Here is a 118,750-nt window from a genome sequence, read left to right on the forward strand (position 1 = left end):
TAGAAAAAGCTGTGAGTCGTGTCTCATGATCTACATGCTGACCTGGCTTCAGAGAGATTTTCTGAGATTTTCCTTTCGGAGATCTCAGCCTGGTTTTAATGACTGGAGACAATATTGAACTAGAGACAATCCGGTTGTTCAGTCTGACGTCACTAGCCGTGTCTGGGTCTAAACTCCGCTGCAGGTCCATATATCAAACGATCACTATGGCATTACTGAGAGTTGAAAAACTGTCTAAAGTCTTTCATCTTTAATAAAATGATCAGCGTTCTGCTCTACCAGGTTTAACAATTGAGTTTAACATCCAGGCATCCATGAAAATGGAATTTATGACATTTAACGGAGTTAGAAGTTAGCAGGGAGTTAGCTCGCTAGCTTCTATCTAAATACAATATAGCATGTCCTGACTGCGGGGTTTTGGAAACAAATTAAAACGTACAGCTCTGCTATCACTTCCAGCATAAATGAAGACAGAAAACTAAACAGCAGTGACGTTTGTAGGGTTACTGAAGTTGGGCTAGCTGGTATATAATGATGTGCTACGTGACCGCTAGCGACACAGCTATGTTAGCATAACATAAACAAGCTAACTTTTTTTCCACTCGATAAAAGTTAACGTGAGTGTTCTCGGTGGTCAGGAACAAATGTAATCGCATGGCAGGATGCTGTAAAAGGACCAAACTTCAGCCAGGAGAACAACTGAGATAATCCATCCACAATACGAGGTTAGTCATTCATATACTGCTGCATGGGCTGGGCTGTAGTTACATCCTAAGGTTTTAAAAACTGAGCTTAAATAAATGATTAGCGGTAATAAAAGCCGAGGGAGGTCAACAGTGATCACTGACTGTTTTAGGAGCTTTTTGAGATCAAATAGAAGAAAATACATAACATTAAACATGTTAACAACACAAAAGCTACTTTAGACCCGGAAGTAGGATTCGTCGCGTCATCACTGAACAACCGGATATTTCATGTTTAGATGTTCAGTTACAGTGGGTTCATCATGTGGATCATTCATGTAGTCACCACTTGCATTTTTTAGAAGGCTGAGGGTCCATGGAGTAAATAAATGCATCATGTTACATTTTATAGGGAGATTGTTGAATCTGTTATGTTATCGCTACATGGTTTTGCAAACTTTCTGTCAAGCTCAGATCCCAAATTCAAAATTTGATTAAGGGGGCTGGATATATAGTTGGGATGCTCCCTTTATTTTCCCTGCAGGAGTCAAATATACAAATTGTAAACATTTGTATAGTTGTGTTATTTAAATAATGGAGACAATAAAAGTTCATCTAATGTGATAACAGAGATGTTGAGCTCTTTAGAGTTTTATTCTGACAGAGAAAATATAAAATTACTGTGTGCAAGTTTTTACAAACGTGATGTTTGAAAAGCATGAAAAGATCGAGTGAAATGAGACCAACAACAAAGAATATTTTGATGCTTTTTTGTCTAAAATTGTCTCAGTTTTGTTTGTGTTGCCACATAGAATTACTTCACATAGAGCAAAGCTGGGACAAATGTTCATGTGACGTCTAAATCATTCAGATCCAAGAAGTAAATGTATAATAACATACTCTGTACAGTGATGTTGACTGCACTGCTGAACTCTCCTGATCCAGACTCACACCAGTACACTCCAGTATGTGACTTTGATGCTTTGATGTTACATGTGGATCCAGTCATTCTCCAACAGTCAGAGAGTCGGCCATCCTCAGAGAACTTCCTCACTCTCCACTCAGTGAAGTTTCCCTCACAGGTCAGTGAGACAGAGTCAGAGGTGAAGTGTTGCACTCTGTCAGGACTCACTGTGAGAGACGCTGCTGAATGAACATCTGGAAACAACATGCAGTGAAGAGACAAAGCTCACAGATGTTAGGACTGCTATCACCCCATTTTACTTTAGAATGGCACACCAGTAAACCAGGATTCTCATGATTTTTGATCCCCTCTTTGACTCAGACTAACAGAAGCGTTTTTGCGGTCTTCTTATGCAGCTGGTTCAGTGAATCTTGGTTGGCGCGTGGTGAAACTAAGTGTGCAGCAAAAAGCTGCAGAAGCTAATTAGCCTTTGTTTATATCATTACATGGAGTCTGGAGAATTTTTGGATCAGTTTTGTTTGTTTGGCATTTATGTAACTGCTCTTTGAATCATCACTTATTTTTGCTGTGTTCGGTGGTTGTAGAAATGGTTTATTTGAGCATTTAGATTAGATTTTCTGTGGATATTACACATGGTGATATTTGCATAAAAGGCGTGACATCATGGGTTACATAACTTTTAAGCTGGGGCGTTGGAGCTTAATCTGTCAGCAGAATTCTTTCTACAAGTTTCCAAATCATACTGGCTCAGGTTAAAGGCAAATCATTCACGGGACTTTAGCTTTAACCCTGATCAGCACTAATAGAACAGACAACACTGACAACAAGCCCTGAATCACACAGACAGTCAAATCAATGGAAAACAAAGGAGCCGAATACTGACATGTTTAAGCTGATCTAACCCACATGCTTTATCTGCTGGCAGCTCATGTAGAGCTTGGTACACGTCATGTGACATCATGAGCTTTGAGTCATCACTCTCAGCATCATCCACCTGATACAGATCACTCTGAACACACTTCAGTCATTTGCTGTAATGTTTCTGTCATAATTCTGTGATATTGTCTGTTTCACAGATTCCTTCTACAGTGAGATATTTTGCAGCAGCAGGACCAAAACTAAAAACCTTTGAAGTATATTTTAAATGAACAATAACAGCAGCTGTTATTTGTGACGTCTTCTTCTAGCGTCCATCTGTAGTCAGTGCTTCTCTTGTATTTGTCAGAGCTGTTAACCTGCCTGCTGACATCTTTGTTTCTTTATTAACTATATTTGACTTTTTTATCTGAACACCTACCTGAGCACTAAACAAAGATTCTTAACTTTGTAAATCCTGTCTGTGCACTAAGAAAAAATAATCAGTACAAACAGAAACATGAGTTTAAATATCAAAACATTTAAAATCTCATAGATGTCTTTTGTTTTTCATGTTATCTCATTAAATAAAAACTGAAAAATAAGAAAAGGAAACAAAGAAATTCAGTTTGGTTTGATCACAGAGAGAAAGGAAAATATTCAGTTCAGTTCTTCTTTTGGGGAGTTTTAATGTACACAGGCATAAATGGTTGTCATGGAGATGAGATTTTAATGGTCTAAATGTTGTTGAATAAAAATGATGAGCTAACATGAGCTCATTGAAAGGACAGAGAGAAACAAACTGACCTGCAGACCAGACAAACTTTGGTTGACTGTGATCAGTGTGATACTCTGGGTCTCCTCTTCCAGCTCTGCACACATATCCTGCTGTGTGTGTCTGTCCATGAATGATGTAGGAGTTGTTTGCAGTCCCACTGCCATCAGGTAGCAGCTCATAACTGGAGGATTTCTCTGATAGATCAGGAACAGCTTTATACCAGTAGAAGCTCCATCCTGCAGACAGATGTTCAACCTCACAGTTCAGAGTTACTGAGGCTCCAGGACTCAGCCATGATGGAGACACAGTGAGGACAGGACGGGGTTCATCTGTTCAACAAAGATTTTCTCTCAGTGAACATGTAGTACAGTCTCTGAACAGTGAGCTCAGTTTATACAAAGAATAATAATCTCAGTCTATGAACAGAAACACATTTTACAAAGTGTTCAAACAGCTTAAAGAAAATATGACAGCAAGCAGGAGAAACCTGAGTGAGGGGAAGAGATTCAACAAGAGAGCAAGTTATAAACAGTAGAGATGGACCGATCCGATATTACGTATCGGTATCGGTCCGATACTGACCTAAATTACTGGATCGGATATCGGAGAAAAATAAAAAATGTAATCCGATCCATTAAATATCACGAAAGCACCTCACAAAACTTGCAACACGCCGTAACTCACCCCAGAACGTTAGCAGTCGGAGCAGTATGCATCACGTGATAGAGTGGCTGTGGCATGCGGGACCTGTCGGTGGTCTGGATAGCATTTGGAGCTTCGCTAGCAACCCGGCATTTCATCTCCGACAAAGTTATCCCCGAGAGAAGTAAAGCAAGTGTGTAAGTCCATCTCTGAATGTTTGTAAAGCATTCCTGCGTTAAGCTTAACAAACGACTGCCTCTTCTTGCTGCTACTTCAATCATGAAACTGCTTAACGATCAGCTGATCGGCTTTTCTGTCGGGAGTACGTCTCTCTTGTTTGCTTTTGGCCCACTTTGCACCAGAAAGAGGAAACCAGCGGCTGAACAACAGCAGCACGTTTAAGCTTGATAAGCTGTTGTTAGAATGTATTTAATATTACTTTCTACTCGAGGATCTTTTTCTACGTAGCTGACGGCTGGTAACTGTGCAGGGGCGGATCTAGCAAAGTTTAGCCAGGGGGGCCGATAGGGCATTAACAGGGAAAAGGGGGCACAAAGACATACTTTTCTTTCTTATTCTCATTTAAAATGTCTAGCTTTTAATAAATAATTATCTGACAGCCGAAGTTTTAATTTGATGCAAAATGAATAGAAGTCCATTACTGTATATAGTAACTATTAAGTCTAATATATATATATATATACCCTAGTAAGCTATAGTACTTTTTCCTTTGTGAAGGTACCATCTGTGCAGTCTGCAATTTTGTTGAAGAAAGATGTTGAATCTATTTAATATTTCTTGAAAAATAATTGATTTCTGTGCATTTTTTTTCCCACACTGCATCAAATTAAGGTTGATTACGTCGATTAAGCATCATGAGGTGGAGCGTGAGGGGTGGTTCCCTATTTTTTATTTATTTATTTTTGTTGTTGCTGGGAGTTGGAACCCTATTAGTTAGATTGCTTAATATTTACACTAAGTACTCTTTAAAATACCAGAATAGGGAGGATGGTGTAGGTTTAAGTTTATTAGATTGATCAGTATTGCTGAACTATGAAATATTTTTTTTTGGATACAGGTATAACAGAATAGCTTTAGTGTAGTTGTTGTTTTAAACTTGAGTATGAACTTATACAAAATGCAGCAAGATATTTAAAAAACAGTTTTGTTGATTAAAAAACACTATATCGGATTCATATCGGTATCGGCAGATATCCAAATTTATGATATCGGTATCGGACATAAAAAAGTGGTATCGTGCCATCTCTAATAAACAGATGCATTTTTACTTCCAGTCTTTGACAGTGATGGTGTCCAACTTCAGTCCTGGTGGATAAAATCTGTTTGATGCAGTTTAAATGAGGATTTGGTGAGTCACAGTTGGTTGTCTTTGGTGTCAGTTAGCATGCTATGTGCTTGTTCTTTACTAAATCTGATGTTGAAGCCTCTGATAGCTAAGATGAGACCTAGTAAGTGTGTTTTATATTCTTTTGCTGTGGAAGCTGACATTTCCTGTCGATGTGCACAGATGTCTTTAGGCCACATTAATAAGCACGCTGACATTACAGGGAGCAATTTGGATGTGATTTCCAGCTGAGCTGTTAGGAATGCTGGAATAAGACCTCAGTGTTTATGTTGCACAACAGGCCAGGTTAATTAGCCGAGTGCAGATCTTGGCGTTGAAACCTGATACTGCTGAACCTTAATGATCCACCTCTAGGAGATCTGAACTTCCACTGAAATCTTCTGTTCCTAATAATAATGTATACTTTATTGATCCCCATGGGGAAACTCCTCTCTGCATTTAACCCATTCACTCAGTGAAGCAGTTAGCAGCCACTGGCCGCCTGGGGAGCAGTGTGTAGGGATGGTACCTTGCTCAGGAGTACCTCAGGGTAGCCGTTCAGTGGATTAGAGCCCCCGACCTTAAGACCTTAACAAAACCCCTGGATTCCTGATGGATCAACTGATATTCCAGAGAAACTGACTCACACTTCTAAACTGTGACACGACTCCACCATAATCCCTGTTACTGCGACACACAGAGGATTTAATCCAAGAACTGATTCCACACCAGACTGTGACTGTGAAAGGTTTCTCTGTAAATCTGTGGACAGCTGATTTTGTGCTTTCAGTGTTGTAATTCCATTCATTGTGTTGGTGTTGTACTGGTAACTCACTGTGTTACTGATTATTCCTAAACAGCCACTCTGCAGGTCTAGTGAGTAAACTGAGTCGGCTCATATTGATCAGAGTTTGAAGAGCAGCTGAAAGAAAGCTGGTTAACCCTGAAGGCGCTAACACAGGTTAACTTGTAGTTCACACAGATAAGAGTCAAACTAACTTGAACTGGACAGAGAGAGAGACATTTATTTATATTGTTGTTTTACTTAAATTTATTTTACTCTGGTTTTTGGATGCATAAATTAATGTAAACTGGAAACTGTTTGTATATTTCCGTGCCTTCTGTTTCCCAAAAACAAGTTCAAAGTTCACCCTGATCTGTTATTTTAGGGCAGCTAGGTATAAACTGCTGGTGAGAACAAAGACTCTGGTCCTAGTTATCTGTAAATGTCTATGTAACCCATGGTTATTTTTATTGTAAATGGTTTTTTTTTTAAGTTTTACTTTTTGTTAAGTATAAGTTTTCCTATGTACCTTGAATGCACCGCAGCTCTGCTCTAGGTGTGCATTATATGTGCTCCATATTGTCTGGAGCAAGGTACATCTCTCTGTATATTGCACTATGTTTAATGGGTAAAAGAGCTCCATGAAACTTTGTTTTGAGCAGTGATTTTGTTTTGTAGATGCACAAAGCTGTTGTGGAACTTTCAATCCTGTTGAGCTACAGAGTTAATGTATTGTGTGAAGCAGGGCCGTGCAGAGAGCTTTAAAGGGGCGGGTGCTCAAAGTTAAAAAGGGGCACATTGAACCAGGCTGAATAACAACAACACACATTCATCAAGAATCTAATATGGGAAGGGCAGGGCTGTGTTGATCTGAGACTGTAGACATTAAAAAGTCCACAGGAGAGATGGTAGCTGATTAAACAAGTGTCAAGAGATAATAACAAAATGCAAAGATTGGTGACAGCGCTTGGAACCATAAGGCAACAAAAAACTGTGAGAAATAATTTAGGCTCTGCCTGTGAATCACTCTTTGCTTCTCTTCTTCCTTCCTTCCCATCATTTCATATATCACTCTCCACTTGCTGTCTATGTGAGAACAAGGCACAACTTGCTATTGCAATAAACTATAATCTAATTATCCACACCTAACAACTCTTGCACTTAATCTATAATAAAATGATGACAGAAAAATGTTATAGCCCTGCCTTTAGTAGCCTCACACAGCTCCTACTGTTTCCTCCTCATGTCCTTACCAGGCATGTCTGGACAATGTTATATCAAGAGTAATATTTTTTTTAAAAATACATCTAAATAAAACACACACATGCACACACAGTGGCATTTTAGACCTTCTTCAGAATACTGTATATACTATGGGCATCATGGTGCTGATCCAGAATCCATACATTATTATTTATTACTAGAGCTACAATAATAAAGCAATGAGGAGGGGGAAGTAATAAATATGAAATAATGTATTTATGATGATTCCATTTGTTTCACTATCCACTCTGTGCAGGGGCAAAGCTTATTACATTTTTAAACTGTAGAGATACAATCATTTTACTGCTGTAAAATCCAAATTTTGTCTTATTTAAAGTATAAATTTAATATAATCTGCTTCTTAATGTATGTTCTTTAAAATACAACGTGTGTTTTTAAATATATTATAATTATAATAATGCATAATTATGTGGACATGCATATTAGATCGTTTTTTAGTGAAATATAATCCCTCCAGAAAGGCAGGAAAAGCCCGGAAACTTACTTTAAAACTAAATATGTTCCCTAAAACGGTGACAGAGCTACAGACCCATGACAGCCTTACACAGGTAGCCAGCAGCTATGACCAGCACTACTTGTGCAGTTAATAAAAGGACAGGTAATGTTTGTCGCGCTGTTGCACACACAGCACGCTCGTTTGTTTCAGTTCGTCAGTTGCAACAAGACAGCTTACCAACGTGTACGTGATAAGCTAATACTCCTGGGTGCTATACACTACAGTGTACGCTGTACACCTACTTACTGGTTGTATCGCATCAGTCTGTGTCTCTGAGTTAACTTGTGTTTCTCCTACAGCTCCGGACCGCTAAAAATGCGCGTGCTCTTTGTGAGCTCGTTCCCGGCTCGTAACCAGCGCGTTCTGCCGTCAAGGGCGACCATTGGTTAAATGTGATCATGTGACTGATGCAAGCCAGATCCTTTTATTTAGCAAAACTGTGATTAATAGTTAAATATTATTGTTGAAGGGCACAGACAGGACTCCGCACCCACACACACATAAAAAATAATAATAATTTCTTTATAAAAAGTTGCCTTATCAAAAGGGCACTTTGGGCACCCATCAGGAAAGGGGCGGGTGCTCAAGCCCCTCTAGCCCCCCCCCCCCTCTGCACGTGCCTGGTGTGAAGAATATCCTGGTGAGTCTCAAATTATGCAAATTGAATTGTGATTCACAGTCCGGTTTCAAAGTTATAAAATCGGTCAGGATATGATGTTTTGTTGGAAATGTGATTGCAGAAGCTGTTAAGGATTTCTTAGCTGTGTTAGCCCTGTGAGAAGTATGCTAGCATACCCACATGTGCTCCCTGGGCTAATGCGCTTGCATGAGACACTTTTCATGGTTCACTTGATTTGCACTAAAATGTATAATATATGTATTGTTATTGGCCAGTAAGAACTGTATAGATGTATGATATGTAAAGACACTTTGAGGAATTTGATTTTACTTTTTAAAATTTGTACAAATGGGATACAGGGAAGATTAGTCGGTAGAAATATGTGCTTTATTACAAGAGAAGTGATTGCTCCGCAGATTTGTGTGCAGGCTGTTTTTTCTTTTCTTTAAAAAAACAGCCTGCAGCCGATCTTTTTGGTAGAAATCTGCTGCAAGGACCGAGCGGTGCCATCTAAGGACTAGGGATCGGTACCGGTATCGGTTCTGACATAAACAGTAGTAATCAGATCGAAAAGCAGCGCACATTTCGGTGCTTTATTTTGGTGCTTTTTATTCGTAAGATGTCATACACTTTGGACTCTAGCCAGTCATTTTTCCTTTCCAAGGATAGAAGGCGGGCCCAGGTATGTTCGTTCTTTTAGAGCAGAGCTACAGATTAAAAATGCCCAAGGCGAAGCAGTCAAAAGTCTGGCTGTACTTCACAGCAAAAGATGCAAACTCAGCAGCCTGCAACAAGTGCTTTAAGCTGATACTGTGCAAAGGAGGTAACACCTCGAATCTGATGAAACACCTGGCGAAGCGTAGCGTTTTTTTAAAAGCCGAGAAATGCACCATATTTGATAGCTTGCTGCAAGACCTCACACCAAGCAGCACATCTACTGCGGGTGTGGTGCCTGTTATCGGACCCGGAGCTAGCAACATCCCCCAAGAACCCGAAGAGGAGAGTCCTGGCCCGTAGCCCTGCCAGTGTAGCAGAAATGATGATGGATGATGATGGCAGCAGCAGCCGTTCTTCTCTGCGTGAGTAGCTTAGCCGTATAGTGACGCATGACAGCCACGAGAAGCCGACGGGTAAAGAGATAGTTTTTTATCGGATTACGTCGTGGAAGAGAAATTGTTCCAGCCATGTTTCCGATGCAACAAAGAGGCGACAGATGGCCTGGATTTCAGCCATTCGAAGACCAAATATAACGTCCAGGAAGACTTCAGCTCACATGTTAGTCTGCTCCAAGCATTTCCACAAAGGTAGGTCTTCTGTTGTAGTTATTACGTAATTTATCATAACATAATTGTTGATGTAGTTTACAAATAAGTCTTATATTGATTTGAATTGAATTAGTTGCGCTACGCTGCTTTGTTCACTGTGGCTTTGCGGGCTAATGTTTGTTGTGTTTTGTAGGAAAACCAGTCTACAAAATGCAGGAATGCGATCCAGACTGGGCACCTTCTATCAACCTGGTCATACCGAGTTTAAAGCTGCTACCACAGCGAGATTTGATCGGTTAAGAGAGAGAGCGATATCAAAACAGCCACGAAATGTCCCGCATATATGTGCCCAAGGGTTGTATTGAAGCAATCAAGTGATGAATAACTGTTTTCCAGTATGTTGTGTTTTTTTTTTTTTTGCATTGTTGATTTGTTTGTCAGCGAAGCAGCTAATAAAGCATGATGGAATACAATTTTGCATCTTTCTTGTAAGATTCTATAATAGAATGAAACAATAATACCAGTTATAAATAAAGACAATAAATTGAATGAATTACAAAAAACTCATTTTTTTTCTATTAGATCCGAAAATGTTGTGTAATACTACAACCTGAAACAACAAATAGTTTGCGTTTGCCTGTACAGGAGATAGAGGAAAATAATTTAACAACAGCTGTGAAATGGAATAGTCCAAATCACCAAAGTAAACTGGACCTGGGCTTGTTGCAGGGAGCTGAAGTTAATAAACATCTTGTGAGTGTATGCGCTAAAACTTAGGACCATATAATAATAAAATGTGCGTGATGAAAGTTGGGCAGCACGCTAACGTCCTTACTTCACTCTGTATGCTCGTATGGGTCTGACCCTTTTACTCCTTTGATTTTTTTTCCTTGTCCTTTTTTTTTTTTGCCTTTTCGTCAAGTCTGTCTTTGTACGGACCTGCCGTGTTGTCTGTCGTTTTGTGCATAACTGTTTTTGGGGCAAATAAAATGCAAGTAGGGATTAAAACCGCAGAATTAATGATTACCGGTGCTGGAAATACTAGTGCTTGATGCAGTGTTTTGATTTTGTTGCCACGGGTACCCACAAAGCAATGGGTGAAAGTCACGTGGTCTGTCAATCTCTATAAAATGAGGCCATATTGTTGTCTGCAGTTCAGAGTTCATTAAGTGAAAAAGATGCAGTGTGTGTTTCTGATGAGAGCAGACTCTTTAACTAAAGCCTCTAAGATTAATTTAAAAGAGGTAACATGTTAAAAACAACTGAAGTAACTGCATCATATGTTGGTGCAACAGGTAAAAAATAAAAATAAGACAAATGCAGAAGAGAAAATATTGGATGTTACTGTTGTTCTTAGTGGATGTGGTGGAGCAGCTGAAACAGGTTCAGCATTTGTTCTGCACTTCATGTATTAGAGCTGCACAGCAGAGACGTTACTCTGATATGTTTTGTTCTCTTCACTGTGAATAAAAAGCTGCTTTTTACAGTTTTTTGTTATCAGAATAAAAGAAAAATATTTTACTTAACAGCACAAAAGAAACCGCTACAAAGCTGCAAAACAAGTGATTTCACTTATTTTGATAGCAGATGATGTGGATGAAACTTACATGATACAGTCAGTCTGATGATATCACTCCACTCTGTTAACAAATAGTCCCTTCTGCCCCGGCAGCTGTATCCTTCACCATCAGATTCAGTAACTGTGATTCTGTATTCACTGGATGTTTCAGGTATGTTTTTCTGGCTTTGTCTCCATTCATACGTCCACTGAGCTCCTTCACGTCCCTGAATCTCACATCTGACAGTGACTGTCTCACCGCTGTATATCTGAGTCCAGGATGGCTGCAGGGTCACAGTGGGCTTAGTGGGAACTGTTCACATAAGAATGATCCAGTTAGAAGAAGAGAAACATAAAAACATGGCTTTTTATAACATAAGAGTAGAGTCACTGCAAAGCAAATGATTCACAGACAAACAGTTTAAACTTTAAAACAAAGTCACATCATAACAATTTCAAACTGTAACACAACATTTTTTACAAAGTCTGCAGTATTTACTTTGCACAGTTATCATCTTTTGTTCAGATTCCAAAAGTTACAGATTATTTTTCATGAGTTGACAGCAGATTAAGAAGACTGGAAGAAATTATAGTGCGAGAAACGTTTTCTAAAAGTTCTGATGAAACTGGTGCAGTTGCTGATTTGGGACATTGGCGTGTGTCACACTTGTAGTTATTGTATAACAAACAGGTTTCAAGTGGTTCTAACAGATTTTTCATGAACTGAACCTTAAACCACTGATGCCCTAATGCATCTGTTCTGCACTGGAGGTTCTCCTAGCTGTCGTATCATTAAAGATATTATGACACTCATGAACACCTTTATTTTTCATTAATTAAAATAACTGAATGCCATTAACAATAATTACATGAAAGAATCTAAGTGTAACCTGTAATGTAGCAGAACAGTCTCTAATAAAATGAGGTTATATTGTAGCCAAACCTGAAACGTCGAGGAATTAATGTAAAAATGCTAAAAACAAAGGAAGTAACTGATCTGCAGTGATAAACTCCACATGTGCAGCCATGAGGTCAAGATGGGAGTGACTGGGATTATTACATTTGGACTGATTTTTTTTCATCAAACTAACAAAATCTTTTTCAGAGTGATTATTAAATATTTTATAATGACACTAAAAGATATTTTAAACTGCTTTTTATCCGAAACAACAAAATAAACCTACAGTGCTGTTGAAAGACAAAGTGTTTGGTTGAGTTGATGAAACATTGTGCAGTATAAATTAAAATATGTGAAATATGTCCAACTTACTTATTACTCTCAATGGGGCGCTATTACTCCACTCTGTCCAGGAAGAGCTTCTTGTGGACCGGCAGCTGTATCCTCCAACATCAGACTCAGTAACTCTGTTGATTCTGTATTCATTGGACGTTTCATGTATGTTTTTCTGGCCTTGTCTCCATTCATACGTCCACTGAGCTCCTTCACCTCCCTGAATCTCACATCTGACAGTGACTGTATCACCGCTGTATATCTGAGGCTGCAGGGTCACAGTGGGCTTAGGAGGAGCTGTTCAAATAAAAAATATAACATCATCAGACTTATAGAAATATGAAATGATCATTAAAGCTGTCTTGGTTTTATTGCTCTTGTTCGTGGTAATCACATTTTTTTTTCATCGCAGTGTCAATTTGACTGAAAATCAACATTAAAAATGTTAATAAAAACAAACAGATTAAACCTGGTAATTTGCTGATATTTAGACTCTGCCAGCAGAGTGACTGAAAACAACCAGGTGTGCACAAAACTAAACTGTGAGACTGAACAGCAACACATAAACACACAATATCATGTAAACAACTTCAGTTTCTCAGATTTTACATTGTATAAACAATTTTTATAGTCAAATATTGACCGAAACTAGACTGGAAAAAAATTACATTCTTATTTTGCCCCAAATTCAAGATGTTTAATTTGGCAAATTAAAGATAAATAAAGTAAAAAACAAAACTGCTGCTATGAGTAAACATACCAGCAGTTAGAGAAAGGCTAACGTAGCAGAGCAGTCTCTCCTAAAATGAGGCCAAATTGTAGTCAAATCGAAACTTGCTAAATGCTAAAAGAAAAGAACTGCATCATGACACTGAGCTGCAGTGATGAAAACTCCACATGTGCAACAACTGAGGTGAAGAAACTGGGATCATTAGGTTTGTATTTCATTTTTCATCAAACCTACTGAATATGTCCAACTTACATAATACAGTTAATTTGGTGACATCACTCCACTTTGTCCAGGAGGAACTTCTTTTACCCCGGCAGCTGTATCCTCCACTGTCAAAATCAGCAGCGCTGCTGATTCTGTATTCATTGGATGTTTCAGGTATGTTTGATTGGCCTCGTCTCCATTCATACGTCCACTGAGCTCCTTCACCTCCCTGAATCTCACATCTGACAGTGACTGTCTCACTGCTGTATATCTGAGTCCAGGATGGCTGCAGGGTCACAGTGGGCTTAGGAGGAGCTGTTCAAAAAATATATATATATCATTAGCAGACTGATATTTGGCTTGAAAATCAAAAGGTTCTTTTTTTTTTAATAAATAAATTAAACCAGGTAATTTAATGATCTTTATATTTAACAATTTACGTATTTCTACATCTTCATATTTACATATTTAGACATTTAGGAACATATAATCCATGAGTCATCAGTTAGCTCTTGTTTGCTAACAATGCTGTTAAACTTCCAGCAATGGATTCAAAGCTGGAAAATGCTCTGCTCTCATAAAGTGATTATTAGTTCATAAATGGTGAAATACAAAGTATTCATGTAGCAACAAAGTCAAAACTACACAAAACCTTTGTAAAAACCTTTATCTGAGTTCAGTTTTACAGAAAATAATCTTCATTCAGAATAAAATTAAATTCTTATTTTGCACCAAATTCAAGATGTTTAATTTGGAAAATGTAAAGATAAATAAAGTAAAAAAATAAATAAATACTGCTATGAGTAAACATACCAGCAGTTAGAGAAAGGCTAATGTAGCAGAGCAGTCTCTCCTAAAATGAGGCCAAATTGTAGTCAAATGGAAACTTTGAGGAATATGAAAAAGAAAAATGCTAAAACTAAAGATCTGCATCATGACACTGAGCTGCAGTGATGAAAACTCCACATGTGCAACAACTGAGGTGAAGAAACTGGGATCATTACAGTTTATATTTCATTTTCATCAGATTTACTCAATATATTTTTCTTTTGAGTGATTACTGTTTATAACTCCATTAAAACTTTGTTTACTTTTGTTGATATTTTGTTGTACTTTTGTATGAAATGTGTAAAATAAATTAACATTAAAATGTCCTGTTGTGTGATCAACTTACATGATACAGTCAGTCTGATGATATCACTCCACTCTGTTAACAAATAGTCCTTTCTGCCCCGGCAGCTGTATCCTCCTCTGTCAGACTCAGGAACTGTGGTTCTGTATTCACTGGATGTTTCAGGTATGTTTGACTGGCCTCGTCTCCATTCATACGTCCACTGAGCTCCTGCACCTCCCTGAATCTCACATCTGACAGTGACTGTCTCATCGCTGTATATCTGAGTCCAGGATGGCTGCAGGGTCACAGTGGGCTTAGTGGGAACTGTTCACATAAGAATGATCCAGTTAGGAGAAGAGAGACATGAAAACTCTGCTGTTTATAACATAAGAGTAGAGTCACTGCAAAGCAAATGATTCACAGACAAACAGTTTAAACTTTAAAACAAAGTCACAACATAACAATTTCAAACTGTAACACAACATTTTTTACAAAGTCTGCAGTATTTACTTTGCACAGTTATCATCTTTTGTTCAGATTCCAAAAGTTACAGATTATTTTTCATGAGTTGACAGCAGATTAAGAAGACTGGAAGAAATTACAGTGCGAGAAACGTTTTCTAAAAGTTCTGATGAGGTCATCATGTGAAACTGGTGCAGTTGCTGATTTGGGACATTGGAGTGTGTCACACTTGTAGTTATTGTATAACAAACAGGTTCTTGTGGCTCTGACTGATTTTCCATGAACTGAATTGTACCAGTTTCACATGATGACCTCATCACAACCTTTATTTTTCATTTATTTGAAAAAAATTAATTGATTCCATGAACAACAATTACATGAAAGAATCTAAGTGGAATCTGTAATGTAGCAGAACAGTCTCTAATAAAATGAGGTTATATTGTAGCCAAACCTGAAACGTCGAGGAATTAATGTAAAAATGCTAAAAACAAAGGAAGTAACTGATCTGCAGTGATAAACTCCACATGTGCAGCCATGAGGTCAAGATGGGACAGACTGGGATTATTACGTTTTGAGTGAATTCTTCTATCAAAATAACAAAATATTTTTCAGAGCGATTATTAAATATTTAATAATGACATTAAAAAATATTTTAAACTGCTTTTGATACTAACCAACAACATAAACCTACAGTGCTGTTGAAAGATAACGTGTTTGGTTGAGGTGATGAAACACTGCAGTATAAATCAAAATGTATGAAATATGTCCAACTTACTTATTACTCTCAATGGGGTGCTATTACTCCACTCTGTCCAGGAAGAGCTTCTTGTGGCCCGACAGCTGTATCCTCCACCATCAGACTCATTAACACTGTTGATTGTATATACACTGGATGTTCCACGTATGTTTTTCTGGCCTCCTCTCCATTCATACGTCCACTGAGCTCCTTCACCTCCCTGAATCTCACATCTGACAGTGACTGTGGTACCTCTGTATATCTGAGTCCAGGATGGCTGCAGGGTCACAGTGGGCTTAGGAGGAGCTGTTCATAAAAAATAACATCAGACTTATAGAAATATAAAATGATAATTGAAGCTTTCCTGGTTTTAGTGGTAATCACATTTTTTTCATCCCAGTGACAATTTGACTGAAAATCAACAAAAAAAACTTTAATAAAAACAAACAGATTAAACCTGGTAATTTACTGATATTTAGAATCTACCAGCAGAGTGACTGGAAACAACCAGGTGTGCACAAAACTAAACTGTGAGACTGAACATCAACACATAAACACACAATATCATGTAAACAGCTTCAGTTTCTCAGATTTTACATTGCATAAATACTTTTAAAAGTCAAATATCCCACTATTTACTTATTTCTACATCTTCACATTTGCATATTTGTACATTTATGAACATATAATCCAGAGTTGTCAATTGGCTGTTATCCTTCTGAATAACCTGAGATCTTAGTTTCTAAGGAGGCTCAGATCCTTTAATGTGTGGAGCAAGATGTAGGAGATTTTCTACCAGTCTGTGGTAACAAGTGTGTCTATTTTACTGTTGTCTGCTGGGGGGCCCCACTTCAGAGGCACCAGAGCTCCTCTGACTGATTCAACCACGCTGCCATAAAGAACACTTCAATACATCATTCCTACCGTTTTCTATAAAGCTGTATAATAACCCTTCATAAAATCCCAAACATATTAGTTATTAATGCAATTTGCATTTCTGTCTTACACAATATGAGCCTTACTTTTACTGTTTTTAACAAACTTTATTTTATTCATTTTTTTCACTGTAAATATAAAAATTTCTGCGCTGTCTCATAGTGTAAGGCCCCACACCAGGCCCCATTGGCACTTTTATTTTATTGTGAAACTTTGTTGTTTATAGTAGACTTTACTACTTTCACTTTTTATCATGCTGCTCTAACACAACAATTTCCTTTGTGGGATCAATAAAGTATCTATCAATATTGACCTGTTGAATATGTGTCCTATGTTGTAAACTCTTAGAGCCGGAACTTTGACGTGAACGACGCGAGCCGGGAGCCGTGTTTTTTTCTTTCTCTCAGGCACTTTTTTTCCGCTTTGCTCCGCAGGCGAGCCTTGTGGTTTGCGCTGGGAAGAGGGGGGAAGGGCGGTAGTTACACTCTCAGTAGCACAGGAACAGAGCAGGAGGGAGAGACAGAGAAAGAGCCAGGGACAACAACGTCACATTAGAAAGGTATAGTAATCATCCACAACTATTTTCAGTTGCAGATGATAAAGGATTTAGAAAGTTTATTCATGCAGGCCTATGTGACAGAGGATATGCATGTTCTTTTTGTTTTCATATTTTAATTTATATTTAATTGTGTTGTGGTTTGCAGTGTTTTGTGTTGTTTCATTTTAAATTTGTTTAAAAGGAAAAAAGCTGAGAATTTAAATAGTTAAAAGTTGAAATGTGAATAGTTGGTTTTTGTATTATGATTTATTTATTACATTTTATGTGGAGTGAATAAGTAAAAGTATATTTACGGTGGCCCCTACAGACAAAGCACGTACGAACTTCAAAACACGTACGAACTTCAAAACACGTACAAACTTCAAAACACGTACAAAAGACAACAGAAGGTCTCCAGGATGCTGGGCGCAGTGTTGAGCTTTTGTTACGTAGAGGCTACACAAGCCAGGAAGTACCAACGACCGGATTTGGTGTGTGGTAGTAACAGGTAAATGAATATTTTTGTTTAAATTATTTGAATATATATGAGTGCTTGTGTATAAATACACAAACAATACACATATGCTTTCAATTGTGTAATTTAAGTGATCTAGGTAGCTCTGTTTTGGAAGTTCAGTTCATTTTGGGCCGTTGGACGCACAACCCTGTGAAAACGACTGAAAACGCCAGTGTGGACTCAGAGCATTTTCGGACGTAGCCTAAATGTTGTTTCTTGGAACTGCAGAGGGCTACAACAAAAGAAAAGTTAAACAGGTTATGAATTTGAATCACATATAAATTATCTGAAGTTGTTTTCTTACAAGAAATTCGACCTTTTGAATGTCTGAGTGCCGGCATGTGACGGCCGTACTGAATACCATTTGGAGTTGTTCCACTGACATTTCAGCGAAATGGATTAGCCACATCATTTTTACACTTTGATTTGTGAGGTATCTTTGAATTCAGCCTGCTGTAAGTTCATAATTTTCATCTCCATCAAACAAAGAGATGTCCTTTTGTTCCTAACATAAGCTTACTTAACTGTGATCTTAAGTTTTTCTGTAAACCTTTAGCAACACGTTTGTAAATAACTTGGTCTCAAATGATTAATAAAGCTCAGAAAGAGTTCATCATAAGCAGGTAAGGTTTTCATCATGTGAGATGTCGGATTCAGCAATTTTGTTTTTCGATGCCAAAAAGCATTTCTGGGGCAACACTGCTCAGGAGGAGCTGTTTAAGTGCACTGTGTGTATGTTCCCCCGTGTGTCTGTGTGGGTCTAAAGGCTTCCTCCTGCAGTCCAAAGACGTGCAGTTCAGTTTTACAGAAATTAATGTGTGAAAGATTGAAAGACAAAGTATTTTGTTGTGTTTTTGATGAGACTTTGTGCAATATAAATAAAAAAGGGTGAAATATGTCCAACTTACATGATACAGTTAATTTGGTGATATCACTCCACTCTGTCCAGGAGGAACCTCTTTTACCCCGGCAGCTGTATCCTCCACTGTCAGACTTAGTAGCACTGCTGATTCTGTATTCATTGGATTTTTCACGTATGTTTGACCGGTCTCGTCTCCATTGATACGTCCACTGAGCTCCTTCACCTCCTTGAATCTCACATCTGAGAGTGACTGTCTCACCGCTGTATATCACACTGCTGTATATCACACTGCTGTATATCTGAGTCCAGGAGGATTGCAGGAACACAGCAGGCTTAGGAGGAGCTGTTCAAATAAAAAAATATATATCATTAGAACAATGATAAATTGACTTCAAAATCAATAATCAAAAAGTTACTTTTTAATAAATAAATTAAACCAGGTAATTTAATGATCTTTATATTCAACAATTTATTTATTTCTACATCTTCATATTTACATATTTAGACATTTATGAACATATAATCCGTGAGTCGTCAGTTAGCTCTTGTTTGCTAACAATGCTGTTAAACCTCTAGTGATGGATTCAAAGCTGGAAAATGCTCTGCTCTCATGAAGTGATTATTGTTTCATAAATGGTGAAATACAAAGTCTTCATGTAGCAACAAAGTCAAAACTACACAAAACCTTTGTAAAAACATTTATCTGAGTTCAGTTTTACAGAAAATAATCTTCATTCAGAGTAAAATTAATTTCTTATTTTGCCCAAAACTCGTGATGTTTAATTTGGAAAGTGTAAAGATAAATAAAGTAAAAAACAAAACAAAACTGCTGCTATGAGTAAACATACGAGCAGTTAGAGAAAGGCTAATGTAGCAGAGCAGTCTCTCCTAAAATGAGGCCAAATTGTAGTCAAATGGAAAGTTTGAGGAATTAGAAAAAGAAAAATGCTAAAAGAAAAGATCTGCATCATGACACTGAGCTGCATTGATCAAAACTCAGCATGTGCAACAACTGAGGTGAAGAAACTGGGATCATTACATCTGTTTTTCATTTTTCATCAAATTTACTGAATATATATTTTTGTGAATGATTACTGTTACATTAAAAATTAATTCACACTACTTTTGTTGTTATTTTGTATAAAATGTGTGAAATAAATTAACATTAAAATATCCTGTTATGTGATCAACTTACATGATACAGATAATGAGATGATGTCACTCCACTGTGTGTAGAAATTTCCCCTTCTTCCTATGCAGCTGTATCCTCCACTGTCATACTTAGTAGCACCGCTGATTGTGTATTCATTGGATTTTTCACGTATGTTTGACCGGTCTCGTCTCCATTGATATGTCCACTGAGCTCCTTCACCTCCCTGAATCTCACATCTGACAGTGACTGTCTCACCGCTGTATATCTGAGTCCAGGATGGCTGCAGGGTCACAGTGGGCTTAGGAGGAGCTGTTAAAAATATATCATGAGCAGGCTTACAGAAATACAAATTTAACGCTGTCCTGCCTTTTTTGCTCTTGTTAATGGGAATAATATTTTTGCATCCTGTTGGAAATATGACTTGCAATAAAAAGTTCTGACATGTTGATTATTACTTAAAGAGATAAAGAGATGCATTTCTGATGTCATATGAGTCTGAAATGTAGGTTTCTTCAAATTCTACTTTTTTTGTTATTGCCTTGACATTTTCCAGCAGAGCAGCAGCTGATGGCAGCATGTGTTCAGCATGTGTTCAGCATGTGTTCAGCCGAGGAGATTCAGTGACAACATTTAAAGCTTTGTCCGAGTTTAGCTGGAGGACATTAGCTCACATTCAGTTTGAGCCTCAAAGTCATCAGTCATTAAGAGAACTCAACATGCCAGGGTCACATGGTCTAAGTACAGCATATCTTTGTGTCATAAGCATATGCAAAATAAGAAGATGCACCATGTGTCTCCATTACATGTCCAATACTAAGGACATATAAGGAGAGCAGGATCAGACTGACTCTATTGTGCTGAACACAACAGTAGTTTTGCCAAAATCTGTTTGTAATTTTATAGTCCAAGTCCAAACTTTTCTGAACCAGTCAATTCATACAAACTTTTAAAAAGATAATCAGGAATGTAAACATGTCACAGGAAACTGTTTACAACATCAAGCACGTGGGCTCAACAAAAATCACAAGTTTACTAAAAACTTCATCAGCAGCAGATCAAGGTAACTCTCACTAATGTTCCATAAACAGCTGATCCACATATGGAGCTGTTCTACATTAGAGGTTCTTCTTGTGTCATTGAAGGTGAGACTCATGAACACCTGTGGTGGGTGTGGTTTGGAGCTCAGTTGCAGGACAGGGGTGGAGCAGCAGGTTGAGGGGACAGTATCAGGGGTGGGTGGCAGAAACAGCTGATCCCAGCCGCACTAATGACCTTTTCCCTTATTTTAGTAGCTGCACGTGTCTGGAGGAGGAGAGTCAGACTGAGACTGAGAGTCAGAGTGGAGCAGAATGGAGCAAATGGCTCCAGCGTGTGTGTGTGTGTGTGTGTGTGTGTGCGGAAATAGAAATAAAAAGTGAGAACAGAATCCAAAAGCTCTCTACTTGTGTGTGTTTGGGGGTGTGGTGCAAGGGACAAGTGGCAGAGTGCTACAACTACTATGTTTTCATCAATTTCAAAATGTCATCTTGAACATGAATCCAAAAGAAAGCTGTAATGAGAAAGGCTGAAATAGCAGACCAGCGTCTGATATAATTCAACTACATTTTGGTCAAACCTGAAAGCTCGAGGATTTAATGTAAAAATGCTAAGAAAAAAAAAGACCTGATGGAACTGCAGCAATAGAATCCACATGTGGAAATCGTTTTGCCTTCCAGATACATTTGGATATTAATCTAAAAAAAATAATATTATTGAAAGTATTGATATTAAAAATATTTTGTTGTGTCATTGGATGAAACATCATGCAATGTAAATTAAAAAGAGTGAAATATGTCCAGCTTACATGATACGGTCAGTGTGATGATGTCACTCCACTCTGTGAAGAACCTGTCTGTTCTGCCCCGGCAGCTGTATCCTCCACCATCAGACTCAGTAACTGTGATTCTGTATTCACTGGATGTTAAAGGTGTGTTTATCTTGTCTGGACTCCATTCATACGTCCACTGAGCTCCTTCACCTCCATGAATCTCACAGCTGACAGTGACTGTCTCACCGCTGTATATCTGAGTCCAGGATGGCTGCAGGGTCACAGTGGGCTTAGAAGGAGCTGGTCAAACAAAAATATATCATTAACAGATGGATAATTTCACTTGAAAATCAACAATAAATGTCACGGTCTGTGTGGAGGGAGGCATGAAAGGACCCACAATGCAGACTCAAACGTAGAGGCCAGGCTGAAACTCAAAATGGGAGCTTTATTGCTGAACACTGGAAAAATTAAACTAACGTTGGCAATTCAAAATAAACTTGGTAGGTATGGCAAACACAACACACAGACATATATGAGGGAGGACGCAACGCTGAACACATCAGGAAGACGGAGGACTTAAATACACACACGAGGTGATCAGGAGAAGTGGCAACACATGGACAAACAGCTGAAACATGAGCATAACGACGTCAAAGGGGAAGTGCAAAACTAAACACACTAAACACAGGAACATAGGACCTTTTTCAAAATAAAACAGGAAACATAATGAAACGCAGACATGACAACGTGAACTTGACAACAAAAGACATGCAGACACAAAACACATAAGGACAAGGGAGACTTAACGCAGGGGTTGAAAACACAAGGGGAAACTAATAAACAAATGAACTTAGAAAACCCACTGAACACTGGGTCAAAAGACCCAGGAGCGTGACAATTAAAAAAATGTATTAAACTAATTGAATCAGGTAATTTACTATATGTTTTTATCTCCAGATGTTTCACTGTGAGTGATTGCTGTGTATTATTATAATTACATTAAAAGCTGTTGTACATCAGATTTAATATTTAGATATTCAAATAAAAACCAAAAGCTTGAGGTTTGTTGAAAGACAAAGTATTTTGTTGTGTTCTTCGATGAAACATTGTGCAAGATAAATTTAAATGAGTGAATCCCACTTACATAATACAGTCAATGTGATGTTGTCAGTCCACTCTGTCCAGGACGAGTCTCTTTTGCCCCGGCAGCTGTATCTTCCCCCATCAGACTCAGTAGCACTGCTGATTGTGTATTCTCTGGATGTTGGAGGTGTGTTTAACTTGGCTGCTCTCCATTCATACGTCCAATGAGCTCCTTCACCTCCATGAATCTCACATCTGACAGTGACTGTCTCACCTCTGTATATCACACCGCTGTATATCTGAGTCCTGGATGGCTGCAGGGTCACAGTGGGCTCAGGAGGAGCTGTTTAAATAAAAAATATATGATTAGGAGATTGACTTGTGAGTTTGATTTGAAAATCAATAGCAGAATTATACAAATATCAAATCATCATTAAAGCTGTCCTGGGGGTTTTTTTTTGCTCTTGTTAATGGTAGTCGTAATTTTGCATTCTGGTGACAATTTCCCTTGAAAATCAACTTTCAGGAGGTTTGTTTAAAAAAACACACACAGGTAATTTGATGATATTTAGAATCTACCAGAGTGAATGAAAACAAACATACAAATAATCCTGAAATGAGGGAAACTGAGTTTTCTGTTCCACAAAGAGAGTTAACTCTTTGTGTAGACAGCTCTCTGTGTTTTGCTCTTAAAGTTGTGTTTATAAATCTGTGGAATTATCAAAACATTGGTTCCATATAGAAAAGTTGTTTCTGTGGCTGGTTGTGATTTCATGTCAGGGCTCAGCCCATTACAGAGGACAAAACAGTAATATAGTTGAGTTCTGTACGGTCTGCAGTTATTCAACTGATTTTTTCCAAAGCCAGTAAAGAGACTGTTTCAGTCATCTGTGTGTGAAGAAATAAAAACATGTAAACGAGTGTCTGTGTCTTTAAATGATCACATGTCTTTATCTTATCACGAAATAAATTATTTTGTGATAAGATAAACAAATGGCTTCATTTGTTTTCTATTTTCTATTTTTTTGAATTCTATTTTGTTGTTATTGTCTTGAAACTTTCCAGCAGAGAAGAAGCTGATGGCAGCAAATGTTCAGCCGAGGAGAGAGTTTAGCTGCAGGATGTCAGCTCTCATTCAATTTTGAAATAGTGGTGAAAACTGTGTGTTTGCAGCCACAGACATGAAGAAACTGGGACAATTACATTTGCATTTATTTTTTTCATGTAAGAAACAATTTGTTTTCTCGTTTTTACCCTGAGTGATTACTTAATATTAACATAATAACATTAAAAGCTGTTGTGCATGACTTTAGATATCAAACTAAAAAAAGAAACGCACAGTACTGTGGAAATTATTTTGCAATCTTTTTGGAATTAAAATGAGAGAAATGTGTCCAACTTACCTATTACTCTCAATGTGATGACATCACTCCACTCTGTCCAGGAGGAGTTTCTTCCACCTAAGCAGCTGTATCCTCCACTGTCAGACTCAGTAACTGTAATTTTGTGTTCATTAGATGTTGGAGGTGTGTTTAACTTGTCTGGACTCCATTCATACGTCCACTGAGCTGCTTCACCTCCATGAATCTCACATCTGACAGTGACTGTCTCACCGCTGTATATCTGAGGCCAGAATGGCTCCACAGTCACAGTGGGCTTAATGGGAACTGGTCACATAACAATGATCCAGTTAGGAAAAGAGAAACATAAAAATTCACGACATTAGAGTAGAGTCACAACAAAACAGCCAGCAGTTGTTAAAGTACAAATAACTTCAGTTTTTAAATTAGTTTCCAATCATTAAAACATAATGATTGGTGCATAAAATGTTCACTGGATAGATTTATGCACAGATTTATGCTAATACACAGTCAGTACATGAAGCTCGTTTTGATACAAGGCCTTGGGAAATAGAGACGCTGATGGTGTCACAGCACCCTCTGGTAGAAACAAAATAAAATAAAATAATAAAATAATATAACATAAACAGAATTATAGAAATCTAAAATCATTATAAATATTTGTCCTGGTTTTATTGCTATTGTTAATGGGAATCATAATTTTGTATTCTAGTGACAATTTGACTTGAAAAACAAGTTTTGTTTTCATTGAGGACGCACTGAGCCTAATAATTATTAATTTGACATATTTAGTTTTCTAAGTACTGGTTTGAACAGTGATTCACTCCATAATTCGGAGAAGGCCATTTTAAACTTGGAAAAAATATCTAAACTCATCAGTTTCCTGAATGACGAATGATTCGCTTTTAATTTGTGTTTCTTCTCCTTCCTCTGCAGGTGTAGACGACTCTATCAGATATAGAGATTGCACTTAGAGCTCAAAGAGATGATCTCATTGTCAGATGGGTTTTTTCTGAAATCAGATTCTGTCTGCACAGTCCATGAGAGGTCAGAGTTACACTGCCCCCTGCTGGTGTGGTGTCAGCTTTCAGAGTGGCCTTGATTTTAAGTTTTGTAAGTTAGAAAAATATGAGGTTGTTATTGTGATCCTTTTAGTGGAAGAAGAAGAAACCCACAACATCTGCCACACAGATGTTCCAGCTGCGGTTTTCTTTCCTACTGCAAATGTGAGCAGTGATGGCAATAACGGCATTATAAGTAACGACGTAACAGACAGACGGTTGAAGCTGTCTTCAGCTTACGGCATCTTATATCAGTTGCACGCAAGTAGCTGTCTACGTAAGCAGCTGCGCTCTCCCATAGACAGCAATCACTTTTTGCCACAACACCTGAAGCTCAGGTGGCAAAACAATTGCATGAGTGCTGCTGTTTGACTGCGGAAGAATAAAGTAGTCGTGGTAAGCCAATCACATGACCACTTCAAGATGCCAAAGCAAGAAGGTGATATAAACCAGTTTTTAAATTGTGTTGATAGGCCACGTAAAACCAGAGTCATGATAAACAATATATATGCTGTGTTTTTTTCCTGAATACTTTCGTCACATTTACTGTCTAAGGACAGCGCTAGCAAGCACTCTGTGCTTATGAGCAAAAAATAAACAAAACAAAAAAACAGCCCGTTCCTGTTGGTGGGAAAATGTACAATGTCGACCAATGACAAATTGATATGGCAATATGACATGTGATTGTTTAGGAAGAGGGGGAAGTTTTAGGAGTGACAGAGAGAGAAAGAGAAAGAAAGAGAAAGAGCAGAAAAAAGGGAGAGAGAGAGAGAGTTATAAGATGTGAGAGATTTGTGACGTTTAGCGTGTTTGGAGCATGTAGATAGTGTTGTCTTGTGTAGTTAGTGTGTAGTGTTGTGGATAGTTTTGTATTGTGTGTGAGAACAATAAGGCGACTGCTGTCTCCAGGTAGAAAACAGGAGTGATACACCTGCTGCTGTCAGACCTGCAGGTATCAGGCTGTGATGTTCTCCTTTATAGTGGACAGAAGTTATTTTTTTGGAGTGGCACAAATAATTTGTGGCATCTTATTGAATGCAGAACAGCTGATTGTTTTGTAAATAGTTTGAAATGTCTGGGAGCAGGTGAGCCTGGTTTCTATTGACATAACCACCACCAGCAGAATAACGTCACTTAAATGAGTGAGTAATACGCCACCTGGTGGTTTGTTCTAAGCGTGAGAAAAAGCCTGAGCCTGTAAGCCTGAGCGCAGGGTTTATGAACCCTCTACTTATAGAAAACTCTCCAAATTCACTTGTGGATCTGTCACAGCAGAAGTGCAATCTTGTGAATCATAACTGTGATCTGTTAGCATTAACTAATAAACACGCATGAAAAGGAAATCAGTCAGTTTCAAGGAAACAAACTCTAGTAAATGTAAAGCATAGCAGCTGAGTGAAACATCTGCTCACATGGTTGCACTCTTGATATGATCATTTTAGTATTTTAAAATGCAGTGGAGTGTGAGCTGTATCATATACAATATTTTGTCCCTCAGGTTATTCCTGAAATATAGTTTGTTTCAAGTTTGTTATATGACGGGTCACATTTATTCATCCCGTAAGTAAATGATTCTGCAGTATTGCTCAGCAAATACACTTCTTCCTGGTCTGTTAATGTGAAAGTCCGCCATCTAGTGGTTAAATAGCGGAAGTGCCAAGTAATAATGGCTAGAGCTCCGTGTCTGTGATAGTTCTGCATCTGCTGCTCTTGAGATGGGATAAAGTGTAAGTTTGGGCAGATGATGGATTGTTTCTACATATTAGTGCTCTGTCCTTCTTGTGGGTCTGTGAAGTTTGTTACATTACTACTGTAAGCTAACTGTTAGTGCTTTGTTTTGCCTGTTAGCATAAAACATGTCAGCATGTGGTATTTGTATTTACGTCACTTGACAGGCTTTGTCCATTTATTGTTAATGTTATGATCTTGCATTGGTCATGTGACATTTGTGCATCTACACTGAGATTAAATGTACCTGCTCTGTTTTGTTGTTACAGTTTTACAGACTGAAAGTGGTACAAATGGTACATCAGTAAAAGCTGTGAAGAACGCCACAGTCTCCACATGGAGCGCTTACTGAAGCCATTTATGTTTAACTGCACAGGCTGAATAGAAGCATTGAGTCTGTGCAGAAGATAACATGTAAACACAGGGAGGATATTATTGAGCACATTATAGGACATAACAGCTACATATATGAACAGGAAGAAAAAGATCATTTCTTACCTTCAGCATTTCCACAGATGACAGTACTGAGCACTAAAATAATGAATAAAACCTCATCAGACATTATACAACTGACAAGATCAAAAACAATATAAAGTAAGACTTTATTAAAGATGAACAGTAATAACCAGTAATCTGTTTGACAATAAAATAAAATAATCATAAAAATCCAAACTGTTGTAACACAGTGTGTAACTATAAGTGATGCAAAAAGCAGCAGTGTATCAAACATTTAAACACTTAAAGAATCACAAGTCTGCTTTGTTCCAGCTCTCAGGTAAACAGGTTAAAGCAGTGACTCACTGTAATTCTCACAGATCAGAAACATTTTCTTTAATCGCTGCCGTTCAAACAATGTCAGACGTGTACTTACAGAAAAAGCCCATCATGCAGAGCAAAGAGTGCCCCATCGTCACATCCAGCCTGCTGCACTCTGATCCTCAGATAATCAAACAGTTTTAGTTTGCAGAAAAAGGAGAAGTTGTGTTTAATATAGATACAACAAGAGTTTTTCTACAGGCTCTTATTCTGATTGGTCTCTCTGTGCTTCCTGCCGTTACACACAAAACTCAAACAGCTCCTGTAGCTTTGACCGCAGCAGTTGGTTGATATGTTTATATTTCCTGTCCACTGCAAACATAGAAGCTTGTTTCTTGTGTTGTGTTGTTTCCTTTTTCTATAATATATAAAGCTGTTCTGTTGCTTCATGTCAGGATATTTCTTTTGCCCATTTGGGGGATTTTTTGGCTGCAATATCCACTAATATTTGTCTCCTGGCAGGTTTCTGCAGACTGGGAGTCACTGAGAGTGAATATACCAAAACAGCTTTTCTACTTTGGTGCCTGTATTTTCACTAAAGCCTTTAAAAAAAAAAAATTCTCCTTTTGATTGTTTTAAATTAAATTATTGCTTTAGGCTGCATTAAAATGTCTTTATTTTATTTGACTCTTAGCTGAAACATCATCATGCAGTAATATAGTGAAAAGGCTCCTTTGACCTCAGACCTGTGAAAGTTTCCACCTTGTGGTTAAATTCTGGTTTTAAGTTTGGTGGAGACCCAAACACAGGAAATGACTCAGTGTGTGGCTGAAGTGAGATTAAAGACTTTTATGTTTCACCAACTAAAGAACAATTAAATTCATAGATAAATTCAAAGTTATATTTATTATCTGTTGTCATTTCAAAGTAAAGCAGGAACTCATTTATTCTGCAGACTGTTCTTTGTCTTGCTTTGACATGTATGTGCAGATGCACACTGACCTCAGCCTCTGACTACATGTAAACATAATAAAATAAAACAAACTGATGTGAAACAATGATTGAAACACTGTGATAATGATGTTTGTGTTGAACACCACATGTTACCAACACAGATCATGTGATTGTGTTCAGAGTCAGTTCAAAAAGCAGACCCATATCCAGAGCAGGACTCAGAGTACCAAACAAAGGTGACCTTTATTATGAAGCTGATAGTTTCAGGCCTCGATGGTAACAAATGAAGAAAACTGAGTTACAGATAACTGATCACATGAACACAGAGACTTACCTGTGGGTCATCACAAAGTCTTCCAGATCACAGAAGTTTCAACTTACACCCTCCAGTCAACATAAATAAATAACTGAGACTTAAACACTGTGTGATTCCACAAATGTTAATCTGTCCAAATGATTCAGTGATGTGTAGACTAATAGATCAGAAGATACTGTGGTGTATTACCTACAACATGACTGTAGACGGATGTTTTTTTTCTGTGTATCTAATGTTATAATAATTATTCCTGATAGACTTTTGCCCTTATTTTTACTCATGTTGCCATAGTAACTTTGAATCGTAAAAGTCTACTGAGAAAATGCACAAAGCAACAAACCACATGTTCCTTCATTGTGTTAAACAGTTCACTTATAACTGGGCCAAACTTCCACTTCCTCTTTACATTTACTGAAGTTGGATAACAAGAATAAGTAACCACACCAGACACCACATCCACACCAGAGTTTTTGAAGTGTTTTAGAGCGGTGGTTTGATGTGGATGATTGTTTGTCCTTGTATATTATGTGCATGTGATCACAGCCCTGGGCCTTGTCCTCAGCTTGTGACGGGTCCCTGGACTCTGGGAGGGTCGGCTGCCCGTTGCCTCTGGTTCTCAGAAGCTCTCCTCATGGGGTCTCTGTCTTCCTTCTGCTCTCTTTCAGGTGCTGTTTGTTTTCTGTATCGCTACCTCTTTTTTCTCTTTCTCTCTCTTTCCTTCTCTTTCGTTCTTCTAATTTCTTCTTCCTGGACCTCCCCACCTGTCAGCTCTGGCACTGTTACAGTAAAGATGTGTAATCTTTTTTTTTTCTTTTACTTTAATACCTGCAAATAGTTAATGGAGCAGTTAAAGCACAGTTTCTATAGTAAATGTTCTTCCTCATTTTAAATCTGCAGGCTGATGAAGGAAACAACAAAAGATCATTGAGGTTTGTTTCAGTGCAGAGATGGTGCAGATAAGACTGCAGCTCTGTGTGAACTTGCAGTTATACAAATAACAATGTTTACACAATATTTTCCATCATTTTGAGAAGTGATCCTTCCTGTCACAGTCTGAGCTACAGGTCAGAGTTTAAACACTTTCTGCATATGTTCATGGTCTCAATCATTAAACCTTTACATCTTACTGACATGTTAATATTCTAAAGCAGCGGTCCCCAACCTTTTTTGCGCCACGGACCGGTTTATGCCCGACAATATTTTTATGGACCGGCCTTTAAGGTGTCGTGGATAAATACAACAAAATAAAACTAGTACCGGTACCGAAAAAAAGAAGATTTATTCATAACACACGTGAAAAGACCAAGGAAAACTGAGTAAATGATAAAAACGATAACAAAATAACGCTGAAAACCGATAAAAACCCTGAAAACCATACATTTCACACCTGAGCCTCAACTCTCGCGGCCCGGTACCAAACGACTCACGGACCGGTACCGGTCCGAGGCCCGGGGGTTGGGGACCGCTGGTCTAAAGTATTGTCCTCATCAGGGTATAAAGAGGACAAAGTGCAGTGTGCTTTAGGACCTTATGTTTGCTGGATACTGATGGCTTAAAATAAGAGATTGCTACACACAAAACTGTTGTTTCAAACCACAGGCTGCATTTCCTCTTTTCTATGTGGCCCAGTCGAATATGAGGCCGTTCAGTGGATTAAAAATAAGCCTGTGGCAGAACAGACAGCAACCACCAACAACCCTTCATGCACACTGTAGCTGCCGCCCTGTGTGTCGGCATTATTCTGTATTGTCATGTTTGCAGTTTGATGAATTTATAGATAGAGTTAGAAGAATATATATATATTTTTCTTATTTTAAACATTTAAATATAACTGAAATAACAAGAGAAAAAAGAAAAAACAAAACGTAAAAATCATCAAGTTTTCATGTAAATATCTATGTCTACAGAATGTGTGTGCTCGAAAAGGAGTAGGATGAAGTTTACACTTTTAATAATAGTTTGCATTTATATAGCACTTTTCAGGACCCCTCAAAGCGCTTTACAATTCCACTATTCATTCACTCTCACATTCACACACTGGTGGAGTCAGCTACAGTTGTAGCCACAGCTGCCCTGGGGCAGACTGACAGAAGCCAGGCTGCCGTATTGCGCCATTGGCCCCTCTGGCCATCACCAGTAGGTGGTAGGTGAAGTGTCTTGCCCAAGGACACAACGACCGAGACTGTCTGAGCCGGGGCTCGAACCGGCAACCTTCCAGTTACAAGACGAACACCCAACTCTTGAGCCACGATCGCCCTTTTCCTGTTCCTAGCCTCTTATCTCAAATGTAATTGCTTACAGATCCATAGCTAGAATTCAACATTATTTGATCCACACATGTTTTAACTATGTACAAGTCTAACACATGAACATACACAAATAAAACCATTTGCAGCATGTAAACCAAAACAACAACAAACGACATTTTTACATAAACTAAGCATCCTGTGTTTAACATCTGCTTAATCTCTGAGCTTATTTTATGTGACAAACACCTTAATAAACACTTTGGTTAAGCTTTGGTTACTCTGGCCTTGATCTATTAGAATGAGGACACAATGAGACAACTCAGTCACTGAGAGGAAGATTTCCTATATCCATGCAATTTATATTTTTAAGCAATTGTGTGAATTTTTGTACTGATGTACTTGTCTTGATTTCATGTGTACAGGTGTTCCACACACTAACTCCTCTGACTGTAATGCTGTGATATTTTACATTTGTCCTTACTATTGGCTTGCTGAACATAAGGATTCCTCTCATGAGTATTTGGTCTTATATGGAACAAGTTCTGAATTTGTGGGGCAAAGATTTATTTGCTGATTTGTACATTGTTTGCACAGTTCTGAGGTCAACCAAATCTTTAAATTTGAGAATATTTAATTTGATAAAAAGTGGATTTAATGGTTCTCTTGAACTAGTTTTATTTCTTATGCTTATTGCTCTTTTTTGCAGAATCTATATTGGATGGGTGTGTGTTTTATACGTCTTTCCCCACACTTCCCCACAGTATGTCATGTACAGCAGTATAATAGAACAATAGATAATATAATGATGTTTGATTGATGAGATCCTTAACCTTGTAGAGAATTGCCAGAGACTTTGATATTTTGCCTTTGATATAAGTAATGTGGTGAATCCAGCATAGTTTGTGATGTATTATCACACCGATGAATTTTATTTCAGATAGTGTCTAATTCAATGTTATTTATTGTCAGTTTACTATTGGTAGAATATGTGCGATTCCCAAATATTATGAATTTTGTTTTACTCAGGTTCAATGTTAATTTATTAAGGTCAAACCAGGTCTTCAGATTATTTAATTCATTTTATAGTTCATTCAGATGTTGCTCCAAGTTACTTCCACAGCACAGTAAGTTTGTATCATCTGCAAATAATATTACTTTCAAAGAGTTTGAAATTGCACATTTCTCATTAATGCACAATATGAAAAGCAGCGGCCCCAAAACTGATCCTTGGGGAACCTCACACACAATTTTGGCATTTATGGCATTTATTTATGTATTTATTTATTTTTACAGTTTTTAAAGTAACTGTTAACCCATGATAATGCCACCCCTCTGATTCCATATGTACATAGTTTGTTAAGTAAAAGGTTGTGATCAACTGTATCAAATGCTTTCTTTAAATCTAAAAAAAACTCTGACAGCATATTCTTTGTTTTCAAAACAGTGTTTACTCCATTACTTAACTCCATTAAGGCAAGTGTTGTGGTCCTTTTGGGTCTAAATCAATATTGCTCTTCATATAGCACATTATATGACTTTATCACCAAAAACAATCTATTGTAAAATATTTTTTCCAGTATCTTAGAGAACTGCAGTAGTAGAGAAATGGGACGATATTGGAACTACTTTTGCAATTTTCATCATATCAGGAAATAAACCACTTTGTAATGACAGATTACAAATGTAGGTAAATAGTTTCACAATACATCCAATAATATCTTTAATTAAGTCCATATCAATGCCATCACAGTCAGTTCATTTCTTGAAGTTAAAGGATGTAACTGCATCAATAATTTCCTCTTCATCTACTCCCCTCATAAACATTGAGTTTGCTACATTAATAGTTTTAATTTTAGGAGGGTTTCCAGTTTTTAAAATTTCTTTTGCCAAGCCAGGACCAACATTAAGAAAAAGGTCATTAAAACATTTGCATTTTTTTATGTCACTGGTGTCTTTGCGACAAAATTAATATAAATTTAATCCTGTCAGACAGGACAGGATTGGAAGGTTGATGGTTCGCTCCAGTCTGTGTGCCAAATATCCTTGGGGAAGATACTAACCCCAAGCTGCTCTCTGATCCATCTGCTGAAGTGTGAATATGTGATAGAAAGCAAGTAAATAGAAAAAAGTGCTTGGGTAAATTGGGCAAGTTGTGTAACGCGCTTTGAGTGCTCAGAATAAAAAAGTGCAGTATAAGAACCAAACCATTTATCAGACATTCCTCAGAGGTTCCTCACACCTCGATGCTCTTCCTGGTTGTGTTGTTTTGTCTTTCTCCAGGTCTTTCCCTGCAGGATGGTGGCCCTCTCTTTTTTTATGCCCACTTCTGCATCACTTATTCTCTGGTGTAGTAGAGAAACATATAATCAGTAGTCAGGGAGTGAATGTTAGTTACAGATGATCTTACACACCACCTCAACATAGTATAGTATAGTTTGTATAGGTGTATAGGTTAGCTTGTAAGCCTCTGTATACACACACAAACAACAACAAAGTAAAGAATCAACAGCATAATGTAGTGTTTGGGATTTCTGAGGTTCAGCAGTGCTGGGAATAGTGGGAGAGTTACTGGGAGGTGCTTGGGTAACAAAAGGCCATGCACAGGTGTAGTTGGCCTCTTTGTCTTAGTTTTGTTGTGTTAATGAAGCTACGTTTCTCCTCACAAATCAGCTCTGAGCCTGAAGGACTGAAAAGAAACCATTTAAACTTTCACAGCTGCAGAAAAAGATTCAGTGACTTTTTGATTATTTCCTTATTTTCCAACAAAGATCCGAAGTTCAAACTTGTGGCTTCAGACATTTTCACGTATCTCAATTCTGTTAAGGAGAGATGCTGACACCATGTGGACAAATGCTATTATTGCTGGTTTGTGGGTTACAAATGTTTTTAGCATGGCAAACCATATAAGTAATAGTAATACTGTTTCAGTGTGGAAATATCTGTGTGTCCGTTGTTCCAATAAGTGTTTTTATTCATCATTTCTATGAGGAAAAGAAGAAGGGAAAATGTTTCGACATTAAAGTGGCAAATTTGTGAGAAAAAAGTGGCCCTTTAGTGCCGAACTGCCATCGCCTGCAGTACAGTAACTGATACCCAATGTCTCATTTACAACAGAGACCCGTTTCAGACAAACATATTTAAATTACAACATCAGCATGTTTGTGATATCAGTGTTGTGACCTGTAGATTGTATAATTCAGAAGTGATATGCTCACTCATACAAACAATCACAGACTTTTTTCATGTCTTTAATCCTGTAAGGAGACAAAAGTGATCCAGAAGAAATGTTTTAAGCGCACTGACATCTGCTGCATCAGCAGTAAGATTATTTCTAAATTGGTGAACCCAAAATCTTCAAGATTTAAGGCGAGGATTGTTTCGAAGGCTTAACTGGTGCAAAAGGTCTAAACTCAAGATAAGATTGGAAGATTTGTTAACATATATTTGATTATTTTATTTTTTTAACCTTTTCCTCTATAACATTACTTTGTTTTTATTTAGGCCAGAAACAAAAGTTGGCTAAATAATTAAATTTGAAAGAGAGATTATTTTGAAGTAAGAAAGTTAAAAAAAAAATCACAAACAAAAAAAAAAAAATCACACTTTTAACACTTTTATTAAAAAAAAAAAAAGAAAGTAAGATCGATTTAAAAACAAATTGCTATGGTTACTGCAGGATGCTGCCTTTAAATTTGCTTAGAAGCGTGAAAAACAAAACAAACACCAAAGAACAAAAATGTCAACTCTTTCAAACAACAAGGATTTTATTTCTCACAGTTTTACTGACAACAAACTGTATTTATATAATTTATTAGGCAAGAAAATTTAAACAGAAACAAAGTCAAGCAGTAAATAAATGTTGTTATGAATAAAAAAAGCCACATTCTTCTTTTTCCAAATATTAGATAAAACCGTAAAGAGTGGAGTGTGTTGTAACACATATTCAAAGTGTTGCAGTCATATGTTTCTAATCCAGCTCATTACCAAAACTGTCTTTTATAATTTTACAGAGAGCAGCGGAAAAACAGAACAACACAACCAAAGATTTTACAAAAACATCAGATGATGTCAGGAAACAGACCAGTTTACTGCTGTTTAGTATAATAGTATAATACTGTATAGGGAAAATTATGAATGGATAGTTGTTATTAGGGCTGTCACAAATGATTATTTTTATAGTCGACTAGTCACCGATTATTTTTTTGATTAGTCGACTAATCAGATCATCATCCACTGGACGTAAAACGTACAGCTTATTGCACCAGAAGCATCTGCTTTCATATAACTATCACTAGCTTACAGCTTGAAGTGTTTAAGGTATGTGCTCACTATAAAAAAGACGAGATGATAGTTCATTAAACTTTTAATTAAATTTGCAGATTGTGTCGGTGGATTTTAATAAACTCAGCCGTCTGCTCTTTGCTCCCTAAAATATAACACTACACTGGAGTAAATTCTCGATCATGTCACACTTCTGTTTAATCAGTTTTCTGTTTGACGTTTATTTCACTGTGTGAAAACTATAACTTTAAACTCTGCTAAACCGATCTACTCAGGAACAAGTAAAACACTGAAAAAAGCCAAATAATAACATTTTTAAGTTATCTAAGTTATCTAAACCGGTGAACCGTGGGCGATATGCCAGGGGACACAGCCTGACGGGACACGTCCACAGACAGGGGAGCAGCAAGAGTGAACTCGCGAACGAGACACTTGTAGGCAGCCAGGAGGTTTCAGCTCACTGAGTGAGTCCCTGCTGGCCGCGTAAACCTGCGGCACGTAGGCAATACCCCTCACATGGAGCCGGCACTGCAGGCTGGAAAACACTCACTTGCCGCCTGTGTCCCAGGGGAACACAGTCTGCAACAGCACAGCTGCTGAAAGTGTAGGGCCGAGGTAGGGAGGTCACCCGAAGGGTCCAGCCCCAGAGCTGCGAAACACCCCGTGCCTTCTGCAGACTGGGAAGGGGACTGGTGGCCAAGCCCGCTGAAGGCCAAGCAGGGACTCAACACAAAGGTCTGGCGAACCACGGGCAATATGCCAGGAGATGACATCTTAAAGAAGTGTCTACACGCCACGACCATGCACCCCGTACATATGGAATATGCAACGGAGTGGAAAGATAGTCTCGATATGATGGAGAACTTCTGTTGTGAGCTGAGAAAAGAAGGGTTTCTATAATCTGCTGCAGTGTTTGAATGAATGGAAGAATCCAGCTCTGACCTCACATGACTGTGGAAATGTTTGCTGCAAAAGTCTGCAGCTACAAACACTGAAAACCTGCCTGGATATCAGCATAAGGACGTGTGTGAGGGGTTACTGGCTGCCCAACATGCCTGTCCCACCTGCGGCTTCCTGTTGAAGAACAATAAAGTATATTTTAAAAGTATTGTTTCCCCTTGATGTAAAGTGAAGTTCTGTTTTGTGTGTTTGAGTCTTTACAGAAATTGTGTAAAGTTAACTGTACCTTACAGACTTTGTTTAGAAGGCGCAGACAGACTTTGTATCTGTGTGGAGGAGGAAATCACCTGGTTTTACTTTCATGTAAATATCTGGTCTCAGACATACACACATCTTATCATTTGTAACGTGTTTCGTGTTTTACAGATTTTTTACGCAAAACATGTGAAGCTGAAGCACTTCTCTATCTTCTTCTGTATCAGTAAAAAATCATTAACACCTCACCTGGGATACTTGAAACAATGGTGTGTTTTGTACGTTGATGCTGTTACTCGACTAAATCAAACTGACCGACAGTGACTTGAAAAAGTATTCATACCCTTTGAACGTTTACACATTTTGTTACCTTAAAACCACAAACTTAAATGTTTTTTATTGGGATGTGATAGAACACAAATAGTGCAGAACTGTAAAGTGGTATGAAAATGATAAATCGTTTTCAAAATTTATGTAAATAAAAATCTGAAAAGTGTGGAGTGCATTTGTTTTCAGCACCCCCTGCGTCAATACTTTGTAGAGCCACCTTTTGCTGCACTTACAGCTGCAAGTCTTTCAGGGTATGTCTTTACCAGCGTTGCACATCTAGAGACTGAAATGCTTGTCAACTCTTTGTTGCAAAATGGCTCAAGCTCAGACGGACTGTGAACAGCAATTTTCAAGTCTTGCCACAGATGCTCAATGGGATTTAGGTCTGGACTTTGACTGGGCCATTCTAACACAAGAATATTCTTTGATCTAAACCAGGGGTCGGCTGGTGTCCTGAAGGTTTTAGATATCACCCTGGGCAGGGCTCTAGACTAACTTTTTGCCATGGGCGTACCGGTACGCCTAACTTTAAAAAGTTAGGCGCACACAAATTTTATAATAATTTATATAATATAATGTGTTTTTCTGGATACACTGTGCTTTTTCAGCATTCAAAGATTGATGACACCGTGTCAGAGCACTGGCTATGAATTTCAGAAGGATCAGGCCTTAACTTAACAGAAAAGTTAGCAATAGTTCTTTTCCTATTACAGCTACATCCACTTCTGTCGTGCCTAGGCTGCTCATAGGGCTGGGTATCATCACTGATTTCTATAATCCATTTGATTCCGGTTTTCAAAGTCCAGATTCGATTCAACTTAGCCTCAGACAGTCAGAAATATTATAATTCTGATCATTTATCAGTACTGACTTCATCAGAATTGTGAACATCACAGCAGATGCCTTTGTGTGAAAGTAACTGAGAATAAAACACAGAAAAACATGAAGGAGATTTTCCTGGTCTGGCTTTTTATAGCAGATAACCTTAAAAATATTCTACAATGTTCTGCATATAAAGTTTAAATTTCTTCAGTATTGAACAACAGAAAAAAATAGGCTTATGGATCCATGTGTACGGGGTACAACCCCCCTGGGTCGTGGCGTGTGGATATTTCTTTAAGACACTCCGGCACGCCCGGCTACGCCCCACAGCAAACGTATAAAACAGCTGTGCAGACGTGACACCGGTGATCGTTTGATCAGAACGCGTCTCCGAGTGGACTCACGGTGGAGAGATAGTCCCTCGCTAAGAGAACCAAGGTTACACCGTAACCGGAAGGTCTGCGCTTGGGTTCTGTTCAAGTTGCTGGCCGCCGTCCAGCGTGACAGTGCTACTGGGAACTGAATTTCTGGAAGGAACCAGATTAATAGGTTCATCTAATCTAATCTAATCTAATCTAAAAGGAAACAAGAAAATTCAGTTTGGTTTGATCACAGAGAGAAAGGAAAATATTCAGTTCAGTTCTTCTTTTTGGGAGTTTTAATTTATACAGAGATAAATGGTTGTCATGGAAACGAGATTTTAATGGTCTAAATCTTGGAGAATAAAAATGATGACCTAACATGAGCTCATTGAAAGGACAGAGAGAAACAAACTGACCTGCAGACCAGACAAACGTTGGTTGACTGTGATCAGTGTGATACTCTGGGTCTCCTCTTCCAGCTCTGCACACATATCCTGCTGTGTGTGTCTGTCCATGAATGATGTAGGAGTCCTGTGCAGTCCCACTGCCATCAGGTAGCAGCTCATAACTGGAGGATTTCTCTGATAGATCAGGAACAGCTTTATACCAGTAGAAGCTCCATCCTGCAGACGGATGTTCAACCTCACAGTTCAGAGTTACTGAGGCTCCAGGACTCAGCCATGATGGAGACACAGTGAGGACAGGACGGGGTTCATCTGTTCAACAAAGATTTTCTCTCAGTGAACATGTAGTACAGTCTCTGAACAGTGAGCTCAGTTTATACAAAGAATAATAATCTCAGTCTATATGAACAGAAACACATTTTACAAAGTGTTCAAACAGCTTAAAGCAAACATGACTTACTGTCAGAAACTGTCAGTGTGACTGAATCACTCCACTCTGTTGTTTTACGCTGTGAACTTTTCATTCTGCCCTTACAGCGATAGTTTCCACTGTTGGATGATGAAGCAGAAATAATCCTGTATTCATTTTGATTTGGAGGTTTTATCATGCTGTTTGTTTCCCACTCATAATCCCACTCAGTGTCTCCTCCATGGATCTCACATCTGACAGTGATCGTCTCTCCTCTGTATATCTCAGACCAGTTTGGATACAGAGTCACAACAGGCCTGTTTGAGACTGTTAATGTTCAAGAAAGTACAATAAAAACACATGAATGACAAAAGGTTCAATTACCATCAGATGTAGAGCTTTGTGGGAAGTTCAAGTTTGAGCTCACCAGTTGTGTCAATCCAAACTGCCTCACGGTCCTCTGTGTAGTAAACTGCTTCACTTCTTCCTCCTCTGCAGCTGTAGAGTCCTCCCTCTGAGACACTGATTTGTCCATTTGATAGAAAAACCAGAGCAGGTCAGGGTCACACTGCCCCCTACTGGAACAGCTGTGTTATCAGCTCTCAGTTCAGCCTTTGGTTTCGCTGCAGTTTAGTTTAGAACAAGAACATAAAAGTAAAAATGACTGAATCAGAACAATTTAAAGGACCGGGTGGAAATATGTAAATGATCAAATATCATGAAACCTTAATGGTGAAGCTGTAAAAAACTGTTAAACAAAATACTCTGAAATACTGTTTTGATCAACAGTATGTTTTTAATATTTACTTATTTGCATTTGCAAAATTGCAAAGCCTCATATATTACGTCCACTGAGCTCCTTCACTTCCCTGAATCTCACATCTGACTGTCTCACCGCTGTGTATCTGAGGCTAGATGTGTCGCAGGGTCACAGTGGGCTTAATGTGAACTGTTCATATAAGAATGATCCAATTAGGAAACAAACAGAAACATAAAAACTGCTGTTTATAACATAAGAGTAGAGCGACTGCAAAACAGCTGATTCACAGACAAACAGTTTGAAGACGCAACATAAAAAAGTCACAACATAACAATTTATAAGTTCAAGCATTTAGTAAAATGTATCAGTATTTACTTTGTACAATTATCTTTATTTATATTAAAAATATAACAGATTCGTTGGAATACATCTGCTTCACTTTATGAACTTTGAGGTGAACAAGCATATCAGTGTGAATAAACTGAAAAATAAATCAAAAAACTTTAGATTTTCAAAGAATTTTTTTCTTGAATCAACATGAAGAGAAACTGCAACTTATTTTATTTTTTTGTTGTTGTTGTTTTTACCAAAATATGTTATTTTTGAAGCTCCAATAAATTCATGAAAGGCTTGAATAATTTTTGCTTGTTTGACCTTCTGTTTTGTTTTTTCCTTCCAGAATTAGATGGGCTCTTGAAGAGTGCAAGGTCAACCTTGAATCACACAATTTTAAAGGATCCACAACAAACTCAAGAAGTTCTAATATTTTGCTTTTTGAGATGCCTAAAATCAAAGAGATCAAGTTCTTTAAAAGTAATCAAAAAAATTGAATTAAATTCTAAAACATGCTGGGGGCCAGTTAAAGGATGGGAATGATGTCTCTCCATCTCTTTCTTTGAGTTAAAAGCTGAAGCTGGGAGCTGATTTCTGTATCGTCTGCAGTGATTCAACTGATTTTTGTTAAGGCAAGTAAAGAGCCTGTTGCATCAATTTGGATATGAAGAAATGAAAGCACGTAAAATAGTGTCTGTGTATTTAGATGTTAAAATAGATCTCTGGTGTCAGCCAGAGGGGCCGATGGCGCGATATGGCAGCCTCGCTTCTGTCAGTGTAGCTGTGGCTACTGTTGAGCGTGTGCTTCCACAGGCCCCGCTAGTTTAGAGACTTATTCCTCATGAAGAACGAAAACAAGACAGAACATCTTCAACCGGTCTTTTACTCGCTAACGAGGAAAGACTTGGTCAGAACCAGGCTGTGAAGCTAAATGCTCCTCACCTGTCTCCAGACCAACTCCTTCAAAGAAGCACCTCCCACCATAAAACCCCCTTGGTTACAAAAGACAAGGCACTGTGTGTGTGTGTGTGTGTGTGTGTGTGTGTGTGTGTGTGTGTGTGTGTGTGTGACTTCCTGATCACAACATCCTTGGCAGTGTTGGGAAGGTTACTTTTAAAATGTATTTCATTGCAGATTACAGAATACATGCCCCAGAAATGTATTCTGTAACGTATTCTGAATACTTTGGATTACTTAATTTGTTATCATGCTTTTTACAACTACGTGATTGTACTATTGCTGTGATTTATTACTGTTACTGAAGGTCCGTGGCTCCGAACCTGTAGTAAAGGGACCTCTGACTAATACGTCGGGTTCTGTGTCGGGCTCGTAGCCGAAAAATAGCTTTACTTTGGTGTGTGGGTCAACTTTGCCAGCGAGAGACAGAGAGAGGCGTTGAAAGGCTGCTCCCACGGAACTTATTGTTTCGGAGGAAAACACGAACACGGTGTACATGTAACCAATACGTCTACTCACCAAAGAATGAGTGAAGCAATATGGATAACAGCAGAGGACAATTTATTTAGGGTCTGATGGCAATTTACCATCGGTGTCCAGCACTTTAAAGGATTGATGGACTGGAGCACATCTGTCCTTAACATACCCTCTTAAACATCAGCTTGACACTGATATATCAAAGGAAACTTAACCGACTTTAAGTGCAAATGTTTCAACCTGAACAACTTAAAACTTCTCTGGGATACAATGTAAACAAAGACAAGAAGAAGAAAAATATTTCCATCAATAGTCACTTCTAACCAGGAGACAAGTGAATATATTATGTAAAGAGTCCTTTTTCTCAGTCCTGGGGTTGTAACACCACAACCTCCTCAGTCCGTAATCAGAGAGTGTCTATTTGACAATAACTAAAATGTCTTTGGATAGTCTTTGTGAATGCAAACAAAACAAAACAAAAAAACAATGGTATTAGCTGGCCAGCAAAATAAAGAGAGTGTATGGCACTGAGTGCGGGCGTGTGTGTGAGTACTTCGGTCCAAATAATCAAGGTCCGGATGGATGAAGGGATGGCGGCTGCTTGTCCTTTAATGGCACCAGTAAGGCAGCACAGTAGTAAGGCAGCACAGTAGTAAGGCAGCACAGTAGTAAGGCAGCACAGTAGTAAGGCAGCACAGCAGTAAGGCAGCACAGCAGTAAGGCAGCACAGTAGTAAGGCAGCACAGTAGTAAGGCAGCACAGCAGTAAGGCAGCACAGCAGTAAGGCAGCACAGCAGTAAGGCAGCACAGTAGTAAGGCAGCACAGCAGTAAGGCAGCACAGCAGTAAGGCAGCACAGCAGTAAGGCAGCACAGTAGTAAGGCAGCACAGTAGTAAGGCAGCACAGTAGTAAGGCAGCACAGCAGTAAGGCAGCACAGTAGTAAGGCAGCACAGCAGTAAGGCAGCACAGCAGTAAGGCAGCACAGCAGTAAGGCAGCACAGCAGTAAGGCAGCACAGTAGTAAGGCAGCACAGTAGTAAGGCAGCACAGCAGCGAGGCGTCTGGCAGGAGAATGAACAATAGTCTTTTTTTTTAAGGCTACTGCAGAAGGAGATATTCCCCGCTAGCTCACCCAAGCTTGCTCTCTGGCACAGCTACAAGCCACTTGAGCTCATAGCCCCTCCCGCTAGGATGTACTACCACAGTCGACTGTCGTAAAGCAGCCGCAAACCAATAGCAATTAAAAAAAAACTCAAAATCATTGAAGAACATTTTATAACACTCAATATAGGTATATACATATATACTGAATATCACACAATATCAGATAACCAAATTAACACTGGGTTACATACAGTCGAGTCTTAATAGCTTACTTACAACTGGGCTCATCAGGCACTCTTTTTGCCTGCAGTGGTTATTATTATATTTACATGCTTCCAGCTCCCGTTTCTGGACAGTGACAACTCGTACTTTTCGACTCTCCTTTTTCTCCCCTCCTCGCGGTCACAGGCACATAACGGGTACGGCAGTCCATCCTCCCTGCAGCACGGACTACACTGCCCATGAGGCTACATATTCGTTAGGGCTATGCCTGTAACACTCTGCCTATTGCCTTCATATTAAATCATTTTTTTAAAATGTTAACAGTAACAGAATACAGTTACTCTTATTTTGTATTTTAAATATGTAATGTATTCATGTATTATGGTACATGTATTCCGTTACTCTCCAATATTGATATTTTATAACTACAATAAACTGTTTTACACTACTTTTGATACTAAACTATAAAGACACTCATGGTAGAGGAATCAGGAACGACATGCCACGTCTCCCTGTCTGATCTTTTTTTTCCTGGTTGCAGGACACTTATAGCTGTCTACAGGTGCTGCCACTTGGTACCTGTAACACATGATTAACCATTAGCAAAATCACATATAGATATAATTAGCACTCTGTGTTACGCTAACCATAAGGAGGTGGATGTTACAGTATGTCCTTTACTTCACTCTTGGATGGAGATAAGCCAGAGGATTTGAACCTTGTTGAAAAAATAAACATTTAAATACATTTACAACATGTAACAACCAGGAAGAAAACAATATTGTTCCTACAGAATCTGATGCTCAAATAACAGATGGACTTTCCTCTCCAGTAATCTGGCATAGATCTTCCAGGACAGGCTGCGAGCTGTGATCCTCTAAAGTTGGAATACACTCTCTAGTCTCCCTGCCTGAAGAGAAGAACCCTCACCCCAGTCTGCCAATCCAAAGGCGCTGTCCCCAACTCCCACACAATATTGCAAGAGTGTGTCAGCCATAAATCCATGAGTCCCATCCACACTATATACAGTGGGGGTACTTAAAGGCTTAAAACCTTCATTTTTGATAAAGCTTATAGTTAGGGCTGGATCACGTGACCCAGAATCCTCCTTTAGTGTAGTCTACTGCAGGGTTCCCATGATGCACTGGGTGTTTCTTGTCCACTCACCTTTTTCACTCATTATGTTGTTTACTTTCTCCTCTCTCTCTTCCCACCCAACTGGTCACAGTACATGGCAGCCCCTCCCTGAACAATTAAATTGATACTTCTATATTTAAATTGCAAAAATGTTGACTACAGCCCTCCAGTCAACCTCAATAAATAAATGAAACTTATATACTGCACAAATCTACAAAAAGTAAGCCGCCTGTAAAAGATAAACTATTATTATTCCAAGAGATGGGAAATTCACTTTGTTACAGCAGCAAAGTAAACAGGGCAGGAATAATTAAATAAATGCAGCAAACCTAAAAACAACACTACTATGCAAAAATAGAAGAGAATAAACCATTGAATTATGTGAAGAATAATATGTCAGAGTACACTGTGGTGTCCCTACAATATGACTGAATTAACTCTCAACCTCACCAGCGTCACCTCATGTGTCACACTGCTGGTGCTGGTTGGACCAACTGAAGCCTTTTGGTTTGTTTGTTTTTGTTTCTCCAGACAGAATATAAAATATTCACATTTTACTTAATTCAAATTGTGCTGTCACTTAAAAAGTAACATTTCATATGTCATGCAAGAAACCTAAACTGTAACGTAAATGTAAAATGAGCAGCTCGTGTCCAGGTTCACCAAAGTCAGTTTTGTGACTGAAAGCTATCGGCCAAATTAGCACGATGATGTTTCCACAGGAGAGGAGCTGCATTATTATAAGCTGTTCCACCACATAAACCTGAAAACTACCTGTGACAGCTGACCTGGGTGATGTGTAGAAGAACATCAAATTTTATTTAGCCTCAAGTCCGTGTGTTAATGAAGAACATGTTCCTGTGCCATGTGCATAAATACACATCAATCTTGTTTTTGTTTTTTTCCTGTGGGCTTTGTGAGGCTGCAGGTATTTACGAAAGTCTGACAGACTAAAACAGTCAAGTGACGACACTGTGAAGAGCTGAGAGTTGCTTCTTCCTCTGTGCAGAAATGTAACTAAAAACCTTAAACCAGCTTTAATTCTGTTCAATTTCAACAAAATCCATGTATCATTATTGGAATGGACTAACACTGCACCCATATCTCTGAGTCATCCACCCGTGATTTCTCCCTCTTATTGTGTGTTTTGAAAGTGAAAGTCACTGATAAGCCACCACATTATCAGGGTCCAGGACATGAGAGTACACTCATCCAGCTCTGAAACACCACAGATCACTGTCACATCTGCGACGGACAACATTTAAGCATCTGTCAAACTGCTACAATTAATGCGAACCAGAAAGACCGGAAATATTTAGGCTGTCTGAATTGTACAGTATATAATAGTGTAACGAATGTTAAAGGTTATTTTGCTGTGATAGGTTGAGCATCTCTGTGCACTGTTGCTGTTTCTTTAAGAGACATGTTTGTTTGTGCTGCAGTAAAAGTCAGTGAGTGTGGTTTATTTTTTAGAGACAGAAGTAATAGTCACTCACCTCAGCGTGTCGGCTTTCTTTCCCTTTTTATACTTTTAGGCCACATGTTGAAACTCATAGCCACTAATTTCTCTTTTTTTGGTGAAACCTTGGACTCGTCTCCAAATCTTCCAGCAGAGATCATCCAATCAGATCCTTTTAGGGAATCGGACCTCTAAACTATCGGTCGTCATGAGACAGGACCACAAACAGATACCTCTTTCCACATTTATCTTCGCCTGTGTTATCACTCCACAACAAACTTGATGAGCTCCAGACAATTGTCAGGTTCCCGAAGGAGTAAAACTGCGCCTTTCTGTTTGTTGTAATGGAAACTTGGCTCAAAGAACAATGATATGTTCATGTTGAAGTCGGAAGTTTCAGCTGGAATGCCCCATCAAGACAGCTACCAAGTCAATAAGCTCCACCTGCCCTGACTTAATGGGAATGGCAGATGAGGAAGTTGGAGGAAGGAGAGATGACTGACTTTTAATTACTTTTATACAAAATGATTGATTACATGGATATAAGAACAAACTAAGCATTTTATGTTTATGATCTTGGATTATGTTCCTTTGGACCACCTTACAGGCTAATTATGGCACAGCGGGGAATCAAACTGAAGAAGAAAAGTAGGGTCAAAAGAGCCAAACCACAGAGAGGGATGGGTCTGAGAGCGGGAGTGGGAGTGTTGGTGTTCATGAAATAGTGTCTAAATTTGAAAGAGTCAGTGGATTTAAATTTCTTGTTGCATTTAAAGATGCACAAACAGCATAAAGATGAGATGAGAAATGTGTTGAATATGAAAATGCTACTGAATGGGAATATTCTTGATTTCTGTAAGTCTGAGGTGCAGAGAGTAAAGGCACTGACAGTGATTTGTTCCCATTGAGGGTAAAAACTGACTGATATGAGCCCTGAGAGTCTGAAAGTGCTGTGTTTAAAGCTGTAGAAGCAGCTGAGGTCGAGATTGTAGGTTTAAAGAGTCGGGCACTGCTGTATTGTTGACATTCAGGCATGATGCAGTTACAGTGAGCTTGGGGTACATGAGCTATCATGTTAGGCAAGTACCAGCAGCCTCCATGGTGATGCAGCGTTTTGGTCCTGTAGCAGCAGTGTGCAGTATTTCCTTAAACAAGTAAAAAAATCAAAGTATAAATCTGTAAGTTTGGTCAGCAGCTGTGGTTCCAGAGGAGATCTTTGGAGTTAGACCAGGATCTCTGAGTTTAGGGTTTCACTACAGTTAAATACAATAATGCCATAAATTCACAAAGTTACACAGTAAATGGTGGGAAATAACACCAACAACTATATAGTGTATTATGAAGTACTACAAAACAACAACAAAGTAAAACTCCTGTACTGTGGTGCTTCATTGGCTACTTTAAATAAAGGGATATCAAGTGTTACTCTGACAGTGTCCTCAGCATCTGTAGCCCACTACACCCCAGATGGTTCAATGATGCCAGTAAACTGAGGACTCATCATCTCCGTCCACAAACATAAGTGTACAGTCTTCTGGGTTGTAACACTGCTCACATGCTAAACTGCTCCAAAGTCTTTTTTATAATTCTTCTTTCATTTGGAAACATTTTGACTCGTCTCGACTTATAACATCGACTTATTGATCACAGTCCTGTCAAAGCAGATCATCAGCAGATTCATTATTAAGCTGTTGAATGATCAGCTCATAAAAGTTATGTTCATGTTTTCAGTGTTTTCTCCATCCAAGCTCATCCCAAAGTCCAGACATGCAGGTGATTAGAAAAGACATCTGATCTGAATGTGCTGCTGACTCTTTGAATATTGTGATTTCCTGATGACCAGGAGAAACATGTCTGGAAAACATGCAGAATCTTTAGAATCCAGTAGACTGTGGAAATGTGCAGTGAATGAAGGTTATAGTAGGAGACACCTGGTCCTGGTGAGATGAACCACTTTAACTGGCTCCTTTCTTTTTAGCCCACAATCATCATTTTGATCTGTGTTTTATTCTCATTATTTTAAATGGACTCAGTTAACAAAGACCAGTATAGCAGTAAAAAAGCACAATGGCTGTAAACAATAAAGATCACAGATTAAATTAAGACATCAGCCTAAAGAGCAACATAACAATGAGGTCACATAAAAGAAGCAATTATGAAACTTTGACTGTAAACTACAGATCTGCTAAAATAATGAATCAGCCAACTAGACTTGATAATTACATTATAACAAGATGTTGAAATGGATGTTACTTATACAGCAATTTAACCTGAAAAGAGGACGTTACTCTCAAGTGGTGAGGGATTATTTACAGGTAACATTTAGTGGACAAAAAAGGTGTGTGGATAAACTGCACACGTGCATTCCTGGGATTACTGTTCCAGAGTAATGCAATAAGAAACCAGCAGGTGGCAGCAGTGTGCTGGTTGGCACTGTCTCCTCACAGCAAGAAGGTCCTGACTGGGTTTTCCCCGGGTCTGCGTGGCCCCTCTCTGGGAACTCCAGCTGCCTCCCACAGCCCAAGGACCTGCATGTTAGATTAACTGGTAATTCTAAAGGTGTGAATGTGAGCCTGAATGCTTGTGTGTCTCTGTCTGATAGTCATATGGCACAACTGTGACTTGTCCAGGTGTACACTGCTTCTGGATTGAGGAGTAATAATATTTTAAAAACAAACAGACAAAGAAAGCAGAGCTGCACCTCACTGTTTGTATTGATGATATTTTTGGACCCAGCTGTGTTTTGTTCTTCTAGAAAGCCACATGTGGGACGAGCACAAATGTAAAGGCAGCCAGTGATGCCTCAACATCTTTAAACCTCAAGCCTGCATCATCAACTCACAGAGCTCTGGGCACAAATGTCTACTGGGACCCAACCAACTTGTTTTGATGACCAGGCCTTTATTCTCTCTTCAATAATAAGAAATAGTAATAATGTGTACCTACATGAGTACTTCTAAATGGAGAGCACCGCGTCTTATTGAAAAAATAAAAGGTAACATCACAATATAGCTTCAATAAAAACTTTAAAACAGCCAATCATGAAGAGTTCTGTGGTCCACTTCCAAACCAGAAAATCTAATCAAGCACAAACAATCTTAAATCTTTACTCTGATGAAAATATAAGAGAAAGTGAAGTCAAGGTTAAGTTTATTTATATATGTTTAAAACAACAGAGCTGATCGCAGTGCTCTACATTTAAAATATATAACCTTAAAAAAAGTAAAATGTTAAATCCAGAAAAAGTGAGAACAGCAAACAATATTAAAATTAAATTAAATTAAAAATAAAATTCACAGCATCTGACAGTATCTGACATCAAATGAATCAAGCTCAGCTTTTTCATGTTTTTATAACAAATAATTCATTTTTGCATGATGCAGATCTTTAAACTCAGACAGTAAACGTATTTGTTGGTGTTCATACCAGCACTAATGTGACTCTGCTGACTTTAAGTTGTTGCTTTCAGGTATTAAAAATCACAGACTTCAAAACTTTTTTCTCACTTGCTGTTGGAACAGGATACATTCAAAATTTTATATTAAAGCTTAAAAATGAATAAAAAATATCAGCTGCATATAAAGAGCATGGATCTGAAACAGGACACACCTCTGTGTGCTTTATGCTAAAAGAATCTATATCATTTTATTATTCAATATCATCTTCATAAACACTAAAAAGTGAGCATGTCTGATATTTGGGCAGCAGAGGAGCAACAGTGGATTCATTAAATGCTTCTTCTTGGCTTTGCTGCTGCAGCTCTCCTCACTGACCTGTACGACAAACACACAAAGAACACAAATGTCCAAGTTTCAGGATGTTCGCCATTTAATAACTTGAAGAATAACTCATCCTGCATGGCAGCATAATTACCAGGAAAGCTTCCTAACGTGACTTCAGAATAAACTGCTGCATCAGCTGCAGGACTTGATTTTCCTGTGAGTGGAAATAAGATTTTAAGACCAGATAAACATGTTGAACAACATTCACTGGAGGTGATGGCAGACTTTGTTTACCTGCTTTCTTCTTGGCTTTTTCTTTTTTGGGGCGTTTGACCTCAGCATACATCAGACTGTCCTCTAAGAGAGAAGTCAGGATACATTTGATCAGCAGATATATGACACAGAGCTGTTGGACGTAGAGGTGGATTTAAACTGCAGATTTGTCAGCCACAGCCATTAACAGCATTAATGCTACGCTCCCCTTAATGATTCTTGCTCTTTGTAGTTTCACTAGATTATTACTTTAGAAAAGAACAGACTACTTTAAGTGCTAAGAGTAACAAGAACCATTGACGAGATGTAATATGTCACAGGTTTCTTTTACTGTTACAAAAAAGTTAACAATTTAGAATTTTGAACACAGGATATTTTATTTAAGCAAATTAGCAGAAGCAAAGCAAAACCTTAATCAACTAGTAATAATCACTTGATTCAGTCACCTGAATTTTATCCAAATATAACTAATCACAAGTACAAAGTCTTCCAACTCTTTTGTGAGACAAAAAAATGATAATTTCACTTCATAAGTCCACAGTGATTGGACAACTGAAACTTTTGACTGTGACTCCACAGTGCTTTCTTCAGATGTTGCTGATGTTACTCATCTTTAGCAAACTACAAAAAGAACCTCGAACCTTCCCAAACAGCATCATTTATACTCATCTGCCCGTCTGCATCACTCCCTTCTTTCATCCCTTACTCATATTTTATATGCCGTACATCTATTCCACATACACACAAGTTTCCATGCTATTGGCACATCCAATACTTTCCTGTATCAAACAACCAGCTTAAACAGTGCTCTGCTGGGCCTCCAGTGATCGAGCACACTCAGATTATGTGTTTTATTTGATGGTGTTTGGTTTTGTGATCAGTGGTCTAGTTCAGAAGCTCTGGATGCTGTGATTCAGTAAATCCAGCTGAAAGGGGACTTTTTTGCCTCCCAGATTAAAGACTTTGATCAAAGGCCTTAGATTAGAGATTAACCTCTGATCTGAGGAAGAGACTGAACTCAAACTGTGGAAGAAGTTTGTTTTGAGTTTTCTTCGTTCTTTGCAAACATTCTGACCTGCTGTGTTTCTGAATCACTCAATAAATCTGTTCAACTTCTACAGCGTGTCTGTAGAACACAACACAACAACACAGTATCATGTTAAACAAATACACCTGATTTAATGACTAACCCACCAAAACCCTAAATGATTGCAGATTAACTCTGCTGATATGTAGCAGCTAAGCTTGGTAAGTGAATAACTAAACTCCATGTTGACCTATAATTAGCTGCAACATAATGAAATGACACATTTCAGTACAAACACTTAATGAGACTGTTGTGTCTGTACCTGCAGCTCCCGTCTTCACCTCAGAGTAAACAGCACTCTGCTCTGGTTCATGATGCTTCCCTGTGAAGATGATCAGAATATTTATCATGAGAAAATAATTAACTGTTAGATTTTTTTAAATATTTATTTATTTTATTTTGCATTACATTTACATTTAATTGCACATGTTTTATGTACTTACGCTTCTTTTCAACGTTTTTAAGTTCAATAAGAGCGTATGTGACATCTTGATGTTCATCTGATCCTGAAATGTTCATATTTTAGTTACAGGATTGTAAACATGTCATATGGAATTAGTTTCATTAAATCAAAAACAAGTTTCATCTGTAACTGCTCTGTGCTTTTCAGCACATATACTGCACCATTTCTGTTGTCTTCCACTTGGCTAACAGATTCATAGAGGTTATTAGTACCTAAAAAAAGATGAACCAGGGTCACATTAATCATTTTAATAAAAACCTAAAGGAGAGTTTAAATAATTCTGTTTATGTCAAAACCAAGACCATGAGATATTTTCGGACCATGAACCCATAATGTTGTTACTGTCTGTGCTGTTCTGATATGAAACAATAACATTATGGATTTTTTCAGTCGAGTTAAAGACACAATCAGGTTTGTAAAATTATTTTTATTTCTCATTTAATGTGTCAGTTTACTGTTTGGATGTTTGTCCAACTGGATTTTGACAAATATTCTCTTAAAAGCCGCTGAGCACAAAGTTAATCTAAAAACTGTTCCTGTTAGTGAAGACTTATTTTAAAAGTCAATATTAATAATGATAATAAAGATGGATTAAATACTGACCAGGATGAACAGAGTTGTACTCATGAGTTTCATTCTGGTTGACTCCATGATTTGTGGAGGAGCCCGGACTGTGACTCTCAGACTGGATCGACCTAAAACATGAAATAAACACAATAAACTCAAAAGTAACTGATGTTTGTTTCAAATAATAATAAAAAGTATTTTACCAACCTGGTGAAGCAGGAATCTGTGAAAGAGACAAATGTTATTACACATGTTTGTCATGTATAAATTGTTCCACTGATATTTTGTGTCACGAGATCAGAATACATGTATATGTGTGAATAATTAAAGTGTATGTAGTAAATAAACTCTCTAATACAGCATGAAAAGAAGAGGCTCTTACACTTGGACTGTCTGCAGCGATACAACAAGAGCAGGAGAATAATAATGAGAGAGACTCCACAAACCAGTCCAACCATCAACCACACAGGAGATGAAGAGCTGTCAGCTCCTGACACAGTTACTGTGACAACAAACAATAATTAATTATTAATAAAGTATAAAACAAACACAGAGAGCACAAATCTCTGCTAAGGCAGCTCACTCTGTTGACAGTATTTGCTTTTAAAGGAACAATATTGTATTTTCTGTGGGGTTTTTTTTTTGTGTGTGTGTGGTTTATTTGTACTGTGAGAAGTTTGTAGTTCAGTAAAAATAAGTCCAAAGGCAGATTTTTTCAACATGACAACAAGGGCAGATGTGAAATGTAAAAGTGAGGTCAGAGGTCAAACGTAACATGATATTTTAAATCTTTATACAGTACTTTCTATATGTTGACAATACACAGCACCTTTGTAAGAATCATAGTTTCTGTGTTATAAGGATTTATTTAGTCATAAAGTTGACCTTGAAGACCTCGGTGGCTGTAGCCAAATGTTAATGGATAGTTAACATGACTGCAGCTCGTCAGTGAGGTAACCAGGCAGGTCTGCTGGGATCCTTTCTAGGAAAATAAGGTTTGTATGCTAACAGATTTTCCCCTTGTTTCAGTTTCTTCCTGCTTCAAGATTCGTTTTCATGCCATCATTCACCTCCAGTCAGACGCCTGCCACCTTGGATCATTACCCCTGTATTCACCACCACCGCTGCCCCCCTCGGAGCCTCTTCCTGATTTGCCTGCCTGCCCATCGTTCAGCAGTTTCCACAGACCTCTGCTTTTTTCTTTACCCCCAGCTAGTCTGGACTCCAAGTAAGGCATAGTTGCAGCCACTTTATGAACACTCTCTGTCTTGTCACATTCCCTCAGATTTCCTGCCCTAACTGCTCTCTCCTCTCCCACAGATCTGCCGCCCTCACGCTGTTATGTCCGCTCCTCTGGCCTGTCTCTCTCACCTCAGTTAAGATGTTTTTGTAGGACTCACTCATTAAGTTTAGGTTCATTTATGTTTTGTTCCTGTTGACCAAGTCGAAGCTCACAATCTGTTGTGTTAAATGAATTATCCTGTTTGATAAAGAAACTTTCACTCATTACTTCCTCTGCTGTTTTCACCTGAGTCCTGAATCACAACGATATTAAACCTGACAATATAGAGATATTACATAATAGTTTTATAAAGTTCTGACTAAATAGACCCAGATGGATTTAAACATTAAAAGAGATAATATCATGTTATTTCTCAAGCATGAAATCCATTAAAATCCATCACGTTTTGCTCCTGCTCACCTTTAACTGACATCCAGCTCTGTGCTGACTCTCTTCCTGAGTACTGACACTTGTAGAAACCTTCATCAGACTTTGACACTGCAGAGATCTTCAGCTCCCCTCGGGGATCATTTTGAATAAGTTTGTCATTGTGATAGAAAAACACATTGGAAAGTATTTTTTGTTTTCTCAAACTGCAGCTCAGATTAACAGAAGCTCCCTCAGTCACAGGATGAACAGGACTCACCAGGATAGGAACATCATCATAATAATAATAATCTGTGAAAACAAAAAAACAAACATATTGTTTCAGTCAGACCAGCTGGTGCACACTTTGAGAAAAAGCTGTGAGTCGTGTCTCATGATCTACATGCAGACCTGGTTTTCTGAGTGATTATGAGGACTGGAAATATAGTTGGGATGTTTCCTGCAGGAGTCAAATTACTGACAGTGACATTATTGAATGGTTGAAGGTGAAATTGTAAATGTTTGTATGTTTGTGTTATTTTGCATGACGTGTTTCCCAAATTTCTCTCTATTGAGATATTAAAGGTTCATCTAATATGACGACAGAGATGTTGAGCTTTGTTGAGTTTTATTCTGACAGAGAAAAAAAAATACTGTTGGCAAATTATGACAAACTGGATTATAAAAGGATGAAGAGAAATTAGACCAACATCCAAGAATATTTTGATGCTTTGTTGCCTGAAATTGTCTGAAATTCTCATTTTTGTTTGTGTTGCCACATAGAATTACTTCACATACAGCAAAGCTGAGACAAATGTTCATGTGACGTCTAAATCATTCAGATCCAAGAAGTAAATGTATAATAACATACTCTGTACAGTGATGTTGACTGCACTGCTGAACTCTCCTGATCCAGACTCACACCAGTACACTCCAGTATCTGACTTTGATGTGTTGATGTCACATGTGGATCCAGTCATTCTCCAACAGTCAGAGAGTCGGCCGTCCTCAGGGAACTTCCTCACTCTCCACTCAGTGAAGTTTCCCTCACAGGTCAGTGAGACAGAGTCAGAGGTGAAGTGTTGCACTCTGTCAGGACTCACTGTGAGAGACGCTGCTGAATGAACATCTGGAAACAACATGCAGTGAAGAGACAAAGCTCACAGATGTTAGGATTCAAAATATCACAGTGAAAATATTTGTTTGTTTGAAGCGTTTGTTTTGAAAATCAAATTTAATAGTTCAATATGATAAAGTGTTTGTTTGGTGAGACAACACTGAGTCTGACAACAAGCCCTGAATCACACAGACAGTCAAATCAATGGAAAACAAAGGAGCCGAATACTGACATGTTTAAGATGATCTAACCCACATGCTTTATCTGCTGGCAGCTCATGTAGAGCTTGGTACACGTCATGTGACATCATGAGCTTTGAGTCATCACTCTCAGCATCATCCACCTGATACAGATCACTCTGAACACACTTCAGTCATTTGCTGTAATGTTTCTGTCATAATTCTGTGATATTGTCTGTTTCACAGATTCCTTCTACAGTGAGATATTTTGCAGCAGCAGGACCAAAACTAAAAACCTTTGAAGTATATTTTAAATGAACAATAACAGCAGCTGTTATTTGTGACATCTTCTTCTAGCGTCCATCTGTAGTCAGTGTTTCTCTTGTATTTGTCAGAGCTGTTAACCTGCCTGCTGACATCTTTGTTTCTTTATTAACTATATTTGACTTTTTTATCTGAGCACCTACCTGAGCACTAAACAAAGAGTCTTAACTGTGTAAATCCTGTCTGTGCACCAAGTAAAAATAATCAGTACAAACAGAAACATGAGTTTAAATATCAAAACATTTAAAATCTCATAGATGTCTTTTGTTTTTCATGTTATCACATTAAATAAAAACTGAAAAATAAGAAAAGGAAACAAGGAAATTCAGTTTGGTTTGATCACAGAGAGAAAGGAAAATATTCAGTTCATTTGTTCTTTTGGGAAGTTTTAATATAAACGGAGATAAATGATTGTCATGGAGATGAGATTTTAATGGTCTAAATCCTGGTGAATAAAAATGATGAGCTAACATGAACTTATTGAAAGGACAGAGAGAAACAAACTGACCTGCAGACCAGACAAACTTTGGTTGACTGTGATCAGTGAGATACTCTGGGTCTCCTCTTCCAGCTCTGCACACATATCCTGCTGTGTGTGTCTGTCCATGAATGATGTAGGAGTCCTGTGCAGTCCCACTGCCATCAGGTAGCAGCTCATAACTGGAGGATTTATAGTTGAATGTTTTCAGATCAGGAACAGCTTTACAGAGGTGGGACCAAGTCATTGTTTTGCAAGTCTCAAGTAAGTCTCAAGTCTTTATCCTCAAGTCTCAAGTCAAGTCTCAAGTAATGTCAGGCAAGTCAGAGTCGAGTCTCAAGTCACTGGTGTAAAAGTCCAAGTAAAGTCACAAGTCTGAAATTTTGAATTTCAAGTCCTTTCGAGTCTTTAAAAAAAAAACGAAAAAAGCATGTTGCAGTTATATGCTAAATGTAAATATTAGACCATGTAATTTTTAAATCTGTGTTTTTCTCAACACATGACAAAATAGTGAACTTAGAAAATATACACAAATTGTGAAATTGCACCTCTATAAAATGCAGCTCAATTAAACCTAGCTCCAAGAATAGTTTTCACCAACAGTTCTGAGATAAGCTGCATGTTGTTCTTGGATGCGCTTGTAGGACCGGCTTTTAAATCGCATGACAAAAATATCATACACATTAAAAAAAACTGCATCACCAACGTAGCCTGGAAAACATTTGCTAGTTAGATGAAGTCAGCTATCTCATCGTAGCATATTTATATGCATATTTATAATTATACGCTTCTTGGAGTGAGTGCATACACTCGTGAAGTTTAGTAACTTCAGGTCACTGCAACAAGCCCAGGTACAGTTTACCGACGGATGGGTACAGGACCTTGAAATGCACCGTGTAGAAAGTAAAGACCATCGTACGTATCATAAGTTTACCAGTCTCACAAATCGTCGTCATAAATACACATTCGTTAACCGTTTATTAATAGGACCTTTGAGCTCAATGGTAATTAATTAGTAGTGGAAATAATTTCTGGTAGCATCACAGAAATGTAGCAGTGACAATAATATTGTATGCTGTAATCGTACTGGGCAATTAGTGATACAAAACAACTGTTTTATCCTGTGAATAAAAGTATATGTTTTTGTCAATGTACCATAATAACAGAAGCGAAACACAATATTGTGTCAGGACAATTCACTATTTATGCACAATAAACAAAGGAGCATAGCGCGACAATTTCTGTTCAGCGCCAGACTTGCTTGTAACCTATATCACCAATTATCTTAAGAAAAATGACGCATTAACTACAACAGCAGACTGACCTTTGTGGAAATGCTTGGAGCAGACTAACCTGTGAGCTGGAGTGTTCTGGGACGTTATATTTGATCTTTGAATGGCTGCAATCCAGTCGCCTCTTTGTTACTTCGGAAACATGGCTCGAACAATTTCTCTTCAACGACGTACCGATAACAACCGATCTCTTTACCCGTCGGCTTCCCGTGGCTGTCATGCGACCGGCTATTGCAGTTAATAATACAACGGCTTCTTGACATTTTTGTGTTTCTTTTTATCGCTGTGTAACTGATTTCAATTGAAAGCCTGCGTGCGCTAGTACCTCTTGCCACGAGTTCCCAGAATCCTTTGCGGTTCTACCCGTGAATGACGTCACATTTTCAATCTCTATATAATATGCATGTTAAATTTTATATTTGGGGTAAAATATCAAGTCTTTTCAAGTAAACCGGTTCAAGTCCAATTCAAGTCCCAGGTCATTGGTGTAAAAGTCCAAGTCAAGTCACAAGTCTTAGAACATTTTTTCAAGTCAAGTCTAAAGTCATAAAATTAATGACTCGAGTCTGACTCGAGTCCAAGTCATGTGACTCGAGTCCACACCTCTGCAGCTTTATACCAGTAGAAGCTCCATCCTGCAGACGAATGTTCAACCTCACAGTTCAGAGTTACTGAGGCTCCAGGACTCAGCCATGATGGAGACACAGTGAGGACAGGACGGGGTTTATCTGTTCAACAAAGATTTTCTCTCAGTGAACATGTAGTACAGTCTCTGAACAGTGAGCTCAGTTTATACAAAGAATAATAATCTCAGTCTATATGAACAGAAACACATTTTACAAAGTGTTCAAACAGCTTAAAGCAAACATGACTTACTGTCAGAAACTGTCAGTGTGACTGAATCACTCCACTCTGTTGTTTTATGCTGTGAACTTTTCACTCTGCCCTTACAGCGATAGTTTCCACTGTTGGATGATGAAGCAGAAATAATCCTGTATTCATTTTGATTTGGAGGTTTTCTGATGTTGTTTGCTTCCCACTCATAATCCCACTCAGTGTCTCCTCCATGGATCTCACATCTGACAGTGATCGTCTCTCCTCTGTATATCTCAGACCAGTTTGGATACAGAGTCACAACAGGCCTGATTGACACTGTTAATGTTCAAGAAAGTACAATAAAAACACATGAATGACAAAAGGTTCAGTTACCATCAGATGTAGTGCTTTGTAGGAAGTTACATTTACACTCACCAGTTGTGTCAATCCTGACTGACTCACTGTCCTCTGTGTAGTAAACTGGTTCTCCTCTTCCTCCTCTGCACCTGTAGCGTCCTCCCTCTGAGACACTGATTTGTTCATTTGTCAGAAGTTGATAAGATTTCTCATCTCTGTACCAGTAGTATTTCCATCCAGATGATGATGATGATGATGATGGGTTCACAGAGCAGGTCAGGGTCACACTGCCCCCTACTGGAACAGCTGTCCTATCAGCTCTCAGTTCAGCCTTTGGTTTCGCTGCAGTTCAGTTTAGAACAAGAACATAAAAGTAAAAATGACTGAATCAGAACAATTTAAAGATGGAAATATGTAAATGATCAAATATCACAAAACCATAGTTGAGATAAAACAAACTGTGCCACACAAAATATTCTGTATTTCTGTTTTGATCAAAACAGTGAATTTGTTTTATTTACTTTTGTGTATTTTAATTTATTACATACATGCACATTTCAAATAATTCATTTGAAGCATGACTGAGTTTATTGATCAATAATGAGGAAGTAACCCAGGTTAATATGATCTGATTGTATTTTGAACATGTGAGAATTGCTCCTAAATGAGTGTGAGCAGTTATCGTTTCATTGGTGTTGTTTTTTACTTTTGTTTTTGGTGTATTGGGATTTGGTGAGTAACAGTTGGTTTGCTTTGATGTCAGTTAGCACGTTATGTCCTTGTGTTCTTTACTAAATCTGATGTTGAAGCCTCTGATAGCTAAGATGAGACCTAGTAAGTGTGTTTTATATTCTTTTGCTGTGGAAGCTGACATTTTCTGTCGCACAGATGTCTTTAGACCACACTAATACGCACAGTCAACTCTACCGCTGACATTACAGGGAGCAGTTTGGATGGGATTTCCAGCTGAGCTGTTAGGAATGCTGGAATAAGACTCCAGTGTTTGTGTTGCAAAACAGATCAGGTTTATCAGCCGAGAGCAGATCTCAGAACTGAAATCTGAGACTGTTGAATCTTGACGGTGATCCACACCTAGGAGATCTGAACTTCCACTGAAATCATCTGTTCCTGCTGGATCAACTCATATTCCAGAGATCAGGAAACTGACTCACACTTCTGAACTGTGACACGACTCCACCATAAACTCTGTTACTGCGACACACAGAAGATTTAATCCAAGAACTGATTCCACACCAGACTGTGACTGTGAAAGGTTTCTCTGTAAATCTGTGAACAGCTGATTTTGTGCTTTCAGTGTTGTAATTCCATTCATTGTGTTGGTGTTGTACTGGTAACTCACTGTGTTACTGATTATAACTAACCAGCCACTCTGCAGGTCTAGTGAGTAAACTGAGCCGGCTCATATTGATCAAAGTTTGCAGAGCAGCTGAAAGAAAGCTGGTTAACCCTGTAGGAGCTAACACAGGTTAACTTGTAGTTCACACAGGTAAGAGTTCAAACTAACCTGAACTAGACAGAGAGAGAGATTTTTACATATTGTTGTTTAATTTTATTTAAATATTTTATTCTGGTTTTCAGATGCATAAATTAATGTAAACTGGAAACTTTTGTATTTTTATGTGTCTTCTGTTTCCGACCTACTAGTTCAAAGTTCACCCTGGTCCTGGTATGTATTATTGGTTATTGGTTGTTATTTTATTTTAATTTTGTTTTATCTTTAGTGAAGTATTGAGTTTTCCCATGTACCATGAATGCACCGCTGCACTGCTCATGTTAACTTTCTTTCACTGCAGCTCTCTGCATGCTGTAGGTAAATTTCTCTGTATATTGCACTGTGTTTAAAGGGTAAAAGAACCCCATGAAACATAGTTTTGAGCACTGATTTTGTTTTGCAGATGCACAAAACTGCTGTGGTGGGGTGGCTGTAGCTCAGGAGCGTTGGTGGTTCGATCCCTGGCTCCCCTAGTTTGCATGCCAAATATCCTTGGGCAAGATACTTATGGCGTATGAATGCGTATGATTGATAGTTAGAAAGCACTTAAAGTATAGATAGTAGTGCTTGTGTGAATGGGTGTGTTGTATAGAGCGCTTTGAGTACTCCAGGAGAGTAGAAAGAACCAGTCCATTTACCATGTGGAACTTGCAATCCTGTAACGTGTTGAGCTACAGAGTTCATGTATTGTGTGAGCAATAAATTAACTCCGGTGAGTCTCTGATTGTGCAAATTAAATTTGATTCACAGTCCGGTTTCTAATTTATAAAATTTATAAAACTTTATAAAACAGCTTCTATGTGATTGTAGAAGCTGTTAACGATGTCTTCGATGTGTTAGCCCTGTGAAAAGTGTGCTAGTGTACCCACATGTGCTACCTTTGCAGGTGCAAGTGTTGCATTTTGAGAAGAATTTGATTTTGAGGAAAGAAAAGCTAAATTTGAGTGAACAAAATGAATTGCTGCGTGCAAAAATGTATTTCAGTGTTTGTTGTTATCCACACACACACCAATAGCAGCCGCTTTTGCTCTGTTTTTGCATTTGCGTTTGCTCGCAATGTGTTGCTTGCGCTTCTCATTTCTGCCCAGCGCGTTCAGCTCTTTCTGTTAGTGGTGGGCGGATCGATCCAAATATCGATAGTATCGATCCCAAGTCGGCATCGGTATCGGATCGATACTAGCCTGGTGAGATCGATTCTTTACTTTGAGTTCTGCTTGTTTGCTATGCTGTGCTTTCGGTAAAAACGAAACAACCAGGTCACTGGACTCACCACTCCTGTGACAGCGGAGAGCACTTTGCTCCCTCTTCCCCCACTCTTATGTTTCGGTGTTGCACTGACACGTCATGTGACTTAGACACTTTGGGGGTTGTTAAGTTGTTTACATATTAATTATATTTTTTTGTTTTTGTTGTTGAGAATTTTAATTGTAATTTTTGTATTAGTTTATCAACAGTATTTGTTTTAATTTGTTTACTGGTTTGCCTGCACTTAAGATTAAAAAAAAAAAAAGATCGCCACCACGGCAGACCCGATGCCATTTTCATGCTTTGCAGCATCATTTATTCTTACAATAATCACACAGTTGCTGTAACAGTACATTCAATGGCTGCAGCTCTCCCGCTGGCAGCCGGACACATCATAGGGTTGCCAACCGTCCCTTAAAAAACGGAATCGTCCCGTATTTAGAAACAAAAGTACACGTCCCGTATTGAGCTAATAAGGGACGCACTTTGTCCCGTAATACAGTGAGAATCAAAAGTAGTCTATAAATGTTTATGGAATTAACGCTTTGTTTGAAAACATAATTCCCAGCCCCTCTCCTGCTTTGTGACCAATGAGCTGACAGCACACTTATGACAATTCGAGTATGACAATTCAGATTACCGCTCATCTCATTGGTCGAGGAAAGGTCGCTTACGGAGAAAATACCGGAAGACAACAGATGACCACAACAAGAAGCATGGCCAACAGGGAAACAAACGCCGACACTGCGGTGCAAGTCTCGGACGACAGTACACCTAAAGCTGGGCAGACACTGTGCGATTTTTTCAGTCACGTTATTCAGCTCCTGCTCAAACTGCACGATTGACTCGCAGGGGTTAGAAGTTGGTAGGTCACGATGCAGGTCTCACACTATACCGCCCGATGCTCTGATGCGACCTGAGTGCTCACACTGTGCCTCCATAAAATGAAGGTTATAACAGAAAATCTGTCGCTCGCTCTCTCTGTCTTTCACTCACACAGACACACCACCACCATCAACTTTGCTAAATTGCTAATGAAAAACATTGATCAGGCAGCTGTGATTGAGCAGCAGTGTAAATCCAACTATTTTCACGGTTGTTGTGGTCGTGATAATTTTGTGAGGCCACATCGAAAAGGCTCGGATGAGCTTTCCAAAGTTCTACAAGTTGTGCCTCCATCGCTTGTGTCCAGATCACACGCCGCACAGCCGAGCTGCACCGTCTTTTTCACCGACGTTTACCTGTTTGCGCGTGAGCAGTGTGAGCGGCTCACGAGCGATTGATGATCGGGAGCTGCTCGAATTGTTAATCGCTTCTCGTTACCCCACGTATACTACACGACGCACGATGAAGGCCAAAATCGGGCCGATCACCAAATCGGTCGCATGACTCAAAAATCGGCTCAAAATGGGCCAAAAATCGTACAGTGTGAGCCCAGCATTAGAGCAGCAATGTTTGTTCCCCTCAGAGAAAGAAAAAAAGGCTGCAAAAGTACAGGGAGGAATGGGAAAAGGAAAACACCTGGCTGGAAAAGTGCACGATAACACCTATAAAGCGCACTTTTTCCATAGGCATGCTTCTAATGGTGGGCACATGAAGAACATGAGGGGCGTGAAAGCTCGGGGAACCCTTAACCATTTTTTTGTCCACCAGGCCACGGCAGAAGCAGATATGGTATGTAAACACTGGTTTGTTTTTTTAAACGCTCTGGTTAAGGTTAATATGGGCATGTGCGGTGAATATCAGCGCTATGTGGCCAGAAGTGTGATAATATAATTTATTTTGTGTAATAAACAACTGCAAGGATAGATGATTACAACAAATAGATGACTAATACATAAAAGTAATACATAGATGAATAATGATGATGAGTTATGATGCGTAATCATGGGAACAAGCGGGTTTACAAACAGGAGCAGCTGATTAGCATTAGAAAAGCTGAAATAATACCTCAACTGAAGCCAATTGTACTAAATGCACTATATGTGCACTGTTACAAGAATGATTTTGTTCTATTGTTTTCTATTAATTTATATAATTTTAAGTTAAGCAGGACAGAGTTCTTTTAAAGAAAGATTTACTTATATTCTCAAAAGTTAAGCATGACAGGCTTCTGTTTAAGAAGGAGACCTGTTTTACTGTGTTAATGTTGTCATTTTGAGCTAAAAATAAATGGCTAAATGATCATTTGTTTCCCATATGGTCATATCACAAAGAATATGCATCTGCTTAAATCAAATTCAAGTCAAATGGTTAAAAAAATAATTTCACACACAAAAAAAAGAGCTACAAAATTCACCACACTGGGAAGGGTGAACTGGGTTGCCTGGCCCTGGCCACGAGGTGTCCCTTATTTATTTTTCAGGGAGTTGGCAACCCTAACACATCACCACCACCTAGGGTTGCCAACTCCCTGAAAAATAAATAAGTGTGGTGAACATTAAAATGTCCTGTCATGTGATCAACTTACATGATACAGTCAGTCTGATGATATCACTCCACTCTGTTAACAAATAGTCCCTTCTGCCCCGGCAGCTGTATCCTCCTCTGTCAGACTCAGTAACTGTGATTCTGTAGGCACTGGATGTTGGAGGTGTGTTTAACTTGGCAGGAGTCCATTCATACGTCCACTGAGCTCCTTCACGTCCCTGAATCTCACATCTGACAGTGACTGTCTCACCGCTGTGTATCTGAGTCCAGGATGGCTGCAGGGTCACAGTGGGCTTAGTGGGAACTGTTCACATAAGAATGATCCAGTTAGAAGAGAAACATAAAAACTCTGCTGTTTATAACATAAGAGTAGAGTCATTACAAAACAGCTGATTCACAGAGAAACAAGTTAAACATAACAAAAAGTCACAACATAAAAGTTTCAAACTGTAACACAATATTTTCAGTAAAATGTAAAAGGTAAAGTCTTTACTTTGCACAGTTTTTGTTCAGATTCCAAAAAGTTACAGATTATTTTTCATGAGTTTACAGCAGATTAAGAAGACTGGAAGAAATCATCATTTGAGAAACATTTTCTAAAAGTTGTGATGAGGTCATCATGTGAAACTGGTGCAGTTGCTGATTTGGGACACACTTGTCACACTTGTAGTTATTGTATAACAAACAGGTTCTTGTGGCTCTGACTGATTTTCCATGAACTGAACCACTGATCCACTAATGCATCTGTTCTACACTGGAGGTTCTTCTAGCTGTCGTATCATTAAACATATTATGACACTCATGAACACCTTTATTTTTCATTAATTAAAATAAATTAATAAACAAATGCCATTAACAACAATTACAGGAAAGAATCTAAGTGGAACCTGTAATGTAGCAGAACAGTCTCTAATAAAATGTCACGGCCAGGGGATCAGCAGGCCGCTGACTAGTAGTATTCTCTCTCTCGCCAGGGCGGAACTCATGGTGGGTTCACGCCCTCGGCCCACGCCCCCTCTGAAGAGGAAACACCTGGGCCTCATCAGCGCAGCCAGCATTTAAGACAGGGAGTGGCTTCTACTCATCGCTGGATCATTGTGTGTGACTCGCGTCAGTGCAGCCCGGCTCTGAGCAAGTTCTCTTTTGCTGCCCTGTGCAAAACCTCTAACGTGTGTTTCCTTCTGTACATAGATCCCCTGGACCCGACCCTGCATTCCCCGAGTGGATTCCCTTTTGTGTGAGTGTTTGGAGAGAGAGCCAGAAGAGGAGCAAGTGTCTTTTCCCTACCTGGATTTCCCCAGAGCCCTTTCCCTGTCACCGCTTTGTATATAGCACTATCCCCTGCACTGTTTGTATATACACCTGGTGGAACTGTAATAAATACTGACTGTGCCTCTGAGTCCTGCGTGTGAGTCCTCAAGCGAACCGTGACATAAAATGAGGTTATATTGTAGTCAAACCTGAAACGTCGAGGAATTAATGTAAAAATGCTAAAAACAAAGGAAGTAACTGATCTGCAGTGATAAACTCCACATGTGCAGCCATGAGGTCAAGATGGGAGTGACTGGGATTATTACATTTGAACTGAATTCTTTCATCAAACTAACAAAATATTTTCCAGATGTTTCACTGAGTGATTATTAAATATCTTTATAATGAGTAAGTAGTAAGTAAGTAAGTAAAATTTATTTATATAGCACTTTTTTAAGACAAAACGCTGTTACAAAGTGCTTCACAAGAAAACATGTCAAACAAACAATATAGCAACATAAAGAAAGTATAAAAGCATATCAAAAAAGCAATAGTACAATATAAATATAAAATAAAACAACATGTTACGCATTAACATTTCCCAAATGCCTGTCTAAACAGATGAGTTTTAAGCTGTTTTTTGAAAGAAGCCATCGTGTCGATGGTGCGTAGTGGGGGGGGTAAACCATTCCACAGTATAGGAGCCAGGGTTTGAAATGCGTGATCCCCCTTTGTTTTCAGACGAGTCCGTGGGATAGATAGACGACCGCTATCAGTGGATCTAAGAGTTCGCTTTGGAGAATAGGGCTGGAGAAGCTCCGAGATATAGATGGGGGCCCCACCTTGTAGAGACATAAACGTAAAGGTGAGGATTTTGAACTTATATCTATACTCAACCGGAAGCCAATGCAGGGATTTTAGTATAGGAGTGATATGGGAAAATTTATTGCTATGGGTCAAAAGCCTTGCTGCAGCATTCTGAACCGCTTGGAGCCGATTTAGTGAGGCCTTAGATACGCAGGAAAAGAGTGCATTACAATAATCCAGCCGGGAGGAGATAAAGGCGTGGACAAGCATCTCCAGTTCGGTTGTGGAGACAATAGTCCTGAGTTTGGCAATATTTCTTAAGTGAAAAAAGCAAGAGCGGGTCACGGATTTAACATGGACATCAAAGGACAAAGATTGGTCGAAAATTATCCCAAGATTCCGGGCAGTGGCTTTTATCGACGATGAAAAAGCACCCAGATGTTGACTAATCTGTGGCTTGATATTCTCCGGGGCTAGGATTAAGCACTCGGTCTTGTCTGCGTTCAACTGCAGAAAATTGTTTGTCATCCAAAGATTGATTTCCTTAAGACAGTCCATAAGAGTGGATAGCTTGTCTAATTCCCAGGATTTAAAAGAAATGTATAATTGGATGTCGTCCGCATATAAATGATAGGAAATATTTTTGAAACCGCTAATGATCCGGCCTAAGGGAAGAATATATAGTGAAAATAATAGGGGGCTTAGAACCGAACCTTGTGGAACTCCACATAGAAGCTTAGCCACGTCTGATTGGAAGTTTCCCACTGAAACTAAAAGCGTCCTATCTTCCAGAAATGAGGTGAACCACTTTAGAACAGATCCTGATATCCCTACCGTGCAGTTTAAGCGATCGATTAAGATCTGATGGTCAACGGTATCAAAAGCTGAGCTAAGGTCCAGAAGAACCAGGACTGAGCAATCACCCCTGTCTGCAGCCATCAAGAGGTCATTTGTGACTTTCAGCAGAGCTGTTTCTGTAGAGTGTAATTTTCTGAAACCCGATTGAAATTTATCAAGAATGTTATGCTTCTCCAGCGCTTTCTTTACTTGTAGCCAAACAACTTTTTCTAGGATTTTTGAGATAAAAGGAAGTTTTGAGATGGGCCTGTAGCTTGACTGAAGTGTTGGATCCAGGTTAGGCTTTTTCAGCAGAGGTTGAATAACCCCCTGTTTAAAGCACCTGGGGACAGAGCCAGATAGCAATGAATGGTTTATCAGCGTGACCACAGAGGGCCCGATGGTCTCAAAAACTTTACAGAATAAACGAGTAGGTAAGACATCAGCTAAACTCGTTGAAGGATTCAATTGAGTCAGTGTTTCCAATAAATCCTCTAAAGAAACTGGGAGGAAAGATTCCATAATTATGGGGTGTGGACGATCATGGTTGGTGGGGTTTCCTGAGGGAGTTATGTTATGTCTTAGGCAACTAATCTTATCTTGGAAAAATTTTAAAAATTCACTGCAGTCCTTATCTGAAGAGACGGGTGTACATGGCGTTGGGGGGGAGACAAAGCTACTCACTGTATCAAAGACAATTTTCGGGTTTCTTTTTCCTACTGCAAGTAGTTGAGAGAAGTAGGTGGCTCTTGAATCTGACACCATGTCATTAAAGGTAGATAATAGTTCTTTTAAGTGAAGCTTGTGAACCTCGAGTTTTGTGATTTTCCACAGGCGCTCGGTTTTACGGCATATTCGCCTAAAGCTGCGGATAGCTTCTGTAAACCAGGGCGGGCGTTTGACAGTACTGCCTTTCCTGATTTTAAGAGGAGCCACTTTATCTAGAATTTTTTGACATTGTGAATTGAAGGAGGTCATCTGCTGATCTATATCGTCTGTTTCAGATAAATTGTTAACAAACAATTCCCTAAATTCTTCTACCGCTGAGTCGCTGATTAATCGTGAACGCTTCTCATAAACAGAGGGTAGAGTGTCATAAGTAGAAGAGAGATCAAATAAAAGGTATTTATGATCACTAATAAAAATGTCTCTGCAATGAACTGGGCCGATATCCAGACCCAGTGATAATATCAGGTCCAGGGTGTGGCCACCACTGTGTGTTGGCCCAGTCACATGTTGGACAAGGTTAAAAGAGTCTAAGAGAGTAAGAAAATCCGAAGCAGCGTGACATGAACTGTCGTCAACATGAAGATTGAAATCCCCCAGCAGAAGAATTTTTTCCAGCTTAATGGTGGAGGATAGAAAATCCCCAAACTCCACTAAGAAACTCCTAGCTAGTCCTGGTGGCCTATAGATTAAAATCACATAGAAGGGATGAGTCCTATTGATCTTCATCATCTGGATTTCAAAGGAGTTAAAGGAGGGGGTCTTTACCAGCCGACAAAAAAAGGAGTTTCTAGAAATAACTGCCAACCCACCACCACGTCCTGAGAGACGCGGTGTGGTTAAGCACTTACAGTCTGCTGGACACAGTTCTTTGAAATGGACAAATTCCATATTCCGCTGCCAAGTTTCAGTTAGGAACATAAAGTCCAGGTTATTCCTAATGAAAAGGTCGTTGAGAACAAATGCCTTATTTGAGATCGAGCGGCAGTTTAATAGAGCCATGTTAATCGGCGGTGCTGGAGTGTCACTGTTTACACCCTGAGGGGCTTGGTGTAGGTTCGCACTGCATACTCCTCGGGGTTTTTTACCGTTTAGTATAATCCGTGGGACAATAGGACGGTCACTCACATGGTCTGGAAAAACTGTTTTCAGACACGGCGTCCTGATGAAGCCCATGCGAGGAGACTGTGCATTAAGCTGGAGGTCCGCCTTAGCAAAAACATCCACTGTTGAGAACTCCAAGCAGGCCGTTAAATCAGCGGTACTCTTATATTTCCGTAGTCTCACTTGGATGCCCGCTCTCCTTCCTCGTCTTCTCTGACGGTGAATGACACTAAAAGATATTTTAAACTACTTTTGATCCTAAACACAAAATAAACCTACAGTGCTGTTGAAATACAAAACGTTTGGTTGAGTTGATGAAACATTGTTCAGTACAAATTAAAATATTTGAAATATGTCCAACTTACCTATTACTTTCAATGAGGTGCTGTCACTCCACTCTGTCCAGGAAGAGCTTCTTCTGCCCCGACAGCTGTATCCTCCACCATCAGACTCAGTAACTCTGTTGATTGTATATACACTGGATGTTTCATGTATGTTTTTCTGGCCTCCTCTCCATTCATATGTCCACTGAGCTCTTTCCCCTCCATGAATCTCACATCTGACAGTGACTGAGGTATCTTTGTATATTTCTCCTCCATATATCTGAGTGTAGGATGACTGCAGGGTCACAGTGGGCTTAGGAGGATCTGTTCAAAGAGAAAATATCCCATCATCAGACTTATAGAAATATAAAACGATCATTGACGCTTTCCTGGTTTTATTGCTCTTGTTAGGGGTAATAACGTTTTTTTCACCCCAGTGACAATTTGACTGAAAATCAACAATAAAAAGGTCATAAAAAAAAATCAGATTAAACCTTAAACCTAATTTGCTGATATTAAGAATCTACCAGCAAAGTGACTGGAAACAACCAGGTGTGCACAAATCTGTGCGACTGAACATCAACACACAATATCATGTAAACAACTTCAGTCTCTCAGATTGTACATTGTAAAAAAGAAGTTTTATACTCAAACATCGCACTATTTACTTATTTCTACATCTTTACATTTGCATATTTATGAGCATATAATCCAGAGTTGTCGGTGGGCTGTTATTCTTCTGAATAACCTGAGACCTTACTTTCCTGTCAGGTATAAAATCCCTAACATATTATACACAATATCAGTTTTACTTTAACTGTTTTTAACAAATTTAATTTTTACTTTTCTTTTTCACTGTTGTAAATATAAAAGTTCCTGCGCCGTCTCATAGTGTAAGGCCCTATTTTCACTTTTTATCATGCTGCTCTAACACAATTTGCTTTGTGGATCAATAAAGTATCTATCTATCTATCTATCTATCTATCTATCTATCTATCTATCTATCTATCTATCTATCTATCTATCTATCTATCTATCTATCTATCTATCTATCTATCTATCTATCTATCTATCTATCTATCTATCTATCTATCAGTATTGACCTGTTTAATATGTGTCCTATGTTGTAAACTGGCTGTGCTGGATTATTCACTCACATTAGGAACACCATGTAGAAAGAATTTAACGACTGTTACGCCCCTCAAAACAGAAACGCAAAACAACACGGGAAAAGTGTGTAACGCACGCAAAAACCACAGAGCTGCTGCTGAATTGACGAGGTTTATTTTTACAAAGCTGAAAAAAAGGAAAAGACTCGCAATAAACACAGCTGAGCCAGGAAGCTAAAAGCATCAGGCTCTCCAAGGCCAAAATAACAAACAAAAACTCTCCCCCTTCCTAGAAACAAAACACAGGGTAAAACTTCCCTGATCAAGAAAAGGAAGATGCAATGCCTGACCTCCCTGGCTGTCCACAAAACAGGAGAAAACTGGGTTAAACAAAAGTGGGTTAAACCATTGCTGCTTCCACTCTGCTGAAAACTGGTGAAAAATCCACATGTACAACAACTGAGCTGAATAAACTGGGATCATTACATTTGGGTTTCATTTTTTTTTAAATGAAATTTACTGAATATGTCTTTCAACTCCACATGCTTCTGTCACAGTCCTGGGTCTGTGAACCAGTGTTTTGATTTTGTATTACAGTGGTCTCTCCCTCGCTACAATGCAATTCACCTCGGTTTCCCTGGATCTTTTCCTGGCTGTTATGAGTAAATTATGAGCTTTGCCGGTGTCGCCCGAGAATACCCCGAGATTGCCACAACAGCACTAAAAACCCTGTTGCCATTTCCGACATCATAACTGTGTGAAGCGGAGTTTTCTGCAGTTACAGCTTCCAAAACAAAATTGCGGCGCAGACTGAGCAAAAGCAACACACTTCAGGTGTCACTGTCCCCCATTATGCCCAGGTGGGACCGGCTCGTTGCAGAGAAACAAGCACAGGGCTCTCACTGATTCAGCGTTATGGTGAATTATATATTTTCATGTACTTTATTTTTATCTTTTTGTAGTTTTGTCTCTTATTTTGAAAGAAATATTTACGTGTTACCATAGCGATCAGCGAGCATCAGGGAGAGAGGAGGAGGATCTTACTCTCAATGTAAAAGAAAGCCTGCGATAAAGGACCGCTGCTGTCCAGTACAGAATGCGTTCAGCTTGTCAAATTTACATAAATCTTTGATCGCTAGCAGTGTGACTCTGAAGTGCTGCACTGCATGTTTGTAAGTTTTCTCCCCAACAAACACAACACTGGCAACAAAACGTGTTGCACCGTCAAAGGCAACCGTGGGTGTGTTTGGTTTCATTCTTTAATTTTGGACTTATTTTTCTAGAAGGTTTGAACTTTGAGAGTTTAAACAAGAGAGAAAACTGTGAAAATGTTCGTGCCTGTCTGAGAAAAGTGAATAAAGTGTGTAGTGAGGGGTTTAACAGCCTTAAAACATCTATAATAATTGTAAAAAATAAAGTTGGCTACTTCGCAGATTTCACCTATCGTGGATTACTTTTAGAATTTAACTCCCGACATAAACGAGGGGACACTGTATTTTCTTGTTCCCCAGTCAGTCGTCTCCAGGGTTGGGTATCGTCACTGATTTCTAGAAGTCGATTTGATTTGAATGTGGGAAATTTTGCCTCAGACAGTCAGAAATATTATAATTCTGATCACTTATCAGTACATATCCATATTTTTATATCTATAAAAGTTGAGACTTTATCAAAGGTGGGAGCATAACAGCAGGTGCCTGCTCTCATTTACTGTTTTAGCTGGTTGGTGGCTGTTGAAATCTTGTGGTTTAACCTGAGATTCTGGCGTTTCGGGCAAAATACATTTATATTTAGAAAATCGATTCAGGTTTTTATTGAATCAATATCACGTTATTCAACTAGAATCGATTTTAATCGGAAAATAGATAATCAAAACCCACCCTAGTCGTGTCTTTTGTCTCTCTGGTCTCTGTGCTCCGTGTTCCCTATGTTCAGTGTCTCGTCCGTGTTATACTTGCTGTTTTACTTTGACGGTCTCTTGTCCTTTGTCACTGTTTCTAGTTTTGCTTCACCCTGGTCTCGACTGTTCTCCCCTCATGTGTCTCATTCCCTCGTTTCACTCAGTGTATTTCAGACCCGTGTTTCTCTCTGTCAGTGTCACGTCGTCCCCTCACCATGCTGCGTGTTTCCGTGCTCCCTGAGATCAGTGTCACTAGTTTAGGTTTCCCAGTGTTTTTGTTATTAGTTCCCATTTTTTTGTTTCATTTTGTTTTTGCAAGTTTTTTTCTTTTCGTGAAAATTATACCGCTGCAATAAAGCAGCCTTTTAAGTTCATTGCTCTGATGATTGTTTTGCGTTTGTGTCCTACATCCTCCCTGCCACACAGCCGTATCATAACAGTTTCACTGTGAGTGATTGCTGTGGATTTTATGTAAAACTTTATGTTGCATCTTCAAAAAATAGAAATAAAATAATTGAGACTAACAATGAAGTATCGTTGACACTGGTTTACTGAACCTTCTTTTCAGTGCATGTACAGAACATGAGTATCCATTTTCTACTGCCTCCTACAGGACACACTCTTCTTCCACTTCCTTACAACATTAATGTAACACAGAACCACTACTGGCTCTCCTGGCATTACCATTGTAACGACACACTCATTCTTTTTATTTCAGATGAATAACAGGAACTTAGGATGTAGGTATCTATGAATAATAACTATTATGCATACTCATATATTTATATAACCAACTCATTTCTTGCGATACCACACTTTAAAACTTGTTTTACGCTACTTTTGATACTAAAATGAGAAGAAAGCCTGCAGTTTTATTGAAAGACATGATATTTTCTTGTTTTTGCATCAAACGTTGTGCAATAGAAATTTTTTTTTTTTTAAAAGGTGAAATATGCCCAACTTACATGACACAGTCAGTGTGATGATGTCACTCCACTGTGTTAACAAATACCCCAGAATCCCACAGTACTGATGAAATTATTTTGTTTTGTTTTTGAAATTAAAATGAAAGAAATATGTTCAACTTACATAAGACAGTCAATGTAATGACGTTACTCCACACTGTCCAGAAAGAACCTCGTCTACCCCGGCAGCTGTATCCTCCACCATCAGACTCAGTAGCTGTGAAGATTTTGTAGTCATTGGATGTTGGAGGTGTGTTTAACTTGGCTGGACTCCATTCATACGTCCACTGAGCTCCTTCACCTCCCTGAATCTCACATCTGACAGTGACTGTCTCACCTCTGTATATCACACCGCTGTATATCACACCGCTGTATATCTGAGGCCAAGGTGGCTGCAGGGTCACAGTGGGCTTAGGAGGAGCTGTTCAAATAAACAGATATCATGTTTTGTTTTTATTAAATATATTAAACCAGGTAATTTACTGATCTTTATATTTGACTGTTTACTTATTTCTACATATTTGCATTTATTTATACATTTATGAACATGTAACCTATGAGCTGTAAGTTAGCTGTTGTTTGCAAACAATGCTGTTAAACCTCCAATATATCCAAATAATCACACAAAATTAAAAACAAAACCTGTTGTGTTGTCGCAATACAAAGAATTTTGTTGTGTTTTTGGATGAAACATTGTAATTAAAATGAGTGAAATGTGTCCAACTTACCTGTTACTTTCAATGTGGTGATGTCACTCCACTCTGTCCAGGAAAAGCTTCTTTTGCCCCGACAGCTGTATTCTTCATTGTCAGACTCAGTAGCTCTGATGATTCTGTATTCACTGGATGTATGACCTGTGTTTACTTGGCCTCGTCTCCATTCATATGTCCACTGAGATCCTTCACCTCCATGAATCTCACATGTGACAGTGACTGTCTCACCGCTGTATATCACACTGCTGTATATCTGAGGCCAAGGTGGCTGAAGGGTCACAGTGGGCTTAGGAGGAGCTGTTCACATAATAATGATCCAGTTAGAAGAGAAACATGAAAACTCTGCTCTTTATAACGTAAGAGTAGAGTGACTGCAAAGCAAATGATTCACAGACAGTTTGAAGTCTGAAAATCAAAACAAAGTCACAATAAAACAATTTATAGCTTTCACACTGTAACACAATATTTTAATATAAAATGTATTAGAATTTACTTTGTAAAGTTATATTTTATTTATACTCCAAAACTCACAGATTTTTCTGCTTTACATTTACTTTGAGGTTAAAATCAGCGTGAAGCTGGGAGCCAGTATGAAAAATGGGAGTGCTGGGACCCTATGTGATGTGTTTGAGCTCAAAGCCTGGCAGCTTAAATCTGTTTGGTCTGCAGTCATTCAGCTGATTGTTTGCTGAGACTGTTGCAGTAATCTAGGCAGGGGCACCGTAAGAGGAAGAAAAGTGATAAAAATTATTAACCTATCACCACAAAATATTGAGGACAAAGAGACTGTAGGATGGGTCTGTTAGAAGTAAGGTCTGTTTTTCAAAAAAGAAAAGTGAGACAGGTGGAAATTAAACTCAGGGGAAGTCTGCATGAAAAGCTTTCCTACTATTAGTCAACTTACTTCACTTCTAACAGAAAACAATGTGTTTGTGTGTTTTTTAGTCAACATGCAGTTAGTTGGTGCAGTCAGACCCTTTGTACATATATATGCTAAATCACTTATCTGCTGACCTGCTGGCAAGACAAACAGATCAAACCACTGGCTCAGGCTTAGCTGTCCCACTGCCTCTGCCCACACCCACACTCCTGAAATTGAACCAGCCCACTGATATCTGAAGGAGGAGGTGAGTCTTTTATGTCAAATGTGTGTAGTTGAGGGAGGCCCCTTGGGAATTGTATTTTTTTTCTGCACACTATTTATTTGGTAATCAAAGAGTAATTTGAAGGGCAAACTGTGCCAAAGTTCAGGCAAAACAATCACAAAGGCCCAGTCTTAGTCTTAGCCTGTGTTTTAGTCTGCTTCCAGGAACAAATAGAAGCAACTTATCAGCTGACCTTAGAGTTCTGTTTGGAGTTTGTTTATTTAAAAGATCAGAGAGCTACGAGGGAGTGAATCCATTCAGAGACTTAAAAACAAACAATTAAATAATCATTATAGCCTGACTGCTACCAAAATAAAGCATATTACACAAGAATGGATGAAATAAATGCAGGAATTACTTTCTTAAAGTGAGCAGATGACATAACGAACGTCATTTTTGCAAATGCCCGAACCCTTTTACAACACAATTTATTTATTTCTCAAATGAGAAACTGTCATCAAGGATCACCTGCAGATTTTTTTCAAAGAGAGTTCTGAACTTTTTCAGAGGAACAAGGTTACACGAGCAAAACGAGGGTCTGAAGGTTCAAATAATACAATTTTTTTGATCGTTTACATTCAAAAAAATGAATTGCCAACCATGATTTTATGTTATCACAGCAGTCTAGCAAAACCTTTAAATAGACTGTAAAACTCATGTCATCTTTTGGAAGGGTGTTTTATAGGAGTTTGATGGGCAGCAAACATTAAAATCCCCAAGAGTTAGAATGCAGTTAAATCTTTATATGATTCCAAAGAAAAGGGTGGAAATAAAATCCTTGTTTAGCTTGAGGGGATGATAAACAAGCACAGGAGGAGACAGATCCACCATAAATAATTATAGTTCAGAGCTGCCATAAATATCAGCAGTGAGGTGTTGGCATATAAAAGGGTTCAAATAGATGCAAGACCTCTGCTGTGACCAGGTTCCTGCAGGAAGCTGCCTGTGACTGTTGCAGGTGGTGAGAGCTTTCAGTCAGCTGAAAGAATTAAAACCTTTTTGAGTTCCACCAGGTCTCAGCACAGAGACATATTTTAATTTGTTTTACTTTGTTTAAAAATGTATATCCAAAGAATTACTTATGTTATAATTGCCACTATTTAATAGCATAATTACAAATAGTAATTTAAGAAGTAAGAAATGTCTTCTACACTATTTTATAGATAAGAAATTCAACATTAAAAATATAAAAATATTATAACATATAACAATATAACAAAATCTTTTTCATACTTCAGATGTTTAACTTTGAGTCTTTACTGTTAATTTTTATCAAAGCAATTTTTGCTACTTTTGATAATAAACAACAAATAAACAAAAAAGCCTTCGGTGTGTTACAATATAAATTAAAAACACATAGTGTGAGTGAAATATCTCCAACTTACGTTTTACATTCAGTGTGATGACATCACTCCACTCTGTCCAGGAGGAGCTTCTTGTGCCCCGACAGCTGTATCCTCCACCATCAGACTCACTAACACTGCTGATTGTGTATTCATTGGATGTTGGAGGTGTGTTTAACTTGGCTGGACTCCATTCATACGTCCACTGAGCTCCTTCACCTCCCTGAATCTCACATCTGACTGTGACTGTCTCACCGCTGTATATCTGAGTCCAGGATGGCTGCAGGGTCACAGTGGGCTTAGGAGGAGCTGTTCAAACAAAAATATATCATTAGCACATAATTGGACTTGAAAATCAAAAAGTTCTTTCTTTTAAATAAATAAATTAAATCAGGTAATTAACGGATCTTCATATTCAACAGTTTACTTATTTCGACATCTTTACATTTCCATATTTATACATTTATGAACATATAATCAATGAGTCATCAGTTAGCTGTTGTTTCCTAACAATGTTGTTAAACCTCCAGTTATGGATTCAAAGCTGGAGGCTGCTCTGCTCTCATAAACTGTTCATAAAATGTGAAATACAAAGGTTTTATGTGGCACCAAAGTCAAAACTGGCAAAGAAAAACTAAGAGTAAAGGTTCAGTAACCAGGAAAGGAGCACAAACTGTTTTTTAAATCACTCTAAAAAGACAAAACAGCACCATGAACTCCTCTGTGTCTGTAAGTGATCTGAAGACTGAACAAAGGTGAAACAATGTACTGAGCCTAATAATTCATAATTTGACAGATTTAGTGGTTTAAGTACTGGTGATTAGTGAATATTGAGTTCCATTACAATTTGGAGAAGACGTTTTTCAACTCTCAAAATTTTTTAAACTCATCAGTTTCCTGAATAATGACTGAATCGCTTTTAGTTGTGACTAAATTCGTGTTTCTTCTCCTTCCTCTGCAGGTGTAGATGCCTCCATCAGAGACAGAGATTGCACTCTTAGAGCTAAAAGAGATGATCTCATTTTCAGATGAGGTTTTTCTGAACAGAGTAATTCACCTCACAGGTCAGTGTCACACTGCCCCCTGCTGGTGTGGTTGTGCTGTCAGAGTGGCCTTGACTTTAAGTTCTGTAACTTAGACAAATATGAGGCTATTATTGTGGTCCTTTTAGTGGAAGAAGGAGAAACCCACCACATCTGCCACACAGATGTTCCAGCTGCAGTTTTATTTCCTACTGCAACTGTGACTCAATTACAAGGTGAAGAGCAGGTGAGCCTGGCTGAGTAATACGCCACCTGGTGGTTTGTTCTGAGTGTGACAGAAAGCCTGAGCCTGTGAGCCTGAGCTCAGGGTTAATGAACCCTCGATTAGAGAAAACCTTCCACACTCATCTGTGGATCTGTCACAGCAGAAGTGCAGCAAAGGTCACAAGTAATAAAACAGACAACAAAGAGAGCAGGTGAGCTGAAACTTGACCACACGTCTGTATTTTAAGTGCTTTATGCAAAACTTTAAGACTTTCCAGCTGATAATATCTGTGCATGCAGATGTTTTGACATATTTACAAACCTGATCACACACACAGAGATAATAAAATGCACACAAGGGTTAATATATATACACATGACTTTGCTACAGTAAAATCTCCAAACTAAGCTACTATCATAGAAACACCAAATTAGAGAAAAAGTATTTTGTGTCCATTCTTCCAGTAGAGTCCACAGACTTGTAAATATGTGTCTCTGTAACAATGAGTGGAGTGCAGAGGTGTGAACTCAAATGCAGGAAGCAAAATAACTTAAATAAAACTGAACTTTAATACCTAAATAGTCTAAACATGGAAACATACAAAGAATCAAAATGTAAAACTAGAAATAAATAAACTGTCAATAGAAACAACTAAGAGATGAACACACATGAGTGTTCACAGATGCTCTGACAAAGACTGACAAGACACAACAGGACAATTTAAACAGGACTGGGAATGAGAAACAGTTAAAAACAAACAGGAAAATCATAAAGGAGGAAGAAAAATAACACAAAGTAGGAAAGAAAACAAACCTTTAAATTAAAGAGGAAATAATTTTTAAAAAAACTAAACAAAGATGGGGAAGAAGCACTCAGACTAAAATGATGAAACACCATGACAGTCATAAATGAATAAATCTATATCGATGGCACTTTGTCCAGTTTGTTTTACTTGTTACTCTTCTGTATGTGAAGTCTTTAACAACTTTTAGAGGTTTTTTCAAGAGGACACTGAGGCAGACAGCACACCATGACACTATAAATAACTGAGAGTAAAAATTCATAATAAGACTGATTAAAGTCTTCAGGCAGGACTTTAACTGGCTGATCTGTGGTTGAGTCTGTTTTCAGATTAGAGTTACCTGCATTTACCCTAAACTCATCACGCTGTGCTGTAATAAATTAGATTGATCCTCCAGTTCATCAGCATCTTGTGAATCCTAACTGTGATCTGTGAGGATGGACAGATAAATACTCATGAAAAGGAAATCAGTCAGTTTCAAGGCAACAAACTCTAGTAAATATAAAGTTTGTGTATCAGCTGAGTGAAACATCTGCTCACATGGTTGCACTCTTGATACGATCATTTTAATATTTTAACCAATAAATGCAGTGCAGTGTGAGCTGTATCATATTCAATATTTTGTCCCTCAGGTTATTCCTGAAATATAGTTTGTTTCAAGTTTGTTATATGACGGGTCACATTTATTCATCCCGTAAGTAAATGATTCTACAGTATTGCTCAGCAAATACACTTCTTCCTGGTCTGCTCATGTCAAAGTCCGCCATCTAGTGGTTAAATGGAGGAAGTGCCGAGTAATAATGGCTAGAGCTCCGTGTCTGTGATAGTTCTGCATCTGCTGCTCTTGAGATGGGATAAAGTGTAAGTTTGGGGAGATGATGGATTGTTTCTACATATTAGTGCTCTGTGGGTCTGTGAAGCAGAGGTGTGGACTCGAGTCACATGACTTGGACTCGAGTCAGACTCGAGTCATTAATTTTATGACTTTAGACTTGACTTGAAAAAATGTTCTAAGACTTGTGACTTGACTTGGACTTTTACACCAATGACTTGGGACTTGAATTGGACTTGAACCGGTTTACTTGAAAAGACTTGATATTTTACCCCAAATATAAAATTTAACATGCATATTATATAGAGATTGAAAATGTGACGTCATTCACGGGTAGAACCGCAAAGGATTCTGGGAACTCGTGGCAAGCGGTAGTAGCGCACGCAGGCTTTCAATTGAAATCAGTCACACAGCGATAAAAAGAAACACAAAAATGTCAAGAAGCTGTTGTATTATTAACTGCAATAGCCGGTCGCATGACAGCCACGGGAAGCCGACGGGTAAAGAGATCGGTTGTTATCGGATTACGTCATTGAAGAGAAATTGTTCGAGCCATGTTTCCGAAGTAACAAAGAGGCGACGGATGGCCTGGATTGCAGCCATTCAAAGATCAAATATAACGTCCCAGAACACTCCAGCTCACAGGTTAGTCTGCTCCAAGCATTTACACGAAGGTCAGTGTTTTTTAGTAGTTAATACGTCATTTTCATAACATAATTAGTGATATAGGTTACAAGCAAGTCTGGCGCTGAACAGAAATTGTCGCGCTATGCTCCTTTATTTATTGTGCATAAATAGTGAATTGTCCTGACACAATATTGTGTTTCGCTTCTGTTATTATGGTACATTAACAAAAACATATACTTTTATTCACAGGATAAAACAGGTTTTTTGTATCACTAATTGCCCAGTACGATTACAGCATACAATATTGTTGTCACTGCTACATTTCTGTGATGCTACCAGAAATTATTTCCACTGCTAATTAATTACCGTTGAGCTCAAAGGTCCTATTAATAAACGGTTAAGGAATGTGTATTTATGACAACAATTTGTGAGACTGGTAAACTTATGATACGTACGATGGTCTTTACTTTCTACACGGTGCATTTCAAGGTCCTGCACCCATCTGTCGGTAAACTGTACCTGGGCTTGTTGCAGTGACCTGAAGTTACTAAACTTCACGAGTGTATGCACTCACTCCAAGAACCGTATGATTATAAATATGCATATAAATATGCTAAGATGAGATAGCTGACTTCATCTAACTAGCAAATGTTGTCCAGGCTACGTTGGTGATGCAGTTCTTTTTAATGTGTATGATATTTTTGTCATGCGATTTTAAAGCCGGTCCTACAACCGCATCCAAGAATAACATGCAGCGTATCTCAGAACTGTCGGTGAAAATTATTATTGGAGCTAAGTTTAATTGAGCTGCATTTTAAAGAGGTGCAATTTTACAATTTGTGTATATTTTCTAAGTTCACTATTTTGTCATGTGTTGAGAAAAACACAGATTTTAAAATTACATGGTCTAATATTTACATTTAGCATATAACTGCAACATTATTTTTTCGTTTTTTTTTTAAAGACTCGAAAGGACTTGAAATTCAAAGTTTCAGACTTGTGACTTGACTCGGACTTTTACACCAGTGACTTGAGACTCGACTCTGACTTGCCTGACATTACTTGAGACTTGACTTGAGACTTGAGGATAAAGACTTGAGACTTACTTGAGACTTGCAAAACAATGACTTGGTCCCACCTCTGCTGTGAAGTTTGTTACATTACTACTGTAAGCTAACTGTTAGTGCTTTGTTTTGCCTGTTAGCATAAAACATGTCAGCATGTGGTATTTGTATTTACGTCACTTGACAGGCTTTGTCCATTTATTGTTAATGTTATGATCTTGCATTGGTCATGTGACATTTGTGCATCTACACTGAGATTAAATGTACTTGCTCTGTTTTGTTGTTACAGTTTTACAGACTGAAAGTGGTACAAATGGTACATCAGTAAAAGCTCTGAAGAACGCCAGAGTCTCCACATGGAGCGCTTACTGAAGCCATTTATGTTTAACTGCACAGGCTGAATAGAAGCATTGAGTCTGTGCAGAAGATAACATGTAAACACAGGGAGGATATTATTGAGCACATTATAGGAGATAACAGCTACATATATGAACAGGAAGAAAATAATCATTTCTTACCTTCAGCATTTCCACAGATGACAGTACTGAGCACTAAAATAATCAATAAAACCTCATCAGACATTATACAATCAAACTGTTGTAACACAGTGTGCAACTATAAGTGATGCAAAAAGCAGCAGTGTATCAAACATTTAAACACTTAAAGAATCACAAGTCTGCTTTGTTCCAGCTCTCAGGTAAACAGGTTAAAGCAGTGACTCACTGTAATTCTCACAGATCAGAAACATTTTCATTAATCGCTGCCGTTCAAACAATGTCAGACGTGTACTTACAGAAAAAGCCCATCATGCAGAGCAAAGAGTGCCCCATCGTCACATCCAGCCTGCTGCACTCTGATCCTCAGATAATCAAACAGTTTTAGTTTGCAGATAAAGAGAAGTTGTGTTTAATATAGATACAACAAGAGTTTTTCTACAGGCTCTTATTCTGATTGGTCTCTCTGTGCTTCCTGCCGTTACACACAAAACTCAAACAGCTCCTGTAGCTTTGACCGCAGCAGTTGGTTGACATGTTTATATTTCCTGTCCACTGCAAACATAGAAGCTTGTTTCTTTTGTTGTGTTGTTTCCTTTTTCTATAATATAAAATGTTGTTGTGTTGCTTCATGTAAGTATGTTTTGCCCGTTTGGGGGATTTTTTTGGCTGCAATATCCACTAATATTTGTCTCCTGGCAGGTGTCTGCAGACTGGGAGTCACTGAGAGTGAATATACCAAAACAGCTTTTCTACTTCGGTGCCTGTATTTTCACTAAAGCCTTTTTAAATCATTTTTCTCCTTTTAATTGTTTAACTGCAGAATTAAAATTAAATTCTTACTTTAGGCTGCATTAAAATGTTTTTATTTTATTCGACTCTTAGCTGAAACATCATCATGCAGTAATATAGTGAAAAGGCTCCTTTGACCTCAGACCTGTGAAAGTTTTCACCTTGTGGTTAAATTCTGGTTTTAAGTTTGGTGGAGACCCAAACACAGGAAATGACTCAGTGTGTGGCTGAAGTGAGACTAAAGACTTTTATGTTTCACCAACTAAAGAACAATTAAATTCATAGATAAATTCAAAGTTATATTTATTATCTGTTATCATTTCAAAGTAAAGCAGGAACTCATTTATTCTGCAGACTGTTCTTTGTCTTGCTTTGACATGTATGTGCAGATGCACACTGACCTCAGCCTCTGACTACATGTAAACACAATAAAATAAAACAAACTGATGTGAAATAATGATTGAAACACTGTAATAATGATGTTTGTGTTGAACACCACATGTTACCAACCAAGATCATGTGATTGTGTTCAGAGTCAGTTCAAAAAGCAGACCCACATGCTAAATGGTTCTTATACAGCACTTATTTTACTCTTCTGAGTGCTTCACACAACTTGTAAATGGCCTGTATTTATATAGCACTTTACTAGTCCCTAAGGACCCCAAAGCGCTTTACATATCCAGTCATCCACCCATTCACACACTGGTGATGGCAAGCTACATTGTAGCCACAGCCACCCTGGGGCGCACTGACAGAGGCGAGGCTGCCGGACACTGGCGCCACCGGGCCCTCTGACCACCACCAGTAGGCAACGGGTGAAGTGTCTTGCCCAAGGACACAACGATCGAGACTGTCCGAGCCGAGGAACAAACCAGCAACCTTCCGATTACAAGGCGAACTCCCAACTTGTGCATTCACCCATTCACACTAGCACATTTTTCTTAGTGCTTTGTGACAAACATTCACACACATATTCATACTCCGATGGATGCCTCGGAGAGCAATTTGGGGTTAGTATCTTACCCAAGGATATGTGATAAGCAGACTAGGGGAAGCCAGGAATTGAACCAGCAACCCTCCGATCAGTAGATGTTCAGCCCTACCGCCTGAGCTACAGCCACCCTTGCAAAGCAGGACTCAGAGTACCAAACAAAGGTGACCTTTATTATGAAGCTGATAGTTTCAGGCCTCGATGGTAACAAACGAAGAAAACTGAGTTACAGATAACTGATCACAGGAACACAGAGACTTACCTGTGGGTCATCACAAAATCTCTATTGAGGTCACAAAAGTGTCAACTTACACTTTGCAGTCAACATAAATAAATAACTGAGACTTAAACACTGTGTGATTCCACAAATGTTAATCTGTCCAAATGATGCAGTGATGTGTAGACTAATAGATCAGAAGATACTGTGGTGTATTACCTACAACATGACTGTAGACGGATCTTATCATAATTATTCCTGAAAGACTTTTACCTTTATTTTTACTCATGTTGCCATAGTAACTTTAATCTCCGAAGACCTGAACTCTTTCATAGCATTTTTATTTCTCTTTGCTATTTGGGCTGATTGGCACCTGATGAATGTAAAAACAAAAAATTACTTTTTATTGATTTTGCTCTACAAGGGCCTGATATCCACATATGGGGACATTCGTTTGAAAATTTGATAGAACAGTGGCAGAATAATGTCCTCGTGAGTGGATATCAGGTCCTTGTAGAGCAAAATTTAGTACTGTGGTCTAGACAAGACAAAATGTGATGTCCACATATGTGGACGCCACAGGTTAAATCTTGAAAGCATGCTGAGAAAATGCACAAAGCATTGCAACAAACCACTATTGAACAGTTCACTTATAACTGGACCAAGCTTCCACTTCCTCTTTACACTTACTGAGGTTTGATAAGAAGAATAAGACGACACCACATTCACACCAGAGTTTTTGAAGTGTTTTAGAGCAGTGGGTTGATGTGGACGGTTGTTTCTCCTTGTATATTATGTGCATGTGATCACAGCTCTGGGCCCTGTCCTCCGTCTTCCCTCTGCTCTCTTTCAGGTGCTGTTTGTTTTCTGTGTCATTTCCTCTTTTTTCTTTTTTTTAAAAATCTCTTTCCTTCTTCTAATTTCTTCCTCCCCACCTGTCAGCTCTGGCACTGTTACAGTAAAGATGTGTAATCTTTTTTTATTTTACTTTAATACCTGTAAATAGTTAATGTAGCAGTTAAAGCACAGTTTCTATAGTAAATGTTCTTCCTCATTTTAACTCTGCAGGCTGATGAAGGAAACAACAAAAGATCATTGAGGTTTGTTTCAGTGCAGAGATGGTGCAGATAAGACTGCAGCTCCGTGTGAACTTGCAGTTATACAAATAACAATGTTTACACAATCCTTCCTGTCACAGTCTGATCTACAGGTCAGAGTCTAAACACTTTCTGCATATGTTCATGGTCTCAGTCATTAAAGTTTCACATCTTACTGACATGTTAATATTATAAAGTATTTTCCTCATCGGGGTATAAAGAGGACAATAAAGTGCAGTGTGCTTTAGGACCTTATGTTTGCTGGATACTGATGGCTTAAAATAAGACACTGCTACACACAAAACTATTGTCTCAAACTACAGGCTGCATTTCCTCTTTTGCATGTGGTCGAGACGAAAATGAGGCCGTTCAGTAGATTAAAAATAAACCTGTGGCAGAACAGACAGTAACCACCAACAACCCTTCACACACATATCGGCACTGTAGCTATTCTGCATTGTCATTTTTGCGGTTTGATCTTAATGCCTTTAAATTTCATACACAAACAGATGTCATGGTCCTCCAGTCCTCTCTGACTTCCTGTCAGTGCTGTTGTTGTTCCCCTCTCTCTCTCTCCTGCTGTCCTCTCCACCTGGGTGGTGCACCATTCCAGGTTCCTGCCTTTAGCCAAAGCAACTGCTGCTCATCATCCTCATCCGATGCTTAAGGTGGTGGCTGAGCTGTAGGCTTTGCTGGATTGTTGTACTTAGTTTAGTTACTGTAACCAAGACACAGAATAACTCCAGCTTTGTGTCTTTTTCATTGTAGCTGAAGTACGGGACAAACTGTTCCTTTTCACCTCAACACGAAACGCGTAATATTTTCTCTGAATACGAGATGATTCAGTTTTTTAGGGGACAGTTGGCAACTCTACTAATTAACCTTATGAACAAAATAAAGTCCAACATCAGTAACATCATAGCACCCACCCAACTGTATAGAAACTCCATCATGCTAGCTAGTACCCAGTACGAAAAGGTCAGCATAACGAAAATAAACTCCACCTAAACTTGGTTTATATCTGACCCAGAGAGACTGCAGGTCATAACTTCTTACCTGAAGTTCAGTTCACCACCTCGGGTCTCTGCTCCTCCTGCCTCACCTGCTGGCCTCCACCACTTGCTAATGGTACTCAGTCTGTGGAGGCTCCATGATAGCCACCACACGAAGTAACGAGCCTATCTAAATCCCAGTAACGATTAACACGTTCCTGATTTTGGCATAATAACTAGTTACCGTGCTCGTTACCGCAATAATAACGTAGTTACTGTAACGCGTTAGTCAACACTGGTGAGAGCTTTCTGATGTTTACTGTGTTTGGAGTCTCAAGTTAGTTTGTTGTCTTGTGTAGTTAGTGTGTAGTGTAGTCGTTGTTTTGTTTTGTGTGTCAGTTCTACAAGTGAATGTCACAGTTGCTGTCTTAAAGCCACCAAAGGCAGACTGCAGTGTAAATGCTGAGTGACACACCTGCTGTCAGACCTGCAGGATTTATCCCTGTGCTGTTCTCATCTGTGTTATAGTGACACAAACTATTTTTTGGAGTTGCATAAATAATTTGTTCTCTTCTTATTTGATGCAGAACACCTGATTGTTCTGTAAACAGTTTTAAATGGTTATATAAAAAACGTCTGAGCCTTGGCTGCATTTTTAGGTAAATAGTACCATATAACTTTGTTGTTTGCAAAACTTGTGCATATTTTTTAAAAATGTACAATTTGTATTTGCATTTCAAGTTATGAAAATGATTCGTTAAACATGCTTTTGGTTTTTACAGTCAAAAATATCACTTTGTCTGAATTTAGATAAATAGTGCTGATACATTATATCAAAATGGGTAAATAACAGATTGGCAAGATAAACAGTTTTTAAAGGTGAAATATAGAGGCCGAATCAAAAGTAGTCAAAAATGGCCAGTTATACCCTGGACCCCAGAGGGTTAAAGGCTAAAAGCAAAGTTGTCACCAAGTACTGTTTATATTTGTGTGTATTTCTGCAGCTTTTTTAAGTATTAACTTGGTGCCTTTGGGTGAAATAATGGTAATATGACTGATCCATATGCTCACAAAGAATAGCCACTTGTTTCTGTGCTACCAAAGTTCCCCGGCTTTCATTCAAAATGTGTTTATCGTCAGCACCGACACATTAAACTACTTAAACATTATAAATGTGTTCAAGCTCACACTGAGGCCTGTGGGGCACAATCAGCCACTGAGACAGTTCACACATTTATGTGTGTTTGTATATGAATATTTCATACTTTAAGGGTGCCTGTTTATTTAAGGGAGATGAACAAAGTACATTGGAATAGCACATAATAATATCATAGATGATAAATTAAATAGATTTTAAGTAGATGCTTGTGCATTCTTAAAGTCTTATATGTTGAATTGAACTATGTGATCTGTTCAAAGCCTCCCAGTCAGTGCTGTTCTCCATGCCTGTCTGACTGTACATGATGTCATTAGCACAAACACTCTAAAGGTGATCATTTAGGACTTCAGCAATAATACAGACAGCAATGTAGTTAGCAATAAAACAGTTTTATTGGGAATTAACTTAAAAAACAAACATCAGTCTCCTATTTTCTATCACACAGGAAAGAAGCATCAATATCTGATAATTTATTTATTTGGGGGGGGGGGGGGGGGGGGGTCAACAGGAGAAGAATATCTCTAACAAGTTGATTTGTTCTCATCTTAATTTTTAAGTGAAATGTGCATGTTGAGTTTATACACCATGTATATAAGGCGACCGTCCTTTTGCAGTATTTTTGTGTGCTGCGTTTTTCTGTCTTAACAAAAGGGGAACAAATGTGTTTAAGTTCACCCAGGATGATTTGTTTTCATTTTCACATGGTCTTACTGAGGTAATGCGAAAAGACTATGTGCACCTTAGCATATGCTACTTCCGGTGGCACCCAAAATGCACACAGATGGAAGCAAAAGGTGAACTTAAATACAGCTTTAATGCTGGACGACAAAACAGAAAACTGGCTGAAGTAAAATACAAAATAAACTTACGCAGGCAGACAGAACACACAACATGAATGAGGGCAGATCGTAACACTTTTGCACTTTTGCAAATATGTAATGTCCTGATAAATCGAGCAGATATTTGAAGTTTACACAGCTACATTCTCGACTGAAAATATCTTAAGCATTTATTTTGTGACCAAGAAAGAGTAATATTAAAACAAAGTAGCTGCCGCCATTGTTGGAAACTAGAATTGGCCGCACTATGAATTCTGGGTTAGATCGGGCCACAAAGAATACACCCGACCCATCCTTTCAATCTAAGGAAAAGGACACATTTGGAGGAGTCTTCGAGGTTGGACAGTCTTCGTTGCGTTGCTGTAACGTTATCGACCTACAAATGCAGCCTGCAAAGGATGCAGCCCCTGAATTTGGACACAGCAACGATACTGGAGACGGCTTCTTCTTGTTTTTGTGTTGAACACTAGCTGACCTGATCGTGACTAGTCAACGAATCGTGGCAACCCCAGTTGTTATTATTGGATGACTCTACACAGGTTTAGCTGAGATGTCGGTGACAGAAAGTGATTATAGGGTTGTAGCTTACACCGTCCCGATCATTGTGTTCTTATTTCTTAGAGCAAAAGAAGTGTCAGTCTGGACAAATGAACAGAAAAACTAAACAGAGGCAGATTCTGTTGGCATTGATATTTTTTATATTGTCATTTGTGCTAAAATATATAAATATATAATCATCGCCTTTATGTGTCCTAATATGGCTATAATTATGAAGAAGCCAGACAGTCAGAGGATTTATTTTAAACCTTCTACTATTTCCTTTATCTGTGTCTGTGCTGACAAAATGTGCTTTCTTTATTTAGAGTGCAGCTTAGTCCAGAGATGAGCTATGTTATACATTAGGAAAGCACCATGTTCTGTTTCTTCTACAGTGCAAGACTTCACACCTTTAAATGTTTGTTTGAGACATGACTTATTACAAGTTCCTGTTTTTATAGTTTAGCAAGGTGCTTGTTTCTGCTTTTCTGCATACCTCATACACACGGTTTAAGGTCATTGAAAGGTCGCGTGTCTATGTATGGTATAGCTGGAAACACACACACGCACACATGCAGTCTGAGCAGAAGAAAAGCTGCTCTGGAAACACTCACATCAGTTTATGTTAAGTAACTAATAGCAGAACCAATAACTCAGTGAAAATAAGGACACTAAAACTAAACATCAGTTTAATGGGGTCACTGTTGTGCTGCTGTCAGCTGCAACAATGAGTTTTATGTTAAAACGGAGGACATACTGTCTGCTTTCACCGTCTGTCTCTTTAGCAGTAAGAGGTTCTGCGTTGTTTGGTTAGCTGCACTGACACAGGAAAATCCAGCTGTTAGCTGTAATGTTCAGGTCTGTGAAGCACTTTATGAACGAGGACTTCATGAAGGAGAGTCTGTTTGACATGTTTTGTGAACTTTAAGTTCTTATTTCTTAAATCCAGTTTCACAGACAGTTACATCTGAGTCAGTGTTTGAGAGCAGGGCTCTAAGATGTAAATTATCATTTATACATGTGGTGTTTTTTAACGTCCACTATAAAGGACAAATGTAATTTCATGCATTTGAACCTGCTTTACATACAAGAACATGTTTGAGTAAATATTTAACTATTTTTCACGTAGAACCACTTAACAGTGTCCCAGCTGTAGATCTTCTGTCGTGAGCTGAGAGAAGAAGTGTTTCTATAATCTGCTGCAGAGGACTGTGGAAATGTTTGCTGCATAAATCAGCAGCTACAAACACTGAGAACCTGCCTGGATATCAGCATAAGGACGTGTGTGAGGGGTCACTGGCTGCCCCTGTGTCTGTCCCACCTGTGTTGGAGAACAATAAGGTTTATTATAAAAGCATTGTGTCCCCTTGATGCAAAGTGAAGTTCTGTTTTGTGTTTGAGTCTTTGCAGGTGTGTAATGTTACTGTACCTTATAGGATTTGTTTAGAAGGCGCAGACAGACTCTGTATCTGTGTGGACGAGGAAACCATCTGGTTTTACTTTCATGTAAACATCTGGCCTCAGACACATAACTTATCATTTGTAATTTGTTCTGTGTTGTAAAGATTTTTTTTGCAAAACATGTGAAGCTGAAACACTTCTCCATCTTCTTCTGTATCAGTAAAAAAACATTAAGACCTCTCCTGGGAGCTGACAGTGACTTGAAAAAGTATCATACCCTTTGAACGTTTATACATTTTGTCACCTTACAACCGCCAACTTAAATGTTTTTATTAGGATGTTCTGTGATAGACCAACACAAATAGTGCAGAACTGTGAAGTGGTATGAAAATGATACATGGATTTCAAAATTTTAAGCAAATAAAACTCTGAAAAGTGTGGCATGCATTTGTTTTCAACCCACCTTCATCAATACTTTGTAGAGACACTGCTCGCTGCATTTACAGCTGCAAGTCTTTCGGGGTTTGTCTTTACCAGCGTTGCACATCTACAGACTGAAATGTTTGCCAATTATTTGTTGCAAAATGGCTCAAGCTCAGCCAGACTGTGAACAGCAATTTTCCAATCTTGCCACAGATGCTCAGTGGGATTTAGGTCTGGACTTTGACTGAGCCATTCTAACACAAGAATATTCTTTGATCTAAACCAGGGGTCGGCTGGTGTACTGAAGGTTTTAGAGATCACCCTGGTTTGCAGTTGTAGCATGCTTTTTCCATTTTTGGATGATGGATTGAACAATACTCCTTGAGATGTTCAAAGCTTGGGATATTTTTTTATTACCTAACCCTGCTTTAAACTTATCTCCAACTTTATCCCTGACCTGTCTGGTGAGTTCCTTGGTCTTCATGATGCTGTTTGTTCACTAATGTTCTCTAACAAACCACTGAGGCCTCCACAGAGCAGCTAAATAGGTGACTTCTGAAGGTAAATGAATGCGCTGGATTTAAATGAGGGATATCAGAGTACAGGTGGCTGAAAACAAATGCACGCCACACTTTTCAGATTTTTACTTGTTTAAAATTTTGAAAACCATGTATCATTTTCATACCACTTCATAATTATGTGCTACGTTGTGTTGGTCTATCACAGAAAATCTCAATTAAAAAAAAGGTGTCAAAATGTGTAGAAGTGCAACAGGTATGAATACTTTTTCAAGGTACTGTAAGCTCATGCTTTGTTCAGATTGATCAGAACTAAATACACAGATTAAAAAAGATGAAAAGAACAAAATAATACATTTGAATAAATGTATTATTCAAATGGGGGGGAATAAATGTCCCCCCTCCCAGCCCCAAAATTAATTTCATACTAATTAAAAAAAACTTTCCAAACCAGGTTTTCTTTTTATAAAATTAACTTTGGTGTACTCACTCTTAGTTCTAAGATCTTTAAACTCAATAAGAGAGGAGGTGATGTCATCGTATTCATCTGAACCTGAAATGTTCATATTTTATTTACAGGATTGTAAAAACATTTCACATGAAATTAGACTCATTAAATCAAAAACAAGTTTCATCTCTAACTGCTCTGTGATTTTCAGCACATATACTGTACCATTTCTGTTTTTCACTTGTGTGACTGATTCATAGATGTCAGTAGTACCTAAAGAAAAAAACAAGCCAGGCTCACATTAATCATTTTATTACAGTTACACTAAAGATCAGAGCAAACACAGAAACACTGTGTGAGTCAAAACCAGGACTGTAAGATCTGTAAATGTTCTTTAAAAAACTGCTGAACACAAACTGAACCTGATAAATGTTCGCGTTAATGGAGATTTAATAAAAGTTAATATCCATCCATCCATTCGCTTCTGCTTATCCTTTTCAGGGGCGCTGGAGTCTATCCCAGCTGTCATAGGTCGAGAGGCAGGCTACACCCTTAATGTGTGTATATGTGTTAGTCCCCATAGGGAAATAGTTCCTCTGCATTTAACCCTTTCACCCAGTGAAGCAGTGGGCAGCCACCAATGCAGCGCCCGGGGAGCAGTGTGTAGGGACGGTACCTTGCTCAGGGGTACCTCAGCCGTTCAGTGGAGTTGAACTCCCAACCTTCCAATCATGGGGCCACCACTCTACCTACTGAGCTATCCCTGGACAGGTCGCCAGTCTGTCGCAGGGCTCACACACAGGGACAGACAACCATTCGTCCTCACATTCACTCCCACATTCACACCTATGGGCAATTTAGATTGATCAATTAGCCTTTCCCCACTAAAAGTCAATATAAATAATGATAATAAAGATGGTTTAAATACTGACCATGCTGAAGAGAGCCGTACACATGAGTTTCATCCTGGTTGACTCCATGATTTGTGGAGGAGCCCGGACTGTGACTCTCAGACTGGATCGACCTAAAACAGGAAATAAACACAATTGTCATGGTCCTCGGTCTTTTGACCCAACGGTTTGTGTTTTTCATTATTATGATATTGTGTTTGTTCTGATTGTGTACTGGGGTTTAGACTTTTTAGTTCCTAGAGTTTGGTTTCTGTGTTCCCTCTGTTTAGTGTCTGTACCGTGTCTCTGTGCATTTCCTGTTTTATTGTGAAGATCCATGTCTTCTGTTAGTGTGTTCAGATTATGTTTTCCCCTGTCTCGTCAGTTCAATTTGGTTCAGCTGTGTCTTCCTCCTGTTTGCTATTCCACGTTTCCCTCTGTGTGTATTTATAGTGTGTGTCCTCGTGTGTTTGTTGCTGGTTCGTCTGTGTTCTTTCCCTGCATCATTCTGTGTCGTCCCCCGTGTCTCCCTGCATCGCCATTTTGCCTTTGCTGTTTCTGTTTGTTTCACCTCTTTATGAATAAAACTCATTTGCATCTCAGCTGCCTGCATCTTAGGTCCTAATTCTCAGCCTCCACTCATCTGCCACGGCAGACGTGACAACAATAAACTCAAAAGTAACTGATGTTTGTTTAAAATAATAATAAAAAGTATTTTACCAACCTGGTGAAGCAGGAATCTGTAAGATAAGATAAGAAAACTTTATTAATCTCAGAGGAAACCAAGCGGTCACAGTGGCTAAAAGACAGTAAGAACAAAAACTGACTAAACTAAATAATATAATATATCACAAAGTATGAATAATAATGCACACCACAAAAAGTAGAGAATTTCAATTCTGTTGTACCAGCTGCAAATGGCAGCATTTCATCGTGCAGTCGATGGATGTTAGTAGCAGCAGGTATAGAGTATTGCACATTGAGATATTTACAGACACCAGTGTGTGCATGTGTGCTTTCACATGATGATGTATGTTGTAGAGTCTGACAGCAGCTGGAAGGAAAGATCTCCTAAATCTCTCCTTCACACTGTGGGTGCAGCAGCCTGTCACTGCAGGAGCTGCTCAGTGCTGTCAGAGTGACCTGCGTGGGGTGGGAGGTGTTATCTAACAGGGGTGACAGCTGAGCCACCATCCTGTCACTGACTACCTCCACTGGGTCATGAGGACGTCCCAGAACAGAGCTGGTCTTCTTCATCAGACTGTTCAGATTCTCTCATTTACAATTATTATGTTTAATTGTTTCACTGATATTTTGTGTCATCAGATCAGAATGAATGTTTGAATATTTAAAGTGAATGTAGTAAATAAACTCTGTAAAACTATCTAATAGTGAAATGTTCATATTTTATTTACAGGTTTGTTAAAACATGAAATTAGTTTCATTAAATCAAAAACAAGTTTCATCTCTAACTGTTCTGTGCTTTCCAGCACATATACTGACCATTTCTGTTTTTCACTTGTGTGACTGATTCATAGACGTCAGCAGTACCTAAAGAAAAAACAAGCCAGGCTCACATTAATCATTTTATTACAGTTACACTAAAGATCAGAGCAAACACAGAAACACTGTGTGAGTCAAAACCAGGACTGTAAGATCTTTAAATGTTCTTTAAAAAACTCGTGAATGCAAACTGAACCTGATAAATGTTCATGCTAATGGAGGCTTAATAAAAGTCAATATTAATAATGATAATAAAGACTGTTTTTCAATGCTGACCATGTTGAAGAGAGTCGTACACATGAGTTTCATTCTGGTTGACTCCATGATTTGTGGAGGAGCCCGGACTGTGACTCTCAGACTGGATCGACCTAAAACAGGAAAAACACAATAAACTCAAAAGTAACTGATGTTTGTTTAAAATAATAATAAAAAGTATTTTACCAACCTGGTGAAGCAGGAATCTGTGAAAGAGACAAATGTTATTACACATGTTTGTCATGTATAAATTGTTCCACTGATATTTTGTGTCATGAGATCAGAATACATGTATATGTGTGAATAATTAAAGTGTATGTAGTAAATAAACTCTCTAATACAGCATGAAAAGAAGAGGCTCTTACACTTGGACTGTCTGCAGCGATACAACAAGAGCAGGAGAATAATAATGAGAGAGACTCCACAAACCAGTCCAACCATCAACCACACAGGAGATGAACTACGTCCAGTTACTGTAATAACAAACAATAATTAATTATTAATAAAGTATAAAACAAACACTGAGAGCACAAATCTCTGCTAAGGCAGCTCACTCTGTTGACAGCATTTACTTTCAAAGAAAAAACATATTGTATTTTCAGTGTATTTTTTTGTTTGTACTGTGAGAAGTTTGTAGTTCAGTAAAAATAAGTCCAAAGGCAGATTTTTTCAACATGACAACAAGGGCAGATGTGAAATGTAAAAGTGAGGTCAGAGGTCAAACGTAACATGATATTTTAAATCTTTATACAGTATTTTCTATATGTTGACAAGACACAACACCTTTGTAAGAATCATAGTTTCTGTGTTATAAGGATTTTTTTTAGTCATTAAGTTGACCTTGAAGACCTCGGTGGCTGTAGCCAAATGTTAATGGATAGTTAACATGACTGCAGCTCATCAGTGAGGTAACCAGGCAGGTCTGCTGGGATCCTTTGTAGGAAAATAAGGTTTGTATGCTAACAGATTTTCCCCTTGTTTCAGTTTCTTCCTGCTTCAAGATTCGTTTTCATGCCATCATTCACCTCCAGTCAGACGCCTGCCACCTTGGATCATTGCCCCCCTATTCACCACCACTGCTGCCCCCCTCGGAGCCTCTTCGTCACTTGCCTTTCTGCCCATCGTTCAGCAGTTTCCACAGACCTCTGCCTTCATCCACTAAACCCAGCTAGTCTGGACTCCAAGTAAGGCATTGTTGCAGCCACACTCTCTGTCTTGTCACATTCCCTCTCAGATTTCCTGCCCTAACTGCTCTCTCCTCTCCCACAGATCTGTCGCCCTCACACTGTTATGTGCGCTCCTCTGGCCTGTCTCTCTCACCTCAGTTAAGATGTTTTTGTAGGACTCGCTCATTAAGTTTAGGTTCATTTATGTTTTGTTCTTGTTGACTGAGTCAAAGCTCACAATCTGTTGTTTTAACTTATTTATCCTTTGTTTGAGTAAACTTTGACTCATTACTTCCTCTGCTGTTTTCACCTGAGTCTCACACATGAGTCCTGAACCACAACAATATTAAACCTGACAATTTAGAGATATTACATAATAGTTTTATAAAAGTTCTGACTAAATAGATCCAGGTGGCTTCAAAACATTAAGAAAGATAATATGATGTTATTTCTCAGTCATGAAACTCATTTACAGAAAGACACACTGTTTTGATCCTGCTCACCTTTAACTGACATCCAGCTCTGTGCTGACTCTCTTCCTGAGTACTGACACTTGTAGAAACCTTCATCAGACTTTGACACTGCAGAGATCTTCAGCTCCCCTCGGGGATCATTTTGAATAAGTTTGTCATTGTGATAGAAAAACACATTGGAAAGTATTTTTTGTGTTCTCAAACTGCAGCTCAGACTAACAGAAGCTCCCTCAGTCACAGGATGAACAGGACTCACCAGGATAGGAACATTACCATCATCTGTGAAACAATCACACACAATTGTTTCAGTCACATCAGCTGCTGCACACTTTTAGAAAAAGCTGTGAGTCGTGTCTCATGATCTACATGCAGACCTGGTTTTCTGAGTGATTATGAGGACTGGAAATATAGTTGGGATGTTCCCTGCAGGAGTCAAATTATTGACGGTGACATTATTGAATGGTTGAAGGTGAAATTGTAAATGTTTGTCTGTTTGTGTTATTTTGCATGACGTGTTTCCTAAATTTCTCTGAAATGAGACATTAAAGGTTCATCTAATATGACGACAGAGATGTTGAGCTTTGTTGAGTTTTATTCTGACAGAGAAAATAAAAAATACTGTTGGCAAATTATGACAAACTGGATTATGAACGGATGAAGAGAAATTAGACCAACATCCAAGAATATTTTGATGGTTCGTTGCCTGAAATTGTCTGAAATTCTCATTTTTGTTTGTGTTGCCACATAGAATTACTTCACATACAGCAAAGCTGAGACAAATGTTCATGTGACGTCTAAATCATTCAGATCCAAGAAGTAAATGTATAATAACATACTCTGTACAGTGATGTTGACTGCACTGCTGAACTCTCCTGATCCAGACTCACACCAGTACACTCCAGTATCTGACTTTGATGTGTTGAAGTTACATGTGGATCCAGTCATTCTGCTACAGTCAGAGAGTCGGCCATCAGAGAACTTCCTCACTCTCCACTCAGTGAAGTTTCCCTCACAGGTCAGTGAGACAGAGTCAGAGGTGAAGTGTTGCACTCTGTCAGGACTCACTGTGAGAGACGCTGCTGAATGAACATCTGGAAACAACATGCAGTGAAGAGACAAAGCTCACAGATGTTAGGATTCAAAATATCACAGTGAAAATATTTGTTTCTTTGAAGCTTTTGAGATGATTACATTGATAGACTCAATGTAAAAGAATTAAAAGAAAAAAACCAAAAATATTTAAAATATTAAACAAAATACAAACAATATAAACACAAATCAGTGCCATGTTTAGATTTAAAGCCAAGCTGGTTATCAGTGGAGTTAATAAACATGTTTAATCTGTCAGCAGAATTCTTTCTAAAACTTTTCATATTATACTGGTTGAAGTTAAAGACAGATAATTATCAGGACTTTACCAGCTTTAATAGTTCAAAATGATAAAGTGTTTGTTTGGTGAGACAACACTGAGTCTAACAACAAGCCCTGAATCACACAGACAGTCAAATCAATGGAAAACAAAGGAGCCGAATACTGACATGTTTAAGATGATCTAACCCACATGCTTTATCTGCTGGCAGCTCATGTAGAGCTTGGTACACGTCATGTGACATCATGAGCTTTAAGTCATCACTCTCAGCATCATCCACCTGATACAGATCACTCTGAACACACTTCAGTCATTTGCTGTAATGTTTCTGTCATAATTCTGTGATATTGTCTGTTTCACAGATTCCTTCTACAGTGAGATATTTTGCAGCAGCAGGACCAAAACTAAAAACCTTTGAAGTATATTTTAAATGAACAATAACAGCAGCTGTTATTTGTGACGTCTTCTTCTAGCGTCCATCTGTAGTCAGTGCTTCTCTTGTATTTGTCAGAGCTGTTAACCTGCCTGCTGGCATCTTTGTTTCTTTATTAACTATATTTGACTTTTTTATCTGAACACCTACCTGAGCACCAAACAAAGAGTCTTAACTGTGTAAATCCTGTCTGTGCACTAAGTAAAAATAATCAGTACAAACAGAAACATGAGTTTAAATATCAAAACATTTAAAATCTCATAGATGTCTTTTGTTTTTCATGTTATCACATTAAATAAAAACTGAAAAATAAGAAAAGGAAACAAGGAAATTCAGTTTGGTTTGATCACAGAGAGAAAGGAAAATATTCAGTTCAGTTCTTCTTTTGGGGAGTTTTAATATAAACGGAGATAAATGATTGTCATGGAGATGAGATTTTAATGGTCTAAATGTTGTTGAATAAAAATGATGAGCTAACATGAGCTTATTGAAAGGACAGAGAAACAAACTGACCTGCAGACCAGACAAGCTTTGGTTGACTGTGATCAGTGTGATACTCTGGGTCTCCTCTTCCAGCTCTGCACACATATCCTGCTGTGTGTGTTTGTCCATGAATGATGTAGGAGTCCTGTGCAGTCCCACTGCCATCAGGTAGCAGCTCATAACTGGAGGATTTCTCTGATAGATCAGGAACAGCTTTATACCAGTAGAAGCTCCATCCTGCAGACGGATGTTCAACCTCACAGTTCAGAGTTACTGAGGCTCCAGGACTCAGCCATGATGGAGACACAGTGAGGACAGGACGGGGTTTATCTGTTCAACAAAGATTTTCTCTCAGTGAACATGTAGTACAGTCTCTGAACAGTGAGCTCAGTTTATACAAAGAATAATAATCTCAGTCTATATGAACAGAAACACATTTTACAAAGTGTTCAAACAGCTTAAAGCAAACATGACTTACTGTCAGAAACTGTCAGTGTGACTGAATCACTCCACTCTGTTGTTTCATGCTGTGAACTTTTCATTCTGCCCTTACAGAGATAGTTTCCACTGTTGGATGATGAAGCAGAAATAATCCTGTATTCATTTTGATTTGGAGGTTTTCTGATGCTGTTTGTTTCCCACTCATAATCCCACTCAGTGTCTCCTCCATGGATCTCACATCTGACAGTGATCGTCTCTCCTCTGTATATCTCAGACCAGTTTGGATGCAGAGTCACAACAGGCCTGTTTGAGACTGTTAATGTTCAAGAAAGTACAATAAAAACACATGAATGACAAAAGGTTCAGTTACCATCAGATGTAATGCTTTGTGGTAAGTTCAAGTTTGAACTCACCAGTTGTGTCAATCCAAACTGGCTGACTGTCCTCTGTGTAGTAAACTGGTTCTCCTCTTCCTCCTCTGCAGCTGTAGCGTCCTCCCTCTGAGACACTGATTTGTCCATTTGTCACAGGTTGATAAGATTTCCAATCTCTGTACCAGTAGTATTTCCATCCAGATGATGATGATGATGGGCTCACAGAGCAGGTCAGGGTCACACTGCCCCCTACTGGAACAGCTGTCCTATCATCTCTCAGTTCAGGCTTTGGTTTCGCTGCAGTTCAGTTTAGAACAAGAACATAAAAGTAAAAATGACTGAATCAGAACAATTTAAAGATGGAAAAATGTAAATGATCAAATATCACAAAACCATAGTTGAGATAAAACAAAGTGTGCCACACAAAATATTCTGTATTTCTGTTTTGATCAAAACAGTGAATTTGTTTTATTTACTTTTGTGTATTTTAATTTATTACATACATGCACATTTCAAATAATTAATTTGAAGCTTGACTGAGTTTATTGATCAATAATGAGGAAGTAACCCAGGTCAATATGATCTGATTGTATTTTGAACATGTGAGAATTGCTCCTAAATGAGTGTGAGCACTTATCATTTCATTGGTGTTGTTTTTTACTTTTGTTTTTGGTGTATTGGGATTTGGTGAGTCACAGTTGGTTTTCTTTGGTGTCAGTTAGCACGTTATGTCCTTGTGTTCTTTACTAAATCTGATGTTGAAGCCTCTGATAGCTAAGATGAGACCTAGTAAGGTTGTTTTATATTCTTTTGCCGTGGAAGCTGACATTTCCTGTCGCACAGATGTCTTTAGACCACACTAATACGCACAGTCAACTCCAGAGGTGTGGACTCGAGTCACATGACTTGGACTCGAGTCAGACTTGAGTCATTAATTTTATGACTTTAGACTTGACTTGAAAAAATGTTCTAAGACTTGTGACTTGACTTGGACTTTTACACCAATGACCTGGGACTTGAATTGGACTTGAACCGGTTTACTTGAAAAGACTTGATATTTCTTGATAAATTAAATAATTTCCCCCAGGGATCAATAAAGTATTCTGATTCTGATTCTGATTCTGATTTCACCCCAAATATAAAATTTAACATGCATATTATATAGAGATTGAAAATGTGACGTCATTCAGGGGTAGAACCACAAAGGATTCTGGGAACTCGTGGCAAGAGGTACTAGCGCACGCAGGCTTTCAATTGAAATCAGTCACACAGCGATAAAAAGAAACACAAAAAATGGCAAGAAGCTGTTGTGTTATTAACTGCAATAGCCGGTCGCATGACAGCCACGGGAAGCCGACGGGTAAAGAGATTGGTTGTTATCGGATTACGTCGTTGAAGAGAAATTGTTCGAGCCATGTTTCCGAAGTAACAAAGAGGCGACGGGTGGACTGGATTGCAGCCATTCAAAGATCAAATATAACGTCCCAGAACACTCCAGCTCACAGGTTAGTCTGCTCAAGCATTTACACGAAGGTCAGTCTGCTGTTGTAGTTAATGCGTCATTTTCTTAACATAATTGGTGATATAGGTTACAAGCAAGTCTGGCGCTGAACAGAAATTGTCGCTCCTTTGTTTATTGTGCATAAATAGTAAATTGTCCTGACACAATATTGCGTTTCACTTCTGTTATTATGGTACATTGACAAAAACATATACTTTTATTCACAGGATAAAACAGTTGTTTTGTATCACTAATTGCCCAGTACGATTACAGCATACAGTATTATTGTCACTGCTACATTTCTGTGATGCTACCAGAAATTATTTCCACTGATAATTAATTACCGTTGAGCTCAAAGGTTATATTAATAAACGGTTAACGAATGTGTATTTATGACAACGATTTGTGAGACTGGTAAACTTATGATACGTACGATGGTCTTTCGTTCTACACGGTGCATTTCAAGGTCCTGCACCCATCCGTCAGTAAACTGTACCTGAGCTTGTTGCAGTGACCTGAAGTTACTAAACTTCATGAGTGTATGCACTCACTCCAAGAACCGTATAATTATAAATATGCATATAAATATGCTACGATGAGATAGCTGACTTCATCTAACTAGCAAATGTTGTCCAGGCTACGTTGGTGATACAGTTTTTTTTTAATGTGTATGATATTTTTGTCATGCGATTTTAAAGCCAGTCCTACAACCGCATCCAAGAATAACATGCAGCTTATCTCAGAACTGTCGGTGAAAATTATTCTTGGAGCTAGGTTTAATTGAGCTGCATTTTAAAGAGGTGCAATTTCACAATTTGTGTATATTTTCTAAGTTCACTATTTTGTCATGTGTTGAGAAAAACACAGATTTAAAAATTACATGGTCTAATATTTACATTTAGCATAACTGCAACATGCTTTTTTCGTTTTTTTTTTTTAAAGACTCAAAAGGACTTGAAATTCAAAATTTCAGACTTGTGACTTGACTCGGACTTTTACACCAGTGACTTGAGACTCGTCTCTGACTTGCCTGACATTACTTGAGACTTGACTTGTGACTTGAGGATAAAGACTTGAGACTTACTTGAGACTTGCAAAACAATGACTTGGTCCCACCTCTGGTCAACTCTACTGCTGACATTGCAGGGAGCAGTTTGGATGTGATTTCCAGCTGAGCTGTTAGGAATGCTGGAATAAGACTCCAGTGTTTGTGTTGCAAAACAGATCAGGTTAATTAGCCGAGAGCAGATCTCAGAACTGAAATCTGAGACTGTTGAATCTTGACGGTTCTGTTCCTGATGGATCAACTCATATTCCAGAGATCAGGAAACTGACTCACACTTCTGAACTGTGACACGACTCCACCATAAACTCTGTTACTGCGACACACAGAGGATTTAATCCAAGAACTGATTCCACACCAGACTGTGACTGTGAAAGTTTTCTCTGTAAATCTGTGGACAGCTAATTTTGTGCGTTCAGTGTTGTAATTCCATTCATTGTGTTGGTGTTGTACTGGTGACTCACTGTGTTACTGATTATAACTAACCAGCCACTCTGCAGGTCTAGTGAGTGAACTGAGCCGACTTATATTGATCAAAGTTTGAAGAGCAGCTGAAAGAAAGCTGGTTAACCCTGAAGGAGCTAACATAGGTTAACAAGTAGTTAACACAGATAAGAGTCAAACTAACCTGAACTAGACAGAGAGAGATATTTTTACATATTGTTGTTTAATTTTATTTAAATATTTTATTCTGGTTTTCGGATGCATAACTTAATGTAAACTGGAAATTGTTGTATATTTCCGTGTCTTCTATTTCTCACCTACAAGTTCAAAGTTCACCCTGGTCCTGACTCTTTAACTCAAACCTTAAACCTCTAAGATTGATTTCAACAATGGGCAACATGTACGGGCTCAAATTGTGGTCATAAATATTTTGTACTTGTAAATCAAATGTGTATTTGTGAACTGAGGTTTGTTTTGTAACCTTGTAAACCAAAATATGTGAAAATTGTATGTTTGTGCATCTACAGATGAGAATGTGTGTGTGTGTGTGTGTGTGTGTGTGTGTGTGTGTGTGTGTGTGTGTGTGTGTGTGTGTGTGTGTGTGTGTGTGTGTGTAAAAAAGATTTGTGTTTGTATAAAAATATTTACACGAGTTACAATTTTTTTTGTTAAGGTCTGCTTACTGAAACAAAGCAAAAACTATTTGTGATTTTATACTACACACAGTAATTTTGACCTGATTTTTCTTCGTTTCAGCTGATTGGTTAATGTCATATCAATCACAAATGTAACAATCCAATCAGAAAACAGATTTGGCTGCTTGTCGTGCTTTACTGAGCTTCAGGTCCTGGAAGGGTAATACAGTTTAGTGATGTGCGATACCACTGATTTCCTTTCCAATCCGATACCAAGTAAAGTTACGGGTGGTATCGATGATACTGATCCGATACTGATACTTTGTACAAAAACTTAATGTTTCATTGTATTTCATAATGCAATATTTAATTGTATTATGTAATTGTAATAATACTATTAAGATATAGCTTCATAGTGATTACAGGACATCAGACTACTTGTACTTATTGCTTAATATTGCAGAATAATCACATAGAAATTAAAAAAAACTTGAAGTTGTGCGCTATTATTACATATGACTATGAAAGGCATAAGAGGAAGTAATTCCTTCCAATTTAGACGATCCAAATCATATAGAAATATATATCATATATCATATCAATATCATATTTAAAATATCGATATTTTAATATGAGAATCGATTTTAGAACATAAATTACAGGTATCGGAAGAATTGATATTTCAATATCGATCCGCACACCACTAATAAAGTTTAAAGCTGGAGGATCTCTATATAAATATCCCATACAAGCTTGGTCCAGAAACTTTCGGATGCTGTTGAAATAATAAAGTTGTGGTATGTCAGTGGTTAGAAATACCATTATTACTTTAGGATTAGTTTAACACAAAGTCAGTGCTGACCCGGGACTATTGCTGTGAGTCACAGAGCGCAGCATAAAGGCCCTTTCACAGCGGACGCAGCATGCGCTACTAATGCTAAATGCTAACTAAAAGCAAAGGATCCAGAATTTGTTGTGCTGGCCACTGAGCTCTACCTGTACTAAATGCACCTGCTCCTTGTAGTTTCTATCTCTGACTTCATGTCCTCTACTAGAGTTTGTGGTGTTTTATCTTTAATTGTTTAATAAAAACATGTAACGAAGAAAGCTTTGTAACTCTCCCCACTAGTGAAGACTGTCATTTCCACAGCACTGCTTTCCCCCCGAGGTCCGCAGCACTGTTGAAAAGGCTCTGGAGGTCCCTGTGTAAGCACGTAAACCTGTCACACAAAAATCACAGAACTGGGACAAACACTGTTTTCCTGTTCTGTAGAGCTGCACAGCAGAGACGATACTCTGATATGTTTTTTGTCTTCACTGTGAGTAAAAAGTTGCTTTTCATGTTTTTTTGTTGTCAAACTGAAACCAAAATATTTTAGTGAGCAGCACAAAAGAATCAGCTACAAATCTGCAAGAAAGCCAGTTTTCACTTATTTTAACAAAACAAATTATCTGTACGTAACATCTTCAACTTACATGATACAGTCAGTCCAGTAACTTTACTCCAATATGTTAACAAATAGTCCCTTCTGCCCCGGCAGCTGTATCCTCCACTGTCAAATTCAGTAACTGTGATTGTGTATTCACTGGATGTTTCAGGTATGTTTTTCTGGCCTTGTCTCCATTCATACGTCCACTGAGCTCCTTCACGTCTCTGAATCTCACATCTGACAGTGACTGTCTCACCGCTGTATATCTGAGTCCAGGATGGCTGCAGGGTCACAGTGGGCTTAGTGGGAACTGTTCACATAAGAATGATCCAGTTAGAAGAGAAACATAAAAACTCTGCTGTTTATAACATAAGAGTAGAGTGACTGCAAAACAGCTGGTTCACAGAGAAACAAGTTAAACATAACAAAAAGTCACAACATAAAAGTTTCAAACTGTAACACAATATTTTCAGTAAAATGTTAAAGGTAAAGTCTTTACTTTGCACAGTTTTTGTTCAGATTCCAAAAAATTACAGATTATTTTTCATGAGTTGACAGCAGATTAAGAAGACTGGAAGAAATTATGTGAGAAATGTTTTCTAAAAGTTGTGATGAGGTCATCATGTGAAACTGGTGCAGTTGCTGATTTGGGACATTGGAGAGTGTCACACTTGTAGTTATTGTATAACAAACAGGTTATTGTGGCTCTGACTGATTTTTCATGAACTGAACCTTAAACCACTGATCCACTAATGCATCTGTTCTACACTGGAGGTTCTTCTAGCTGTCGTATCATTAAAGATATTATGACACTCATGAACACCTTTATTTTTCATTAATTAAAATAACTGCCATTAACAGTAATTACAGGAAAGAATCTAAGTGGAACCTGTAATGTAGCAGAACAGTCTCTAATAAAATGAGGTTATATTGTAGCCAAACCTGAAACGTCGAGGAATTAATGTAAAAATGCTAAAAACAAAGGAAGTAACTGATCTGCAGTGATAAACTCCACATGTGCAGCCATGAGGTCAAGATGGGAGCGACTGGGATTATTACATTTGGACTGAAATCTTTCATCAAACTAACAAAATATTTTCCAGATGTTTCACTGAGTGATTATTAAATATCTTTATAATGATACGAAAAGATATTTGAAACTACTTTTGATCCTAAACACAAAATAAACCTACAGTGCTGTTGAAAGACAAAACGTTTGGTTGAGTTGATGAAACATTGTTCAGTACAAATTAAAATATGTGAAATATGTCCAACTTACCTATTACTCTCAATGAGGTGCTGTCACTCCACTCTGTCCAGGAAGAGCTTCTTGTGGCCCGACAGCTGTATCCTCCACCATCAGACTCAGTAACTCTGTTGATTGTATGTACACTTGATGTTTCACGTATGTTTTTCTGGCCTCCTCTCCATTCATACGTCCACTGAACTCTTTCCCCTCCATGAATCTCACATCTGACAGTGACTGTATCACCGCTGTATGTCTGAGTCCAGGATGGCTGCAGGGTCACAGTGGGCTTAGGAGGAGCTGATCAAAGAGAAAATATCCCATCATCAGACTTATAGAAATATAAAATGATCATTAATGCTTTCCTGGTTTTATTGCTCTTGTTAGTGGTAATCAAAATTTTTTCATCCCAGTGACAATTTGACTGAAAATCAACAATAAAAAGGTAATAAAAAAAAAATCAGATTAAACCTGGTAATTTGCTGATATTTAGAATCTACCAGCAGAGTGACTGAAAACAACCAGGTGTGCACAAAACTAAACTGTGCGACTGAACATCAACACATCAACACACAATATCATGTAAACAACTTCAGTCTCTCAGATTGTACATTGTAAAAAAGAAGTTTTATACTCAAACATCGCACTATTTACTTATTTCTACATCGTTACATTTGCATATTTATACATTTATGAGCATATAATCCAGAGTTGTCGGTGGGCTGTTATTCTTCTGAATAACCTGAGACCTTACTTTCCTGTCAGGTATAAAATCCCTAACATATTATACACAATATCAGTTTTACTTTAACTGTTTTCAACTAGGGCTGCCACAAACGATTATTTTGATAGTCGACTAGTCAGCGATTACTTTTGCGATTAGTCGACTAATCAGATCATCATCCATTGAACATAAAACGTACAGCTTATTGCACCAGCAGCATCTGCTCTTATATAACTATCATTAGCTTACAGCTTTAAGTGTTTAAGGTATGTGCTAACTAAAAATAAAGACAAGATGATAGTTTATTAAATTTTAATGAAATTTGCAGATTGTTTCGGTGGAGTTTAATAAACTCCTTGCTATCTAAAATATAACAGGACACCGGAGTAGATTCTCACACTTCTGATAATCAGCTGTCTGCTTGATGTTTATTCAGCTGTGTAAAAACTATAACTTTCCTCTCAGCCAAACAGATTTACTCAGGAACAAATAAAACACTGAAAAAAGCCAAACAACATTTTGAAGTTATCTAAGTGACTTATATATCATGTTTAACCTGAGTAGTGAAAGACGGCGGTGGGTTTGAAAATGATCTGCCAGGAGTCCGGTGTTCTCACGGCTCTAGTGAGCCCTGCCCCCGGCTAGCTATCGAGCTAGTGGGTAACAGATGCCTCCAAAAACGTCGGAGCACTTTTGAAAATATGTGGTGTCTTGATAAACTGAGCAGATATTTGAGGTTTACACAGCTACATTCTCGCCTGAAAATATGTTAAACGTTTATTTTGTGACCCAGAAAGAATAATAAGAATAATATTAAAACTAACCAGCTGCTGCCATTGTTGGAAACTAAGCAGGGCCGCGATGGGCCGCGCTATGAATTCTGGGACACAGTTTCTTCTTCTTCGGGGTTTAACGGCAGCTGGCATCCTTGTACATGCAGTGCTGCCATCTTCTGTTTCAGTCCGTTATTACACTCTTAAATCCTGCTACTTATTCCTGCGTCTTTTGTGATCTTACAAAGCGTCAAACGATGCGTCGACTATTAAATTAGTCGTCGACGTTTTTGATAGTCGACTAATCGTGGCAGCCCTATTTTCAACAAATTTAATTTTTACTTTTCTTTTTCACTGTTGTAAATATAAAAATTCCTGCGCTGTCTCATAGTGTAAGGCCCTATTTTCACTTTTTATCATGCTGCTCTAACACAACAATTTGCTTTGTGGATCAATAAAGTATCTATCTATCAGTATTGACCTGTTTAATATGTGTCCTATGTTGTAAACTCGCTGTGCTAACAGCTGGATTATTCACTCACATTAAGAACACCATGTAGAAAGAATTTAACGACTGTTACGCCCCTCAAAACAGAAACACAAAACAACACGGGAAAAGTGTGTAACCACACAGCTGCTGCTGAATTGACGAGGTTTATTTTTACAAAGCTGGAAAAAAAGGAAAAGACTCGCAATAAACACAGCTGAGCCAGGAAGCTAAAAGCATCAGGGTCTCCGAGGCCAAAATAACAAACAAAAACTCTCCCCCTTCCTAGAAACAAAACACAGGGTAAAGCTTCCCTGATCAAGAAAAGGAAGATGCAATGCCAGACCTCCCTGGCTGTCCACAAAACAGGAGAAAACTGAGTTAAACAAAAGTGGGTTAAACCACTGCCTGCTTCCTGCTGCCTGCTTCCACTTTGCTGAAAACTGGTGAAAAATCCACATGTGCAACAACTGAGCTGAATAAACTGGGATCATTACATTTGTGTTTCATTTTTTATGAAATGTACTGAATATGTTTTTCAACTCCACATGCTTCTGTCACAGTCCTGGGTCTGTGAACCAGTGTTTTGATTTTGTATTACAGTGGTCCCTCCCTCGATATAACACGGTTCACCTTTCGTGCCCTCACCGGGACCGTGAGTCATTTGGTACCGGGCAGCGAGAGTTGAGGCTGGAGTGTGAAATTTATGGTTTTCAGAGTTTTTATTGTTAACTCGGTTTCCCTGGATCTTTTCCTGGTTGTCCTTTGTCACTGTTTCTAGCTTTGCTTCACCCTGGTCTCGACTGTTCTCCCCTCATGTGTCTCATTCCCTCATTTCGCTCAGTGTATTTCAGACCCGTGTTTCTCTCTGTCAGTGTCACGTCGTCCCCTCACCATGCTGCGTGTTTCCGTGCTCCCTGAGATCAGTGTCACTCGTTTACAGGTTTCGAAGTGTTTTTGTTATTAGTTCCCAGTTTTTAGTTTCATTTTGTTTTTGCAAGTTTTTTTCTTTTCGTGAAAATTATACCACTGCAATAAAGCAGCATTTTAAGTTCATTGCTCTGATGATTGTTTTGCGTTTGTGTCCTACATCCTCCCTGCCACACAGCCGTATCATAACAGTTTCACTGTTGCTGTGGATTTTATGTAAAACTTTAAAAATTGTTTTACGCTACTTTTGATATTAAAATAGGTACAAATCCTGCAGTTTTATTGACAGACATGATATTTTGTTGTTTTTGCATTAAACATTGTGCAATAGAATTTTTTTAAAAAAAGGTGAAATATGCCCAACTTACATGACACAGTCAGTGTGATGATGTCACTCCACTGTGTTAACAAATACCCCAGAAACCCACAGTACTGACGAAATTATTTTGTTTTGTTTTTGAAATTAAAATGAGAGAAATATGTTCAACTTACATAAGACAGTCAATGTAATGACGTCACTCCACACTGTCCAGAAAGAACCTCGTCTACCCCGGCAGCTGTATTCTCCACTGTCAGACTCAGTAACTGTGATTCTGTATTCACTGGATGTTGCAGGTGTTTTTAACTGGCCTCTTTTCCATTCATACGTCCACTGAGCTCCTTCACCTCCATGAATCTCACATCTGACAGTGACTGTCTCACCGCTGTATATCACACCGCTGTTTAACTGAGTCTTGGATGGCTGCAGGGTCACAGTGGGCTTAGGAGGAGCTGTTCAAATAAACAGATATCATTAGCAGACTGATAATTTGACTTGAAAAGCAACAATAAAATGTTTTGTTTTTATTAAATAAGGGTTGGCGTAATAAGCAAATGCTTCAGCCAATACCTTTTGATTAGCCTTGTCTCATGCTTTCTTGCTTTGTGGTAGATCTTTGTTCTGTATTCATTGAGATATTTGAATGCTAATCAATAAAATCAAATCAAATCAAATCAATCAATCAAATCAATTAAATAAATTAAACCAGGTAATTTACTGATCTTCATATTTGACTGTTTACTTATTTCTACATATTTGCATTTACATATTTATACATTTATGAACATGTAACCTATGAGCTGTAAGTTAGCTGTTGTTTGCAAACAATGCTGTTAAACCTCCAATATATCCAAATAATCTTCATTCAGAAAAAAATTGAATTCTTTCTTTGCCATAAATTCATGATATTTAATTTGGGAATTACAAGATGATCAAATCAAAAAACTGCTGCTATGAGTAAACATACCAACAGTTAGAGAAAGGCTAACGTAGCAGAGCAGTCTCTCCTAAAATGAGACCAAATTGTAGTCAAATGGAAACTTTGAGGAATTGGAAAAAATAAAAATGCTAAAACAAAAGATCTGCATCATGACGCTGAGCTGCAGTGATGAAAAGCAACTGAGCTGAATAAACTGGGATAATTAAATCTGAATTTACAGGGTGGGCCATTTATATGGATACACCGTAATAACATGGGAATGGTTGGTGATATTAAAGTCCTGTTTGTGGCACATTAGTATATCTGAGGGGGCAAACTCCTCAAGATGGGTGGTGACCATGGTGGCCATTTAGAAGTCGGCCATCTTGGATACAACTTTTGTTTTTTCAATAGGAAGAGGGCCATGTGACACATCAAACTTATTGGTAATGTCACAAGAAAAACAATGGTGTGCTTGGTTTCAACGTAACTTTATTCTTTCATGAGTTATTTACAAGTTTCTCTTTGTTCACAGCCATTGACATGTTGAAGAGGTTAACACATGAGGAGCGGATCAAAATTGTGTTGATATCTGGTGAACGCAGTAACCGGGTCATTGCAGCAGATTTCAATGCAAGACACCCTACGAGTCCACCCATCTCCCATGTTACAGTCAACAAACTGCTTGCTAAGTTTCGTGAACTTGGTTCAGTGTTGGATTTGCCAAAATGTGGAAGCAAGAAAACTGTCACTAATGAAGAAACATCAGTGGCTGTCCTAGCTTCATTCAGCAAGAGCCCACAGCGTAGCACTCGCTGCATGTCACTGGAAAGTGGCATTAGTCGAACATCCCTTCAGCAGATATTAACTACTCACAAATGGCACCCTTACAAACTCCAGCTACTGCAGCATCTCAACGAGCATGACCCAGATCGGCACACAGAATTTGCAGAATGGGCAAAACAAAAATTGGAACAGAACCCTCAGTTCACGCAGAAGATTTTGTTCAGTGATGAGGCAAACTTTTATGTGAATGGTGAAGTTAACAAACAAAACCACCCCTATTGGTCTGACACTAACCCACATTGGATGGATCCTCCAAGACTGTTGGAACAACAAAAGTGATGGTTTGGTGTGGTATATGGGGTACAACGATAGTGGGTCCATTCTTCATCAATGGAAACCTCAAGGCCACTGGATATTTGAAATTGCTACATGATGATGTGTTTCCCTCTTTATGCACTGAAGCTGGCACGTTCCCTGAGTTTTTCCAGCAAGATGGTGCACCACCACATTATGGGTGCCAGGTCCGAGCATTCCTAGATGAACAGTTTCCTGGAAAGTGGATTGGTCATCGTGGGCCAGTTGAATGGCCCCCAAGGTCTCCCGATCTGACCCCATTAGACTTTCATCTTTGGGGTCATCTGAAGGCAATTGTCTGTGGTGTGAAGATACGAGATGTGCAGCACCTGAAACTACGGATACTGGATGCCTGTGCTGGCATTTCTCCTGCGGTGTTGCTATCAGTGTGTGAAGAGTGGGAGAAGAGGGTTGCATTGACAATCCAACACAATGGGCAGCACATTGAACACATTTTATAAGTGGTCAGAAACTTGTAAATAACTCATGAAAGAATAAAGTTACATTGAAACCAAGCACATCATTGTTTTTCTTGTGACATTACCAATAAGTTTGATGTGTCACATGGCCCTCTTCCTATTGAAAAAACAAAAGTTGTATCCAAGATGGCCGACTTCTAAATGGCCACCATGGTCACCACCCATCTTGAGGAGTTTGCCCCCTCACATATACTAATGTGCCACAAACAGGACTTTAATATCACCAACCATTCCCATGTTATTACAGTGTATCCATATAAATAGCCCACCCTGTAGTTTTTCAACAAATGTACTGAATATGTTTTTTCTTACCCAGATGTTTCACTGTCAGTGATCACTGTATGTTGTTATAATTAAACAAAACCCGTAGTGTTGTTGAAATACAAAGTATTTTGTTGTGTTTTTGGATGAAACATTGTGTAGTATAAATTATAATGAGTGAAATGTGTCCAACTTACATAATACTCTGAATATGATGGTATCACTCCACTCTGTTAACAAATAGGTCCCTGTGCCCCGGCAGCTGTATTCACCACCATCAGACTCAGTAACGCTTCTAAATGTGTATTCTCTGGATGCTGAACGTATGCTTGACTGGCCTCGTCTCCATTCATACGTCCACTGAGCTCCTTCACCTCCATGAATCTCACATCTGACAGTGACTGTCTCACCGCTGTATATCTGAGTCCAGGATGGCTGCAGGGTCACAGTGGGCTTAGGAGGAGCTGATCAAATAAACATATATCATTAGCAGACTGATAATTTTGACTTGAATACATTTTAAAAAATAAATTAAACCAGGTAATTTAATGATCTTTATGTTTCACTATTTACTTTTTTCTACATCTTTACATTTACATATTACACATTTCTAAACATATAATCCATGAGTCATCAGTTAGCTGTTGTTTCCTAACAATGCTGTTAAACCTCCAGTGATGGATTCAAAGCTGGAGGCTGCTCTGCTCTCATAAAGTGATTAATAGTTCATAAATGGTGAAATACAAAGTTTTCATGTGGCACCAAAGTCAAAACAGACTGGCAAAGAAAAATAAGAGTAAAGGTTCAGTAACCAGGAAAGGAGCACAAACTGTTTTTTAAATCACAATTACAATTTGGAGAAGACGTTTTTCAACTCTCAAAAATATTTAAACTCATCAGTTTTCTGAATAATGACTGAATCGCTTTTAGTTGTGAGTAAATTCGTGTTTCTTCTCCTTCCTCTGCAGGTGTAGATGCCTCCATCAGAGACAGAGATTGCACTCTTAGAGCTAAAAGAGATTATCTCATTTTTTAGATGAGGTTTTTCTGAACAGAGTAATTCACATCACAGATCAGTGTCACACTGCCCCCTGCTGGTGTGGTTGTGCTGTGTGCTGTCAGAATGGCCTTGATTTTAAGTTCTGTAACTTAGACAAATATGAGGCTATAATTGTGGTCCTTTTAGTGGAAGAAGGAGAACACCACATCTGCCACACAGATGTTCCAGCTGCAGTTTTATTTCCTACTGCAACTGTGACTCAATTACAAGGTGAAGAGCAGGTGAGCCTGGCTGAGTAATACGCCACCTGGTGGTTTGTTCTGAGTGTGACAGAAAGCCTGAGCCTGTGAGCCTGAGCTCAGGGTTAATGAACCCTCGATTACAGAAACCCTTCCACACTCATCTGTGGATCTGTCACAGCAGCAGTGCAGCAAAGGTCACAAGTAATAAAACAGACAACAAAGAGAGCAGGTGAGCTGAAACGTGATCACTTGTCTGTATTTTAAGTGCTTTATGCAAAACTTTAAGACTTTCCAGCTGATAATATCTGTGCACACAGATGTTTTGACATATTTACAAACCTGATCACACACACAGAGATAATAAAATGCATACGAGGGTTAATATATATACATATGTTTTTGATACAGTAAAATCTCCAAACTAAGCTACTATCATAGAAACACCAAATTAGAGAAAAAGTATTTTGTGTCCATTCTTCCAGTAGAGTCCACACACTTGTAAATATGTGTCTCTGTAACAATGAGTGGAGTGCAGAGGTGTGAACTCAAATGCAGGAAGCAAAATAACTTAAATAAAACTGAACTTTAATACCTAAATAGTCTAAAAATGGAAACATACAAAGAATCAAAACGTAAAACTAGAAATAAATAAACTGTCAATAGAAACAACTAAGAGATGAACACACGTGAGTGTTCACAGATGCTCTGACAAAGACTGACAAGACACAGCAGGACTATTTAAACATGACTGGGAATGAGAAACAGTTAAAAACAAACAGGAAAATCATAAAGGAGGAAGAAAAATAACACAAAGGAGGAAAGAAAACAAACCTTTAAATTAAAGAGGAAATAATTTTTAAAAAAACTAAACAAAGATGAGGAAGAAGCACTCAGACTAAAATGATGAAATCATGACAGTCATAAATGAATGAATCTATATCGACGGCACTTTGTCCAGTTTGTTTTACTTGTTACTCTTGTGTATGTGAAGTCTTATTCATTTATGACTTTAACAACTTTTAGAGGTTTTTTCAAGAGGACACTGAGGCAGACAGCACACCATGACACTATAAATAACTGAAAGTAAAAACTCATAATAAGACTGATTAAAGTCTTCAGGCAGGACTTTAACTGACTGACCTGTGGTTGAGTCTGTTTTCAGATTTGAGTTACCTGCATTAACCCTCATCACGCTGTGCTGTAATAAATTAGATTGATCCTCCAGTTCATCAGCATCTTGTGAATCATAACTGTGATCTGTGAGGATGGACAGATAAATACTCATGAAAAGGAAATCAGTCAGTTTCAAGGCAACAAACTCTAGTAAATATAAAGTTTGTGTAGCAGCTGACTGAAACATCTGCTCACATGGTTGCACTCTTGATATGATCATTTTAATATTTTAACCAATAAATGCAGTGGAGTGTGAGCTGTATCATATACAATATTTTGTCCCTCAGGTTATTGACTATGTGCACGTTAGCATATGCTACTTCCGGTGCGGAAACTCCTGTGGGGAGCTTTGTTTCCGGTGTCCTGTTCACGCCCTGTTTACGGTCCAAAACAAGTTAAGCAAATGAATGAATCAAGCGGCGATTTACATTTCTATAGATGTCTTGGGCATTTACCCAATATATCTGTAAATGATGTTCATCGACTTGTCGATATTTTCCCCCTGCGCCTCAGAGCAAAAGAGAAAAGGGATTCAAATGTTATATTTCTCAGCTGTCCCTCGTTTATCGCGGGTGTTATGTTCTAAAAATAACCAGCGATAGGTGAAATCAAGTAGCCAATTTTATTTTTTGACGGTGCAAAACGTTTGGTGGACATCGTCGACATACAGTACTGCACTTCAGAGTCACACTGCTAGCGATCCATGCAGCGATTCTGTACTGTACAGGAGAGACGTCACGGAGGAGATCGTCTGCAGCGATCAGGACGCAGGACACAATGTGACGTAAAAAAAAAGGTGCAAACTTGCACTAAAAAATCCTCAAAACAGCGAGGTGAAAGGTGAACCGTGTTATTGCGAGGGACCGCTGTAATTTTGAAGGTAAGTCACAACATACCCTTCGTACATACTAGCGTATCGAAACCGTTACCAGCAATCATTCATTTTTTGTGTGGCTTTTTTCACGGTTTGTTAACATGCTGTGTAGGTGTGTACTTGACTAGCTGATATCGACATAACGGGGAAACATCTGGTTTGACTATTCTTCACCTGTAGTTTGAATGCTGAACATTTGCCTGTTTAAATCATAAGACCAGTCACTATACAGAGATACTTCTGAATGTGGACGATGTGTCTTCTGCTGCAGTAATGCAGTTCTGCTTGTGTTGAGTGATGTAAACAAGTGATCGATCTAAACTCTTTAAACGTCAAAATTGATCATTAGATTTTTTTTATGACATAACAGTGGTGAGTGTTTCCACCTTCTGCTCTTTGTAACTTAATGCGATCTTTCCGTTTTCGAGTTTTGGACATGATTTTGGAGTATATCTTCGCAGTAGCGATTGACCACAAAGTAAAGCTACTGGAAATGTACAACCCTACATCCGTTGGGTTGTTCAGTGATGACGCGACGAATCCTACTTCCGGGTCTAAAGTAGTCTGCGTTTAATAGAGATTGAAAATGTGACGTCACTCAGGGGTAAAACCGCAAAGAATTCTGGGAACTCGTGGCAAGAGGTACTAGCGCACGCAGGCTTTCAATTGAAATCAGTTATACAGCGATAAAAAGAAACACAAAAAATGGCAAGAAGCTGTTGTATTATTAACTGCAATAGCTGGTCGCATGACAGCCACGGGAAGCCGACGGGTAAAGAGATCGTTTTTATCGGATTACGTCGTTGAAGAGAAATTGTTCGAGCCATGTTTCCGAAGTAACAAAGAGGCGACGGGTGGCCTGGATTGCAGCCATTCAAAGACAAAATATAACGTCCCAGAACACTCCAGCTCACAGGTTAGTCTGCGCCAAGCATTTCCACACGGGTCAGTCTGCTGTTGTAGTTAATGCGTCATTTTTCATAACATAATTGGTGATATAGGTTACAAGCAAGTCTGGCACTGAACAGAAATTGTCGCGCTATGCTCCTTTGTTTATTGTGCATAAATAGTAAATTGTCCTGACACAATATTGTGTTTCGCTTCTGTTATTGCCATGGTACACTGACAAAAACATATACTTTTATTCACAGGATAAAACAGTTGTTTTATATCACTAATTGCCCAGTACGATTACAGCATATAATATCACTGTCACTGCTACATTTCTGTGATGGGTACCAGAAATTATTTCTACTACTAATTAATTACCGTTGAGCTCAAAGGTCCTATTAATAAACGGTTAACGAATGTGTATTTATGAAGATGATTTGTGAGACTGGTAAACTTACCTTTGTTCGTAGGATGGTCTTTACTTTCTACACGGTGCATTTCAAGGTCCTGTACCCATCCGTCGGTAAACTGTACCTGGGCTTGTTGCAGTGACCGGAAGTTACTAAACTTCACGAGTGTATGCACTCACTCCAAGAACCGTATAATTATAAATCTGAGCGTGGTGAAAGTTGGGCAGCACGCTAACGTATTTTGTCCCTCTGTGTGCTCGTAAGGGTCTAACACTTTCACTGGTTTGATTTTTTTCCTCGTATCTTTTCTTTGACTTTTCATTAAGACTGTCTTTGTACGGACCGGCATTGTTCTCCTTCGTTTTGTACATACCTTTTTCGGGGGCAAAGAAAAAGCAAGAATTTATTGGAACCGAAGAATGAACGTTTTGCGGTGCTGCAAATGCTTGCATTTGATGCGGTACTTGGATTGTTTTGCCACGAGTTACCGGCATGCAATGCGCGAAAGTCACGTGGTCTGTCAATCTCTATATGGCTTTTGTGTTGTTAACATGTTTAATGTTATGTATTTTCTTTTATTTGATCTCAAAAAGCTCCTAAAACAGTCAGTGATCCCTGTTGACCTCCCTCGGCTTTTATTACCACTAATCATTTATTTAAGCTCAGTTTTTAAAACCTTAGGATGTAACTACAGCCCAGCCCATGCAGCAGTATATGAATGACTAACCTCGTATTGTGGATGGATTATCTCAGTTGTTCTCCTGGCTGAAGTTTGGTCCTTTTACAGCATCCTGCCATGCGATTACATTTGTTTCTGACCACCGAGAACACTCACGTTAACTTTTATCGAGTGGAAAAAAGTTAGCTTGTTTATATTATGCTAACGTAGCTGTGTCGCTAGCGGTCACGTAGCACATCATTATATACCAGCTAGCCAAACTTCAGTAACCCTACAAACGTCACTGCTGTTTAGTTTTCTGTCTTCATTTATGCTGGAAGTGATAACAGAGCTGTACGTTTTAATTTGTTTCCAAAACCCCGCAGTCAGGACATGCTATATTGTATTTAGATAGAAGCTAGCGAGCTAACTCCCTGCTAACTTCTAACTCCGTTAAATGTCATAAATTCCGTTTTCATGGATGCTTGGATGTTAAACTCAATTGTTACACCTGGTAGAGCAGAACGCTGATCATTTTATTAAAGATGAAAGACTTTAGACAGTTTTTCAACTCTCAGTAATGCCATAGTGATCGTTTGATATATGGACCTGCAGCGGAGTTTAGACCCAGACACGGCTAGTGACGTCAGACTGAACAACCGGATATTTTCGCAGTAGTGATTGACCACAAAGTAAAGCTACTGGAAATGTACAACCCTACATCCGGTCTCAAACCAGGAAGTTAGCATTGTCTCGTGCACATAGTCAATCCCTGAAATATAGTTTGTTTCAAGTTTGTTATATGACGGGTCACATTTATTCATCCGCTTCTTCCTGGTCCGCTCATGTCAAAGTCCGCCATCTAGTGGTTAAATGGAGGAAGTGCGGAGTAATAATGGCTAGAGCTCCGTGTCTGTGATAGTTCTGCATCTGCTGCTCTTGAGATGGGATGTCACTACCCGATCCGTACCGGAAAACCGATCGGTACCCCGCATGCGTGAAAGGTTTCTACTTCCGGTCGTAGCGTTTTACGATAGTTATGGGTCAGAGTATCTGTTAAAATGTTAAGAATAACAAGTATATCTTAAAATGTTTGCAATAATGAAGCATTTCAGTACAATGTAGACAAAAACGAAAAATAAAAAGAAAGTTACGGATCAGGACTCTCCGATCCTTACTGCGCATGTGTAAAGTCTGACCGTACAAATCGGGTCTACCCGATCCGTACCGCGCATGTGCAGATGTTTTCTTCTTCTTCTGTTCGTTTAATGGCAGTTTACTCCCCAGTGTACGAGGATACCGCCACCTGCTGACCGAGCGAATAAACCCTATTATAAACTGAATTATCGTCATTACAAACGTGTGTTAAATCTGATTTAGCGATAGTCGAGTGTGTTTATGCTTGTCTGTGAGGAGAGGATTGCTGGAATAGTGATGATGATGTGCGCTATCACTGTCAATTGTCAGTAAACACTTAATCCGGCTGATGAATCTACACGTGAGATATTACAAAGTCTGCATTATTAACTCTGTAATTAGGCGCCATTCTTCTTATTTTACGGCGCTGTTGCTCAATCGGGGGACGCTCTCTGTTGAGGAGAAAAGCATGAATTTGTTTGTATACAGATTATCCATTGTTTAAATGTCCCGGGCAGTCGAAAATGAGGCAGAGCTGTTGAGAAATGCTAGGAGCTAACTGGGCGCTAACCGTACCATTCAAATATATTGAATGTCGCAATGTTGGCAAAAAGAGGAAGTGACGTAAGATTTGCGCATGCGGGGTACCGATCGGGTTTCCGGTACGGATCGGGTAGTGACATGGGATAAAGTGTAAGTTTGGGCAGATGATGGATTGTTTCTACATATTACTGCTCTGTCCTTCTTGTGGGTCTGTGAAGTTTGTTACATTACTACTGTAAGCTAACTGTTAGTGCTTTGTTTTGCCTGTTAGCATAAAACATGTCAGCATGTGGTATTTGTATTTACGTCACTTGACAGGCTTTGTCCATTTATTGTTAATGTTATGATCTTGCATTGGTCATGTGACATTTGTGCATCTACACTGAGATTAAATGTACCTGCTCTGTTTTGTTGTTACAGTTTTACAGACTGAAAGTGGTACAAATGGTACATCAGTAAAAGCTCTGAAGAACGCCACAGTCTCCACATGGAGCGCTTACTGAAGCCATTTATGTTTAACTGCACAGGCTGAATAGAAGCATTGAGTCTGTGCAGAAGATAACATATAAACACAGGGAGGATATTATTGAGCACATTATAGGAGATAACAGCTACATATATGAACAGGAAGAAAAAGATCATTTCTTACCTTCAGCATTTCCACAGATGACAGTACTGAGCACTAAAATAATGAATAAAACCTCATCAGACATTATACAACTGACAAGATCAAAAACAATATAAAGTAAGACTTTCTAAAGATACATCCAGATGAACAGCAATCACCAAATTTCTGTGCTTCTGTTTGTCAAACAGGCTCAAACATAATAACTCAAACTGTTGTAACACAGTGTGTAACTATAAGTGATGCAAAAAGCAGCAGCGTATCAAACATTTAAACACTTAAAGAATCACAAGTCTGCTTTGTTCCAGCTCTCAGGTAAACAGGTTAAAGCAGTGACTCACTGTAATTCTCATAGCTCAGAAACATTTTCATTAATCGCTGCCGTTCAAACAATGTCAGACGTGTACTTACAGAAAAAGTCCATCATGCAGAGCAAAGAGTGCCCCATCGTCACATCCAGCCGGCTGCACTCTGATCCTCAGATAATCAAACAGTTTTAGTTTGCAGATAAAGAGAAGTTGTGTTTAATATAGATACAACAAGAGTTTTTCTACAGGCTCTTATTCTGATTGGTCTCTCTGTGCTTCCTGCCCTTTGACACGAAACTTAAACAGCTCCTGTAGCTTTGACCGCAGCAGTTGGTTGACATGTTTATATTTCCTGTCCACTGCAAACATAGAAGCTTGTTTCTTGTGTTGTGTTGTTTCCTTTTTCTATAATATACAAAGTTGTTGTGTTGCTTCATGTAAGTATGTTTTGCCCTTTTGGGGTATTTTTTGGGTGCAATATCCACTAATATTTGTCTCCTGGCAGGCCTCTGCAGACTGGGAGTCACTGAGAGTGAATATACCAAAACAGCTTTTCTACTTTGGTGCCTGTATTTTCACTAAAGCCTTTAAAAAAAAAAAAAAAAAAAAAAAAAAAAAAAAAAAAAATATATATATATATATATATATATATATATATATATATATATATATATATATATATATATCCTTTTGATTGTTTAACTGCTGAATTAGAATTATATTCTTACTTTAGGCTGCATTAAAATGTTTTTATTTTATTCGACTCTTAGCTGAAACATCATCATGCAGTAATATAGTGAAAAGGCTCCTTTGACCTCAGACCTGTGAAAGTTTCCACCTTGTGGTTAAATTCTGGTTTTAAGTTTTGTGGAGACCCAAACACAGGAAATGACTCAGTGTGTGGCTGAAGTGAGACTAAAGACCTTTATGTTTCACCAACTAAAGAACAATTAAATTCATAGATAAATTCAAAGTTATATTTATTATCTGTTGTCATTTCAAAGTAAAGCAGGAACTCATTTATTCTGCAGATTGTTCTTTGTCTTGCTTTGACATGTATGTGCAGATGCACACTGACCTCAGCCTCTGACTACATGTAAACACAATAAAATAAAACAAGCTGATGATGTGAAACAATGATTGAAACACTGTAATAATGATGTTTGTGTTGAACACCACATGTTACCAACCAAGATCATGTGATTGTGTCCAGAGTCAGTTCAAAAAGAAGACCCACATGCTAAATGGTTCTTATACAGCACTTTTTTTACTCTTCTGAGCGCTTCACACAACTTGTGCATTCACCCATTCACACTAGCACATTTTTCTTAGTGCTTTCTGACAAACATTCACACACACATCCATACTCCGATGGATGCCTCGGAGAGCAATTTGGGGTTAGTATCTTGCCCAAGAATATGTGAGAATTAGACTAGGGGAAGCCAGGAATTGAACCAGCAACCCTCTGATCAGTAGATGTTCAGCTCTACTGCCTGAGCTACAGCCACCCATGCAAAGCAGGACTCAGAGTACCAAACAAAGGTGACCTTTAGTATGAAGCTGATAGTTTCAGGCCTCGATGGTAACAAACGAAGAAAACTGAGTTACAGATAACCAGTGTTGGGACTAACGCGTTATTAAGTAACGCGTTACAGTAACTACATTTTTATTGTGGTAACGAGCACAGTAACT

The 118,750-nt window shown here is 38.5% G+C and overlaps 3 protein-coding genes and 3 long non-coding RNA genes across 7 annotated transcripts; 1 reads left to right on the top strand and 5 right to left on the bottom strand.

The window, feature by feature from the left end:
• Positions 1-1,049: 1,049 nt before the first annotated feature.
• On the bottom strand, positions 1,050-27,668 carry LOC113013365 (basement membrane-specific heparan sulfate proteoglycan core protein-like). Its single transcript, XM_080295336.1, has 15 exons — positions 27,632-27,668; positions 24,014-24,277; positions 22,672-22,953; positions 21,568-21,824; positions 19,760-20,051; positions 18,611-18,907; positions 15,751-16,017; positions 14,574-14,837; positions 13,448-13,714; positions 12,505-12,762; positions 11,262-11,547; positions 6,228-6,232; positions 3,050-3,570; positions 2,515-2,602; positions 1,050-1,841 (listed from the first exon to the last, which is right to left on the bottom strand). Exons 1-15 carry the CDS (start codon positions 27,666-27,668, stop codon positions 1,531-1,533), a joined length of 3,696 nt encoding a protein of 1,231 aa, XP_080151462.1. The 3' UTR covers positions 1,050-1,530.
• A 20,712-nt stretch (positions 27,669-48,380) lies between these two features.
• LOC113018842 (uncharacterized) lies at positions 48,381-92,216 on the bottom strand. Of its 2 annotated transcripts, XR_013906069.1 has the most exons (8): positions 51,567-51,862; positions 51,396-51,487; positions 50,954-51,004; positions 50,773-50,835; positions 50,592-50,651; positions 49,264-49,326; positions 49,121-49,183; positions 48,381-49,020 (listed from the first exon to the last, which is right to left on the bottom strand). It is a non-coding gene; the product is annotated as an uncharacterized LOC113018842 (long non-coding RNA). The 2 variants fall into 2 exon arrangements; XR_013906070.1 differs by lacking the exons at positions 51,396-51,487; positions 51,567-51,862 and adding an exon at positions 92,129-92,216.
• On the bottom strand, positions 52,185-55,352 carry LOC113013484 (high affinity immunoglobulin gamma Fc receptor I-like). Its single transcript, XM_080299793.1, has 3 exons — positions 55,136-55,352; positions 53,881-54,136; positions 52,185-53,297 (listed from the first exon to the last, which is right to left on the bottom strand). The coding sequence occupies exons 1-3, from the start codon at positions 55,350-55,352 to the stop codon at positions 53,015-53,017; spliced, it is 756 nt and encodes a 251-aa protein (XP_080155919.1). The 3' UTR covers positions 52,185-53,014.
• Positions 60,741-64,157, top strand: LOC145425393 (uncharacterized). Its single transcript, XR_013906071.1, has 3 exons — positions 60,741-61,193; positions 61,797-62,002; positions 63,950-64,157. It is a non-coding gene; the product is annotated as an uncharacterized LOC145425393 (long non-coding RNA).
• Positions 85,784-89,565, bottom strand: LOC145425394 (uncharacterized). Its single transcript, XR_013906072.1, has 3 exons — positions 89,502-89,565; positions 88,099-88,138; positions 85,784-87,990 (listed from the first exon to the last, which is right to left on the bottom strand). It is a non-coding gene; the product is annotated as an uncharacterized LOC145425394 (long non-coding RNA).
• Positions 92,217-93,590: 1,374 nt separating the features above from the next.
• On the bottom strand, positions 93,591-109,577 carry LOC145423150 (Fc receptor-like protein 5). Its single transcript, XM_080295343.1, has 10 exons — positions 109,553-109,577; positions 106,557-106,850; positions 103,391-103,465; positions 102,155-102,229; positions 96,886-97,143; positions 96,510-96,785; positions 96,062-96,361; positions 94,583-94,837; positions 93,777-94,025; positions 93,591-93,625 (listed from the first exon to the last, which is right to left on the bottom strand). Exons 1-10 carry the CDS (start codon positions 109,575-109,577, stop codon positions 93,591-93,593), a joined length of 1,842 nt encoding a protein of 613 aa, XP_080151469.1.
• Between the last annotated feature and the right edge of the window lie 9,173 nt (positions 109,578-118,750).

Source organism: Astatotilapia calliptera, chromosome 3 (assembly GCF_964374335.1).
Source record: "Astatotilapia calliptera chromosome 3, fAstCal68.1, whole genome shotgun sequence".
Lineage (NCBI taxonomy): Eukaryota > Metazoa > Chordata > Actinopteri > Cichliformes > Cichlidae > Astatotilapia > Astatotilapia calliptera.

Bases quoted from the DNA above. Each gene is read 5' to 3' on its own strand.
- LOC113013365 (XM_080295336.1), bottom strand. From the start codon at position 27,668: ATGGGGCACTCTTTGCTCTGCATGATGGGCTTTTTCT. The intron at 14,838-15,750 runs GTAAGTTGGACA...TTATGTGAACAG, and splicing joins CACCCCATTGAGAGTAATAA to TTCCCACTAAGCCCACTGTG. The intron at 13,715-14,573 runs GTAAGTTGATCA...TTTTTTGAACAG, and splicing joins CATCAGACTGACTGTATCAT to CTCCTCCTAAGCCCACTGTG.
- LOC113013484 (XM_080299793.1), bottom strand. From the start codon at position 55,352: ATGACTTGGTCCCACCTCTGTAAAGCTGTTCCTGATCTGAAAACATTC. The intron at 54,137-55,135 runs GTCAGTTTGTTT...TGTTGTTTCCAG, and splicing joins AAAGTTTGTCTGGTCTGCAG to ATGTTCATTCAGCAGCGTCT. The intron at 53,298-53,880 runs GAGTATGTTATT...TTATGATGATGT, and splicing joins GCAGTCAACATCACTGTACA to TCCTATCCTGGTGAGTCCTG.
- LOC145423150 (XM_080295343.1), bottom strand. From the start codon at position 109,577: ATGGAGGTGAAGGAGCTCAGTGGAC. The intron at 106,851-109,552 runs GTATGAATGGAG...TTATTTGAACAG, and splicing joins GGTGAAGGAGCTCAGTGGAC to CTCCTCCTAAGCCCACTGTG. The intron at 94,026-94,582 runs GTATGTTATTAT...ATTGTTTCACAG, and splicing joins AGTCAACATCACTGTACAGA to ATGATGGTAATGTTCCTATC.